Source organism: Rousettus aegyptiacus, unplaced genomic scaffold (assembly GCF_014176215.1).
Source record: "Rousettus aegyptiacus isolate mRouAeg1 unplaced genomic scaffold, mRouAeg1.p scaffold_m13_p_17, whole genome shotgun sequence".
NCBI lineage: Eukaryota > Metazoa > Chordata > Mammalia > Chiroptera > Pteropodidae > Rousettus > Rousettus aegyptiacus.
In genome coordinates this window covers 40,411,008-40,555,186 of record NW_023416292.1, presented here as the reverse complement: position 1 = coordinate 40,555,186, position 144,179 = coordinate 40,411,008, and the positions used below count along the sequence as shown (strand labels likewise).

The 144,179-nt window shown below is 36.8% G+C and overlaps 2 protein-coding genes and 2 pseudogenes across 4 annotated transcripts; 1 reads left to right on the top strand and 3 right to left on the bottom strand.

Annotated features, from left to right (window-relative positions):
• Window positions 1-26,778: 26,778 nt before the first annotated feature.
• Window positions 26,779-69,477, top strand: PALMD (palmdelphin). Of its 2 annotated transcripts, XM_016127550.2 has the most exons (8): window positions 26,779-27,190; window positions 41,087-41,167; window positions 46,574-46,698; window positions 61,514-61,628; window positions 61,760-61,793; window positions 61,914-62,027; window positions 63,649-64,740; window positions 69,063-69,477. In XM_016127550.2, exons 1-8 carry the CDS (start codon window positions 27,146-27,148, stop codon window positions 69,104-69,106), a joined length of 1,650 nt encoding a protein of 549 aa, XP_015983036.2. In that variant the 5' UTR covers window positions 26,779-27,145; the 3' UTR covers window positions 69,107-69,477. The 2 variants fall into 2 exon arrangements, with proteins under 2 accessions (XP_015983036.2, XP_036091048.1); XM_036235155.1 differs by lacking the exon at window positions 61,914-62,027 and having other exon boundaries at window positions 26,803-27,190.
• LOC118613106 lies at window positions 65,792-65,910 on the bottom strand (annotated as a pseudogene).
• Window positions 69,478-78,998: 9,521 nt separating the features above from the next.
• Window positions 78,999-119,931, bottom strand: FRRS1 (ferric chelate reductase 1). Of its 2 annotated transcripts, XM_036235153.1 has the most exons (17): window positions 119,567-119,818; window positions 117,308-117,508; window positions 111,506-111,701; window positions 110,515-110,651; window positions 109,321-109,415; window positions 105,975-106,122; window positions 102,740-102,922; window positions 98,019-98,117; window positions 96,382-96,529; window positions 89,875-89,988; window positions 88,451-88,563; window positions 86,873-86,959; window positions 84,811-84,908; window positions 84,502-84,560; window positions 83,496-83,639; window positions 79,890-79,951; window positions 78,999-79,812 (listed from the first exon to the last, which is right to left on the bottom strand). In XM_036235153.1, exons 3-17 carry the CDS (start codon window positions 111,699-111,701, stop codon window positions 79,720-79,722), a joined length of 1,776 nt encoding a protein of 591 aa, XP_036091046.1. In that variant the 5' UTR covers window positions 117,308-117,508; window positions 119,567-119,818; the 3' UTR covers window positions 78,999-79,719. The 2 variants fall into 2 exon arrangements, with proteins under 2 accessions (XP_036091046.1, XP_036091047.1); XM_036235154.1 differs by lacking the exons at window positions 117,308-117,508; window positions 119,567-119,818 and adding an exon at window positions 119,839-119,931.
• A 15,788-nt stretch (window positions 119,932-135,719) lies between these two features.
• LOC118613223 lies at window positions 135,720-135,838 on the bottom strand (annotated as a pseudogene).
• Window positions 135,839-144,179: the final 8,341 nt, after the last annotated feature.

Below are 144,179 nucleotides of genomic sequence, written 5' to 3'. Positions count from 1 at the left end.
AGATTCAGGGTTCTTGTAGAAGGAAATCAGGATATTTTTAAGTAGAAAGAACATGAACCATTGGAGTCCATAAGCTAGACTATAGTAACTAGTCTCAAAGATGGCTTCCTATGATCCTCACCTCCATGTATTCAGGCCTTGCATAGTCCTCTCTTATAATGAATCAGGTCTGCCCCTGTGTGACTAGTACAATATGGCAGAAGTGACAGTGTGTGACTTCTAAGGCTAAGTTGTAAAAAGCATTTCACCTTCTGTCTTGGTCTCTCGGTTAATTTACTCTGGAGGAAGCCAACTGTCATAGTGTAGAAGACCAGAATATGCCACTGATAAATATAACTAGAGGAGACCATAACATGCCACCCCAAAATGTGCCTCTGGCATAAGGATTATTTTAAGAAACTGCAGACTCAAGAGAAGCTCTGAAAACAGAGAAGACATCCTTTTGTAAGGGAAATTTACATTTATAAAGAAAATCTCCATGTGTAAAGCTGTCTTTCTATTTGTACCAAGAAGAGAAGAATGGCTCTAAATCACAAAAGACTCTTATCAATGGAGAAGACATTTAAATCTGCATAATAAATATTTCCCTTGTTTACTGTATTTTTCCTGGTCACTTTCCTATAATTTGCATCTCCCACACTCTTCTTCCTTTGTTTTAGTTGAAGATGGTATTTAAGCTCAAATTCTATCCACCTGAGTCACTCATCCAATGAATTTCTCCCATGTATAGATGAAATATACATGTTAATAAATTTATGTTTGTTTTTCTCTTGTTAATTTGTCTTTTCTTACAGAGGCCCCAGCCTAGAACCTAGTAGGTACAGAAAAAAAAAATTTCATCCCCTACAATGCCATGAGGAAACTTAAGCAGCCCCATGGAGAGGCCCATGAGGAAAAGAACTGAGGTGCTTGGCCAACAGCTATATGAATAAGCCATCTCAGAAGTGAATCTTCCAGCCCATTAAGCCTTCAGATGATGGCAGCCCCAGCTGACACCTGACTGCAATATCATGAGATGCTTCTGAATTCTTGACATACAAAACAGTGGGAGAGAATAAATGATTGTTACTATTTTAAGCCACTAAATTTTGAAGTGATTTGTTACACAGCAATAAATAATCAAAATAGCAAGTCTAGAAATGCAGATCAGTAGGGGAAAGGACTAATATGACAGATAGCACCTCTCTAATATGATTAACGACGGGGGCCAAGCTGCACAGGAAAGCAAATGATGCCTAGAAGAAAGGAAATGGTTTTATCAGAGAAATTTAAAATGAAGACTAAGTATTCTGGGATATTCTGGCAACTCTAGTAAAAGTACTGTAACCTCACACAAATTTCATTTCTTTAACATAGTTTTTTCCCTCTGATTCAAGCTGATTCTGCCCAGATGACATTGTGATCACTGGCTTGTTCCCGCTCTTATCCTTTGTATGCCTGCTCCTTTAATCACTAAACCTTCGGACATAAGATTAAGGGAGCTTCAGTTCTATAATCATGAGGACAATTCGGTTGGACTTTAGACTAAGGATAACATATTGGCTTTAGATGTGTTTCAGCCCCAGGCCCATCAAGGCAGAACCACCACCATCAGTCAAGGGACCAGGCCACAGGACCAGATAGAATGGCACCATGGCTGATTCCAGAACCAGACACAATAATCAATTACCTCATCCTCCTCCAATCATCTAATCAGTAGCACCTACGACACCAACTCCCTTAGTTTCTACGACTACAGATTTTTCTCTATACATTCTGTACTCCCAAGGGACTCAGCAAGGCAGGCCTTTGAGCGATTGCTTGCCTGTGTCTCCAGGACTTCCAATTCTCCCATAAACCTTACTTTCTTTGCTGCAAAACCGGCACATATCTTCTTTGGCTTAGGTGCAGGCAAATGGACCCCTTTTCTGTCCCAATAACAGTACCAAAATATCATAAAAGTGTGGTTTTGGTGATAACTAGTCATTCATTTGAAAAAGATTTTATGACCAAATGCTCACTAATTTACATTTGTCTGGTGCTTGCACATTTACTTTCATATACTTTATAATGCTGACTTTTCACTGTAACCCTGTGAGACAGCCATCATTAATTCCATTTTATGAAGAAGTTGAGGCTTGAGAAAGTTGCCTAAGGTCACAGATAGAAAATGGCAAAGCCAGGATTAAAATTCAGGTCTTCTGATTCTACGCAAGGCTTGCCTTCTTTTGATCAAAGTTGCCCTGTGGAAGACTCAGAAGAAATGGTATGTCCTATAGTCCTACTGCTCCCAGTGTTGGAGTTCTTGGGTTCCCCATAATAGAAATTGATAGGAAACCCCAGAAATATTTCCAGATAGATTTCTCTAACCTTATTCTCGAGCACAAGGGAGGCAGCACAGATGAAAGGAAGATCATCTGAACTGACTCAGGGGCTGGCTTTGTCTGTCTGCTTTTATAAGCTTGGGAACAAAATGGGTTTGCACGAAAAGTTGAGCTTTCTGAAAACAGCAGGCTTTTTAAAAGTGGCCAGCTTTTATGAAAGTAGTGGGCTTTCTTTACCAGTTATTTTGCCTGGTAACTATGTTTTCATTTGCATTGTAGGCCAAGATGGCAGAAAGGTCCTAGAAAAGTCAATTACACAGCTTGATCAACTGTGCATATAGAATAGTGGTTCCCACATCTGTATGGAAGTAAGTGGTTAGGGGGGAGATAATAATCAGCTACTGTTGCATTTTTGTGCACAGGATGATGGTGTGGTGCCATTCTTAACAGTCAGCTTATCCGACATTCCTCCTGGCCATCTGGCATTCCTTTGGCTCTAGGCCCAATGCCCTATGCTGTCTCACTATCCCCTCAGAATTTAAAGTTTTGTTAAGGAGAAAAGATATAAATATACAGAGTAGGTGATTAATGATAACTAGCACTTAATTCCCATGGAAACAAAAGAACAATGTAAAAAGTAAATGCAACAGGAATTTCAATAATAGATTCATATGCACTAAAGAAAAGCTTCATAAAGGTCATGTAGGTTTTAGTGAAGGAAGAGTAAATTTGTATAGTGGGAGCGGAGGAGCTGTTCCTCTGAAAGACTACATAATAAATTATGAGCAAAGCTTCGAGTCAGGAAGCACAGCATTCTTAGGAAACAGAAATGAGATTACTTGAATCTAACAGAAGATCCACAATGGACCCCAAAAGAACAGCTAGAGGTGAGGTACATTGGCGGCTGCTGTGACAATTTGAGCCTGATAGGTGATCCACTGCTATAGTGACGCCCACATTGGACCAGATCCCAATCATGGCAAGCTGCTTCTCTATACTAGCATCTCAAGTTTATTTAATTCTCACATGCTTAGCCACTGTCCCGAGAAGGGAACCTCACATGCGAGCAGCTGGATTCAAAAGGTCACCCAGCATATACTGTTCAGAGTGGATCTCGCGTCTTTTAACGCAGTCCATGTATTGAACCCAGACCACCAGCCATGAGGTGATGTTATTACTAAATATTATCACGATTATATTACATTCGAGAATGTATATCAAGTGGTAGAAAACATCTCACAGATATAAACTAAGCATATTATTTTCCAAATGATTTTTTAGCTCTTAATAAATGCCTTAGAACCAAAATTTGGTCACTATCCCTTTTCCACAACAGACTGAACACTGTCAAGAGGCAATTATTCATGCGAGGTAGTTATTAAAAGGGAGCATAGGTGAGTCAGGATTTCCAGTCCACACTAAGCTATATGTGTTATAATTAGGACTTTTACAATAGTGAGCAAGTTAGGGCAAGGCAACTTAGGAAAGAAAAAGAAAAAGAGAAATGGTAGTAAAAAAAAAGAAAAAAGAAAAAACTTCTACTGTCGTAGAAGGATGGATGCAATCACCTTATAAAGGACAAAGGACAATTAATATAGTACATGTGTTTTCTGCGCTGATAATTTTAATATACAAATCCTTTTTCTTATCCTATGTTCCAAACTTCACTGAAGTTCTGCACATTAGTGTACATCAATGAAACTCCGAGAGTATCACCGTATGCAAAATACCTCTGCCATCAAGAGCCTTGAGATGGTGGTCCCCGCTCAGGCCGCCATGGCAATCACGCAGTCCGCAGCCTGCAGTCGGCGGGCCACCGCCGGCAAAGTCGCAGCGCCGCCAAGACCGAAGGTGCTTTAGGCAAAATGGGTGAGCCAGCAAAGACCTGGGGACCCTCCTCCGCTCAAAGCCCGCGACAGGAGATGAAACAGGCAGAAATCCCCGAAGGAAAGAAGGGACTAATGGAAAAAGTCCCGGAGGCCACGCGCTGGGGTCACGTGCTGCGCAGGCCCGCCAGGGTACTTCCAGTCACGTGCCCGCAGCATCCTCGCTGCCTGCGGTGGAGTTGAGATTCTTCCCCCAGTAGCAGAGGTGGTGGCCACAGCCGCAGAGACTGGGTGTCTCTCTTCCTAGCAGCATGTCTAAGAAGCATAGTGGAACTCGACCCAACCCAGACCAGTTACTCCCTAACCAGGGCCATACCTCCCACCTGCACCTTCTAGCCATCATGGTAACTTCATCTGAAGTTTTGCTGATTGTAAAGAAGGTGCTGCCAAAAGAGGCGGGTTGGAGCTCCTTACTCATGGCAGAATTGCTTGGGCACGTGAAAGCAAAGATAGATTTACAGTCAACCATATGTATGCGGATGTTAAATGTATTTCAGCTATACTGAGGTCTTATATGTGTCATATTTGTTAGTAATTTAGAAAATTGCTTATACAATCTTTGTGGGGTTTTGTTATGATGTCCAAAAAGTCAAAGTTAAAAGTATGTTATTATTCTATAACATACTTTTTTCACTTAATAATAGAATGTGTATAGTCTTATATGTAAATCTACTTCATGTAAACATCTCTACACGAATCTTTAAAAATTGCATAGGGAAAAAAATGGCGTAGATGGTAGAGACTCTCTTCATCCCTCTGGTGACAAAATCAAAACTATGACAGAAACACAGAGAAAACAGCAAGCAAAGCTGCCTGAGATCTAGATGAAGAGAAGCACTACAACTGGGGAATAAGAAATCACCCTACAATGGTAGATGTAGGAGGGGACAAAGATGCAAGGCAGCCTGGTCCCCAGGGGTTGAGTAGGACAGATGCTGCAGATGTCTCTTAAATGGGCCATGTCTGCAACTGGACTTTCACAGTGATGGACCTAGTTGCCCTGAGCACCAGCACCATGTCAGCTGCTTGAGGAGCGCCAGGACTTACAGGGGGGCATTGAGTTGCTGGAGTGAGGGCTGGAGGGTCTCTCCCAGGAGGAAGTGCTAGTGGTATCCATTCTTCCTCTGTTGAGCCCTCCTGCCTCCCAACACATGTCCAACTCAATGCTGCCAGAGCTGAGACATCATCAAACTGGATAACAGAGGTCGCTCCACATAGAAGATTTCCTGAAACTCTGCCTCCTCCAACTCAGGGCCCCAATGAAGCCGTATCCAGTTGTATCCTCTGCACACCCAGTGCTCCTTGCTGAGACAAATCCAAGACTCACACTGGTGGCAGCTAAAGATGGTTTCTGATGTGGTTTCTTGAGGCAACCATAAGCACAGCATCTGTGGATTGCTTGCTGAATCTTAATAGGTGGCCCCAGGGGGGCAAAGGCTGGGGCTAAACTTGGTCTGCAGCTGAACCTCTCTCAGGACTGTGCCACTGGTCACCTAATTCACAAAGCCACATTTGTAAAACCGGGAGACTTAGGAGCTTTGCTTAATACATAGAAATAGATACAGAAAGGCAGCCAAAATAGGAAGACAGAGAAGCTGAAACCATATGAGAGAACAGAACAGAGATCCAGAAATAATGAATTCAAGCAATCTAATAGATGCAGAGTTCAAAATACTAGTCAAAGATGCTCAGTGAACTAGGGGAAGTGTAAATGAAGTAAGTGAGAACTTTAACAAAGAGATAAAGAACATAAAAATGGAAATGGAAATTATAAAAGGGAACCCACTCAGAAATGAAGAATACATTATCTGAGATAAAGACTATATTAGAGAGAATCAACAGAGTGGATAAAAAAGAGGATCAAACCACTGACAGACATAAAATGAGGAAACCAAGGACACTCAATCAGTATGGAAAAAAAAAAAAGCCAAGACTATATTAACAACTTAAGGAACTTATGGGACACTATTAAATGTAAAAATGTCAGTGTCATAGGACTACCAAAAGGAAAACAAGAAGTTGAAGAGCTATGTGAAGAAATGATGATGGAAAACTTCCCTAACCTGGTGAAAGAAATAAACTAGAGCCTCAAGAAGCTCAGAGAGTCCCAAAAACCAGGAATCCAAAGAGGCCCATGCCAAGACACAACATAATTAAAATTCCAAAGGTTAAATATAAAGAGAGAATCTTAAAAGCAACAAGAGAAAAGCAGTTAGTTACCTACAAGGGAGCATCCATAAGACTAGCAGCTAATATCTCAAAAGAAATTATGCAGGACAGAAGGTCTTGGCATGAAATATTCAAAGTGATGGAAACCCAGGATCTACAACCAAGAACACTTTATACAGCAAAGCTATCATTTAGAGTTGAAGGACAGATAAAGCACTTGCCAGACAAAAATAAGCTAAGGGAATTTATCATCACCAAGCCAGTATTACATGAAATGTTGGAGGAAATTCTTTAAGAAGAAAAAACATGTATCAAAAACATGAGTGAAGAATGGTAATAACTACATACATTCCTATCAACAAGTACCTCAAATGGAAAAGAATTAAGTGCTCCAACCAAATATAGAGTGGCTGAATGGTAAGAAAACAAGACCTCTACATACACTGCCTACAAGAGACTCACTTCAAATTAAAAGACACATGCACCCTAAAGGAAAAAGAGTGGAAAAATATTGCCTTAATGGACCTTGAAGATTTTACACTGAATGAAATAAGTTAGATAAAGACAAATAGCATATGATTTCACATATACGCAGAATCTAAAGAACAAAATAACAACAACAAAAATGAAAATAAACTCATAGATACAGAGAATATTTTGAGAGCTGCTAGTAGGAAGAGGGGTTGAGGGGAAAGGGAAGAAGGGAAAAGGGATTAAGAAGTACAAATGAATAGTTACGAAATAGACATTGAGATATATAGTGTAGCATAAAGAAAATAGTTAACAATGTTGTAATAAATATGTAAGGTGAAAGAAGGGTACTAGATTTACTGGGGTGATCTCTAATCACTATGCTATACGACCAAAACTAATATATTATTGTATGCCAACTATAATTGAAATAAAACTCATTAAATTGCACAAAGTAAATACAAGCAATTAATTGTCTTATATTTCAATAAAGCCAGGGAAAATAAATAATGATGGAAAACAATAATTTAAACAATTTTAAATAAACTAAAAAAAAATAAAAGTTGCATAATACCCCACTGAATGGATATATAGTCATGTATTTAACCACTCTTCTGTTGAAGAACATTTAAAAACTTTCCAAAATTTTGTTATAACAAACAAAGTTGTAGTATAGATCTGTGTAGTAATATCTTTGTGAGTCTGTGTGTATTGTGTACATCCCTGCAGTGAGTTTACTGGTTCCAATCGTTCATACATGTAAAATGTTGGTAGAGGATGCCAGATTGTCTTTTAATAAAATTATATCATTAAAAGTGCACACATATCATATACTCGCGTGTACACACACATACACATGCACACACACACACACACACACACACACACACACACACACACATACACACCTTGAAAAGGACTGGGATGAGGCAAGTTTCCTCAGAGAAATCTTGATGAGTGACAGTTTAGGATTACAGTGCTGAACTAGCCTACTTTTTAAAAATTCTTATCTCATAGTAGCAGTAATAACTTCAACAAAGGGTGCTTCCTGAGGATTAACCATTGGAAGGAAGGGATGATTTTAGGATTTTAGGAGCTATCAGCTCGTTCTCTTCTTCTTCAGGAAGACCAGGCCATTTGACTGCTATTACTTAAGTGTATATCACCAAAATCATTTCATTTCTAATTAAACTCAACTCTCCACTTTTATCCATGTGCTGAAACCATAGTTTAAAAAATAGTGTTCCAAATTCTTCCCCTCATCTCACAAAATTGTTATGCATCACGAAGACAGCAGTATTTAGTGTCTTTGAGAAACCTTGATCTAAATCATCACTTCTCTTTTATTAAGAATTTATTTTCCTTTATTGGGGCTATTTAGTGACACATCACAATTGTATTCTTTATACTATTTCACCAAGTTTCAGTAATAAAGCTGCCTCGATAATGAAGAAAGCAATACTATAATCTTGTGTTATTGTGGATGTCTGCCAGTTACACAGAAACAAAGAAGAAAGCTCTGGAAAATAACATGAAACTTAATGAGTTTCCCCTGCAGGTGGTTTGCCTTCACTCTGCTGTGAAAGCATTGTCCTGCCTGTGCCCTGGGTGCCAGCACCTGTCGTTCTTCCCTCGCCCCCTGTGGCTCCTCAGCTCTCACCGCAGATTCACGTGTCTGATGTTTGTCCTCCCACACTCCAGCTATAGCAACTGACCAGCTACAAAGTGGGGATGACTGACGAAGAATCAGAAGGCGTTTTAAATTCCAGGGAAATGTCTGTGAGCTGGAAAGGAAATCCTGGAGGGTCAGCACCTGATGAGCAGATGATCATATTGTCAATGTCGTCATTGTGATGTGTCATCTAAGAGACAGGATTGAAATAGCTAGACTCCCTGGAACCAGAGGGTCAGATCCAAGCAAAATTAGCTTGGCTTTTCATCAGGGTAATGACTGTAATCTTTTGCATTCCCAGAGAGCTTTATAGTCAAAAATCTTGGGAAGAGTTTGCCAACAATTAATCTCAGCAGAGGCTTGTGCATTTCAGCATGGACAATAATATTCACTTATTTCTTTCTAATCCACAGTATGTTCTCACATAGAGCTGCCTGCAAGGACTGCATCTATCAAACCATATGCAGTAATATTACCTATAAAGGATTCAGTGGTCTGTGCTGAGTCCAAAAGTGGAGAAGCACATGGCAGAGCTGGCTGTAAAGCAATGTCTTTATCAAGAGTGGGAAATGCACTGGCATGTTGCCAACCAAACTGCCCATCGGTCTCAATTAGGGACTTGAAATCCAAACACACAGAAACTGGGTCTGAGACAGACCAGTTTTCTATGAAATATGCTATAAGCAGAACACTATTTTAGATCTATATTATATTTCTATGAATGAGAGCAAGAGCAAGATGTGTCAACAAAATAAAAGAGGTAACTCTATAAGCATGGTAAAAACGGCATAGTTTTCCCAGGAAAGTTTATAATTAGTAGTTTTCATTTTGCGCAGAAAAGAGACGGACTCATAGAATCACGAGATTTTATGGCAGGAAAGGATCTGGGATAGCGGGATAGCAGCTGAACCAATGTCCTTATTTAACAAGAAAAAACAAATGTAGACTAATGTTTTTTTCTCTAGCAATAGGTCGATTATGGACCAGGTTTCCACTGAAGGGGAAGAAGCTAGGTAGAGCTAGGTGGGGCACAAGGCCCTTCCTGAGGAGGGCGGAGCTCTGTGGAATTCCCCATGACCAAACTGGGCCGGAGGATCAAGACACTAACAGATGAAACAAGGCTGATAGAAGGAAACCAGAACCAGCAGCACTTCACATCCCAGATTCCACTAGACTTATTTTGAACATACCTTGGAAGTTTGCAAACAATAATGAGGCTCCCAGATCTAAAATGAATTCAACAAATTATATTCCGATGTCAAATAAAATTGCCACATGCGTTTCTGGGGAGGCTCGACGGTACTCCTGTAAATGTGGCAATTAGTACAGGCCTTTTATCAAACACGGAACTTTGCCATATGTTCTCTCGTCATAACGTAAAATAAGACATGAATAAATAGAATAGAAGAAACCAGGAGGCTAGGTATTACGAGTGTTCCATTTGAATTTAGAGCAATAAAATATATTGTTAAAAACATGTACTATTTGACAATTAAGAAGTGCCGCTTCCCAAACTCTCTGACAATGCTATAGTCTCACACTGCTTCTAAAAATTCCTTTCACAGTTGCCACTATAGAAGTTTACGTTCTGCACTATTCTTAGCTCTCAGCGAGGTCTCTAGCAGTTGGAGAATTCCAGGGCATACTCAACGCCAAATTCCAGGACATGAAGCTAATAAAGCTGCTTCAAACTTCTTTTTTTTTAAATAAATATGATTTTAGGTTTAAGTTATCAAAAGAATTCTGCTTTTAAATATAATATAGGCTTTTTCTATAGCAAACTCTTAAAATAACAACATTTTCAATAAAAGTTTGAGATACGAGTGGCAATGGGGGTAATAATATAAATATACAAATTTATATTTTTAAAATAAGCATCAGATTTAATATATGATTGCAGCAAACTTTCAAAGAAAATTAATGTTTCACATAATAAAGAAATTTGATCAATAAATTTAATAATTAATAATGAAGGCATTTCTCAATTTCAGATTAATTCATTGTTCAAATATTTATTGAGCACCACCTACTAAGGGCCACCACTAAGTAGTTTTAAACAAAGCAGAAAAAATTCCAAACTTCATGGAGTTTACATTCTACTGAGGAAAGACAGATAACAAAAAAAAAAAAAAAAATAGATGTGGAAAAAATAGAGAAATTACATAGTCTATTAGAAGTCTATTAGAAATTACATAGTCTATGCAAAAATAGAACAGGGTGAAAAGATCTGGGCGGAGATGTGATACAGTTTTAAATAAGGTGGCCTGGATGTGCCTCAATGAGAAAGTGATGTTCAAGAAAGCTTACAGCAGGTGGGTACCTAAGGGAAGAGAGTTCCAGGCAGAGAGGCCTGTGCAAAGGCCCTGAGATGGAGCACACAGCTTATATGAGTAGGAGGAAAAGAGTAATAGAAGGTGGGTGAGGTCAGATTTCATAAGCCACTGTTAATATTTCAGGTTTTACACGGAGGGTTTTGAGCAGGAGAGTGACATGATCTGACTTTGCCTTACAATGGTCAGTTCTTACTGAAACAAATGATAAGGAGCAAAGATGAAAACAGGGAAATCAATGAGGGGAGTGAGAGACAACAGTGGCTTCTACTAGATACTAATTGAAGAGATGTTGAGAATTGATCAGATGAAGTATACAGTCTAAAAGTGGGGCAAATGAGATTTTTCTAACCGACTGAATGTGGGGCGTGAGAGAAAGGAAAGATCAAGGTAACTCTAGAATTTGGCTCTGGGTAATTAAGGGTGCTGTTGCCATCAACTAAGATGGAGACAAATGGAGAAGAAGGCAGGGGCAAAGGGCAGATATTCCAGTTTCGATTTATTAAGTTTGAGCTGTTGATTAGCTCTTCTAGTGAAGATTTCCAGAAGGTAGTTGATACAGGCAATTGTTTCAAAGAGTTTTGCTGCAAAGAAGCCAAGGAATGGGTGGTAATTGGCAGAGATGGTGAAGTCAGCAGAAAATTTTTTCACTATTTATTTTGCTATAGGAAATATAATAGTATATGTGTATATTGATAATTACCAAAAAGTGAAAAATCAATATAGCAGGGGAGAAAAAGGGGAATTATTAGGGCAATGACCTTTAGTAGGTAAGAAAAGATGAGATCTAGCATAAAAGTGGAAGAATTTGTTGTCTAAGAAGAAGTACAGATGGTAGAGCTAATGGGTACAGATGCTGGTGATGGGTAAATATAAGGTCAGTGTCTGGAGGATTCTCTTTCAGTTGTGACTGAGGATGACATGAGATATTTTAGGTTTGAGGAGAGATGAGGGCAAAATTACCTAGAAAAGTAAGAAAGTCAGTAGATTAGGGAACATAATTTCCAGGCAGTATTAAGGATGAAGCATAACAGAGAAGCCCCACCTGGAGTCGTCATCATTAGTTTACAGTGGAACAAATCCGTACAAATTATCAGTGAGGCAAGATTTTTTGTTTTTCTCTAGTCCTGTCCTGATTCACTGGTATGAGTGTGTAGTAAACAAGGAGCTGCACCTAGTGGCTTTGACAAGAAAAAACAATGAGGCTAAAACAAGATAAAGAATTGAGAGTATATGCAAGGGAATGACTATACTGATTATAAACGGGATGTAAGCTTGGTTGAGAGGGAAGAGAGGCCATCAAGGGGGTGACAGACTGTGAAAAGGTAGTAGGATCAGTGGATTGGAGATCCAGGTGGGATCGAATTGTTGGAATTGAGGTCCTGGAAGAAGTGAGCTAGAAGAGAGAAAGTGGCGGTCATAGAATGGGAAAAGATTATGGAGACGTTGAAATTACAGTTAGTGAGAAAATTTAGGATAATAATCTTTTTATTCACCCAAAGATAATTACCATAGAGAAGAAGAATCGGATGTGACCAGGAGAAAATAAGAAAGGATTAAACAGAACTGTTGAAAAGATTGGCACCTTTTCAGAAGTGGCTGCTAAATTTCTTCCTTGGGAATTTTGTGGGTGCAGAGAAAACAGTGACAGGTAGCAACCAGAGCAAGACAAAAGCACTGGAAAGTAAATCGTCATTTCTCAACAAGTAGTATATGCAATATTTCACCAATTGAAAGTTTATTTGCGTTATCACACTTGACTTACTAAAATGCATTTAGTAATCTGTCATCTACACCTCAACAAGAATTGTATAATTAGATTATTCCAGTGCTCTCCTGTCTCTGAATTTAGATCTGTGCAGTGAGGAAGTGGAAGTTTTGCTTTTAAATGAAAGGATGGAATAAGAAATTTTTTGAGTGATGTTCATAATAGTCAAAAAGTAGAAACAACCCAAATGTCCATCAACTGATGGATAGATAAGTAAAATATGGTATATCCACACAATGACATAGTATTTGGAAATAAAAAGATAAAAAGTTGCAATATATGCTACAACATAGGTGAGCTTTTTAAATAGTATGCTAGCTAAAAGAAGTCAGGAATAAAAGGCCATACATTATATGAATCCTTTTATACAAAATATCCGGAATAAGCAAATCTTTTGCCAAGACCTATGGATACAGGGAGATGGAAGGGATGGCTAAGGGGTACGGGTTTATTTTTGGAGTAATAAAAACATTCTAAAATTAATTGTGGTGAGATACACACAGCTCCACATATACTAAAAAGCCACTTTAATAGGTGAATTGTATAGTGTGTAAATTATATCTCAACAAAGCTGGGTGTGTTTTTTTTTTTTAAAAGGAACTTTGAGTGAGTTCAAGTGGGTGTTAGACATTGGGTGAAGTATGTTTTCTAAGCAGACATGTGGTTCTACCATGGTTAGGAATTACCTGAATTACTTCTATTTTCACATAGCTAAAATCTGAAAAGACTGAGAGAACATTTTTGGTAACTTGTTTGCTTAGGAAGCCATCAAAAAGACATACCTTCCACACCAACAATGTTGAGATGGGTTTAAATACATAGAATTACTAAAAGCGAAGTCAATTTTATTGGGGGAAAAATCTATTATCTCTCAAATAACTATGCTCATTGCTAAAGTCTGGCTACTAAAGTCACGAGGCTATTTTTTTTAATCGGTATCATTCATTACCTGGAGGCATTTTTCCCTAGTTGTAAGATATTTTACTGTGATTCTTAAAAGGAAACAGGCAAACTCTTCCCTATGCTCAATTTGCAAGCTTAATAAATATTTATATGTCAACAGCAAAAGGTTTGGTTAGTTTAGAAAGAGCAAATAAAAACTAAGTAAGTACTTAGCTAAATTTATAGGTCCAGAACTATGAAAAAAGAAATCTAACTCAGAGAGGTCCCTGAGTTTTCAGCTTGGACCATTTCAAGTATTACATTCTGTGAGAGGCCTTCCTTGACTGCTCAGTTTAAGTTAGCTAAACACTCACCACTGCTGCCACCTCACCAGTAACTCCGAAACCCTGCTTCGTTTTCTCCAGAGTACTTAACACCACCAAAAACTGTGCTTATGTGTTTGCTTTTCTCACATGTGTTTTTAACCGCTGACATGTAAGGCCCAATAAAGGAGAAACAGTGTCCATGCTATCCAGAACCCCATTGCCAATCCTGCATATAGTGCCTGGTTCAGAATAAATACACAACAAATACTGACTGAATGCATGGACACAACAATGCCACTGCAATCATTTAGTTAAGGTGTATGGCACTGAAAAGGTTCACATCGTGAACAAAGTTTTAGGTCTCAAAAGACTTTCAGTTAACATTTGATTCCCAGCAACATGTTTGAAATCAAGACGTCACTCAAGAGATTCATCCTTCCAAACTAACAACATAGGCACCAACTCGACACCTGGTGATATGTAGAATATAATTCCCACAATAGGCTGGCTGATTTCAAGCTAGTTCCTTGGGGAAAAGATTACTTCTTTTCATACAAGGCTTGACCACTCAGTAAAGCAAGCATGAATGCTTAACCTTACGTTCCATTTAGACAATAGGAAGTATTCTCACCACCAAATGTATCATTCAGATCAACCTAAACACTTTGAGGGATGATAGATTAGTAAACTACCTAGATTCATTTAGGTATGTTTTACCTGAGAATAACAATTCTGTGACCAAAGGCAAGACGGGGTTTCTTTAGGTAGTGAGGATACAGGTAATAACCAAGAACTCTGTGCACGTTTGGATGAGAGAACAGGAATAAAACTAGCCATGGTATGAGATTAATTCTGCATGCTGCTTGAGTGAGAATGTTGGCTACAAGCTCCAAATGTATTAGCACTACTTAGTATGGTGGAAAGAACCAAGAGCTAATGACAGAGATAGGAATCAAAACTGCAGTAACATTGCTGTGAGAAACAAGGACTTTCAGTGGTTATTCCAACACCTTATCAAAATGACTTTAGAAAAATCCAGTTCCTTTTCAAAAAATAATTCTGTAAAGTTTAAGTTTATACTTTGATACTGGAATAGCCATGATGCAATGAAAACCTTCCCCAGGCCACATCAGTTCTAGAGAGCCAGGGAACCTGTCAAGGGCATCGTAGCAACTGCAATTACCTTTGACTCTTGAGACCCCAGCCTTGAGGGCAGGGCAATCTGCTCCTAAAAATCCAAGCCCTCTCCCTTGCCTTTGATCCCACGGGGTTCCCACACATTCCTAGTCTTTTGTCGGAATTCTCCGCCCTTCCTCTAGTAGCTTCCTCTGTAGTAGCTAAAGATTCAGTCACGTTGGTCTCTTTCTGTTGTACTTCTCTCTTCTCTCCACTTACTCACGCTCATAGCTTACCAATCCAGAGCTAGGTCTTTAGAGTTTCTTATTAGCACCTTAGTGGTAGCATATTCTATTGGTCTTTACAGCTCTTACTCAGGATCCAAGTTCAGGTTCCTTCAGGCTGAAGTCAAAGATACTTGGGTCATACACTCAAAAGTACCCCTCACCAATAATAATCAATCTCCTAACTAAAGTGCATGGCTTTTCAACAGCCTCCTATATCCAGGTGAGTTTCCTGACTACTCATGGTGTTACTAGCAGTTTTTGTAGCCCCAGAGACAAAGGATCATTTCCTTGTCTGTCTCCCCACTTGTCTTGGAGCTTATGTGTAAATGCCCTGATATTGCAGCATTCCCAAAGGGTACCAAAATGAGACTTTCTCCCATGCTCCGCCCTATCACCCTTCTCTTGTTAAGGTAAAACTCTAATGTAGTGTGAACTTGGTATCTTTAAAGGAAATGGAATTGAGAGATTTAAAAGTTCAGCTTAGCAGCCAAAACTCTTGCTTGTTTATTGCAGAATCCTACCTAAAGTAAGAAATGCCAGAGAAAGAGAGGGAGGGAGGAAGGAAAGAAGAAAAAGGGGAGAGAGGGAGAGGGGCAAGAGAGAGAGAGAGAAGAAAGGAAAGGAAAGGAAAGGAAAGGAAAGGAAAGGAAAGGAAAGGAAAGGAAAGGAAAGGAAAGGAAAGGAAAGGAAAGGAAAGGAAAGGAAGGAGGAAAGAAGGGAGGGAGGGAAGAAGGGAGGGAGGGAAGTCACTGATTTGGGCTACAGTAAATACAAAAATTTAAAAAAAAAACTGACCATGAGTCAGCTAACATTTAGGACTTTTCCGTAGGAGTCGAATATTTCTTCCAAATAGAGAGGTCAGTGGGCTGCCATGTAATATCCATTTATTCTGCTAGAACATTTTGCTCTTTAGTATAATGAAGCTTGTAAATAAAGCAAAGCTCTGAGTTGGTTCCCAAGGGGAAGATCGTGCAATTTGCTTTGAGTGGAATGTCAAGACGTAAGAGGAAAAAGTGATCATCAATAAACAAATGCACAGAACTGAATCATTACATTCTTTTTTGTGGACAAACCCTTCTTTATTTAGCTCTATTTAAGAAGTTACTGCTTCTCTTTATAAATAATGTGGCCTTTGGGGGCTACCATTTGTAATGGCCTGTAAAAGCCTCTTTGTACATTTCACTTATCGTGCACCCATTGCATACCATGTGTTTGCATTCCATTTGTCAGCATGTAAATTCATACTTGGTAGATTAGTGCGAAATGGGAGAAGACCCAGGAGTCACACAAAATTCAACATAGACTGAAAGTGTTTACACTGCTCCGTTGGAACTGAGCTGACTACCTTCAATAGCTCCAGGAGACATAATCCTTTCTCCATTAGGCCATGCTAAAATGCATTGTCTTGCTTTCTTACACACAGAGATTTGGTAAATTCAAAGAAAGGAAAATGGGTCTGCCCCACACCCTAAAAGGATGTGATTTTTATTTCACTCATATCCATTTCCAAAAGAGATATGTAAATAAAGGTAAAGAATAAGATTATAGCTTGATAAAAATCAAATGTCAAATGGGCAAACTCTGGTTAGTTAATAAAGTCTTAGACAAAATGAACCAGAGATAGTCATCTGGCTTGACATTTCTTTCCCAATGGAATTACTATTTTTCCCCTATTCATAGACTGCCTATCGAGGTCTAGTTACTATTGTTATACTATAATGGCTTAGGATTTCATCTTTAAGAATTCCAAGGTCCTTAGCAAAGAGTAGACTCCTCTTTGGAATTTCACTTAGAAGGGAATTTTCATTTAAATTGATTTTAAATTTCTCTTCCAAAAAGAAATTTAAAATGAATTTAAATGAAAATTTTATATTACAAGATCGTAATTATCTTTATATTACAAGATTAAGATTAGATATGTACAAAGGAATATTTTTGTTGCTGAGACTTTCAGAAAATGAGTGACGGACAACTGACGTGGGTATAAAGTGGCAGCTATTTGGACTGCACTCTAGACCTTCAAATATCACAGGAAATAAGGACTCTAATTAACCTCCAGCTCTAAGGGAGTTCCTACGGATCTGTTTGTGGCAACTGTATTTCTTGGAACTTAGTGTTCCCTTAAATTCTCACCCCACCCACACCATTGCATGACTGCATAACGCAATTCTTTCGCTCTTTGCCCTGGGCACACATTAAGCAATCTTACTCCTACTGTTAGAATCTCATCAAAAAGAAGAGAGGCAAGAGGGGGAAAGGGAAAGAAAACGAGAGGATCCAATGATGAAATAACAAAGATTTTTTCATACTATGCTAAAATAAAGTAAAAATTCTAAATAAAATGTTTGGAGTTTTTTATTTTGTCTTGTTTTGTTTAGGTTCCTTTTTAAAGTCTATCTGAGACACCCAATAATCGCTGGGCCTACAAAGCATTCATCTCACCAGAGAAGAGACCCATTAAATATTTTTTGATGTAAACTTTCAGTTGCCCTCTTTCAAAACACATATTTCTGAAAATCTTTCGGCCAGAATTACCATTGTCTGAAATCCAATCGGTCAGTTAGCAAAACTTCAGAGCCTTCAAGGTTAATAGCAAAATGGACGAAAGGACAGACAGACACACTGACAGTTGGCTCGTTTCTTGCTTTGCCATTAAATTCACTTTAACATAACCGGCTTACACCCTAGATTTCAGAGTGATAGCTCTGCCTCAAAGCCAATCTAAATGAATAAGTTCATCATATATTTCCATAATGACAAGAATCAAACCAAGCCTCCCAAAATTTCCATAGTCAGTCTAATGGAAAGACTGCTGGACAGAGAATGTAACATTTAATGAACTGGCTCCCTGTTCGAATCAATCCGTTCATCTGTGCCTCAGTTTCCCTATGTTGGAAATGAACACATCTGATAACTTTCTAATGGCAAATGGTCCTCACCAAAATGCTCGGACTCAAAACAAATAGATTTAAAGTTTAACTAGAAAAAGATGAGGACCTGGTCATGCTCCTGAACCAGTCAATTATTGTATTGGGTTATATGTATAGAAAGATGCCTTCAACAAATGCAAAAGCACTGAAAGAAATAATAATATACCTGCAAGATTTAATAACTCTTTCTAAGAACTTGAGGACACAATAAGACACTACTGTTAATAATAATAGTTGCCATTTATTAAGCAACTATTATGCTCCATGACCACCTTTACCTAAAGATTCATTTAACCTCAATCAAAACAATTTGTGAAAACTGTTATTAACATCAGTTTACATCTGAAGCAACAGAATTTCTGAGCTATTACGTGATTTTTTTCAAGTTCCTCCAACTAGTACTTGGAAAAGTTGGAATATAAGACTGTGTCTCTGTGATTTCAAAACCATCTGCATTTATTATCTTTGTAATAGCAGAGAATCAAAATTTTGGTGTATGTGAATTAGTTAAGGATCATTAATAAATATAGAGACACAAATATATATGTATAATATTTGTTTTTAGTCTTTGAACACCACATAGCTTATATGATAAACTGATAATTTATAAACCAATACATGAACATTTGGTAAGTGTCATTTCATCATATGCTAAGAAATCTGCACCTGAGAAGATTATTCATTTTGTTTATGATGATCTACAAAATCAGAAGCTATGATTATGCAATTTTCCCTTTGCTTCTCTACCCCCAACCCTGACTCACTCTCTTGGTCATTAACTCCTAAAAGTACAAATCTAAAGACTTAAACACTCATTTCAGCCGTCTTCTCTGCCAGGATGACTTAGCTGAATCCAGCCTTGCCTCTGCCCTGAGTCTGACCTTGGTGACCTAGCACTTTTCACACAGTATTTACCTGTCTTCTGTTTACCTCCTGTCTTCTTCACTAAAAAGAGTTCATTGTCTTGTTCATCTCTGTCTCCAGCACAGAGCATGATGTTGGTTACACAGGCAATAGATGTTTAACCGATGTGTCATGTATGGATAGATGAATGAACAGATGATGAGAACTCAGAGTACTTGGGTTTCCATTTATAGTGACACCTCTTTACTATTCTATATCCAGTTCCCAAACTGCATTTCTATGATGTTCTTTGAAACTTCTTAAGGAATACAGATATTTGAGATCTAAATATTAGAACTAGGAATCCCCATATCTAAATTTGGGGACCTAGTAGAACTATGAAATCAATTACTTCTTTATGGGAAGGATAAATCCTCAATGATCAGTTTCAACTTCTCTATCTGCATTTATGATCCCGATACAGATATTAGGGTATCTATTTTGCTCTACCAACAAAAAACTTGGAATTAGTTACTCTTTAAACTAAAATCACCTACTTGAGGAGGAAAGGAAGAAATAATTTTTCAAAACAAAAAGCAAAGGAAGCTCAAACTTTTCAAGTTCAAAAAGCAGCTGAATACACACAGAAGCGAACAGGACAATTTAACATCCAGTTTAGTATGTGCTGTCAAGATAGTGGACTTCGTTCAAAATGCGTTTGAGTTCAGGAACATTCTTTGGTCCAAATATTTTAAATATTATGTTGAATTGACTGGCTAAAAATGAAAGCATTAAGTGAAGGTATCAGAGTGGAACAGCATTTCTGAAAACACCCAAACCCGAAAACAATGCCGAGGGAAGGGCAGCTTCCTTACACTGCTAACAAAGGAAGGAAAGTGAGTAAGGAAAACAGTCCTCACCAAACGCTCTGACTCAAAACAAATACATTTAAAGCTCAACCTAGATGGTCCTTTTCATCCGCTCTGCAGTGCACACCATGCGTGGGTTATGAACACCACAAGGTTTACATGTGTGAGTGGTAAATTGTTGGAGGAGAATTCGTAGGTGTTGAGGCACCTGTCATCCTTGATCTTGGTGGAATGAATAATAGTTATAGACTGTTTAGCCTCTGTTTTCCCTAGTTCGAAGCAATGCTAATACTTTTCATGATAATGATTATTTTCATGTCCATTTGTAAATTGAAGCAGAGGAAACTAAAATATAAGATCCCAAATATGTTAAATATTAATTTCTCATGCTATATGCACATGAGAAGGGACATAAACTACAAAACACTTTTATTTTGTTTGATGAGTGTTTGGGGGGATTATTTTGCTATGTGTGTTTGGTTTGTTAAGAGGTTATTTTTCATCTGTGGCTATTTCTGATAGGCTATTAGGTAACTGAGGCTATGTTCAAAAAACAGCTGCTTCCTTTATCTCCAAAATACCCAACAATTGGTGTAGTTAAGTATTCCTTTGCGCTAAATTCAGCAGTTGTTGGAATTCTAGGAAACTCAGCAGGAAAAAAATTGTATAATGTTCAAAGAGAAAGCAGCATGACTAACCACACACGTGCACTTCTGTCTGCTAGGAGAATTTGGAGGAGGTCGGGGTACTGGTTTATTCCTGGTATACTTTACAGAAAAGTTATAGTCTAATCTTTAAAAAACAAAAATCCTATGAAGATATGGCTACAGACTGTGTCCAGTCTTTAAAAATCTATTCCGCAAATCACTAAAATGATAAAATTTGTTTGTCATGCATAATGTATTATTCTGGGTAGGTAATTATATATATAGTTAAACTTTGTGCTATGGTATCTCATTACAACTAGGAAAAAATAGAGGTAGGATGATATAGTGGACCAAGATGGAGCTTTGGGACCAGAAAGTCCTAGATTTCAAGCCTTGTTTTACTGCTTACTGGATATGTAACCCCTTGATAAGTTATTTAAGCTTTTTGAGTGTTGATTTCCAAATCCATGAATTAGGTCTGACACATACCGGAAAAACAAGTGGAAGATGATATAATCATTATCCAACAATCATTTATTGAGTGTCCACTAGGTACCCAGACTGTTTTAAGCACTTAGAATATAGGCAAAACCCTTCACTATATGAAAGTTTCACTCTAGTGAAGAAGACAGAAAACAAACAAACCAACAAAAAACTGCATCATAGAGTGTTGTAGAAGATGATAAGGGCTGTGGGCAAAGTGAGGGGGGATTGCTAGAATCAGAGAGAGAGGTCTGTGGTTTTCCAGAGTGTGGTCAAAGTAGGCCTCACTGAGAAAATGACGTCTTGGCAAAGACCTGAAAAAGGTGAGAAAAAAGCCATACAGATATCTGGGGGAAGTGAGTTCTAAGCAGAGTTAACAGCCTAAAATGCAAGGGCAGGAAAGAAGCCTAAGCTGGAGACATAAATAAATTCAGAGGCTTGGCATATAAATGCCTTTAGGACGAGACTAAGTGAGATCCCTGGAGAGCAAGTAGGGAAGAATAGCAAAAAAAAAAGAGCACCAACAACTGAGCCCTACTCCAATTTTAAGAGGGTGAAAGAAAGAGAAGGAACCAGCAAAAAGCTAAGAAGGGGAGACCAGTGAGGTAGGAGTGAAATCTAGAGAGCGAGGAGTCCTGGAGGCCAGGTGAAGAAAGAAGGGAGGAGAGATCGACTCTGCCCAGTGCCACGGAGTGAGTTCAAGTGAGATGAGCACTTGCACTGCAGACTGTCCTGAAGCCTATTGCCTTTTCTCCATGTACACTCTATATCATAAAACTCAAATTACCTAACAGAAAAAATGTACATATTGCCAACCTAACTATATAGACTATCCTAGAATGAAAATAAAGTAGTAGCAGAAATCTCGTGTAATTTATGTGGTTGCTTTGTTCACATACCTGTTCGTTACTTGCATATGGTGATTTAATCACATCCAGAGGACTACTGGAGAAGGAGAGGATATGAAAAAATTCACATTGCCCAGTGACGTGGGAGAGTAAGAGTCAAGGGTAATAAAAATGGAGATAGAATAGTTTGCACATAATAAATCTGGGGGTCAGGAAAATTTAAATGATTCTTTCAGAGATATAGTATAAGAGGGAAACTCTGTCTTAGGCCAACATCACTTTGGCCTACAGAAGTCTGAGAAGTCATAAAAAAAGAAAGAAGAGAGAGAAAGAGAGAGAGAGTCATAAAGAGAGAGAGAGCCCCCACTTTTATACAGTGCGTGCTTTCAAAAAGACCCTAGAAATCTTTTCACATATACATCCTAGAAATACTTACTTCTGCCTTTAGTTTCCTTCAATTCCCTTCCTGCCACTATTTTATTTGGATTTTATTTCTCTGTGGTTTTCAATCCAAAATCTCTAATCTAAGCTTTTATTTTGTACTCACTTTGTTACCTATAAAATTCTCATCCTCTCTATTCTCTCTTTTGGAAATTTCTTTTGATTTCTCATCTATAAATCATTCCCATTTGCTATTACCCTTGAGTTTTTAAATATTTATATGACCACCTTAAGTACTTCTCCACTTACTCTGTCCTACTTCTTCATCTACTTCTTGACCTCTGGGTCCAGACCTTCTAAAGGTTAGGAAGAAGTCTGAGGACCTTTCCTCTTACAGAATATTTGCAATTTTTCAAACTCTATCCACAATCTCTCTCATTTCATATTCCCAAACTTCCTAAAAGATCTTCCTACCCAACCTGTCCTATGTTTTCAGAAGAGTTGACAATGTTATTCTCCTGAAATATGAGTTTTATCTCTCATCTACACTCCCCTAATCCACTTTCTCTGAACATCAAATCCTATGTATTAATGTATATTCCTATCGATCTTCCTACTTAATTCTCCTCTCTGCCCCAGGTAGGACACTCTCCTTTCTGGTCCTCTAATATCTCTCACTCTTGGAAATGACTTCCCTACTTTTAAGTTCTACTTTCTCCCTGCAGCAGCTTTTCTGCAACTCACATTAATCTCTATCTCCTTCAACTCATTTTGCATTTTCTGCTTGTAGCACACGCTACTGTTTCTCATGACACTATACTTTCCTGGTCTCAAATAATGCAATAGTTAGCACTTTGCTTTATCAGAATACAATGACTATTAATGGTATACTATTCTTTTGTCCTCTAATTGTTTTGAGCATATGTCTTACCTCTCCAACAAGACAGCATATGCATTTTTAAAAAAAGGTCCTGACTCAGAAGCTCTTATATCTCTTAACTCCTAATATAAGGTCAATTTATTGATTTTAACTTTTAACTCTTGCCATCCTCATTACATTTATTGGCAAACAACAAAATATTTACTAAAATTAGTTTAACAAGATAATTGAAAGTAGGTAAGTTGTATACATATTTTACAAAGACTGAATTTGGTCATGAATATACGTTTAACTTTTAATGAACACTAGTTCACTCTATTTGCTGTTTTGTGGACTATAGTTTTAGATATTTTGTGATGTTGCTTACTACCACAGATATAATAAATTTTGTAAATGCAGATGAAACTTCTTTCATGAACTCCAAACTCATATATCCAGTTGTATACTCAACATCTCATGCAATAACTGATGGACTTGTCCAAAACTGAGCTCTTGGTATATATGCTTTAAAAAAAAAAAAAAAAAAAAAGCGCACTACTATTTTACCAACTAGCTCTCCAAACTATTTCTCTATCTCAATTGGTGGCAACTTCCATTCGCTTGGTCCTCAAGAGTCTTAGAGTTATCATGAATCCTCTCTTTCCCTCAAACCCCACATCCAATCTCAGGAAACTCTGTTGGTTCTACTTCAGATTTTACCCACAGTTCCACTGGTCCCCACTGCCCATTGCTATGCCTCGGCTGAAGCTACCATATTTCTCAACTGGATTACTACAATAGCTTCCTACCTACTCTCTCTGCTTCCATCCCTTTTAAACATATTAAGTCATGTCACTTCTCTATTCAAAATTTCTCAACGGCTTCTTACCCTACACAGAGTAAAAGCCAAAGTCCTTACAATGGCCTGCAAGACCCTGCATGTATGGGGACCTCTTACATTTGCAGTCACATCTATTACCCTTCCCTTCAGTCCCTCCATCTAACCACCCATGCCTTGTTCCTAAGAAATGCCAGATACAGTCCACCTGGGAGCCTTTGCACAGTTTTTTTTTTTTTTTTGAAATGGTCTTCCCATTCATATCTTCATGGCTAGCTCCCACTCCTCTTTCAAGACGTTATTCAAATGCTTCCTTCTCATTGAGGCTACCTAACGGCCCAATTTTAAATTGCAACTTCCCACCCACTAGCAATCTTTAGTCTCCTCTTCGCTGCTCTATTTTCTTTCCATAGCATTTTTCACTATGGCTTTCATGAGAATGTGCTTCTCAGATATCCAACCACAGGAGCATAGCTGAGCAAGGGTCTTGGGGCCACTCCCAGCCTATGATTGAGTATGGCAGAAAGGCTCATTCCAGGGAGACACGGGACCTCTCTGGTGCCTGACTTTGTGGCTCCAGGACTCTCTAATGGACTCGCCAACTTTCCTTACACTACACTACAGATCAGGCTGTCTCCATCTAACTTTGCCTCCCTCTCTCCTCCATTCGGCTCAGATCTGCACCATGGTCTGACCACTCACTCGGGCTTTCCAATCTCTGGATTTTCCTTCCTTCCCCCTCATTTCCTCTCATACAGTCACTCTGCTAATAAAATTGGCACATTTAACCCATCTTGGCATTTGTTTCTAATAGGACTTGGACTGATATAATATTACATTTCCTCACCTTCCATATTTTGCTTGCTTATTATATTTATCTTTTATTGCCTACTAGAATATAAGTTCCAGCAGAGCAAAAATGTTTATCCATGTATCCCAAACACCTACCACAGTGCTATCATAAATGCTCAACAAATATATGCAGGATAAATGGCAACACAGATTAGGCTGTCTCCATCTAACTTTAAATGCTTAAAATATTAGAAGCTATTGGCATTGTCAACTAAATACATGAATAAATACACGATGATACCAATTAGTTTTCACAACTCTACTCCCTCCTAAATTTCCTGATCTTCTTATTTTATCTAGTCCTCCCCTTCCCTAGAAAATCCCTGAGCTTATCCATAGCAAAAATAAGATTCGAGAGGTAAATTGTTTTTAGGAAAAGGTCCAGACTAATAATTGGATGATAGCCCTCTGTTCTGGGCAACAAATATGCAATTCTAACAGATTATTATTTATCATTACTGTTCTCTTGTCTTAAATTCTAGCCAGAACCCACAGATAAACAAAATCAAAAGTTTTAAATATTCGATTTCTTAAAACTTAAATATCCATCCAATAGTAATCAAATTTGGCTCACATCTAACCAATTCTCCTACTCTCTGATCTCCCTAATTGTCTTTTGAGGACATATGATTAAGGGCAAACTACTCTCAAATATGATTTCAGACTCTAAACTGGTGGGTTTCACCTTGGGATTCTATGGTTGAGGAGCTCCAGATGACAATATGGAGAAATCTTTTTTCAGGAGGGCCACTAAGTGTACCCAGAGGAGACTCCCAGAGTTTCTGCCTGAGGGGTTTGCATGCAGCTGTAAGAGTTCTGGAAGCTAGATGGAAGAAGAGGCTGGGAGTCCAACTCTTTCTCATAAAAACTGATTTAGCCTTCAACTTGTGTCTCATATTGCCCCGTTTCCTTGCACAGACTTGAGGAATGGCTATTATAAAGACAGGCAGTCCAGGTGCCAGTCCTGACCTTGTGACTTATTAGCTTTGTGGCAAATTACCTCTCTGAGACTCAGTTTCCTCATTTTTAAAATAGGGCTAATAGCACCTATCTTTCAGCACTTCCTAAGATAAATAGGATGCAAAGCATTTGCCTATAGAAAGTACTCAACAAACATTAGCAATTACTATTACTGATATAAACAATGCAAAGGAAATTAAACTATTTGTTCAGTGTTAAAGTTGTCCTTTTAACCTCTTCAGCTGCATGTTGATATGAAGGTGCTTGATAGAACCAAGCACATAATAATGAGGTAGATGATAATTAGAGTTTACTCTATAAAAAATTTAATTAAAGAAATGGAAGGGGAAAGAAAACAAAGTAAATTGTAAAGCTACTCAGCCTCACTTGGAACTAAGAGTCTCATTGGGCTTGACTTCCTTTTTTCTAAAGGGCAAGGGAATATTCACGTAGTGTCAGACTAGATGAGTTACAGAATGTCTCAACACAAGTTCAGGATTCACTCCTTTCTCTTGCATAACTGGTGAGGTCAAAATGGGCACCTTTCTGAAAGCCAGTGTCATATCTGAACAAGGTCCAGTTAAGAACTGCATTCCACAGGAATTCAAGACAAGAAATAACAGACGGTGATACCTGACGTCCAAGCCACACTGAACACTGCTGATGGGCCAAGTTCTTAACAGTCACATTAACACCTTTGATTTCTCCATGACCTAAAGATCCCAAAGTTTGAAACAAACTGCCCAAGTGGGAGCAGGAGGGGGAGGGAAGGACAGCCTAATGTGAATTTACCACTATATTAAGTTCTAAAGTAACTACAGAATTTTTTTATTATTATCTAAAGCCAATCAGAAAAGAAAGGCAAGCAAGTGACAGCCCAGTCTAGGTGAGGCTCTGTCTTTTTGGAGTCTGGAAAAGAGTGCAGGTAAACCGACTTTAGATAAACACACACAGACCCCCACCACCCCGGCCCCAGCAATGATGTTTGTATGCTGCTAGAAGAGGCTGATTAAACACTCAGTGCATGGGCTCCCTGTGCCACTCCTGGAAAATAATGAATTGGGTAAGGAACAGTTAATAAGAAAATGTGCCTTGCTAACTGTGCACATTACAACAAAGAGCTGGCAGCTCCTGAAGGAAAAGGGCTTGTGCCGCTGCCGTTCAAACTTGTCAGTCAACCCGTGCCAGCAGCCTCAGCGTCTGCCTCCCCAGCACACCCTCATTACATGTGTCTGTCTGGCCTGATCTGTACATCTGCTCGGAGACGCTCCTGCCTAGCCAGGGATTTCTGCTCTCCTCCACCGGTGCTAAGAGCGAATTTTTCCCCGTTTCTCCTCTGTCACCTCCACTCCTCTCCCGAAGGAGGCTCTTGCTGTATGGTAGCTTTGGACTTACTTCACCATCTGCCTGTCCTTGACTTCTAGAATGGAAGAAGCTGAGCTGGTGAAGGAGAGACTCCAGGCCATCACAGTAAGTCTGCATACAGTTATAACTCATGGAGGTGGTTGCTTACTGAAACGGCAGACACGTTGCTAGCTGCCCCTGCCGCTGAGCCCCTGTAAGTGGAAGAATATAGAACTGTCACCCTTCATGGACGCGTCTCTGCCACTCTCTTAACCCTTATGACCCTCTGTAACTCCTGGGCTTCTGAATCTAAGTATAGAGTAAACGTTTTTTGTTTCTGCAAAAACTCTGCTTACGTTTTAAACAGCAATCAGAAGCTTTTAAGGCAGTTTGGTTAATCTTCTGGGTACCTTAGAAACACAGTTTTTTCTTATATTTATATTTAGCAGACATTAGATCCAAAAAGAGATTCCAAACTTGGAACTCTTTAAACAATTAATACACCAAAAAAAGTTAAAATCTTTTAAAATGAGGAGAGAAAAAGAAATAAAACAAACAACTTGAAACTTTTTATTTCTGGTGTGTTAGTATGTTTCAGAAAGCCTAACAATGAAATTGACTGTTGTCGTAGTTAAGCTAAGCATTAAACAAGAGAAAAGTGGGTAAAAGCACGTATCAGATTAAATCTAAGATATCAGTTTCCAGCAAAGTCACAAACCGAATAAGATCCTCATACAGGAATGCAGTGCTTCCACTGCCGTGGATTTGGAAAATATTTCATTAATACCAGGAAGGAAAATAATGCATTTTTATGTTCGATCTGGGAAAGGGTCAAAGCGAGAAATGAATTCTTTTTCTGAAATGATCCAGCTTTTTAAATTTAATTTCATAAAATCCTCTATTTGGCAGCAACCTGGAAACCTGTGGCACAATCATTTGTCATTAGCTACAATTTGTGATATAATTTTTTTTAAGAAAAGAAACTTTGGAAATCAACATCCCAACTTCTCAGCGTTTTCTGTTGCTGAAATTAGCTGTCATGAAAAAAAAAAAAGATAACTTTTTTAAAACCGATGCTAAACCAGGATGGGTAAGAGGATCTTTGCTCTTCAAATTCCCATGGCATAAGCAATAATGCTAATCCTAATTTAGGATTTTTATTAAATAAACACAGTTTACCAGTTCCAGCCAGAAAGAATTCAATAAGTTGAAATATTTTCTCAGCCAATGGTAAGGAACCAGAAGTCCATGAAAAAGGCTGGCACTTTTCCATAAGACAATGCTTTTGAAATGTCTAACTTCTAATTAGTACATTTTCCTTTCTTTAGAAAACTTTGGTTTGGATCAAAGTTGTTTGTTTTGTTTTGTTCTTTTTCCTTGTTAAATACAGCCACCGGTTCAGCTGTCCTGCTCGAAGGGACAGGAACTCAGCTCTGCTCTGTTGTTTTTGGCGTGGGCCTTTTATATTACAGCTGTTGTCTAAAGGTTATTTTATTAGACCGTGTGAGTTGTGTGGGCACCAGCTTCACTTTTTCTGATGTCTCCATAGTGCATCCAATGAAATATATAAGTAGTCCATTGTTCCACGTTTTCTTTTTTGAATTGACGCACACTCTCACTTAAGCCCTTATTACCCTCGGTGCACCTTGTAACTCTTACTGGAGCAGCACACATTCTAAAGGTATGACTGCATACAGTTTCAGGAAGGTTAGGAATTTTCAGTAAGGGCTCCAAGTGCAAATACAGATATTAGAATAAGAGTCGGTATGCCTTACAAGCAGACAAGAGATTACGTAAGTTCCTAAATATACTGGCATGTGCTTTCTCTATGATTATAAAAAATACGACTCTCTGAACTATTCCATTAGCCTAAGTATATCCCATTAGAAAGAATTAAGCAAATCTCCAAAGTAAGATTGCAAAGTAATTCTATCTTAGAAGTGATGTTTGTATAAAGGTTGTAGGAACAAAAATTGGGAAAGTTTATAGGAACAAATTTCCACTAGCTAACACCAGTCACCAGGCTAAGCCCAGTCACATTTGTCACCACCTAGAGGAAAAATGGAGCAGTGGTGTGTCCATGGAAACAACACATCCAGTCATCTCCCTCCTGGACACCCTAGAACTGCCAGCTTTCTCCACCCTGGCCTTACCCAGGAAGCCACCTCAGCCATCTTCCTTCCCCCTTTGAAAATGAAAAACACTGTACCCAGAGAGTATGCTGGGATTATTTCACTTTTGAAAGAATTTAAAATCTTCAAAATCTCTGATCTGGACTAAAATGTGGGGACAATCTTCTCATTTTGACTATTTTTCTCTTATTGCCCTACACTGAAGCAAATTTTATATTCATTCTTCAAGAGCAAAATCATAAGACAATTGTTCAGTGTTCCCAAACACAACAACTCCAAGATTCTCTTTATTAGGGAAAAAAAATTTACACTCTAAAATCTATTTGAGTTTTATGTTAAAATTTATTCCTTTCATTTGTGACTGTGAAATGAAATCATTTTCTCTCATAAGTTTATTCCACCTGGTTTCAAGTGTCCAAAAAGTCATTATTTCCACTGCAAAAAAAATGGAAAATACAAATGTATATGCCTGCAACTCGACAGACCAACTGCCAGTCTTCTTGTTCTTCTTTAAAAAAAAAAAAAAGAAGAAGAAGAAGAAGAAGAATTAAACACAGTAAGTAGATGGAATGTGGCACTTAGATTCTCAAACTGCAGACTAAATCACCTTGATGGTACCATTCATTTCTCATATCAGTAAATTGAATTTTAGATTAGTCAGAAGTCCTCTCAATGAGAATGAAGACAAAATTATGAAAGTACACAGAAATGATTGTTTAGAAGATAGTATTTCAGTTTGGTTGTACTAGATATGGATTCTAGTTTGCATTACTTTCATGTTCCTCCTTAATTACCTTATCCATGTACCAACTCTTCTTCTACTAAATTAGTGGTCAAAGAATTTCTTAACTTAAAGAGTTCTGGTTTCAACTATAACTAAAAGAACAGCATTGCTTCAAACTGATTAAATATTACTTATATTAAAAAGTCTCTTGAGGCTCTTTTCAAGGAAGTATTTTAACGAATAGCTGATTTTTATGCAAACAGAGAGCTATTGAGGTAGACTAGTAATTTGAAATTCACTTTTTATATTCCTGGAACTGACGATACCAACGGTCTCCAGCATCCTCAGGGTGAGTGGCGTGAAGCGCTGACAGTCCCTCTGCACAGTTCCTCTCTGGAAGTAAACATGGCCCACACTCAAGAAAGGGAAAAGGCCCAGGTGAATTCCCCTTGGAAATACAAAGATCTCCTAAGGATTAGCAGTATTCCGTATGCTCTTGACATCCTCCTCCACAAGGAACACATTGTCTTATCTTCATTCCTACTGTGAGGTTAGGAAATACTGTTACTAAATAACATGAGAGACTCAGACTGGAAAACCCCTAGATCTCAAGCTGGCTAGAGATCATAGGATCATGAAAATAGTACCGTTTGAGGGGGGTGGGGGGTGAGATCAGCAGAATTCTGACAACTAGAATCGATTTTCAGACAGCTGAGGTGAAAAGGGGTAAGAATAAGGCTGACATTTTTACTTTCATAAAGTTTACCTGTAACTGGTAGGAATGTGTGTTATCAACTCATTCTCTCATTTTTTTTTTATTCAATTAATGTTATTCAATTAATTGAGCGTCTACTACGTGCCAAGCCTTATGCATCTAAAGGAAAAGAAACGAAAGAGGAGAATCAGGAGTGTCAGGAGCAGGATGGGAGTGGGTTGCAATTTGCAGTAGATTGCTCAGGATGGGTTCATAGAAGGGTGACATTTGAGCCCAGATGTCAAAGAGGTGAGCTCTGTCCAAACTTAGTCAATCATAATAATCACAAGAGCAAGCACCTGCTAGGACTGACTCCATTTGGAAAGGAGCCACAGAAAGTCCTGACATTGGAATTTGAGCAACAGAGCCAGATATGTCGCCCAAAGCTGCTTGTGATGCAAAATAATAAGGAGCTCTCACATTTCCCCGAATCCACTCCCTATTTCTTTCCACTCACAAAGAATTTTCTCTAAACTTGTAAACAGGAATTTAGGAGGCAGAAAGCTTTTACAGAAAACAGAAATCCACCCAATACAAACACTAATATTAAAACGATAACATAAACACACACAGGTACTAGTTATCTCTGTAGCACGTGTTGCCTGTCACTTCGTCTCCTTCTCGTCAATATCTAGGATCTTCTAACAGTTAATAAGACAGTTAATGATCAAAAGCGGGACCTGCTACAGAATTCTTGGGTCCCAGGATATAATGAAAATGTGGAGAGCCTTGTTCAAACAGTATTCAAAATTTCTAGATGGTAACAGCAGAGCATTAAACTGAGTGCTGGGTTCTTCTGAGCCAGGTGTCTTGTATGACTTCACAGGTCACATGCCCAAGATGTCAGCCCTACTTCTATTTCCCAGACCAGCAATAAACATTTTTTTCCTGCTCATTTCGCCTATACAAATGAGATAGTGAAAACAAGAGCAAGCCAGTCTGGATCTTGACTGACCATCTACATTAACATGTGTTTGGATCACTATATTATTTAGAGCTCTGAAGACTTCTTAAAGGAACAATGGCTGTAAGAATGCATAATGCACCATTGTTCTAGTGAACCTCGTGGTTAAGACAAAGTTATGGGAGGAATTCCCAATTTGCCATGGCCATTCAAAGACATTCACACAAAGATGGTACATGGAGATGTAGGAATCTGCTAAATAAAGAAGTCCTGTGCCAGAATATTCAAACAATAAAGCCTCTGCACAGTTTTCCACAGTGCTGTACTGAGATTATATGTTTCTTCTAGAGAGGGAAAAAAAAGGGTTCTTCAAACAAATGTGCTTTGCCACATATCTTTGCCAAACATAATAGCCCACCCACAAAGGAGACCAACCATGTGATGAGGTATAACAATTTCGATAGCTTATTAAGGAAACTGCCTTTTGATAACAGTGGGAGGTTTTTCCAGTGTGCTACAGAATGATAATGCTACTTCACAAAGCCCTCTACTGATGACGATTCCCATGAACTTTCTGAACAAGAGCAGATGATCAAAAGGAAAAACTGCTTCTTTACAAAAACTGTGATTGAAACAAATCAGAACCTAACTAGAGTCTAAACAAGTGCAGCATAGTTAGGTGCTGAAACTTCCAATCACCAGTCTCAAACAGAGGCTTCTCTTAAAGTAAAATAAGAACATTTCATTTAAACGGCAATGGAGTCATTTTGGGAAAATATACTGCCTCAAGTCCTCTCATCAAGAGCCCGGGGGCGGGGGGGTGTCAAATTTCCTAAGACAGCATAGGAACCATAGGAGTTTGAGTTAAATCTGTCCTTACAGTTTTTACGTAAAACCCCAGTCACCGAGTGGATTTAGTCAAGCCATTTAAGACATAGGACCAGGTTATCCTCTGAAACTCTGAATGGAAATCAAAACTGGCTTCTGTCTTAAGCACCAAGTTTCCAATGTACAACTGAGTCGGTGATTAATATAGGATGATGAGACATATTAAAATGAGCTACAACAGCTGTTTAGAATCAACCTATGTTAACAAATCTAGACTATAAAGAACATCTCTTAAGCAAAAGAATTCTGAGATTAAAAATAATAATAACAGCACCTATTATTACATAACATTTAGGCTTTAAAAAAATAAAAAAAATAAAAAAAACGTTTACAGTATCTCATTTGGCCAAATAGTCCTATAGGCATTTTCAAAAGCAGATGTTCTCATTCCCATTTTATAGGCAGAGAACCTTAGACCAAGAAAAGTTAAGGAATTAAATAATAGGATTTGAATTTATTCTTCTGTTTGTCAGATTTCTGGCCACAACATCATAATAACTTCTAATCAACATCAAAACCACAAACCTCGCCCCCGTCCAGAACTTCCTCATATTTCTGTCCTTAACACTTATGAATAGAGTTTCAAGTAGAGCAAAGAGAAGAACCTAGAGAAGGTCTGCTTCACTTAATCACCTTGTCTACCCCACAGCAGTCCTTCACCTCCCTGTAGTCTCCTTCCTCAATCTTCAGTGAGCAAGGAGTAGAAGTGGAAAAGGAAAGAATGCAATATCATTTTAGAGGCATTTGGAACAAGATCAAAGTCATTTTTTGGAGCATCCTATATTCTAAGCCTTGTTATCTTCTCCCCATCCCACGGCCATTACACGGTCTCTTCCCTCCAGCCAGGATTTAAGGCACAGACATCTTTGCATCTCTCACAGCTCCCAACACTGAGCTCAACACTATATGAGGCACAAAAAAAATAAATAAATAAAAATAAATAAATAATAAAAACATATCAAGAATGAGTGAATGAATGAGTACCATCAAGCTGAAAATGAGGAGAAACTAATGATTATCTAGCATGCTAGCATTTTTCTCCACTGAAGACGCAGCCAAGTTACCATGACCCCTCAATTATTCAGAGACTTGTTTTGTGTTTATTGTTTATCCTTGTTTGGTTTGGTTTTGTCACTATTCATTAGAACAAATGTAAAAAAAGAGACAAAGGAATGAAAGTGTAGAACGTGAATTGGGATCTATTTAGAGGTCCATTCAAATTTATTGTAAGGTTAGGAAAGAAGACTACAATTATTGAATAAGATGAGATGTAGGAAAGATATGCTTTTTAACTTACTCCTCAAGTAGGAATGACAATCACATCCAATTCTCATGGCTAACTTAAAAATTAGGGTATTTCAAAGCAGAAATAAGCATTAGATGAGGAGAAAGTTAGAGATTTCTTTGTCCACTTTCCCATCTTCACTATACTGTGCTGAAGAGACACTCACCCAACTTCTCCTTAAATACTTCCAATATCAGGTGGATAGGTATCACCCAAAACACCCTATTCCACTTGAAAACAGCTCTTTGAGTTATGAATTTTGACATAATGTGCTAGAATCTGGTTTCCTTTAACTTCTACCCAGTCATAATGACTTTAGCCATTGAAGCCATACAGCTTCATTTTCTGAATTTTGACCATTTTTCAGATCACAGGCTCATTCTAGACACCCTCCAACATGTCAGTGTTACTCTTAAAATTTGGTGCTGAGAGTTGAACCAAACACTCTGAGCATGAGAGAGTCCCTCGTGCTATAATATCTCCTGTTTGGGTCATTGTAATTCTACTGACAGATTTGGGAGGAAATAATCTATGGTATAAAAAGCACCATCTTTGGAGTTATAAAAAATTAGATTTCACACCAATTCTAACACTAAACCAATTATGTGACTCAGGAAAGTTAATAAACTCCTTCGCCTTCAGCTTTAGTGTCTCTAAAGATAAGAATTAACTTGAAAGCTTAGTAAACTAGTCAGATACACAATGAATATACAAAAAAATCAATAGTTTATTGAAAAACAATTAGTCAGAAAATGTAATGTGAAAATATCCCATTCCTTAACAGCTACAAAAAATGTTTTAAATTGTTAAAACTTAAAAATAATTCTTCTAAAGAAATGTGCAGGAATTATATGAAGACACTTTTGTACTTTTGTACCTACTAAGGAAATGTGCAGGATTTATATAATGAAACTTTACTAAGCAATATAATATATGTCTGAAAAGGCACATTACTCCTTGAAGTAAAGTTTGAATACAAAAATATCATCATATGTTTCCAAATTTACTTTAATTTTAATGCAGTCCCAGTCAAAATCTATAAGGAAGCATTCTTATTTGGGGCTGGTAGCAGCATGAAATTGTTAAAACAGGACAATTTGGCAATTGGTGTAAGAAAACTCAAAAACTGTTTTATCCTTTGACCTAGAATTTCATTAACAAGGAACTTATACTAGAGAAAAATAAGAGATGCACATGAAGATGGACTCTTAAGATGTTAATAACATACCAGAGTCATTTCTTATGTACGAAAGTGGAAGCAAACTCAATGTCCAAAAATTGGGATTAGCTGAATAAATATGGTGCATATATATATATATATATACACACACATGTATATAATGGAATAATATTCAGCAATGAAAAATAATTTAGAAGACTATTTAATGATATGGCATATCATTATTATGTTCATGATTTATTAAAAGAAATATTCAGATTACTAACCACATAAAAAATAATTCCAATTTTATATACACTATATCACACAGATATAAACCATATATAGTATAATACTATTGATCTCTAATTGTCTCTGAACAATAATAATTACTATTAAGAATAACTTTTAAAATTCTATCAGGGTGTATGATTGTTTGCTTGGTTGATTGGTTTGTTGGGTGATTGGTTAGTTGGTCTTTTTGGTTTGGTGAAAGTTAGAAGGGTTAAGAAACCAGTTGAGTTTTTAGTTTTGTTCCTATTGGAATTCAACAAAATGATACCAAAGTCCAACTGGAAAAAATAAACTCCTGCTACTAATCAAGACATTTTAGATAAGAGCAATAAAGGAAAACTTGCCCAATGAAATGTTAATGTGCTTTATTGATATATAATCCAAATTGTGTAGTATTAGTACCAAAATCAATAATTAAAGAAACTATATAGACCCACCCTAATGTACATTAAAAATTTGTAAGTGATGAAAGTTACTAAGTGATAAACTAGTAAATGAAAAAAAAGTGGATCAATAGAAAATAATTTTTTGATAAAGTTCAGATTAGTTAAAAATTTGGGGAAAAATTCGATTCTCAGCATAAATTAATGCATTTATAAAATAAATTCAGTTAGAGTAAAAACTGGAAGAAAATATGGATGCATAATTAATATATCTCAGATAAGAAAAGGTATTAAAAATGGTTTCTTCACCTACATAATGAGGATAAACATGGCCCCAACTTCATAGAAATTTGGGCAAGACTAAATAAATTGATACGTTTAAGTGCTTTAAGTAGTTCCTAATATATAAAAAGTTCTTAATGAATGTTAACTATTGTCAACAACTGTCATAATCATCATTATCTGCAGGTCTTGAAAAATTAAGCAAAAGAAATAAAGTTAGTTTTCCAAATGCTTTGTTTTTAATAATCAAGTGCCACTCCCTAGACATTCCTTGTCTAAAAACGCTGTTTAATAATTCCTTCCACAGCTTTTCCAAGGATTAACCAATAATATCATCAGTCATTAAATACGCATAATTCTCCTTTTCCCTCTTCAAAAACTTTGCCACTTTCATGCTTTTTGAAACCTCTTCACCCCAAATTCCAAGATTGCTGAACAATATTTTTCTGTCATGTTTATAAATTTTTCTGTTCCCTGAAATGAAGCCCATCAGAGTCTGAGCAGCTCTATTTTCTCTTGGGCTTTGATTTTCCTCTAAGCATATTTATTCTACCCTTTCCAGAATCAAGATTATTCTCCTTAATCAAAAATATGAAAGAAAATAGAAGTTCTAATTTATCTGTGTTATATTAATATTATACTATGTATAGACTGGTAGTAGTCTATTACCTTTATCTTTTTGCTATCTACATAACTTAAATATATATTTATCAATACACACATGCTTTTTGTGCCCTCAGTGTTTTTCACATGCTTCACATATTTATACCACCCTGGATTTTTACCTTTATTTACATTATCATAAATAGATACCACCTGCTTATCTTCATTCTTGGTTTCGTGAGCTCATTGGGACACTCCTAGTGATATTAAACTATTTGGTTTGGTTTTGTTTATAGTAATTTGCTTCTCTTCTTATCTGAGATCATTTGTAATTGTATATCTATGTTTCCATTTGTAAATTGCCCATGATTCATCTTCTATCTTCCCTCTTGATAGGTTTTCTCTTTTTACAAGATCTTTTAAAAGAATTTTTCCAGAATTATTTTTTCAAGAATATTTAAATCTACTTTCATTGAAATCTAGTAAACCTCTACCTATCCCTGGGATTCTCTGCTAGGAATATTGTGTTAGTATATCCCTGTCTTCAAGGTTACCATTATTTGCACATCAGGAAGAAGCCTTGCAATGTTGGAAGTATTTAAGTTCAAATAAGCAGCTGCTAGTATTTTTCTGTTGAGACCTTAAATAATAAAAATGTCAGTAAAGCTAGTCACAAAGTCATAAGAGATCATCTTCTAGCAGAACGAATCCAAAACCATTTGACTGATTGAATTAGCTCTATTTACCAAGTGCTATTATAAATAATATCTGATTGACCCCAAAACAAAATTTCATATGGGTTCCCATCCTCTTATACCCTTAAATATAAATACCTCATGAAGTATTTCCCATTAACTCTCTTTTTCTTTTCATAAAAATTTCTCCTGCCATGTTCTGACATAGTCTCCTGGTCTCTGCTATTCCTTCCAAAATTCCCCCATCCTTATTTCTAGCTCTGACTCCTCTTCTGATCTCTCTCCATCCAACATTTCAACTGCCTATCAGATAACTCCACTTGGTTTTCCCAGAATCACCTCAATCTTGTTATGAATCCACCATCTTTCCTCTCAAAATCTTTCTTCCTTCTCCTGAATTTCCTTTTTCTATGAGTGATTCTGCAATCCTATATGCCTTGGCACAAAAAGCCCTGTGTGCCGATTTGACCTCTTCCTCTCTTGTACCCATATATCATCAGTTGCCAAGTCTTGCCAACTAAACTCCTTCATATCTCTGACATCCACACCCTCTGCTCCCTCTTGTTCAAGCTCTCATGGTCTTATGTATGAGCCATAGCCTAACTATCCCCTTCGTGTTCTCCTCCTTCAACATCTACTACACAATGAGGTATATTTAACTTCCTAAAACATGGCTTTAATTCTATCACTCCTCCCTCTCTGATAACCTTCCATTACTCTTATCTCAAAACAAATTTCAAACCTCTTGTCCTACCATTCAATATTCTCTACTGAAAATTTAGCCTCATCCTGTTATTCTTATATTTCCCATTCCTCCCTTTATGGCAACTTAAAGTCCAGACTTGCTGTTCCAAATAATATCCCAATTTTCTACTTCAGACCTCTGCTCACATTGAGCCCTTGATTTGAATGCCCATCCACCCACCAACGCTTCAGCAACCACCCAACATACTGTACTCACTTGTTACTTCAGAACCTCTCCTGACTATATCTGCTAGAAACAACCTTTCTCTGCCTCCCCTCAACTCTCAAAGTACCTTACTTGTGCCTTAGTAATGACATTTATCACTTCATTTCTTAAACTAGAGTTACTTGTACAAATAATTTTCTTTCTTCATGAGAACGTAAGCTCCTTGGTGAAAGTAACTACTTCCAGATAATTTTAAACATCGCACATCTTCTAATGTCACTTGGAACATAGAATTTATATATAAGTACCTAAATATTGGATTAATTAATAATTAAATAACTCAGGATTAATCCTATCTTCTTGACAGAATCACGTATTTTATGATATAGCTTATTAATGGGTGTCAATTGCTAAAATATTCTGTCAGACAACTGAAAATCTAAGTAATTGTTCATTGAACGAAAAGTCTTCATTAGTTTGACACTGAAGAAATAAACAGAAATATGTTGTAAATAGTGGTTATCATTAACAAATATCTGATGTGCCAGTTCACAACAAGTGTCTACAGAGATGTTCGAGATTCTGTGAAAATTTTAGGAAACAGGTGGCATTTCACATTTATTTGTTTCATAATGAATTGGGAAGGAATTAGCTGGCTATGGTAACTTTTGGCATTTTAGCAATAGAACTAGATATACAATTTAAGGTTGACTTATAGTTTATTCTGCCACACCGAAACTAAATTGTCGTCATATTATTTTTCAGTGTTGCTTATATTCCTATGAAACTTGGCAGGATAATAACCTGCTGTTGATAAATATACGGAAAAAGTGCTCCTATCTTAAAATATAATCATGCCTTATACGTTATAAAATTAGCTTCTTAACTACCTAGACTGAGGTATGAGAGAGGCATCACATAACCTCTGAGTGACAAAACATTGGTATTCCCTAGCAACCATCTCTAAGCCTCGTGTTGCCAAAACACTTGAGACACCCTACCTCCAGCCACAGTTTCATTACCTTATTGTAAACCCCAAAATGAAACCAGCCCAAACCGGCTATTGACAGGGATGGGGAGGCACTGCTGCGTTCATCAGTTACTGTCACACATACGTCTGTGCCCTTCTCTGTAAGCCATCCGTGGGGAGAGGTCGATGGTTACGCACCAGCATGCAAGGAGCAGAAAATGTGCTCCCTTTTAATGAGAGGCCCTTCTCCTGCTGCTAGCTGTGCTGGTGCTGCCTCTAGGCCACAGTATTTCACGACAGAGAGGACAATGAGGGAAGCCGTGAGAAGCTGGACTAATTTCTCACTCAGGGAAATGGTGTAGTTAGTTAGTTAAGAGGGTGGAGGCTGGACTCAAATTGTCTGGGTTCAAATCCTGGTTCTGCTATTTATAAATTGTAAGAGCTTGGATTAGTTAGTTAACTCCCTAAACTTGTATTTCTTTTGTAAAATAAAAATTATTATGAAGTGTCTTTATAATTATGACTATTAAGTGAAATATTACAATATATATTTGTTATTATGACTATTAAGTAAAACGATGTCTATAAAAACTTACCAAATTTTTTGTACAATAAATTTAAAATATTACTAATATTTGCTCAAAAACAGCCTCTAGACAGAGAACTGATTCATGAGTTTTCAGTTTTTATTTCTAATGACTAGATTTTATTCAAAGAAAAGAAGTGATTCTGAAGACCTATGCTTGTTGCCTAGCTATTTTTTTCCCTCTAAAAGAGCCACTTTTGGAATTTAAAAAGTAATACTGGGTGAAGTTATACAGTCATCTTACATACAAAGAAAAACATGACAAAGTTGAAGAGCAACATGTTGTTTTTCTTCAACGAATGTACCTGAACTTATGCATCCAAAAAGAATTTTTATCTTCAAAGTAGTCACATCAGGAAGCCATGCACTTATTTCAATAATGTTGCCAAATATTTTTGGAACTCTTCTTTCTAAATTACTTTCCGAGCCTACTTCAGATTCTTTTAGATGTCTTCATTAGTAACAAATTTTTGTGTTTTGGGAGTTTTCAATTTTGAAAGCCAATTTAAAATCAATTCTTATAAATAAGATGGAGGATAATGTCATATCTGGTAAAAAATAAAATAAAATAAAATAAAATAAAGAAATAGGGCCCTTTTGCTAGTAAAATATCTCAAACAATTTCGGAGAGGAAATCTCTGAAACATTTCAGGCCAATAGAAGCATTATCAGAATTAGTGTGTTGTTTTCTGTGTGATTAACAGGTTATGTGTTTATTTACTTAATTTTATGAAACAAATACTTACAGGATACTATGCATCATATATTGTTCTAGAAACTTTTACATATATTAGCTCATTTAATGTTCATATCTTATGAAGTAGTTTTATTATCCACATTTTACAGATGAGGTAATTGAGGCATAGAGAAGTTAAGAATTTTGTCCAAGGACACATCAGCAAAAAGCTTTCTTAGTGTCAACAAGCATTATCTGATCCCTTTTTTCTCTATCTTCCCATAGCGAGTTATACAAGGAGGAAACAGTCCCACTTTCTAGCTTCCTGGTGTTCTAATGCTCTGGAGTCTATCCGGTTTTCCCAAACAAACAGACCTTTTTTCTTCAGCTTCTTGCCAGGAATAGTCTCTCTCCTCACAAGGTTTCCTCATGCCTATTTCAAACTCCTTCCTTAAACTTCATTTATTCCATTGCATCACTCAGTAGCTCAATCTTGCTGGGCTAACAGGAAAAATATAATAGGGGAGAAGGGAAGGAAAAGCATTGAAGTATTTTTAAGTTCTCTTTGGAAAAGCACCTTGTATCGTTTTCCATTAGTAAAATGCTTTGAATGTCTCACTTTGCTCTCCTTTGCTTTGAAATAGGAGTTTCCAAAGCAACTTCATACCAATGCCAAGAGCATATTGCTGGCCAGCCATTCGATAATGACAACAGCCCCAAGGAAATATATTTAAGCAAATTGAAAAAATATATTATGCCAGAACTTTTTTATTTCAGGATAAAAGAAAAATACAAGAAGAAATCTCACAGAAGCGTCTGAAAATAGAGGAAGAAAAACTAAAGCACCAGCATTTGAAGGTAATTTATGTCTTTCATTTCATGTTAATGATTCCGAATTCAGATATCCTGATGGCACTCAAATTTCAACAGTAAAGATGCTTTAGGAAGGAAAATATTTCAGCACAGTTCTACTAACATCCTAATAACCATAGGGGAAGCCAACAAGCTAGCAATATTTGCATATGAGATGAGTACCTTCTGAAAACATATGGAAAGTTGAAAACATTATTTTTAGCCTTTTTTACCGAATTTCTTCATTTTCTTGGGTAACCTTGAAAATTCAGCCTTGTTCATTTGGCCCTGAATACGTTCTTGTTTAACATTTTAGGAAGCGAGTCTAGCTAGGAAGTGCCTTTTGATATCAATAAAAGGCCAGCCTTTCCCCAGGGGGTACAGATTAGACACTGTCTGGCCTGGTCAAAGATGCTTACATTTAAAAGCTCAGTGCAATGAATCCAATGCTGTCTCAGTATGATTCAGGTTTTTGTTTTATTTTGTTTTGACAGAACATGAGATCATAATCAAAAATAAACCTCCATTTTAAAAATCAGACTTTACATCTTCCACGGGTGTGGTCACTTTATAATTAAAACACACTGAGTTTTAACATTTTATTACATAGCTTAGTCACAGGATGTAACCAAGTGACAAACAGGAGCTCCTTTGAACAGGTCCAAGCAGAAAACTACTTCTGTGGCAAGGCTGCTATCAATAGATGCAGTGAATCCCTCAATGAAACAATACCACATGCTTGTGGAGTTCATAAACTGATGTTACATTTGTCAACTTCGGCTAGACTCATCTTTCTGCTGGATAAAGAAAAAAACTCTGAGCAGAAACATAATTTACAAATTTAGTTAGCCTCAGTGCTCTGGATTCTGTTTGTGTCTTTGCTCCCATCCAAACTGACATTTCAAAGCGTAGTTAGGCTGCTGTCCTTACAGTATGTCATACTGAATTTTCAGGAGTAGTGGACATAGCCAAGAAAGACGGGGTGTACTCCCAGAAAAATCAATGAAATAAAAATAAATTTTACCAAGTTATTTAAGTGCAACTCAAATGAAGTCAAAGTCAAATAGACAGCAATTTTTGAGATAGGCCGTTTCTAATTCCCAATCAGTGCTTGTGCACTCTCACGGTCGTTTGCGCGCGCGCTCTCTCTCTCTCTGTCTGTCTGTCTCTCTCTCTCTCTCTCTCTCTCTCTCTCTCTCTCTCTCTCTCTCTGTCTCTGTCTCTCTCTCTCTCTCTCTCTCTCACACACACACACACACACACACACAATTTTGCACATGATTTTGGTCTCACAGTGAACAAAGTACTGCTTCTGAGTAAACTGATAGCTCTCTAGCATTCGGCAATTGACATTACTGCAGAATGGGTAGCTAAACAATAATACAGCTCGCAACAGAATAAAAGATTTAAATATCTACTCAGTTCGTTTTAGGAAGTCAGTTTTACACAGGAAATCTCTGACACACTGAAAGGTCCATTACTAAGGTGACACTTCTTTCAGTAATTGCCAAAACACCCCAAAAAAGTAGTACATGATCTTCCCTATAGATTTGCTTTCGGGAACCCAGGAGACCTCTTCTAACCCAATCCCATCCCAACATTCATTATGCTTTAGACTGCTGTACACAGTTGTGCAGATTGTGCACTGCGCAAAGGTACCCGACAGAGGGATGCTGAAATCCTGCCCACAGTCCCGTAGGCCCCTGCACCCAGGCACAGGGCTGCTTCTGTCTGGAGGATGTAGTTTCTTTTTCTCTGCACAAAGGTGCTGTCTACCTTCCCAAGCTGTGCACTGACCCAAAGGGGTGGGAGTGGAAAACTGCCCCTTTTCCTAATTTGCATATTAATACCATAGAGACCAGCACTGACCCTAGAGGACTTTAACGCTTCTGCCTGCAACCTCATGGGAAGTTTAAAATTAAATAAATAATTAGAACAAGTTAAATGATGGTTTTAAAATTTAAATATGAGTATAAGCAGTAATTGTTTATTCTGCAATGGTCATAACAGATTTTGTTAAAGGTGTGGGATTTAAGCTGATAAGTAGAATTTATATAGGAGCACACAGGGGCTTTTCATCAATAAACTATTTCTTAAGCACCTATTATGTACAAGGTACTAAGCCAGACATTAAGAATATAAAATAAAGTTCGATCTGTGTTTTTAAAATGGAAACTGACACATAGCGTTCCTACTGCCATGAACACTATGTATGAGGTAAAAACTGCAAAGGAAATATAGAGGAAAGAATGGCGATTTCAATAGCACACATTCTTCCAAGCTTTGAAGAAAATGATTGGCTATCCAAAAAAAGCAACGAGGCATAATTCCAAAACAAGGTTCAAAAACGTGTAGAATTTTAAAAATCGATTCCAAAATATGTTCACCAAGCCAAGAAAGCTCTGTTGGCCTCTACAGTTACTAGTCTTTCTTCTATTTTTTTCTTCATCCATTTGTCCCCTTTCCAGTGAACACCCTCACGACTTTTCTGATTGCAAACTATCTCATTACACTTCAATCACCTACTTTAAACAGCACAAACGCAAACATATAGAAAGTACTCCTTCTGTATCAGTAGGACATACATTTTGAAATAGTTGTAGTAACTCACTCTGATATTCTTTAGCTCTGTTTCCTGACAATCACACCAAATTCGTGCTGGGTTTTCCAGGAATATTATTAGCATTTTAACTTCCAAATATTTCTGAGCTTTTGGCACTATGGATCTTCTTGCCTAGTGTCATAGTCACAATCTGATGCCACTGAGAAAAACAAAATACACTCAACCTAGAAGACATTTCTTTGCTGAGAGTCTATTTAATTCATGGTATGAAATATTCATTTATTTCTATAGTCTCCTCTAACTGCTGTGCAGAATATAGAAGTGCTTTCAGAAAACTTTCTCTAAAAAACCACCTAAAGATCTATTACCTACATGCCACTTATATATTCATTTAGTTAATATAGATTTTTATTATGAATGTCATTGTTCCGAAATAGATTTAATTATATTAATTACCTCGTATAATAAGTCACAAATCTAAATGTGACATAAAAGCAAAATAAGTGTTGTGATAACTATAGTATGTGATAGTACCATATCATTTTGATTGCACATCCAAATCATATATTTTACTTTTAGGTGCAAAATTTCTCTGCCAGAGATAAATGACAATTTGTGAATTACGAACAATGTTTTATAAGACTAACGTGAAAAATATTCTTATTCCTAACAAGACTAAGGACCAAGCATGTAGGTAGCCTTAACTTAACATAGTCACATCACAAGTCTCATTCTCTGTCCTCTAAAACCCAGCATCATAAGACTGTCTTATCTGATTGATTCTTATAGCAACATGGATGTAAATGACTGAAACTATTTCTCTGGGTGGTTTGTAAGGACTGTAATTTCCTTTGATAGGCGTCAACTGTCTTACTTACTATACATTAGCTATCATCACATTCCATCAAATAAAAATAAATTAAAATCAAGGTGAATTCTCACAATGCTGATATATTAAGATTTTCTTCACATCTTTGACCTCAGGAGATAAATCCTGAACTTTATTAATATTAACTGTGTCTATGGGAAACCATTTTTACAAAGGACTAAAAAGTTGTCATTGAGGGTTAAGAGAACGCTGGCAGCAAGAATCTCTGGCTACAAACTGCTCTTATGGGGTGTGTCAGCCACATGCATGTACTTAAAACTCTAAAAGACCAACACGAATATGATGACTTGGATTGATGAGGTTGTTACCCAATTTAGTAGTTTTCAAACTATGTTCTGTGCATCCATAGGCTTCCGGCTTCAACTAGAGAAGTCCAGGTTTCATCTATTCTATAAATTATAATTCCACATAATATTTATTCGTAAGCAGTGTAATATTTTTTAAATGATTTGAAAACCATTACCTTAGTTAAAATAACCATCCTTTGGTAATTATCTAGCATAATCAATAATATTTAAACTTTTTTTTAATTCAGAGACATATTTTACTGGTATTAATTCTAGCACACTTTGAAAAGAGACAAAAATTCTTCTTACTTGCTCTCATTTATGGTGTAAGAGAAAGAAGTCTCAGAAAATAGAAAGTTTCCATTCTCTCCTCACCATTTTAGACATGGTGAATCCCTTATGAAGAATTATTGAACAAATCATTTACAAAGGTAAAAAAAAAAAAAAAAAGTAGAATCTCAGACTCTGAAAATGATTTTTAGCCATTTCAATTTGAGACAGGAACAGGATGCTAGCTAAATCCACTCTGAAATTTACGAGTCTTCTTCATTTGTTTTAAGTCCTCTTAGACTCAGCACAAGAATGCAATTTTTGCAAGCAAATTCATGAAAGAATTTGCATGAAAGGGTATTTTCTTTCCATATTGTAAAACACAAATCCTTTTCATTTTGTTAAAGTCGACAAAAAATCAACTCACCAATATTTAGATAGAACAGTGAATTTTGTGCATCACATTATTGGTAATAGATAAACCTGGGTATCTGGAACCGGGGAAGTTCTCAGAGGAAAGAAGGGATACTGGGTAGGCAAAGCAATCAATATCAACCACACAGCCTAAAAGACTGATATTGAATTTGTTTAATATATAATAGCAATCTCCTGTTTTGTCCACTATTCCAATTTGTTCCTCAAAAGATTTTTTTTGGAACAGTCATTGTATACTGTCACTGAGATAAATATCACATTAGTTTCAAGGAGCCTTTTACTTTTAAGTTCACAAGATATACCCCCATCGACCAAAGAAATAACGGTAAAGCATCGTATGATGAGGTCCCTATATGACCGCTAAGAACTCACTGGAAACATGCAGTGTACGTAAGCATACCATGCTGCATGACTCTGAAGAGAGTTTTCTAAAAGTGAGGATGAGGCAGTGAGGGAGATGGGTGCAGGAAGAGGACAGAGATTTTCATGGAAAAAGAACCTGAACTAGAACTTTAAGGCTAAATAGAATTTATAAATTTTTTTCAGTTCATATTCATTTAATTAGTTTCCATTTTTTTATTTTATTATTTCTTAATTTATTTATTTTTATTATGATGACACTGATTAATGAAATCCAGTAAGTTTCGGGTGTACAATTCAACTCTAAGGCATTTATCTATATTGCATTGTGTGTTCACCACCTATAGTTAGATTTCTTTCTGTCACCACATATCTGACCCCTTTTACTCCATCTACCTACCTCATAAATAGAATTTAGATACATAAAACTGGCTTTGGAAGGTCATAAAGGGTGAAAGAATGAAAAGTCTAGATTTATTCAAGCAAAGCAGTGAGAGAAAATAATTTCTCTTAAATATGTCCACTATTGAAATTTACAGATTTGAAATCAGAGATTTTGAGATTGTTTACTGATATAAAAAAAATATCTTTATGTTTCCTCATATCAGAAAAAGGCATTGAGGGAGAAATGGCTTCTAGATGGAATCAGCAGTGGAAAAGAACAGGAGGAGATGAAGAGACAAAATCAACAAGACCAGTACCAGATCCAGGTTCTAGAACAAAGTATCCTCAGGTATGGCCCTCACTGAGATACTTCACAACTACCTTTATTTTGGTTTTGTTTCATTTGCATATTTAAGAGGCATTTTCATTTTTAGGGATATAATTTGATCTTCAATTTGGATTTCTAATGAAAACTAAAGAAACACAACTCTCTTTTAGAGTTGTTGAGCAGATTAAAAATATATATGCTAAGCTAGTAGCATCTACTTGGCACATGACAGGTTATCAAAAACCTGTCCTTCATACCCCTCAACCTCATCCTCACTTTAGGATAGATGACACTGCTAAAGGTGTGTTGGCACTGTCCCTCCATCACGCCTCTCCTAGACCCTCAGCAGTCATAACCGTGGTATTTTGAAAGAGAAGACACTATTGGAATACTGCACCAGCATTTTCTCCTATTTCTGTGCGTATTTGGTCACAGATGTTGACCTCACTTCTTGATGTCTATCCCTGCCTGTCATTCATAATCAGTATAGAGTCGGCATCTTCTGATAAAACAAGTAAAGCTTTTAAATTGCCTTGGCTTAAAATGAGGTGATAGAGATGAAAAAAATTGGAAAGCTCAAATCTAAGATGAAATTATTAATATTATCACAAAATATAGATAACATGGAACAAAGAGACATGAGAAATGTCAGAATCATTTTTTAACCTACACTTGGGAAAAAAGGATTTCTTGTGGTATAAAAAAAACAATAATTTAAAGCCTACACATCTTTGAGACATAGGTAACTTTCAAACTTTACTTGCTATGTGTTTATTATCTTTAGAGAGGACTATAAGAAAAGATCTGGAGGATAAAAATATCCAGTAACTGTACTAGGACCACATTTTGTCCATACTCACCAAACTATGCAAACAGATCACATTAGGCCAAAAATTGACAACATGGGGAAAAAGCTTTATTTTTTTCAACCGATTTTCATTTTACTTGTTTAATGTCATACACTTACATATTTAATAGTTAAAATCATCGAGCATTCATTCTTGTTTATATGTTTTTTAAATTAACAATTCTTTAAAAAGTATTTTATAATTAAAATGTTTACATTTATAAATTCCTCAGTTGTTTGCTAAAAGATATCGAATGCTTCTAAATGGTGGATAACAAATACTTTAGAAATAACTTAATTCATCGGCTCTACAGTTTGGAAAACTTAATTCTTCATAAGGCAACTCTTAGCAAGAGCTTCTTACCAAAATCTGACATAACGGATGATGACTTTCCTCATTGCTCAACACAGAACCCGTTGTGTCTGAAGGGGTACTGAATTCAACCCTTGTTAACCCTTTGCTCTGCACAGGCACCTCCTTGCCTCTCAGAGTCCCGTCTCTGGGGTCTTTCCACATACTGAACACCTACAGCTTTCTTTGTACCTGGTGGTAATTGGAGTGGCTACATATACTCGAATGCCGTAACAAGCTGGGGCAGCATTCTGAGTAATCCCAGAAAATTTATTGGACTCTACTGATAGTTGTTAGGCTTTGCCTGAATGCTCTGAGAAACACAGAAGCTTCTAGTAGTATTGATGGTGGCTTGCCTAGTTAGAACTCCTAGCTGACCAAAAAAAAGGAATAAGAAGGAGCTGAGGGAGAGAAGGAAGAAGAAATGAAGGAGAAAAACATATTTTCTAGCCATATTACCGCCAGGTCAGGTCTTTATAGATATCATTTCATTTAATCTTCATAATCCTTTGAGGCGAACGTTGTTCTCTTCACTCTTTGCAAAGTGATTGAAGAATGCACACAATTAGGAAGTGACAGATCAGGGACGAATTCATTGGACTCCCCCATGCAGCCTGTACAGTGATGGCACCCGCAACTCTCTGTGGACTGAAATGGTGTTCTCTTCCAGGAAGTCTTTGACGCATGTTCTGTCCCTGGGTTCTCCTTTTTCCAAACAGCTCCTATCACACTCCCACGTCCCTTTAATATCTTTGCTAAATCACCAATTACATGTCTGCTTGTAACCAATTTCTGATATCTCACTACAATTTATTTTTGATCTTCAGGATGTCGATAACCCATCTGTGCTCCTTTATTAACACCAAATGATTTTAATCTCCAAATATAAATAATTATAAGAGTAATGGTTCTTTTTAATTGGCTTTGCGCAATTTCCACAGCATCTGTACATTTAATAGTCACAGCAATCCTAGAAAGAAAGCATCAATTCCGCCATCTCACAGAAGAGGAAATAGGCTCAGAGAGGACGAGGGACTTGTTAAGGTCACAGAGCCAATAAAGAGTCTCAAACTTGGGCCTCAAAGCCAGTCAGGCTCAGTGCTCTCCTGCTGCAAAGTTAAAAGACAGCTAGCTGTAGGTGTGAATGTTCTGGAAAGAGTTAAACAACTAATACCTAATTGAAAACTGTTTTGTTCAAATGGTCCTTAAGAGATGTATTTGCAAAAAGTTGGTAAAGGATTTGCATCTCTGTGACCCATAAAGGCATGTTTGTCTCCCTAAAAATGTGCAGGGGACACAATGTTCTGAAGCTACATACGACATACGGAGACAAAAAATATCTGCGCCTTGACCGTAGTAAGCAGCCTGCGCCAGTGCTCAGTATTGTAGAAATCCTGTTGCCAAAGCAGCTTTACCTGACAACTGAACATTTTCTTCTCAGATATTTCTAAAGCTGCTAAATAATCAGGTGCATGTTTTTAGATTCAATCTTTCTCCAAAACAACCACCCACTGCGCTTAAGAAGCTTTTATTGCCCGCTAAATACATTACATTTTCCTGTTAGCTCTGAATGGCCACCAAGCCAACTGAGGAAGCTGAACTGGCAGAGCCCTCCTCCTTCCCTAAGCAGAGAGAGGATCCCAAGCCCTGAATGTCATTTATCACTTGACTTAGGTGCCTACTCAAGGGTGACATTTGCCATCTGCCAGGCCTCTTGGCTAGAAGATAAGACTTTAATAGGAACATCAAAATAGAAATATTGCTGTTACCTCAGAGTGTGTAGCAGAGCCAGACTTTGCCCGTGAAGTTTTCATTCCTTCTACTTCCACGGTGTTGTGAGTTGAACTGGAAAAATTCACCTTTGGCATTCAGATCCCTGTTCTGCCGACCATGGCGCTTAAGCCTGGCTGTATTCTTTTATCTCTTTGGGCCTCAGTTTCCCCGTCTGTAATAGTGGGACAATTATAGACATTTCACAGGATTGCTATAAGGGAAGCAACTTCCAGCATGCCTGACACATAGTAGGTGTTCAAAAAATATATTAGATACTATTCCTTCTTAGGAATCAAAAGGAATTAAAAGGACACTGACTAGAGTTTTATCAAAGAATTTTTATCTTTTAGTTAAAATCTCTCATTTCTTTGAGTAAACTGAGATTATTATCCAACTGGAATTTAGAAATAATTGATAGTTTCCTTGAAGACTAAAATGCTAATAATAGGAGTTAAGTTTTAGTGAGCATTTGTTATAGACCAGACAGTATAGTACACACTTCATTAAATATTATTTCATTTCTCATAACCATCTTATGAGGTAAATAACATTTAAAGATGAAAAGCTGACATTTAAAGAGGCTAACTTGCCCCAAGTCATACAGCTAAAAAATTAAGGGTTAAGATTTAAAATCTAATTAGAAGTCCTAATAATAAAAATAAATTGTGCCTCAGATACTGCAGATAAAATTTTATGAAAGTTAAATCCTGCAAAAGTTACCCTTTTACAGCATTTTTAAATTTCCAACCCATGCTACAATTTCACTCTCATAAGCATGATTTTATATAGACAGCCATATGACTCTACCATATTAAAAACGCTAGGTTTCCCTGACTTACACATAACATTTGAGTAAAGCATGTCTGCTTATTTGTCCTTTCATCTTTTCTTTCAAAGAAAGGCGACATTTCAGAAAATAAGTACGCTTCCATGGGCTTTGTCTTCGAGTCACATTCTTAGCTTTGGTACAATATTAGTGAAAATTTTTCCCAGAGGAAAACTATATTAAACATCTTCTGAATCACTTCACTTAAATAGCATTTCAATTTGCCTCCCAAATGAGCCCTGTTCTTACGGTGACCACTGAACCATTTGCTTGCTAATCATAGTCACAGGTGTAAATCCAGCGCTGACTTTTCATTCCAAATACCCGTGTATACAAATTTATAGCCTGGCTTAGAAATCTTGTTCTGTCACTTCTGTTGCTTTCCCCCATCCAAGAGCCTACACCCAGAAAACACACCCAAGCACCCTATGAAGTGTCCAAAGGAGCTACGTTGTTCACATCCAAAGTTCTCTTTCTCATCCAGCTGCCCAGCAGTTTCCATGACTCCCTCTGCCAAATTGCCGTGCATCAGGCTCCCCCACCAGACACTCGCTACTCTTGGAACTATGTCCAAAGATCTCTGCCTTTGATTGGAGCATTCAGGGCACTCGACAGAAATGCTGTAAACACAAAATGCAAAAGGTTAACTTCCAAGGAGAATGATGCAAATACACTGCATTCTCTGAAAAAGATTAAATGTTTGTTTAAATGTTCTCTAGTAAGGATTTTTTTTTTTAAATACTCCCAAATAAACTTCTGACCCTCCACCTTCATTTAATGAAAGTTTATTTGTCTCCAGTAGTTAGAAACTGCCTTTCACATACGGTATTAATGCGAAGGTACATATGAAGCATTGATTCCTATGTGACTGTGTGATACAAGAAGAGCTGAGGAACGGGCTGTGACAGCAGCTACAGCCATCCCACGCCACCTAAGGGAAATTCTTCCACAAATGGGGATGGAATACTAAAAAATGCATTCTGCTCAGTATCGTATAAAGCAATAATCTACTTAGTTAACTCAAGAGATAGCAGGCTAGAGTTAATTTAAAAAAAAAAAGGAACCCAAAGCATTAATGTAGAAATATAAAAGTAAAATGGTTTTGTCGCTGGTTATGGTTTATCAAAGTTTAAATCTTTATTATTTCTATCCAAGTTTAATCCTTACCTACTATTCTCATTTACCTGAGCAAGCCAATTGTACCTTAGTAAAACTAATGTCTCATCAAACACAGTGAGGCATGCTGCATGAAAAAAACCACTTTCTAAATGTTTCTGCCTTCCTACTCTGACCCAGCCAGCGATATCTTACATCACATTGCAGGGAGGTACACAAGCTGCTCTTTTGTGACAACATAAGAAAGAAGAGAAGAGAAAAGGAAAAGAGGGGGAAAAGGAGAAAAAAATGCACCATTTGTTTCTTCTTCTTAAATTTTCTGTTGCCTAGAAACACCCAAGAAATTATTCTGCGGCAATTATGTGAGTCAAAAATCATTCCAAGAATGTTTTTCACTCTCCATATGTAACTAATTGGTTTACCAGATTTGCAGTTGTTCATCTGTTGTTGTTTTTAATTTTCCAGATATTCTGATTATTTTTAATTTATGAACTTTTTTGATTCAACAAAAGAAACTAAGTAACCAAGTTTCTAGCAAAAAAAAGGAAGAAATCTCTATACCTCCCCCCACAAATAAATGCCTAGTACAATGCCTAGTGCATAGTAAGAATATGGAAATATAGAGCTTAATAAATGAATGAATGAAAAAATAGATGATGAAAGGATAAACAGATGGATGGATGGATGGATGGAGAGATGAATAGAAAGGTGGATTTGAAAATACCACCTATTTAAGGAGACCAGATGAAGACTAGACAATGACTTGAATATTAATGAACTAAAAAGGAAATACTTGAAATTCTTTTAAAAATAAAAAAAATTAACACTTAACTATTGAGTTAAGGTCAAAGTCATGGGGCAGTGGTGCTCCTGGTTTTTGATCCAGTTGTTGATGGGATGTTTTAACATCTCACCACTGCTTTACTTTCTCACCTTTTGCCCTCCATCATATGCTTTTATTTCCTTATCTCCACCCCTCAGAAATCCCTTTTGCCCATACCTGCCAATCTCATGTATGCGCTAGTAGAAATAAGGTTTAAATGGCTACCCAGAATAAACACTGCTAAACACTATAGTAAGCTAAAAGGTAGATTAGAATAATCTCTGAGAATCTGCCCCTTACCCCCACTTTAATTCAACAGTAACAGTTACGTTTTATGGAGCACATATTATGTACTAAGCATTATTTTGAGAATAACAATTCTCTGGGGAAATCTAATTAGCCTCCTTTTACACGTAAGGATGCTAAAGTATGGAAAGCTAGTAACAGTCAAGCCATGCGTCATACATACTTCTTTCTGACTTCGGACCCTTTCCACCATGCCTCATCTGGCTTATTTTTGATTCATTTCAATGAACATCTATTGAGAACCTGCCACATGTAATCTTTGTCTTCTATAGGAGATTTGATAATCATAAGCTTCTCAAAACAAAATTTTATTTGTGTTAACCTCTCTTTAGATCTTTTAACTTTTCAAAGTGCTTTTACATTGTTTCTCTCATTCAAAATAATATTCAATTACTTGAGACACAAATGTATGACCATTAGCAGAGATGACAAAGATCATTGGCAGTCTTGACATGAGTAAAGAAGAAACAAAGGAGCAACTGGACAATCCAGAAAGTGAGAAGAAAGTTAGTTTCAGTGATCGATCCCTCAGGTCATGGCCACAAAGAAAGAATGATCAAGGGCAGAGATTATTGGATGAGAAAAAGGGTCTTTGCTGCCATAGGACTGAAGATTCCTCATTCACCAGAAGAGTCCATGGCTAAATTTACCGGCTCAGAAAGGTTCCACATCGCCCCTTGCACAGCCTCTTGTCTGCCATAAGGCAAAAGTTAATCCGTTTAGATGGCCCAAGGCTTACCAGTCCTTGTCAGTTATTCCATGTTATATTAAGGTCGGAATTTATATTTATTAGTCTTCAGATACTAGAGTCCTGTTCTTGGTATTAAATGTGAACAATTAACACTAGAAGCAAAGTAGAAATGAAGTGGCTAGAAAGTAAAAAATACAGTGGCTGCTCTAGAATACAGTTGGAGAAAAATGTTAAGGATTATAAGACACAAAGGTGGTAATTATGTCTAATAGAGAGAGTCACTGGCTATATGCATCAGTGAATATGTTTTGTCATTTCATTATATGGTTACAAGTGGTTTATTCACTAAAAGTACTTTTCCCCTACAACTTATTTAAAAAAAAAAAACAAAAACAAAAACAGGCTTCCCAAATTCATGGATAAGTACATCTTGCAGTTTATGTCCTGACTATAACAATATTTGAAGGTCACTTGAGAAATTCATGTCATGTATGTAGGTCAATTTCAATTATTATTATAATTATTTGGCTCTTATTAAGTGTTTGGCATGTACTACAAGGTTCCCTACAGGCCCTAATTAAAATCCGCACACCGGCCTCTGTCCTGCCAAAGCATTTGAGAAGCCCGTAACTAACCAATTCGCCATACCACACCAGCTTCCAGGGTGTTCATTTATTTGCATTCATTTGAAAATTATATTTGTAGCTTACATGTGAAAGTGGCCGATTCCCTGAAAATCAGTTTGGTTTCTTAAATGAAATCCTTAGTTTACGAAATATTATTCTGATTCAGAGAGTTGGCTTTTCTACTAAATCATTCTCTCTGACCTTGCCTGCCTACATGACAGTTTCAAATGATGATAGTATCATCTAGCCATAAGATAATTATTAATGTTTACTGAGTGATATCAGGAGATGAGATTCACCCATGCAAAAGCTGCTCACATGTAACTACAAATTTTTCATCTTTTTCATTTGTTCCCAATTATGAGAGCAGACTGACACTTGTTTCAATATTGCTAGGTTAGCTCTCTGCTTCTAGTTATCCTGAAGCTACCATGCTATGGTGCTATTCTATTCTTAAATACTCAGGATGACACAATAGATCTGGCACAGGGAAAACTCTGTGTTTGCTCTACTCCAAATGCGCTTTAATTCCCTGGCGTGCTTACCCATGACATGTGGCTGTTTGCACTGGTGGGTGAGATCTTCTGTATTACACACTTGCCCTTTGGCGAGGAAATTGATTGTGAGGAAATTCTTGTCCAATGTCTATGCATATAAGTATTCGTTGTCATTTTTGATATACTTTTATTTCAGTTGGTGGATAAAATGTGCCTAATTTGTAGTGAGAGCTTAATATATTTGTTAAATGTTTGATGAAATTTATTGTACCCCAGTTTTAAAAAAATAAACAAAACAGCCCACATTCTGCTAGACTATGTACTCTCAATTTTATTGAGAAAATATAGCTTGACACTATCCTTGGCCAAATTGTCTATAAAGATAAAATGTGTTTTACTTATGACCCATTAATAATAACTTATCTGCTCATAACATATGAGCAACACACTTCAGTTCAGACTACTTGATTAAACTCACCAATCATGTGTACTCGACAGCATCTGTTGCAACTCCACAGCTATTAATTTAGATGAGTAGTGATTTAAAAAATAAATTATTTATTGCAAAATTCTCTTTTTGTATTGCAAACCTTAGACATCCAATATTAACTAGCTAATGTCGATACTAACCATGTCAGATTTGATAGATCATTTAGAAACATGTAAATTCTTTACCCACTAGGAGTAAAGACTGATTTATTTTTCTATTTTTACTGGCTACCTGAAATGTAAGATACTAATGAATAATTCTGCAAATCAATGAAAAAAGGTATGAAAAAGCTCATAAAAGTGTTCACGCTGAGATTCATTCCCATAAGGTTATACAATTGTTAGCATATTGGTTTTGATGCTTTAAAAAACTCCATAATAGCAGTGGCTTGAACAAGATTAGAAAGATTCACTTTTCTCACATACACAATAACCCTAATTGGGAGACATTCGAGGAGGGGAGAGCAGCAGCATCATATGAAATAATCAAGAGACCCCGTTTCTTTTTGTTCTGATACTTTGCTACTCCCTAAGTGGTGCCTTTGGTCGTATGAGCAAAGACAGTTCACCACTTCCTCTGCATTCCAGCATGGGAAGGGGAAGATAAATGAAGGACAAACAGCTCTATTTTAAGGATATGACCTGAAAATGCAGCGGTCACCTCTGCTAGTATCCTATTGGCCAGAATTTAGTCCCATGATACCATTTAAATGCAAAGGAGACTGGAAAATACAGTCTGTAGCAGGGTAGCCAGGGAGTCGCATTAATTCAGGGAGTTACATCACTAAAAAGAACAAGAGAAATCGATTGTGGGGTGGGGTATTAGCATGTTGTCAAAACAGACTAGCATATTCTTTCATTTATTAAATAGATAACATTTATTAAATAGACACCAGCCCCATAAATATTATGAAATTTCTAATAATGCTGGAACTCTGTTTTGGTTTTCTTTCTAGAACAGTATGTTCAAGGACAGTGTATTTCTGAAGCTGTTCAAGCACACTGCTTGCTCTAAAACCATTGATATTAAAGTAGAAGATGAAATCCCCAAATGGAGCTAGGAGGCTTTCTCTTCTGCTGGGATTGTCAGAGACTGCCCTTCTTTCCCAGCAGACTAGGAAGAGAAGAGATAACTCATTATTATTGAGTAACACCTTTTTGTCACATCAAAAGCTAAAGGCTTACAAACATTGTCTCATTTATCTCCCCAGATACTGTTGTTTTTCCCCAGATAGAGTGGGAAGTGTCTCCCAGCCCTTCCATCAGCTGGTCTCAGGGCTACCTCAGTAGTGGCACAGCCTGGGTCTCACACCTGCTGACTCAGGCCATCCCAGAGAAATGACCATGGGCCCTCTTTCTGTTTAGTCTGGGCTTTTAATAATGCAATATACATATGACATATTATTAAATTGTGCACTTGAAACCTACATAATTTGATTAACTGAAGTAACCCCAATAAATTTAATTTAAAAAGAGAGAGAGAGAGACAGTGTGGGCTCCTAAGTCATAAACTTAATTTCAAATATAGCATTGGTAATTACATTCAAACTGCAGTATTACAATCGAATTGTATTAGCCAGCTTTATATTTAATTCCTAAAGCTTCTATTACTTTGAACAACAGTCACATGTCTAAGCAAAGAAATTCTCACTATAAAGCAGCCCTAGTTTAGGGAACCCTAGGCTCTTGGAAGGAACTGTTCTAAGAACTACCAAAAATCGTACTCAAGCAGCCAAAGAAAAAACAACAAAGCCTGGGACTTTAATCCTAATCAGAATGACTGTCCACCAAGCGGAGAAATTCCCAGTTTAACAAAATTGCCCTAACAAAGATCAGGACAGAAATATTACCTTTCTACATAATGAGTCCACACTTCTACATGTGGATAGAATGCAGCTAGCATTTCAATCTCTACTTTCTTTTATCATAGAAAGTAAGAAATCCTTTTATACTGCTGAGCAAAAACAATGTTGTGCCTAAGTTCATGAGAATCCATTTTTTAAAGTTTTTGTTTCCACAGTAGCCGATTAGAAAGGAGTTAAGAGCTCAGTCTTAGGCAGAGTCTTGATTTCAAGTTCTGTCCTGCCACGGGCCTGCAAACCTCTGGGCCAGCTTCCTTTCTAGGAGCACGGCTTGCTCATCTGTCAAATGGAACTATCGCCAGGACTCATGGGACTTGTCATGAGGACTAACTAGGCCAGTACCTGGTACAGTGTAAATGCTCAATACATGGTTAGTGTTGTTATAATTGCTAATAAGCGAAATGCTGTCAAACAGGACGTAACTTTTTGAATTTTTTTCTCCTGAGTCCAGTTTGTTTTGCCCCTAATGGCGAGCTCTATCAGGTTGTTAGTCCTTGTCAACGCCACCAAAAACTGCAAGAAATAAATGGCCCTTAGCAGCTGAAAAATTGCCTTCTGAAACAACCCCTTCTTGGCACATCCAGCCTTTACGTGCTTTTTTTTCTAAGACAAAAAAATTGCATGTTGGAATTGGATTGGGGACATTATCCCCTGATGATTAAGGGAGGTTTCTCCTAGACCAGTCCATGAAATGAAATGAAAGCCACCCGCTTTCACCTACAGAACTCTTGAAAATAATCCTCTTTCTCCCCAGCAAATAGGCAAGAAAAAGAAAGATTCAAATAATGGATAGTATTACAAATCCTTTCTCATGTCCTCTGCTTATCTAAATTGGCACATGATGCCTGCCCACCATCTCTCAGAAATTACGAGAGGTACTAACTCATCCATCAGGCCCCGCTTAACAACCCAGGAGGCACCAGGAAGGACATTTCTTTACTGCCTGTTTCTCGCCAAACTGAATCAGCATTTCTAGGAGCTCAATTCCCTTCTGAAAGGTAACACCTTCTGAAGATGGGGGTGGCAGCACTTACAGAAATTCTAATCCATCTGCTGAGATATAAGCAGGTGCATGTTAGAGTGTTATGCCCCAGAGACGTCCCTAAAAACTTTCCATGTTAAAAAAAAAAAAAAAATGTTTTACCTATGTACAAATATATGTAAAACAAAAATGTTTTAACTCTACATCTATAAATGCATATGCATGTGTGTATGGGTGTATATATGTATAATACACAATTAGTTGAAACACATTTGTGAGAATAATGTGACATTCCATTACTCATGGGCCTTTCTGCAGAGGAAAACGACTACAAATCCCAGTGCATTTCCTAATTCCCTGTCACTGGCCAGGCCATCCAAGAGCTCTCTCTCTGTACCCCAGGAACAGAAAGGGGCGGAGACATAAAGAAACTAGCATTTTCTGAATGCTCACTATTTCTTTTATTCCTTATTAAACCCTTTGAAAGAGTTAACATTGCCCAGACCTCGAACTGTTTAATTGGCCCAGAATTCAGTCCTTGGAATCTCTGACTTTCTAGGAAATCTTATCCACTCCTATGGCTATAAATACCAACTCCCAAACCCAGACTTCTCTGAGCTCCGACTTTTATATCTACCCGTTTTCTACATATCGCCACTTGACTGTCTCAAATTTAATACATCCCCACCAATCTCCTTTCTTCTCTCTCCCAGATTTCTGTTCAGCCAGTTGCAGTCACATTCTTCCAATTATTCTGGCCACAAATGTCATAATCACTCTTGACATCTCTTTCTCTCATACCTCATGTGTAATCTATCAACAAATCCTCACAGCTCCTCTGAAATATTTTGAGAATCTGATCACTTCCCACCCTTTTAATGGCAACCACCGTGCATTAAGCGATCTTCGTCTGGACTATTACAGCAGCTGACCTCCATGTTTGCCCCTCCAGTTTATTCTCAAGACAGCAACCATTGTAAATGTTTAAATTTCAAGTCATGGCATGTTTCTCCTCTTCTCAGAACTCCCGATGGCTCCTCAAAGGCCTTCCTATGCACAAGGCCCTATATGATGTGGTTGCCAGCCATCTCTGACTTCGCTTCCCACCGCTCCCCTCCTACGCCCCCTGCTCTTACTTCAAGCTTTGTAGTTACTCTTGTCTCTGAAGCACAATCCCCCAGGAACTCTCATGAGTCCCTGCCTCATTTCCATCACGTCTCCGCTCAAATGACACTTTATCGGAGAGACTCTCCCTGACCAAACTATTAAGTCATTGCCTCTCAAGCATTCTCCGCCCACTTATTCTTCCATTTATACCACTTATTCTACTTTTTTCATGGAAACATTTTTCTTCATAAATAAGTGCACATACACATTTGTTTATTGTGTGTATATACACGTGTGTATATGTAAATATGCATGTATAAGATATACATATACATTTTATATGTGAATACACATACACATGTTTGTAGGAGTTAGGAAACTACAGCCCAGGACCAAATATAGCCCTAGTCTATTTTTGAATAACCACAAGCTAAGAACTGTTTTATATAATTGAAGGATTGTGAAAGGAAAAATTGAAACGATGAATATGCACAGAAACTGAATGTGGCCTGCAAAGCCTAAAATATTTACTATTTGGCCCTTTACGGAAAGGGTTGCCAGTCCCTGTCTGGTGTGTTGTGTGTGTCGTCCCACTAGAATGTAAACCTCGAGGGCAGTGACTTTGTCTTGTTCACTGTCATATCCCCAGCACATAGGATATTGCCTGATACAAAACAGATGCTAAATACTTGTAAATGATGGAATAAATGAAGACAATTAGGTTTAGTAAGGTCTGGTGACTTGTCCAGGGTCACACTGGAAGTTGGCAGATGAACCAGGATTCAAACCCAGATCCACAGATGGATCCTGAGGTCCAGGAGCTGCTGGTGCAAAGATTTGAACACCCTTGTTTTCTACCTGAAGGCTCCCCATCAGACTGTGTCTAACATGCTTTCAAGTAAAAGACCCTGTAGGACAAGGCATGGAAAGAGAGACACAGTGCATAGCAGAAAATCTTTAATATTTATACCATAATAACATTTATATCTGATGTCAGTCACGTTCTATGTGCTTTCATATATATCATCTCTTCTTAGCTTCAGCAAATTTCTGTATAATTTATACAAATTATAAAACTGAGCATCAGGGAAGTTAGAGAAATCAGCTCTCACAAATAGTGAGTAGCAGAAACAGAATAACCCAGATTTTTGACTTTTAGTATAGAACTTTCCACTCTACCAACCAACATATGCTCCTAAAACTCCACTGGTGTGCTACCATGGGTGTGGAAGGATTTTAACAGGATGGCTATCACATCTCAGTAACTTCTAAGAAACCAGAGGTACCACAGTTTTACTTAAACTTCTATGCTGTACAAGAAAACCTCCTCAGCTATAAATGGCCAACTACCCATGGCCAGAGGCACCAGCAAAGTCAGAACTTTGAAACTTAAGCCCTGAGGAGGAGAATGGTCAAGCAGACCAGACCTTGGGCTTTTATTGGCGTGACAATTGCACAGGATTTTTGAGCTGCCAGATCCATGACCATCTTAAAGAAGCCAAGAAAACTGACAAATATCTTAGCTGACACTGATACCCACAGCTGTCATCTCCTGAACTAGCTGCTATATCTAATCAGCCATCCTCTGAGGCAGCTGACTTTAGAGCTTAGAGCATTTGGCTGAGAAACTACGTGTGCTTCAAGGCTGCCAAGGGCCAGCCTTGCAAACTGCATGGATGCCAGTGACTGTATGTTTTTATGCAGGATAGAGGTCATAATGTCACACTCTGGTGTTAACTTGAATCTGACATGCAGCTGTATGCTAGTCAAGATACCAGCTCAGAATGTTTGCAATGGTCTAATTTCCTATGTCAGTCTTTTTGTCCCTACAAGTTTCCTTACACTTTGTCAGGCTATGTGTCACATTAATTTTTTTACAGAAAATGTAGTCTTTATAAACAGCAGCGCCTGAGGCCACTATACTAGATTTTATCTAATTTTCATCTCTTCACCCAACTCTTAGGAAACTGAAATTAAAACAAAGCATCATTCTCAATGTTAAGATATGCAGGGTTTTTAAGTGTCAAATAACTATGATTATTAAATCAAGTTTAATAATTATAATGTTATAAAGTGTTGATTGGCTAGAAAAGATAATTCTGTTTTCTCCAAAGAATTTACGTGGAGACTTGGGTAAGAAAAACTGCCGAACTAAGTAATAACTGTAGATGAACCATTCCTTTTAGTTCCACTACAAACTTACGTCTCTATAAAAGAAATTTCTCTGTTTCATGTGGAAGTAACATTAGTAATTACAATGAAGAAAATGGGGCAAGGGTCAAATTCTTTGCCTAAGAATTCCTTTTGTCAAAAAAATAATAATAATTTAAAAAATCGAAAATTGTTAAATAAAGTCAAGTGTTAGGCGCTTTCTATGTACTAAATGTGATGTTTGGTGTAAAATTACATTCTTATAAGGTAACTGAACATTTACATGCAATGTTGCAAGGAAAGTTTATATATGGAGAAGATAGATATATTTGAGAACTCTGCATTTGTAATGTCTTATCCAATAAAATGTATATCTTTTTGTTGTCAGACTTGAAAAAGAGATTCAAGATCTTGAAAAGGCTGAACTGAAAATCTCAACTAATGAAGAGGCAATTTTAAAGAAATTAAAATCAATTGAGAGAACAACAGAGGACATAATAAGGGTAAGCATTAAGTAATTTTAAAACTAAGATTTCTTCTCAAAGTGAGTCACAAATAATTTTTCAAAGTATATTCACATTTAGAATTTATTTTTTTAACTGTGTTAATCATGGAGAATTCTTTTTTCTTATAGTCCGTGAAGGTGGAAAAGGAAGAAACATCAAGAGGTATGTTTTTGAGCAGTCTAGTCTATGTCTAATTAAGATATTTTGTATACGCCCACTGAAATTTTTTACATTATTGTAAACACATTCTAAATGTATTTTGAATTAATATTAATTTTACAGAGTCAATTGAAGACATCTATGCTAATATCCCTGACCTTCCAAAATCCTACATACCTTCCAGATTAAGGAAGGAAAGAAATGATGGAATAGAAGATGATGAACAAAATAGAAAAGGTATATGAGAAATCTGTCTCCAAAGGCAGGTTCTCAAATTCAGATTTTACAATGTCAATTGTTAGCAACTTGCTATGACATCATGTGCGTCCAGGTTAAGTAATGGTCTATTTTACAAAGTTCTGTGAAGAATGTGAGTCACCTGCATAGACAGGGATAACCGGGTTACAGTGTTGAGTCCATGTATTTTATTCCCTAGCACACTAGATAGAAAGAGGAGATAAAGGCCTAAAGGAGACAAGAAGCTCTTAAAAGCAAAGCTCCCCTGCTCAAAAATATCACTCCCAACATATTCCACCTAGTAAACTCTCTCTTGGGTTACTAAGATCCTTTATGAAAATAAGAATATTCTCCTTGAGAAGGCTAGGAATTATTTATCCTCCATATGGGAATGATTTTGGAGTTAATACTACAAAGCCTCTAGAAAAATAAAGGCTTATGTGAGAGCAGAGCAAAAACCTTTGAATTTTAGACTAGAAAGGGAAGCTACACTCTACCTGCAGATAGTAGCTATTCATTCGTAACTGTTTAGTGAACATGCACTATGTTGCCAGGCTCAGTTCTTGCACTAAGAATACAGTAGTGAATAAAACAGCAAAGACCTCTGCCCTCATGGAGCTGACATTCCAAGGGAGAAAAGAGACAAAAAAATTAGGTAAATCAATAAAATATTTCATGTTAAGGAGTGAAAATGCTAAAGAGAAGAGTAAAGCAGAGAAGGCGGATAGGGAGAGTGTGGACGAGGGCTCTGCAGTTTTGCTTGGGTAGCCAAAGCCAAGACCCATCGGGCAAAGATTGGAAACGCGAGATGGGCTTAAAAGGAAGGCGAGAGAAGACAACAAACGCAAGCGTTGCCACGTTGTTTTGCCCGAGTCCTATCGCCTTTACTATGCCAGTTAAAATTCCAGCCATAAGGATCTTGCCTGGACCATGAAGCAGATCCCAGCTTCCCCCAAATCAACCAGTTCTCTCCAGCCCAGTTGTTTCAGGACAGCTGATAGTGATAGTGCTCTATTTTTAGCCCTTGCTCTATTTGAAAATGGGAGTGAAAATGAAAAGCGACATAAGGCAAAAGGAGAAGCATGTGATTCCTTCATTCTCCCTCCCTCTTTAATGCCAGCTCTGCATTGAAACGACCTCCCTGATGTGAAAACTTTAGAACATCCCCCTATAAGTTCAACAGGCTGCTGGTCTGTACAGGATGTAACTTAAAAATATATATGTACTGTGCTAAAAAAAAAAAAAAAAAAAAGATTTGATTCCTCCCACTAAGTAATGTAAAAGAGTATAAATTGCTGGATTTATTAATTAGGAAGGAGATATCTTTTGGGCCCCCATTTAAAATCCTTACTATGTGAAACCATCAGCTTCTCTTCTCCAATCAGCTTTCCTTCTTCAATCCTTCCCATTTTTCACTAATTTCATACATCTTTACATAAAAACCCATGTCATTACAGTATTAATCATTATGTAATTAAATAAAATCAGGAATTTTGAAAATGCACACATCCCATTAAAAACTCAAAGGGTATACTTAATATAAAAATAAACACTGTCAAAGCAGATGAATTTATAAGTGAAAAAATTAACTAAACCAAAAATCAAATTTGTCTCTCAACAGCTTTGTATGCCATGGAAATTAAAGTTAAAAAAGACTTGAAGACTGGAGAAAGTACAGTCCTGTCTTCAATACCTCTCCCATCAGATGACTTTAAAGGTACAGGAATAAAAGTTTATGATGACGGGCAAAAGTCAGTATACGCAGTAAGCTCTAATCACAGCCCACCGTTCAATGGTACCGATGGCCTGGCCCCAGTTGAGGTAGAGGAACTTTTAAGACAAGCTTCGGAGAGAAACTCTAAATCCCCCACAGAGTATCATGAGCCTGTATATGCCAATCCATTTTGCAGGCCTACAACTCCACAGAGAGAGAAGGTGACCCCTGGACCAAACTTTCAAGAAAGGATAAAGATTAAAACTAATGGACTGAGTAACGACATGAGTGAACCCATACACCATATGGACAATGGACTTACAGAGGAGAGGAGCAACAGCTTCAATCATGTCAGTCCTGTTCGGCCAATACCTCATCCCCGATCCATGGCACAGCAAGCAGAGGAGATGCCCCACACCCTACAAAAGAGGCTGGTGACTCCTTTGGAAGAGTCGAACGTGATGCAAGATAAGTATACGCCCCCTTCGAGGGCAAGACTCAGTCCCAGCGAAGCACTCAGCAAGTCAGAATGCCAGGGTTCTGCTCCTACTTGCCAGGAGGACGAGGAAGATGTTAGATATAATATCGTCCATTCCCTGCCCTCTGACATGAATGATAGAGAACCCGTGACGATGATTTTCATGGGGTATCAGCAGGCAGAAGACGATGAAGAAGAAAAGAAGCTTCTGACGGGGTATGACGGGATCATCCACGCTGAGCTGGTTGTGATTGACGATGAGGAGGAGGGTGAAGGAGAAACTGAGAAACCATCCTACCATCCCACAGCTCCCCACAGTCAGGTTTACCAGCCTACTAAACCAACACCACTTCCTAGAAAGAGATCAGAAGTTAATCCCCGTGAAAACGCAACCCATCGATCTCCCCACAAAAATTCCATATCCTTGAAAGAGCAAGAAGAAAGATTAGGCAGCCCTGTCCGCCCTTCTCCACTGGGTGTTCAGACAGCTGGAGATGGAACTGAGGATCCGTCCCTAACAGGTAATAAAAATGACAAGGCTTGCCACTGCTGTTTAGTCATGTGAAAATCTGTGTTGTTAACAAACCCTCTTGCTTTCAGCTTTTCTGAACACCTCATAGACAATACACGCTAAGATTTTTTACTAAAGCTGATATTTTTATTACCATAAGTAAACTGATTCGGTCCATTCAAAAGATAAAGAAAATGAAAAAAATTGTTGCCATATTTAGATATTGCATCAATTGACTCTAATAACGTGAAATTTGTCTCTGTCATCGTATAGCACCATGTGTGAATATATCCGGATCAGTAATAAGTCGGGTCATTAATATCATATCTTTTTCCTCCAGAATCTGATGCCAGCTACATTTTTGTGCCTCTCTGTAATTTAAACTTCCTACATAAGTTAACAAATTGCCTTAATTTTGCAAGAAAAAAAAGAAACAAATTTTATTTTTAATGCGCTATTTTATTACTTTGCTATGTTTCTCTATACTTTTATAGTTTTATTAACCTTATTTCTTTGACTTTTCTATATTTTAAAAATGAATGTTAGTTTATCTTACATTATCTATAACATTTAATTTTGCATTGTCTTTCCTAACTTAGGAAATTTATTTTTTCTATTTTCTACCTATTTACATTTCTCATTCTCTATGAAGTTTTATAGCTATCTATCTTTCTTAGCATCAAATGGAAAATAACACTATTTTCTACGAAAGTGATAGCTCATCAATTTTAGATTTCTTGTTATCACTTGAATATTGTATTGTAATCATCATTTATAAAGAATAAATAAGAATCTGACAAAATTGATTATAATAGCTGTACTTGCCTTAGCTAAAGAGATACTCAAATTACCCAGACATACAGATACTGGATGTATGAAAAGGATAGTAATTTTAAATGTCTCTAACAGAAAAATTCTTATTAAAAAGCAATAAGTATTAAATCTTAGCTAATCCAGGAAGCAGAACTTGATAATTCTTTTTTTTTTTTTTAGGCGAGGCAACCCTTGGTTGACCTCACAGATTGCAAGGAACTTATCAGCTTACAATCTCTCATTTTTTATGCCTACAGCAACTGGTCTTCCTAGGTGGTCTCCCATCCAAGTACTGACCAGGCCTGACCCTGCTTAGCTTCCAAGATCAGACAGGATCGGCCTTATTCAGGGTAGCACGGCTGTAGAGTAGAACTTGATAATTCTATGGAATTGTGGTAGTACCTGCACACTTCAGGAAAGTTTCTTCCTCTGCAACCAATAAAACCAGTCTTGGTTTGCCAACAATACAATAAAATGGATCTTTTCCAGTCTTTTAAGTAGTTAAATTAGGCTTTCCGACTGTAAGTTTAATTATCTGAAGACTTTCTAATCTCTTGGTAAGTGTACACTTATATTATCTTCCTATAAATCAGAGTCGAATGGTGTGTGCCCCACAACGGAAATCTGTTAAAACTGAAAATTCCTTTTTGTGTTGAGAATGAGCTTTGTCTACTGACCACAACTTGCATCTTAAATTCATTTTTAAAACAACTCAGAAGACTTAAAAAAGAGGAACACAGTTTATGATCAAGAGCAGCAAGTGATATGAACCACCATAAAACCTCCTATTTTTGAACTTGGATGTTAGCCAGCTCCTCCTGAACAACCTTATTCCTTCCCCCCTACCCATGTCAACACATTTACTTCATAGAAAAAGACAGGAAGTGACTAATGTTTCCAGACAACACTAATAATGTCATTGAACCAAAATAATGAAAACAGGAAGACGTCTTCCAGACAAAGTAACAATACAAAGTTCTGTGCTATCAGTCAAAGCATCTTATAAACAGAATGCTCCAAATTCCTTGCCTTCCATTATGATACTGTTTTACATTGCTGTTTTCCAATTCAGTAAACGAATTACAGAGCTGGTATGTTTTTAAATGAGTTTTTTAAAATAAATATATCATCTTGACATATGCCCTAAGGCAACATCCATATACATAGACTATATAACCACCTCTGCACTTCAATTTCACAAGCACCAAGTAGGCTGAGCTTCTGCTCCCATCCTCCCAAAATGCTTATTGATGACACCTGAAAATGCTTATTGATGACACCTGAAAATCCACCACTTCAGTCAACTCCTTTTTTGATAGGATAGGTCCCCTACTAAATATAAATATTTCTTGTAAGTATAATAGTTAAAATTTGTCAATCTCTTTTCTCTTAGTGTAAATGTTATCAAAGCCTTATTTAAGAGCAATTTTTAACTTGGAAAAGAGCATAAAGGAGGAAGAAAGATGGGGAAAGGTAGAGGCTGGAAATCCTAAAGATGAGATATTTTGTTGAAAATTTGAACAAGGTTGACATGATGAGAAAATTTATGCAAAGTTATGTTCATCGGCCAATGTAAATATGATGGTCATGTTCTAATATTTAACTCAGTGCCAGACACTTCAATGACAGTCCTCACCAGCCTATTCTTGTACTTCTAGATTTGTTCTCCTCTCTTACAGATGTCGATGGCATTTTAGGATAAAGAGGTGGGGAATCTCAGCTCTGGGGAAATCACATGCTTTTGGTGCCAAAATTGTCAACCTGTGGCAACCATTAGAAGCCAAGGAATAGTAAGAGGAAGGAGGCAAGCTTTCTTCTACCCAGTTCAACCAGCCCAAACTATGAGTCTGCATTGCCATAGGGAGAGGAGGTAGAGATTAGAGAAGAGCAGAAAGAAGTAAAAAGGAGAGCTGGTTGCCCAGGTTTATTATCTGCTACACCTGAGGACGTTCCCATTGCTGACATGCTCTAGCCCCACACATCTACTTGACAGTCACTCCATCTATTTGTCATAGGACTAAAGAAAGGAATAGCAGATTCTAACAATACAGAATTCTTTGTTCCCCCTTAAGAAATGAGACCATGAGTTACCGGATTACCTCACTCCTGAAGATGCACACATCCAGGACAGCCTTTAAGGAGTCATTGAATGTCCACAGCACATGGGATGTGCCTGCTTTACTGGATCTTAAGTTGAAAAGTAAATATAGGGAGAACTTTGCCCTGCTCTCTTTTTAGGTATAGGCAAGAAAGAGGTCCACAAAATCCAAGAAAAAAACAATAAAGTCTTGCCATCTGCCTTTAGTTCATCTCCTGTGGAAGTAAATCTTCTTGGGTTTCACCACCCAACATCTCCAAGCAAGAGAGACCATCCTCTTGGCTATGCAGAAAAAAAAAAAAAAAAAAAAAAAAAAAAAAAAAAAAAATTCTCTCAGCTGGTCCTAAATTCAAAGACTATTCTGATTCTAGACCACTAGATATGGTCATTCTCTTTAAGGTTCCAAAGGAAATAATACTCTTTGGATTCATTTCAATGAAAATATTTCATATAAGTAGAATGACCATAAAAATGATCATGGTTTTATTACAGTATTGGATTCCCATCCCTTCTCATATTTGTGAAAAAGAGCTTCTTAGAGATATGGTCTTTCATTGATTAATAGACAATATATGGCTGAGAAATGAGAGAGCATGTCTTCCTTTTTTTTTTTCACTCAATAAAATTTTGCAATCAGTTAAATAGCTAGTTCTTGAGCTATATTACACATGAATGTAACAATCAGTGCCTTGAAAGCATCTCTCGACTTTTGGAACAAGACTAAGGCAGCTATACTCTGAAGTCCGAAACAACAAGACCATGATACCAGAATATCATAGAATGTTACAAATTCTAAATCTACATTTTTAAAAATGGTTTCTAAATCCAGTATATTGTTAGCAGTGGAATATGCTCAAAATAAGATGTTTTCAATTTAAAAAGTACTTATAGATTGACAGACATTTTACAGTTACTCCTACTCTTAATTACTGGTTCATATTGTTTCATTACAAAGAAATTTGTTTTCATCATTCTGTATCCAAGGATGGAGCCCCTTGGTATAACCAACTCCGATGAGTTAACCTAACCTTGAATTAGAGTTTGTGTCAATGCCTTTTTTTCCCAGTAGCACATAGCTCAAAAATATGCACAAAACACAGTTATTGTGTATAGGGAATTTATCTATGGCTAAAATTGAAATTGTGCACTAATCCTATATTTACTCAACTTATGCTGTATTTGCTCTACTAATTTTTCTAATCTTTATAGCAATAGGTTCCTTCTAGTTCTGAACCTGATTCTGCCCTAAGTTAACCATAGCTTATTATTTCTACTATCTTTTTGTGCTACTAAAACAATGCTCACATTGTTGGATAAAATCGTCTGAGGTATGTCTCAACTTTCCTGCATTCTATGAAATGGTCATTTAGAGTGAAAATTAAATCTTTTTTATAACTTTCTTTTTCTTCTTTAATTTGCAGCTTTAAGGATGAGAATGGCGAAGCTGGGGAAAAAAGTTATCTAAGAGATGTACCACCTACATAAACATCCTTTGGAGAAGAAATTAAGAAATATTTGCAACTTTCTCTTCTGGATATTTGTTTCTTTTTCTTTTTCTTTCTTTTTCTTTCTTTTTTTTTTTTTTTTTGAGATCCAAAAAAAAAAACTATAATTATACCCATATTAAGTCATATGAATAAGCAGTAGTCATTATTTGTAAAAAAAAAAAAAAAAATCCAAAAAAGCTGAGGAGAACAAACAGTTAACTTTTCCAGTTACTTGACATGATTCAGTGAAGGCAGGGAGGGGGAACCAGCACATTTTATTGTATTGATACCAGAGCATTTTAATGAGAGCTTGTTACTTTTAAGAATAAAGTTATTTAAAATAGCCTGACTATATTCTATTAACTGACATTATAATTTTGCTGATACAAATGAGAGATCATAGGAAGCCATTACAGCTCATCACGGAAACATGCAACTTCAAATCTGACAAGTAAACATGCCAGCCCATTTCAACAGGCTTAAAGACAACTATACCCTCCTACTAAAGATCAATTCAATTAATTTAGTAGTAATTTCAGACATTTTACATACATCTGAAAGTTTCATGCAACAATTGCCTTTATATTTTGGGCCTGGATTGAATTATCTTGATAGTGTACATGACCTTACAAATCATAACTGGCATGTTCATTCTTCTTGAAATATTCTTTCATTCAATTCATTGTGAACCCCATTGTTCAAGAACTGATTATGATATAAGGCCATTGGATAGAGGACTTTCCATAGTCTCAAAAAATACAAATCTCATGCAATGTTTGGCCAATTCTGGTAGATGGTGAGAATCCCAATGTTCAAAGTTAATAAGAATGTGTACAGCATGTCATTCCTAAGTATTCTTGCCAGCATGTTAAATCCTAACTTGAAGGAAAATACCCTGATGCCAATTCTCTCCTACTCTGCCTACCGTTCTGCCCTCCACCCAACATCATCTAAGTCCACTCCCACACACCTTCCCTTGTATCACGCCAGTGCATACTACTCAGGTCCTGCAAGCCTTTCAGGGCAGAAACTAAATTTCCTTGGTGAAGCTATGACAATACTTTACCTCAGTTACCGGCATGGAGGCAATGAGGTAAAAAGAAGCAGGTCCTGATGAGGACAAGCATTACCCTGCAAAGCACCAGCTTCAGATGAGTTATTTGCAAGGTGCAGTTGTTCTCCTGGAGGAAAGAACTCCTCTGCTGGCCTGAAATGTTCTGGGAAATCTGGAGATTCAATTTCAGAGGCACTTTCACACGAATACGCCAGTCCCCGGTCTAAGGGCTCCATTCCTTCCCTTTCATGCCACTGATTGTCAGAAAAAAACTGCACATTCTTTTATACCTCTGTCATCCTTGTGATTAATGCAATGGTTTTTGGTTTTGTTTTTTGTACACAAATGTTTATTAGAACACTTTCTGGCACCTACTAAGTGATCAATAGATGAATGAATGCATGAATGAATGAATAAATGAATGAATGGTTCAGAATGGAAAAGATAGTCTGCAAGGGGAGGCTGTGTAAACACCAGATGGCCTCAGGCATTAGCCAGAATCTGGCTCGCAGATCACCTAGCCCCTTTGACAGAGAGCATGGGCCACGGCTGATGCGCAGAAGTGGCCCATCATGGCCAGAAGGTGTGGGAGACTAGACCTAATCTTTTGCCTGAGGATGAGGCTGGAGCTGCTGTGGAATTGGCTACCAGGTGGGCAGAGAGAGGCCTGAGTGCAAAGCTGCAGCTAGTCAGGTAGGGCTGCTGAGGCGAGACTAGACCACCCTCGCACCAACCCACTGGCTCCTATGCTCAGTAAAAAAGAAGGAAAGCTAGAAAATGATAGTAAGGTGACTTGTCGCCACAATCGCCTTGCGGCACCCCGCCAGCACCCGTTATTAAGAAAGCTTAACATTGCATCACCTGGCAAAAGAAAGATATTTACAGGGTCAGGATCACAAAGAAGGGCAAAGAAGGGTAGATTTGAAGATGAAGCATTAAATGAAAAGATAAAGAGGAAACATTAAAATGCACAATCCACCCATTTTTCTACTCAGCTCCATATTTATCCTTCCACATACAGTTGGAAGTTCAAGCAACTAAAAAACAACTCTATTTCTATCTAATAAGATGCACCTACCCTTTATACATAGATCTCACCCTCCCCCCAAAATGAGACACATGCTTCCAAAGGTCATTGTATCCACAGCTAACCAAATTAAACATTATTTTTCAGAACAGTTTTAGATTAACAGAAAAATTGAGAAGATAATACAAAGTTTCCATACACCCAACACCTAGTTTCCTCTATTATTAACATCTTACACTAGTTTGGTACATTTGTTATAATTAAAGAACCAATAATGATATACAATTACTAACTAAAGACTCATAGTGTATTCTGATTTCCTTAGTTTTCAGCTAACGTCCTTTTTCTGTTCCAGGATCCTAAGCAGAGATCCACACTACTTTTAGTTACCATGTGTCCTTAGGCTCCTCTTGACTGTCACTGCTTTTCTGACTTTCTTCATTATTGATAACCTTGACAGTTTTGAAATTACTCATCAGGTATTTTGTAGAATGTCCCTCTTTTTCAAATTGTCTGATATGTCTCTCAAGATTAGACTAGGATCATGAGTTTGGGGGAGGAAAACCACAGAGATAAAGTGCCATTTTCATCACGTCATATCAAGGGAACATAGTTTCGACATGATTTATCACTGTTGATATGGACCTCGATCACCTGACTGATGTAGTGCTTGTTAGGCTGCTCCACTGTAAAATTCTCTTTTCCTTTTTTCTATACGGTATGCTTTAGAAAGAAGCCACTATGCATAACTCCCACACACACAGTATCTACATAAATTATTTCAAATTTGCCGATTCTCCATTTGTTTATTTAATCATTAATTTAAATCAGTATGGACTCACGGATGTTTACACTTGAGGTTACCCAACACAGTCTGTTGCTCAAAACGTGCCAGCTTTGGTCATTGAAAGCTTTCAGTTAGCCACTATGCACCTTTGACGTAAACCCATAAATGTTTTAACATAAGACATCTTTCCATTTTGTTAGATTTTCTTTAGTTTCTTTCAACAGTGTTTTACATTTTGCAGAGAACAAGTCTTGCATTTCCTTGTTTAAATCTATTCCTATTTTATTCCCCTTGATGCTATTGTGAATGGAACTGTTATCCTAATTTTACTTTTAGATTTTTCACTGCTAATGTTTGGAAATGCAATTGATTTTTATATCCTGCAACCTTGCTGAACTCGTTTATTACCTCCGGCAGTTGTTTACTGGATTCCTTAGGATTTTCACTATATAAAATTATGTCACCTATGAAATGTGAGTTTTTCTTCTTCTTTTACAATCTGGATGCCTTTTATTTCTATTTCTTGCCTAACTGCCCCTGCCGAAACTCCAATACAATGTTGATGCAAAGTGGTGAGAACATACATCCTCAACTTAAGCAGAAAGAGTCCAGTCGTTCACCCTTAAGTATGATATTAGCTATAAGATTTTCCTGGATGCCTTTATTGGGTTGAGGAAATGCCCTTCTATTCCACATTCGTTGAATGTTTTCATCATGAATGGCTCCCTCACTTTAATTCTGTCAACGTTTTCTTCATGTGTTTTGAAGTCTGTTATTAGGCATATATATCGTTATGACTACAATGTATTCCTGATATTTTAATGCTGTAAACATTAAATAAGCCTCTCTTTACTGATAATACTCTTTAGCTGGAAATGAATTTATCTAGTATAAATACAGAAATTTCAGCTTCCTCATGCTTACTATTTCATGGCGTACCTTCTTCCATTCATTTACTTTCAAACTATCTGCTTCTTTTTCTTTTTTTTATTTGGGGGTGGGGCGGGGTTTAGTGTTTCGGTTTTCTTTGTTTGTTTGCTTTTTAATTCATTTCAAGTATACCGTACATTGGTTAGACATCTATATAGTTCACAAAATGATCCCCCCAATTGCTCCCTCCCTCCCTTGGCCTTCCACCTAGCCATCGTATTAATGCTAACTGCATTACCTCTCCCTTACTCCCCATTTTCCCTGTGACCAACTATTAACTACTAATTTGTACTTCTTTAACCTTTTGCCCCATTTTCCCAACCACCCAACCCCCTCCCCTCTGATTGTCGCCAAACCGTCCAGTATATTTGTGAGTCTGTTTTTGATTAAACTATCTGCTTCTTTATATTTAAATCACATCATGGATTTTACTTTTTTTTTTTAACTATCTGACATTCTCTTTTAATTGGAGTATTTACCACACTAATGTTTAACGTATTTGCTAATATGGTTGAATTTTAGCCCATCATTTTATTATTTGTTCTCTATGTAGCCCTTCCATTTTTTGTTCCTTCGTTTTTATTTTCTTGTCTTTTTAGTTAAATTATTTAAGTAATTTTAGAATTCCATGTTAATTTTTTTATTAGAGATATATATATACACACACACATATATATTGCTTTTTTCTCTAGGAATTACAACATATATCCTTAATTTTCACATTAGAACTTAAAACTTCACTTAGAACTAACATTGTTTAACTTTATATAAGATGCAGCCATCTTGCAATTATGCGGGCCCATTATCCCTTCCCATCCTTAACACTAACTCGTTATATGTATTACATCTGCATATGATATAAACCCCACGAAAACTGTACTTTTTTGCTTTAAACAAACATTTATTATTAAGAATTTAAGTAGGAAATTTTGAAAAAACGGTTTTATGTGGACCAATTATTTACCATTTTGAGTGTTCTTCCTTCCTTCGAGGATCTGTGTTCCCGTTCGCCATCACTTTTCTTCAACCTGAAGAGCTTCCTTTTGCATTCCTGCAGAGTATGTGTGCTAGCAACAAACTCTCTTAGATGTCTTTCACCCAAAAATGTCTTTATATTTGCCTTTATTCTTAAAGGGTGTTTTTTTTTTTTTTGTATAGAATTCTTGTTGACTTTTCTTGCCCTTTCAGTACTTTAAAGATTCTCTCTAGCCTCCACAGTTGCCTATGACAAGTTATATGTTAATGAAATCATTCCTCTGTATATAATGTTTCATTTTTGTTTCTTCTTTCAAGAGTTGCTCTGTATTTTTCGCTTTCAGGAGCTTGACTAGGATTTGCATAAGCATGACCGTCTTTATACTTTCCTACCTGAGATGTTTTCCTGCATCATAAATCAGTAAAGTTATCAAATTCTATCAAATTGGGGGATTTTCTAGTCATTATATCCAGAGATTCTCTTCTGCTTCTGAGATAATACCAAAAGATTTTATCATTTAACAAGTCCCTGAGGCTCGGCTTAATTATTTTCTAAATATTTTTCTTTATTTATTTCAAACAGGTAATTTCTATTGATCTGTCTCCAAGTTAATTAGCTCTTTTCTCTGTCGTCTCCATTCTAATATTAATTCTACTCAGTGAATTTTTCAAATACTTAATTCTTTCAGCTTTCCAATTCTATATGGTCCTATTGTATTATTTCTATTTCTATGCAGTTTTTTATTTATAGCGAGCATATTTTTTTACATCATCAAGAATAGTTAAAATAGATGCTTTAAAGTCTTATCTCCTGAATCTAATTATCTTAAGAAATCTCGAGGGTTGGTCTTCATTGATTGTTCTTTCTTTAGAGCAGGGATTCACAAGCTGTAGCCCAAAGGCTAAATATATCTAACGGCCTGTTTTTGTACAGCGCACAAGCTAAGAATTGTTTCTCACATTTTCAAAGGGTTGTATTAAAAAATAAATAAATAAAATATTATGCTACAGAGGCCACAGAGCCCACGCGCGCTCCACAAAGGCTAATAATATATTTCCAATCAGGCCCTTAAGTGAAAAAGTTAGCCAACACCTGCTTTGCAGAACCGATCAGAATTGTCTGTTTCTTCTCATATTAGTAATTTTGGACTGTCATCTGTACATCACAAAATATCAGGTTATACAAACACTAGATTTTCTTATCTTTTCCTTTTTTAGCAGGCAACTAATTGGATGAAACTGCAGAGTCCGCTGCTCGGGTCGCTGCTCCAGTCTCGGGTCAGCTTTTTTGCTTGGTCTGCTCCATGCACGTGACCACATCCGGGGGTCACCCAGGCACGCAGGGATTGGGATCCCCTTTCTAGTGTTTTCCTTTCCAGGACCACTTCCCCTCCCCCTCTCCCTGACAGCTGCCGTTGGTCAGGCCATCAGTCCTCTGGTTTTCTATGCCAGAGACACTGTCATTTTCCTGCCACCCAGCACCACCCACACGCAGTTGCTTACAACTGCCCTGAAGCTAAAAACATGAAGGCAGAGCACTGCAAACAATTTACCCCTCTGCGTATGGGCTCCTCACCAGAATCTTCCTACTCCTGGTCACTCTGGGGCTTTCAAGCAGCCGCGTTTTTGAAGTTTACCCTAGTTTTCTGGAGGTGTCAATTTGACAGGATCCTACTCAGCATTTACTGGAGTCAGGAAATTCTTATCCCAAGAGTTTGATTACCATATATAAGTGTCTGATTAGAAACCAAAAAATTTGTTTAGATCCTTACAGGAAACTCAGAATATAATACAATTTCTTTTACGTGTGGATAAGATACTATGCGAAGAAGACATACTTCTAAAGGTATGCTCCACGAACTTTAGGATCTTTCTCTCCCCTAAACCAGAGGTACACGACCGGGCACAATACAAAATCACATTAACTAGTTTGATAACAAAATAAGAAATTAAGCTGATACCAAGTTTAGAGTCAGCAAAATCCCCAGATCTTTCCACCGAAAGGTATAACGCAAAGCAGTAATTAAGACCAATATTTGTTTTATTGAGACAAAATTTACATAATATAAAATAACCATTTTACAGTGGCAATTTGGTAGCATTTCTTACATTCACAATTTTGTACCACTGCCACCTTATCTCCACCTCTAGCATATTGTCATGACCACAAAATACGATGTTCTACCCATCATACAATTACTTCCTAGTCTCAGCTGCCTATGCCCCAAGGTCCTGGCAAACACCACTCTGCTTGTATCTATGGATTTACTCATTTTGTATATCTCATACAAATGTAATCATAATATGTGACCTTTCATGTCTGACACTTTTCATTTCGCATAGTATTTTGAAGGTTCATCCACATTATAGCTTGTACTTGTACTTTATTCCTTTTTATGGCTGAATAATATACTACTGTATGTATGTACCACAATTTGTCTATCCATTCCTCTCTTGATGGATATGTGGTCTGTTTCCATCATTTGGCTGTTGCGAATAGCATTGCTTTGAGCATCGATTATTTTTGTTTTGTTTAATGGTGATAAAATATGCATAACACAAAATTTGCCATTTTAACTACTTTTAGGTGTACAACTCAGTGTATTAAGTACATTCAGTATTGTGCAAGCATCACTACTATCAACCTCCAGAACCAGCAAAAACTCCCCATTCTTCTCTCTCCCCCAGCCCCTGATAATCACCATTCTACCTTTTAGCTCTATGAAGTTGACTAATCTAGGTATCTCAAATAAATAAAATCATACAATAGTTGTCCTTGTGCGTCTGGCTATTTCACTTAACATGTCTTCAAGGTGAATATCAAATTTCATATAAAATTAAAAATACACATTTTATATGCAAAACCTGTTAAAGTTTAACACTGTAATCAAATAGCAACATCATCAACATGTACAAAGCACCTTATGATTGCCCTATGAGACAGGCTTTATAGATGAAGGAATGAGTCTCAGAGAAGATAAGCAACTTGCCTGGGACATGGAGCTTGTAAATCAAACACGCATATTCAAGCCTTCCAACTTCACTCTTAAAACTCCCAGTCTTTTTTTTAATTTACAGAATCAGCTGCCTCCCAGCCCATCACCACTTCATTTATAAGGATGATCAAGACAAGAAGAGACCCATGCAGGACAGAGAGTCAGAGAAGGCTCAAAGGACAAGGATGATCTTGGAGCCAGAACTTGATAAACTAGCTTTTGTCTGGAAGAGAGGAACAGAAAGGGCATTCCAGGCAGGTGACCACCAGTGACCTGGGTACAGAGATGAGCCTAGTAGGAGGTGGGCAAGGAAAGAGCAGGATGTGGATAGGGACAGTGTATGTCCCAAGTAAATCTGAAAAGAGCTTACAAGAAGCCTTTCTTTCATTCCCATCTATAATGAATTATCTTAAACAAGGACCTTTGTTCTTTTTTTCTCCCCTGCTCCATCAGAGTATACAGATAAACAGAATTTCAGCCAAAAGCCACATGTGCCCCTAGGGCTTCCTAGTTGGCATCTGCTGAATTTGTCTTTTCCTGCTGCCACACATCCTGGACTGGGGCAGGATGTAGAAAGACTAAATATCGCTTAACACACATTAGAGTAAAAATCCTGATAAAAATCAAATAAGCACTAAAGTGAATTTGATTCATTTATTCAATAACTTATGCCATAAACTACTATGCCCTTGAGATAAATGTGCACAAACCAGAAACCAATAAAAATGAAAAGCCTCAGTTACAAATGGTACCCCAACCATAATTTTTTAGAATTTGTTTTGTTTCTTCAAAAAAAAAAATACTTATTTCTATTTTATAGAAGAATCCATCTGAAAACTTACAATTTTGCTCCTTGTTAGGGGAGACAGTGCTGAAGATATAAAGGCATTTTGTTTAACAACCACTCCTATCAAAAGAAATTTTGTTTAAAAAAACACCCAGATTTTTTATTACAAAAACGAAAAGAAAAATTAAGGAAAAATGATGAACAGGCATTTTCAATTTGTGGATATCAACCATTCATAAGCAGAAGAATCATAATTTTGTATTATTGAAAAGGTTTGGTCTATTAAGATTAAATAATGAAGACTTCTTTAGGCAACTCGATATCAATTCATGATATATCAAAATAGTACCAACAGATAAATCAGTGAAAATGAAAAAAGTTAAAATAGCTTAGTCTCAGTCCTGGAAATCCAGTAAGTTCACATATTGAAAGACCAAATACACCAAAGTCCATCTTCTCCTTAAAAGAATTTTTCCTTGTCAAATATAGATTATAATTTATCAAGAGAAATTGATTAATCTTTAAGCCCCTTATAATTGAAAACTAGAGGAAAATATCTAAGTATACATTTAATTTTCTATACTGAAAAAAAATTTTTTTAAATACATTCGAAAGGAAAGTTTAGACTGTAAGTAGCTTGGAACTTATTAAACATGAAAACAGAAAATTCGCATATCAACCCTAAGCTACTTAAGACAAACACCAGTATAAAGAAGAAAAACAAACTTCCATGTCATTTTACCCAGTAAAAGATGTAAGATACTTGGCTGAGGCTGCTATTTACGCTAGGTAGAAATTAGGTCGTTGGGGCAAACAGAAACACCTAAAGAAATCAAATATGCCTCCCTACACTTTTTTATTTAAAGAATGTCCAGTTCTGCTTGTTTCCTTTGCCTTAGATTGTTGTGTTCATTTGTTACAAGGTCAGAGGAATCAAAAGGGAAATATCAAACAATTGTTACAAATAATCTTGGCACACCTATCCCTATCCCCTAAAAAGGCAGAATTTTTTCAAATAAAGATTAAGAGTTGGTGAATTTTAAGGAAAATAAAATCCCATGATTACCTAAGTACGACTAAAAATCAATCAGAGCAAGAGGACACAGAACAAAGCAGTACTTTGGTATTGTGGCGCCACCCACTGGCTAGAAGTCCTCATAGCAAATATGAGACCTGGCCATAAAATAGGAGATAAATTAATGGAATAGGGAGGAAAATAACACCGTTTACTCTGATTCATTAGAGCATCGAGAACCACTAGTAGAACAGAACCACCCATATTATTTTATTACCCCAAGGAAAGAGAATAACTTAGACAAGTTCACAAGGGTGAGCTTTATTTTTGAAATGCAAATTTACAATCTCCAAAGGCTATAGGACTTAAATCTTATTGTCAAAATAATTAACATATAAAATGCCATTTCAGCTCTGTTGATGAATATGTAAAGGCAGTTTTTAAGCAGAAAATGCACACTTGCATTTCATGGAAATTATATAGTTCATAATATATTTCTACCTTTACCTAAGAAGTAACAAAATACATAGATATATTCCAAAAACTGGATCAAAAACTATAGTTTCTCAAAAAGTTCTAAGAAATACCATTGATATAAACCAGTAAAGATGTTTTCTTTAAAGTTCCACAACACCTTTATAGCTTGAAATATATTTACTTTAATCTTTTAATCCTAATGACATCCTTTATTTTTCAAATGGCTCTTGTTTATTTTCTTAAATGCTAACATTCTTTAAAATCTAAGCATAGAAATAATTGAGTCACTTCTCTTCCAGGAAGTACTACCCTCCCCATAAGACTCAGAATTGCACATAAAGGCTTGACATAATGTTATAGTCCATAGGACCCTGTTGAATATTGATCTCTTAAGACCACACTTCATAATTCCTCTAGGGACATGACCTGGTCTTCCAAATTGGAATTTATGAATATGAATTCATGCAGTCAGTACAGCTTCAAGTTTCTCTTTGCCTTGATGATAATTATTATCTGGTCTGCAACAGCAAGGTTTTTGCTTGCTTATAGATGGTTGATTGCAGATAAGAACATGATGAGAAAAGTCACATTCCCACAGATGTAAATTGCTAACACTGCCTTTTTAAAAGCATAACCCTGAAAGAAAAATTGACATATGAAAGAAACTACTGTCATTAAGGTTTTTGTCAGTTAATAAAAAAAGAAGGACTTACTTCTGCTTCGGCTACAGTAAATGACTGAAGTATCTGAATTCTAGCATCATCCAATATTTCAACTGTCAAAAACAAAAACATAAGTTTATAAGGCCAGCAGATACACAAGTAAACTAATTCTCAAAAAAAAAAGCTCAGATTTGTAGCATTTGCTGATCTTTGTGGTTTTTTTCTCCCATTTCAAGCTACCAAATACTACAAACTTCCTGAGTATTTAAGCCTCTCACAAATTGGGACAAGCTGGCTATAGCATACATTAGTCAAGGGACTTAAAATATGCTCTCTTTTTCTAGTTAGTAAACACCATATCAAAGTCCTAACAATCCAAGTTTTAAGTAGATATGTATTTTAAATAGCAAGCTACAATTAAGTGGCCATCAAAAGCTTCGCATATGTATTCCTGTCAAGAATCAAAAATGGTAGGACGGGGGTTGTATCTAAAAATGGCATAGATAGAAGCTTTGTTCATCCCTCTTACAACCACATCAAAGCTGGGATGGAAACAGGGAGCAAACAGCAAGCAAAGTCACTTGGGATCTAGATGAACAGAAGCACTACAACTGGAGAAAGAAATAAGAAATCACCCTGCAACAGTTGGAGGTAGGAGGGGACGAAGACACAAGGCTGCCCAGTCCGAGCGGCTGAGGGGGTCAGAGGCTGCAGCAGTGGCAGCCGGCGGGCGCAGACGCCCTTTAAAGGGCTGCTCAGGAGGCACCAGGGACTTACAGGGGTCACTGAGTTGCTGGAAAGAAGGCCAGAGGCGACGTTCTCTCTGGGGCAGAAGTGCTGGTGGTACCCACTGTTCCTCCCCGCTCCCAGGATGGGGACACAGCGCAGCCATAGCTAGCAGAGACATCATCAAACTGGATAACAGTGGTTGCTCTGCCCAGATAATTCCCTGAAACTCTGCCTCCCCCAAACCGTGGCCACACCCAAGCCACATCCAGTTGTATTTTCAGTGAGTTGGGTGATCGTTACTGAGCCAATCCCAAGACCCACACTGGTGGCAGCTGGCCTCAGTTTCCAGTGTGGCCTTTTGAAGCAACTATAAGCACATTATCTGTGGATTGTTTGCTGAATCTTAACAAGTGGCCCTGGAGGGACATACGCCATGGCTAGACTCGGCCTGCAGTTGAACCCCTCTCTGGACTGTGCCACTGGACACTTACTACACAAAGCCATGCTAACAAGACCAGGAGACTTAGGAGTTTTGCTTAGTACATAAAAACAGACACAGAAAGGTGGCCAAAATGAGAGGACAAAGAAGCAGAAACCATATGAAAGTACAGAACAGAGATCCAGGAATAATGAAGTCAAGCAATCTGACAGATGCAGAGTTTAAAACACTGGTTATAAAGATGTTCAATGAACTTAGGGGAAGTATAGATGAACTCAGTGAGAACTTTAAAGAATAGATAAAAAACATAAAAATGGAAATGGAAATTATAAAAGAGAACCAGTCAGAAATGAAGACCACATTATCTGAGATGAAGAGGACATTAGAGGGAATCAACAGGGTGGATGAGGAAGAGGATTGAACCACATTTTTATATAGAGGATGAGGAAGCCAAGGGCACTCAATCAGCACAGCAAGAAAAAGTACCAAAAATATAATAATAATTTAAGGAGAATTGGGGATGAAATTAAATGTAAAAGCATCTATGTCATGGGGTTACCGGAGGGAAATCAAGAAGTTAAAGAGCTATTTGGAGAAATAATAATGGAAAACTTCCCTAATCTGGTGAAGGAAATAGACTAACAACCCCAGGAAATTCAGAGTCTAAAAAAGATGAACTCAAAGAGGCCCACACCAAAACACAACATAATTAGAAGGCCAAGGGTTAAATACAATGAGAGAATCTTAAAAGCATCAAGAGAAAAGTAATTAGTTACCTACAAGGGAGCTCCCATAGCAGCTGATTTCTCAAAAAAAAAAAAAAAAAAAAACTTTGCAGGACAGAAGGGCTTGGTACAAAATATTCAAAGTGATGAAAACCCAGGATCTACAACCAAGAATACTTTATCCAGCAAAGCTAACATTAAGTGTCAAAGAGCAGATAAAGAGCTTCCCAGGTAAAATAGCTAAAGGAATTTATCATCACCAAGCCAGTATTACAGGATATGTTGAAGAGACTTCTTTAAGAAGAAAAGCATGTATCAAAAACAGGAATAAAGAATGGTAATAACTACATTCCTATCACCAACTACCTCAAATGGAAAAAAAATTAAGTGCTCCAACCAAAATATAGAGCGGCCGAATGGATAAGAAAACACATGTTACCTATAAAAGGCTCACTTCAGATTAAAAGACACACAGAGACTAAAAGGAAGGGGATGGAAAAAGATATTGCCTTGACAGACCTACAGGATATTGCACTGAATGAAATGGGTCACATAGAGAAAGACAAATATCACATGATTTCATGTACATGTAGTAAAATCTAAAGAACCAAACAACAACAACAAAAATGGAAACAAACTCATAGATACAGAGACTATTTTGAGGGCTACTAGTCGGGAGGGAGGTTGGAGGGGATTGCGAAAAAAGGCAAAGGGATTAAGAAGTACAAATGGATAGTTACAAAATAGACATGGAGATGTAAAGGGTAGCATAAGGAAAATAGTTAATAACATTGTAATAAATATGTAAGGGGAAGAGGAGTACTAGATTTAGTGGGGCGATCATTTTGTGAGTTAGCGAGATCTCTAATCACTATGCTGTACAACTGAAACTAACATATTATTGTATGCCAACTAAAATTGAAAAAAAAATTCATTGAATTGTAAAATGTAAATATGAGCAACTAACTGTCTCTTATATTTCAATAAAGCCGGGGGTGGGGGGTGGTGGGAATGGCAAGACAGATATTTACTACTCAGCTCCTAAAAGCCACCCAAGCTCCTGAATTCACAACATATACATTAGACAAGAGGTTTTGTTTTTAGAAGACCACTTTTATTTATCATTTGGTGGGGAGGGCTGAAAACTAGATAGGACACAAAGGACACACAGCCCAGAATCCAAGCCCGTTTAAAATGTTACCTATACTCTAGTATTTTCTCTACCTCTAATAGCTGTAGATATAGTGCCCTGCCAGGAACTATGACCAAAATGAATCTTGCCACTAGAGAGAGAGTTCAGGCAAAGTAAGTCCTTCCTATCTCACTCGCTATTTAACTAGTTATATCTGATGTATATGGCAACCTAAGTGATAGCACACAGTAAGTTTGTCAAATAGGTGTAATTTGTCTGTAGCTCGGCCCTGTGTTGCCTTTGGGCATCTCCTCCTCCTCTATATCAGGGTTCTCTCAGCTCCAGGCATTCAGGATTCTCTGTGAACACTGGCTCCAAGTGAGGCCAGCATGCAAAGTAAAAAGTACAATGAACACTTCTTCCCAAAAACCTAAAATCTTTCCCTTATATTTTACTATTTCTAATACTAATAAATATAAAAAAGGAAAAACAAGCCACAATTTCTACCACTGACTGAGTAATCACAATAGAAATGTTTAGTGAGCTATCATATAATAGTCAAACATCAGTCTTAAGAAACTAATTATATTCCAATAATTTATATAAAAGTGATTCTACATAACATGGCTTACTTTTGCGAGAGAGTCGGTAAGCATGTATCTCCAGAATAACCTCAGTTCCAACATGCCAGGCTACAAATCCAATCATTGCATAGGTTTTCCATGAGCCAGGAAGATTCAGTCCTGGTAAATCAATTCCCAGGAACATTGCTGCCACTATGTTTAAAAGAAAAATATATATATTCAAATGCAATCACCACCAAGAGAGGTAATTGTGAGTGTGTGTATATGTGTGTGTACTATATCAAGTAAAGCATATGAAAAGAGTTTATCAGATGAATTTGAACTAGATTAATATTTTTGACCAAATAGTTAGCCTTTTTTTCTCCCAGTCTTATTATTAGACTAGAAAGGGAAAGACAGGAAATTATAATTATGATCTAGCGATTATTAAAAAAGAGGCATCCAAACTATCCAAAAGTTGTCAGTCTGCAATGTAGGAAGGGAGAAGAGTGTGGAACCAATGGTGACCCTTTTCCACAAAGAACCCCACAGGCTATAGAAATGTGAGAAGAGGAGGTGCCAGCTTAGGCTTTCATTATATGAGGCATCCAATATATTGAAAAATCACGCCTGACTTTTGCAAACCAGCCTTCCCTGGAAGGCACCATCCCTGTAGAAAGCGCCTGGAGACAGAGGGCTGGGACCCCACTCCTCAGCCCGCTCAGCACAACTCACAAATGACCCTCAACTTGAGCTACTTAAATAGTTGGCCGCCAGCACAGTTCCTTCTACTTGCAAAAACAAATGCTAAAAAAATTTTAAAAAATTAAAAATAAAAGTCTTAAAATGAGAATTTTAAAGTCATTTTAAAAACCTTATGCTTCAAACTGAAATAATGTCTTAAGTAGTTACCTCTAGAAATGACTTTCTGGATTTCAATGTTTAAGACTGATTTCTCCTCAATAACCAATTACTCCAATTACTAATATGTCTAAAACTCATTTAAGCCAAATTACAACTTGCAATATGAGCAACCAGCAATTATATATGAATAAGTGGCATCACAATTACTTACCTGCTATTATTCTAGCAGCTGTTCCCAGACCCCAATGAGTCCAGTTAAACAACTGCCTTCTGCCAAAATAAAGAAGCAGTCAGTATTCTTAAAAGTGATGGAACTACAATTAATTCCCAAGAGAATAAAAAACACACAATTTCCCTATTGCCTAGGAATTATATATCTGAAATACATTTTAAAGCCTTTTAAGTAAATAGAATTTATTGCTGAATTTTATAAAACACAAAATGTTTCAACTTGAAAAGGGACTACTTTGCCGATTAATGCTATCCACATTAACGACACATTTCTAAAGGCTATAAGTACCTTTGGTGATATAGCGGTGGCCGGAAGGCTGCCAGCAGAGGCTGAAGAACTGCTAAAGTCATCACTATACAACCCAGGTATGGGTGACAACCTGCACGCTAAAGAAAGAGCCATCATGTTAATGGTCTCGGTCTCATCACCTTAAACCCTCAAGTTAAAAATAACACACATATATGTATTCTTATGTGTTTCTATAGTTTTAAACATATGATGATCATGATGATGATGATGACGACGATGACGATGCCGACACGCACCATCACTGCTCGTCTACTTTAAACCAGGTGCGTACTCTACACATACCATCACTATTGCTCACTGTGATGCTTCACAGTCGGTTATGAAGAACCCACTTTAACAAATGGAGGAACTGAGGTTCAGAGACATCAGTAAGGTGTCCAAGGCCACACAGTGCGTAAATGGTTATGGTGGCATCCATGTACAGAATGCTGCCTCTCCCCCATCGGGATGTTAGATGACCACCAACACCAGGACGGCCAACTGCAGCCCACCCAAGACTAGTCCATATCCACATATCAGGAGCAAGCATCCCAATGTATGGTGATTATTTTTTCGGATCTCTGTGTTTCCCTGAGTTCAGGCCAAACTGAAATATTAAATTTTGATATCAAATTCTGACTGGCTCTGAAACTGGATGAATGTAATGGAAGTATAGGCTCTGACTTTAGTATATTACTTATTTTTATATTTATTCATTCATTCATTCATTCATTCAATAAATACTTACTGAGAACCTACGATGTATCAGAACCTGTTCTGGGTGCTTAAGGTACAGAGCTTACATACTAGTGCGGGGAGGCAGAAGAAAGAAAAACCATAATAAATAAATTATATGGTATGACATACAGTAAAGCGTGCTGTGGGGAAAGCAGAGCAGAGCAGGGCTCTCTGAGAAGCTATTATTTGAGCAAAGACTTGAAGGAGGTGAAGGAGAGGAGGATGTATGACCAAGGCAGAAGGAATCTTTGCAAAGACTATATATAAAGCAGAAGCATGCCTGGCACTAGGCCAGTGGGGAATTACAGGAGCTATAAAGAGAGGAGGAGACCCATTTAGAGAGTAACTGGGAGCCAAGTCATGGAGGTCGTTAGAAGGACTTTAACTTTGAGTAAAATCAAGAGGCAATAGAGAAACCAATTTGGGACACACCCAGGAATGATATGATTTACATTTTTTTATATAGCTCTGCCTTCTTGTTGGAAAACAGACTGTACATGGGCAAGGGTTGAAGTGGAGAGACCAATTAGGTGCCCGCTGCAATAGTCCAAGCAAAAGATGATGGTGGCTCAAACCCACACAGTACTATCAGTGATGCTGAGAGTATTCTATTTTGAATGTAGAGCCAATGGGATTTCCCGATGGCTCTGATATGGGGTGTACAAGAGAGCAGAGTTAAGGATCATTCCAAGGCTTTGGCCTTAGTATACCACTGAACTGCCAACCGCTGATAGGGGGGTGGCGGCAGCTGAAGCAGGACTGGCAGGAAAGACCAAAATTCCATTTTGGACACGTTAATTTTGAGATGTCTTAGACAGGCAGGGTGAGTTCCTGAGTTGACTGTGAGTCTCAAGCCAGGGGTGAGGTCCAAGTTGGAGAATAAGCCCCTGTTTCTTCATTCGTCACATGTAGAGGACTTAGCACAGCTGGTCATATAGGAATGCAACTAACGTCGGCTGCTTAGCGGTAATCACAGTCTCAGTCAGAGAAAACCAGCTATAGTGTTCACGTTCCTTAGATATCACACTTTCAATTTTCACCACTCTATGGTGAGAAAACTCGCTAAACTATATAGAGTATACATAACATTTGATGCAACCTAAAAATACATTTCAATACCAAGTAATCTGCATTGACACATTTACTCTATCCCCTGACTCCCAACTATGTGAAAAGCTCATCAGACGATTCAGAAAAAGAAAAAGAAAAAAGAAAGAGGGACACAAGCAAAAATATCTTTTTACCCATGATTTGAGAATAAAACGGCAATCTCTTAATATCAAAATGAATTTATATTAAAACATCCTGTTTAAAATATACTTACCCAACTCCAGCCTCCTCTGTAAATGAAAGGCAGAACGAAAGCGATGCAGGTGAGGGCAGAAGTAGTGAGCATGAGCATTCGATGCACCTGCAAGGGTGAAATGACAAAGTGAGGAGAGTGAACTCAGTGCGAGAAGGGAGTTGGTGTTACTACGGGAAAAAGCTCATGGGATGAGATCCCCCGGCACCACGCATTCAACTGACATCTAACCACAATTTGTGGTCCATTAAAAAAAAAATCTTAGTATACCACTGAACTTGAAAGAAAAATTTAAGCTGCCATCCTCATCATTCAAAAGCATCTGGCAAGATTTCACCGGCGCAGAGCAGCAGGACTGTACACTTCGCACACACAGTACAACCACTTGGCAAGTCCATCGTTTCCTTCCAAAGATATTTATTAAGTTCTACCACCAAGTACAGTTCTATACACCACATACAAGGAGACAACAAAGAAACAGAAAATATTGTCCTCTGAGGAGCTTGGGATATAACTAGTAGATAAGAAACACATAGGAAATGTATAATTCATTGTCCAAATCATAATATTGAAAGTGAAAATGGGCACTATTGATTGACTATGCCAGGAAACTGGTGCACACCAAGACTATACAAGAGAAAGGAGGACGTACAGTCTCCATATATATGGTTTTAAAGGAAATGGAAGATTTTAATTGGTAAGGAGAAGACATAAGAGGGAAGGAAAGAGAGAGAAGAGCGCGGCAGGTCGCAGATAAAACAGATGGACCCTGCCACCCAATAGTGAGAAACAAGGTTTGATAAGGTCAATCTTAAAAGCTACAAATTTATTTGACTATCAAGTTTTAAGAATACTCCCTTATATAGTCAAAACTTGTTCCAATAAGCAGTATTTTTCTACATGCAGACACGCACATTCTATCTCAACACATATTCACTGACCTATATATGCAAATATCTATACTCCATGACACATGAAAGATAAGGTTTATTTGCTTTGTTTTGAGAGGTACTTACTGACCCTTGTTCATCTGTCTAATTAGGAGACTGCCTCCTAATCCCATGTAAATGGGCAACATGAAAAGAAATACTTCTAGTTTTTCTTCCTGCCCACATAGGAGATAGATGATCCTGACTGGTGAGCTCAGGATAGTCTGACATTTATTGGCCCATCAAACAGAGGACAGACCCCTGCTTGGAATACAGTAAGCAACCCACTATTTTTTCTGCTCTTCTGCCTTCCTTGACAAATCTGTATTTGGTGCAGTGGGTGAATGCTCTTCTGGTCTCTCCTTCTGTAACTAGATGTGTAAGTCAGGATCATTTGAGTTCCAAAGTCTGTTACAAAGGTCTTGGCAAATTCTCCAATCCAACCTGATCCTTCAAAAAGCTGTCTCTATTTTGATCCCCACCAAGTATTCTGTAGCTATTCTCAGTTGGTTAGGAAATGAATAGGCAAAAAGAAGAAATTATTAGGATCCGAAAACTATGACAACTATAACTTCAAAAATAAAAAGGAAAGAAACACACACTTCATATGATTCCATGTTGCAGTGTGCAAATAATATGGAAATTGCATTAAACTTTTTCTCCCACCTACCTGAAACCAAGCGGATTCGCCAAAGAGAGACTTTGACCAAACAGGTTTGAAGAACCGGGCAATGATTACACCTATGCTGACGGTAGTCATCCATGCCACAAACATTAAGGCACCTACCGGTAAGAAAATACAGTGGATAACATCACAAACTAATTTGGCTGTTTATAAATGACCAAGCCAAGTGCTCAGAAAACGTAAACGACCAGTGAAATACATTCGACTGAAGGAAGCGTAGCCTAAAACCCCCCGATGCTTTACTGCTTTTCCACCGCCACTACTTCCAACGGCTAACACTCCCATAGCTCCTACTGTGTGTCAGCACTGTCTCTGAGCGCTTTGCATGCATTGCTTCAATTGATCTTCACAACAATCCTAGGAAGTGGTTACAATCATTACTCCAATTTTGCTAGAGGGGAAACTAATAGAGAAATTGAGTAACTCGTTCGAGTTACAAAGTTCGGATTTGAACCCATTCTGGCTTGAACAACTGTTCTTAACCGTTATACTAACACAGCCTGAAGTTATCTCAAAATCTCCTCACATCTCACTCCAAAAAACAATTTAAAGAAAGCATAGGAACATTATTTCTGAATTCAATTACTTTCAACTTTCCAGTTTCTACGAGTAGAAACAAATTAGCAACAATAAAGTTATTTTCAAGCTTAACTAAGATAACATTGATTGAAACTCCACTAGAATGGAGTACTGAAGAATTTAAAGGAAATATACCAAATAAGGACAATTCCCCCAATTATTAATATTTTACATTGACTGTATATACTACATTATTCCTCTACTTTTCAATCCCATATTTTCAACAGTAAGCTGAGCTACTTTTCAGATGGAATCTACTTCATCCGTAGAACCAGAGCACATTAGAGCCCCCCTTTAGGCCACTGCTCTTCCCTTCGCCATTTTAAGTACATGATACCTAAGTATGGCACTGAGAACTTAGTATACCCACATATACTCATACGTTAGTTCCTCAACAACAAACTGTATCTTTGAAACCCAACCATGGATAAACAATCAAAATCACGAACTACTCTTTTATTAGCATTTATTTTAATAAATGGCATAATTAAGGCCTCATAAAAGTTAAATTAATTAGTCCAGTGCTACTCAATTCTGGCTACAGTTAGAAACAATGAGGACATTTTTTAAAATTATAGTCTTCTTAAAAGCTCCATGGGGGATTTTAATGTACAGCAGGGTTAAATCCACTGAATTATCCCTATTCTCCATTTTTAATAAAAATTAACAGTCATTAAGATAAACACTACTACCTACAAGTATTAATGTTTAAACACAGGAAATGCATGAACATCTGCTAAACCATGTCCACCACCACTCCCCCAGCCAGCACTGAGTCATCGAGCAAGGTTTTTCCACAAAGTAGTGGTACTATTTTACATGTAATTTACCATGAGCCTTCAGAAGAAGTAAAGAACGGGATCCTCCTACATTCTTTGGATGGTCCGTCACATCGTGTTTTTCATATGTAATCAAAGGTTGCTGGGAATGCTTATAAATTCGACCTGAATTTTTTAAAAAAAGAAAAAAATGATGAAGAAGAATTACTTCCTCAGGAGGGAAGGAATGAAAAGACAGTGGCACAGCATGGAAAGAAACAATTCTAAGGTCATAAAAAATAAATAAGTATCAATAGAGATGTCATTCATATATAAGCCATTCATAAGTGTCCAGGCAAAGGCACGTGATATTGGGGAAAAAATAACTTAGCAAACCAAGAGATAAATCAAAATGAGGACTAGAAATGAAGAATTTATGATTTAAAAAAAAAAAAAACTGGTGGCATGTAAGAGACCAGTTAAAGAATGTTGTCAAAATAATTACTGTAAATATTATCCAAATTTTTGAAAATGTTAAATATAATTCTTGAAAGAGAATACAAGTTTTTGAAAAATCTAGAATCTTAGATTAAACTAATAGAAATTGGGCCTGGATGAATGGGAAGGGTAGAAGACAAAGGAAAACATTTGATGCTATTATTTGGCATACAGTCGCTTGAAACTGAGTTTGACTAACAAAACAAAATCCCAAAGGACAGTGATATAAACAAATTGAGAATGTATGTATTATTATATTATTATTTATCATGCATAAACTTAAATCTGTGAATATATATAATTATTCCAATTAGTTCGTATATGTGAGTATATATGTGTGTGTGTTCATTCTGGACTTCTACCATACAGAAATATTCACATTTTACCCAAAGATATATGTATAAGAATGTTCACAGAAACTTTTTTTATGATGGCCAAAATAAGTTTAAACAAGCTAGATATCCATAATTAGGAGAATAAGTAAATAAATTATGGGACATATATTATTTTTAGAATACAATACAAATATCAAAAAGAATAAAAATAAAGAAATTTCATGACAGATATGTATGAATCTTTGTCTCAAACAAAAATAAGTATTAGACTGCATGCTACATTCAGCAATTCCCAAAAGAAATAATTTTTCAGAATTCAAGTTATATTATCTACCCAAAATACAACAAAACTAAAAATTAGGAACAAAAAGCTAGAAAAAAAATGCTCCACCTAGATATTTAGAAAACTATTATTCTAAGTAACACTTGGATTAAATAAAAACTTGAAACTAAAATCACAAGTCTTTTTAAAAACAAATAACAATGAAGACACTTTATATCAAACTCTTGTGATATAATTAAGGTACCATTTAGAAGTTTTTGTCATCTTAAAGTATTTCCTTAAAAAAAAAGGCTTAAAGCATTGAAGTAATTCTTTAATTCAGATGTATTTAAAGCAACAAAATATAACCTAGGAAACCAGAAAAGACAGCTGATTTTAAAAAGCAAGAAATTATCAAACTAGTAAGTCTAAAAATCAGAAAAATCATGTCTGTAAAAAGCCAATAAGATCAATTGATGGCAAGTCTGACCACAACATAAAAAGAAGTATCACATAACATAGAAGACGGTCTTTAAAGCTATACAAAAATGCTATATAAAACTTTAAATCAGTTAAAATCTTTCAAAATCAAAAGAAATGGATGAATTGTTGGGAAAATCTAGAACTACAAAAATTGATCAAAGTAGCGGCAGCAATTCTGGAGAGTAATAACAATAGAATTTTATTTTAATTAGTCAAATATTTCCATCCCTAAAGGTTCAGACTGTTACATGGTTGAGTTCTATCACACTGTTAAAAAAATTTTTTAACTTAAAATTTTATTTATTTAAACTTTTCTAGAGTTCATTCTATAGATTAGCGTAACCCTGAAGCCAAAACTAGGCAGGCATACACACGCACACAAACACACACAATCCCACAACCACAGATTAAAATAATTTATGACTATAAATGCAAACGCTTAAATAAAATATTAGTGACTCAAATAAGCTGTGTATTAAATGAATAGCAAAACATGACCAATGATGGATTAGTCCAGGAAAGTGAGGATTATTCACCATTCAAAAATCTATAAAAGTAATGATAAACTATCATCTCAACATCTTCCTGAAAGATATTAGATGAAATTTAGCACACGCTTATCACATAGACTCTTTGTAAAGTTAGGAATAGAAGATAGACTCAGAATAAAAGATAGACTCAGAAAAATACAAGAGACATGACACAACACTGAATATCAGAAGCACTCTTGTCAAAATCAAGAACAGGACAAGAATGTTTGCCATATCAACAACGCCATTCTCATTTTTCTGGGAGAAGTAAACAAGTAATGAGACAAAAAAGAAAATGAGGGCTGTTGCACAAGATACGATGTTTATCCAGATAATCCAAGATAATCAACTGGAAAACTAGGTGGCTAAATTCAAAATAAACATTCAAAAATCAATAACTTTCCTATACACCAATGAAATTTTAAAATTCTAAGAAAAATAATCCCATTCACAATAGCTTGTTTTTTTAGAAATTTACAAAATACATAAGAAACAAAGTAACAAAAACTATATAAGGTTTACAAGAGATACGAAGAAAACCACAGGATCTGAATAAATGGAATACCCTGATATATTCCCAGAGAGTAAAGCTTATGTTTGCAAAGATGTCAATTATGCCTCAGATTAATCTAAAATTTCGTTGCAATTTCAATCACAATCCCACTAGGATTTTTAATGGAATTTGACGGATCATTTCTAAAGTTCATCTAGAACAGATATACAATGAAGAGGCAAGAATTCTGGAAAAAGAAAGCCTGGAGGAAAATCATGTTATATCAAAATTTACAACCAATTATGAAGCTATAGTCATTTCAAACAGTGTAATAATAGATAGACCAATGAAAGGATAAACTAGAAATAGTTTAATTTAGTGATAGCTTTTTAGAATGATAAAGAGGTTTTCAAAGTAATGGAAATAAAATGGACTATTTAAAAAATGATGTTGAGACATCTGGCTATTCATTTGGCAAATATTATTTTATCATAGCTTATTATAACAGAGAAGATCAGAAATAAAACAGAAAATGAGAAGAGTTACATGTAATGAATACCTAGAATAAAGAGTGTAAAGAAGAAACACTATCAGGAGCTACAAAAAGAAAATAATAAAGAAAACTATTGAAAATGATGGGAAAGTCACTGAAGAATCTAAAAATACTGCATTAGTAGAATGGCAGCAATGAATGGAAACCAGACCACGTTCCCAACGGCCTGAGAGTTACGCTGGAAGACAATGTTTTTAAACTCTGATTCGCTGCAGAACCATGGACTAAGCATGAACTTAACCTTCATTAAAGCAGAAGTCCATTATAATTTTGCAGTTCCACGGTATGGCTTCATTATAATTTTAAAGTTCTGCTCTAAGGGAGGTTGTGTCCAGGTTTAGCACAAAGCTCTACAGTATTATGTGACCTATGGTATTCTTAAATTGTTAAAATCACAGGTCGTGTGATAAAAGGGTCTCTACTTCATTAATTATTTAAATTGGTAGATTTCCTAATTGTGAATTACTTATTCACCCAAAGGAGTTCTATATTTCGGTTCAAACACTCAGCATTTCACATGGCTGCTTATCTCACTGTAGGAGAATGTCAGCATTCTTGGGAGCGGGGCGGGGAGGGAGAGCTGTGTGGAGGTGGGGGTGGGAGGGGGTGGGGAGATGAGGCAGGGAAGGACAGCAGTTAAAAAAATGTTTTAGATGTATTTTACTGATATTGGGTATATTTTACATTTACATGAGCACGGAAATCATATGATTGCTTCAAAAAATGGTTTATGCTTCACAAAGTCTCACTGCTTTTAAGCAGAATGTAACCTACAAATGGTCCAGATACCTATATCACAGAAGAGACAATGACTTATGTGATATGTGTACTTTGTTCCCCAATCCAGGCTTGCTGAAAAGTGAATTCTCTGGAGCAGTACTGTCTAGTTTTTTGTTTGTTTGTTTTTGTTTTTTGAGGTTTTGTTTTGTTTTGCTTTTTTCTTTGCACTACACCAGTTTTTAAAAAATGAGTCTGTGCCCTGATATATGCTAATAAGACACATTCACGTACTGTTAATACATTATAAACATTGTAAAAAAATACTAAAATTGAAATTTTTTAATGAGATAAAAATAAATGTAACTGGAAAGCTCTAGTATTGTTCCTTCAATCCCTTGGACTACCTTACAACACGTATACCTTAGTTAGGAGAACCCTGACTGAGAGCAGTAAGTTATCAACCCACAGCATGCAGAGCAGTCACTTGGGATATAAATGCAGGCTCCAGGCACCAACAGACACACAGCGGGTCTAGAATGGAGTTCAGGAATTAGCATTTTGACAGTCATTTCAGTTGGTTCTGAAGCAGCTTGTTCGAGCCCCACACTTCGAGAAACACCAGACAAGACAAAGTAGAGATTCTCCCTGCCATGCCGTCAGCACAGCAACTCCAGCAGGAGAGATTAAAAATGCTCTATTCTTTACACGTATTATCTATGAACTAGGTTATTCTGAGGGAATATTAGAACTATCACTTAAAACATTGTTTCTATAAAAAAATATGTTCCAATTTCTACAATGTTGACTAAGAAGAAATTTTGGGCACTGCTGTACACCACACGCACATGCACGCATGCGCGCGCGCACACACACACACACACACACACACACACACACACACACACAATTTATTATAGAACAGAAGTCATTCATTTAAATAAAATCATTTTTCTTTTAAAGCATAAATTTTTTAAAGTATAACATTTTGAAAATATAAAAGCAAACTGTGAAAATCCATAGCAATTTAAGAAATCGATTTGTCAGTCATTGACGGAGCACCTATAACATGCGGAGCACCCAGAGAGCAGCTTGGTGTTGGGGAAAAGGCATGACTTTTCTAATTGGAACAGACCTGGGTTTATTTACTGACTCTGCCATTTGTTTGATTTTGAACAATTTATTAGCATTTCTAGGTTCCTGCTTCCTTACCTCTAAAATGGGCAATATAAGATCTATTTACAAAGCCTCTATGTGAAATAAATAAGACTTATGTGATGTCTAATAAGTAATAATAACAATAACATAATTATCTGCACTTTAGTGGTATCTGTTTAAAAACACAAATATTTGACCTTTTCTTTATTAAAAATTAATTTCCTATATTTTCCATGTTTGAAAGTATTGAATACGTAGGATCTGAGGTCAAAGAGTTTGGGTTCAAATTCCAACTCTACCATTTATTTTTCTGGGCAAATTACTTAACCTTTCTAAGTTTCCTCACATATAAAAATAAGGATAATAATAGTACCTACCTAGTGTAGTTTTATAAAGATAAAAATGAAAACTTAACTATGATGCTTAGTGACAGCCACTCACTAAGTACTACTATTTATTCATTATTATCATTTAAATAAGAAATGATATTCAAGTAATATTTGCAATTGCTGGTGCAAGTAAGAATACATAATTTGACTAAGACTACTATACATATCACCTACAACTAAATCTACAAATGTTCCTAAATTTTCATTGAGTAAATATTTTATCCTGCTTCAAAACCTTTTGTGTCTCCACCTTACCCACAATATAAAATCTAAACCATGTGGTAGGACATTCAAGGCCTCTCACAATTTTGCCTGTGCCGCATTTCTGCTCTTCCAGACCCCTAGCTCTCTATATGTCCAGCTTCTCACCACTTTCAAAGTGGGTTATATGCTCAAAGTTTGAGAGCGGTAATATCTCCTGAGAGATAAGCACTAAATACTACCTTGGCATTTCCTGCAGTTCTTCAAAACATCATTAGCCGAGACCTTAAACAAAAGCTAATTATTCTCACTGATATGTTGTAGTATCCACCAGGGTAGCCTAAACTAAACATTTGAATTCAGTTGGCATCAGAGTCATTTAGAAATATGTGGGTCAGGAAACACAGCATACCCACAGGATGCAGTGAGGTACTCTCCCTTGATGGGAGGTCCTATAGCAGTTTACTCAGTTACCCAGGAGCTATTCTCTTTCCCTCCTTGTCACCTCTCTGGGAAAAGCTCAGATCCAAGGAGATGAGGTGCATATTGGACAGATTATCCCACAAGAGCCAATATCTCTTGCAACAACCTTTAATGTCCCTGCAAAGGATTTGCCAATGTCACTACACTCAGGGAATCCCAAAGATATGGCTTACCAAGCATATACAGTTCTTCCTGGTCCAAATGCTGTTTACTAGCCAAGAATTCCTTTTACCATAAGCACGTTGCCTTATAACATACCTTTATCTAGTTTCCAGGGAAAAAAAGCTAGAAGGTCAGTTAAAGTCAAATCGTCAGGCAAAAATGGAAATGGGTTTTGATAATTCTTTACCCACAAGTGCATATCTTAAAAATGAGCAATTACAGTAGTGCCTCTAAAATAGAGCCGAAAAGGAAAGAAGAGGACAAAAAGAAAAAAAAAACTTGAAAAGACGGCTTATATCAATATACAGTACTTACCATCATCAGCTGCACCATCTGCTAGAAATATGTAGTAGCTTGTGTTTAGATCAAATCTATTCTTATCTCCAGGAAGGGTAATGTTTCTTCTGAAAGAACACTGCATAACACCATCCTCCAACCTCCAAGCCATATCCTCAAGAGTATCCTACAAACACACACAATGGGTCTTCACAGCGTTATCCAAAGATTTGCTAAAAATAAGATATGATCAAAATCCTGACCTGTTCAATTTCCTTTCTCTAAGATCCTCTGTGCATGTTTTGTCTGCAGTGTCATTGTTTTTCCACTTCCTCTTAGAAGAGCACAAGAAATATTTTCTCCCAGTTTGTCCTTTACCCACTTGGCAAAAATATTATTTTTACTTTAAGTCAAAACCCCACAATTCCTCTAGCCAGTTAAGAAATGTTGGCAGATGTACTAACTGCATCTAGCTACTAACACACAGTCAATCAAAAACACTGAAGAAACAATTAGCAAGTAAGATCCTAGTGGCCAAAATGCAACAAGCAACTTGGGAGAAGTACCAACTCACCTGTGAGACTCAACCCCATAGGAGAGCTATGCAGAGAACATAACGTGTCATTAGGCCTCACTCAGAGCTCATTTGCTTATCAATTGCCCTGTGAGAAAGACACTTCTCTACCAGAAATAGGCCCCCTTTGGCACAGATACCAACAAGGAGCATTTAAGACAGCTGCCCAAGGCACTGAACCAGTTTCTATCATACGTGCTACTCTTTCTCACTAGTCAAGAAATTCTTTGTGTCACTAACATAAGCCTCTTCTTAAAAATCTGCCTGTAAGCTTCTGAAAGGGGGTTGATACTTTGACCATCTTAACAAAGCATAAAATATTTTATTTATTTATTTGTTTGTTTTTCAGTTAGAGTTGATGTACAATATTATTATATATTAGTTTCAGGTTTACAGCATAGTGGTTAGACATTTATATAATTCACAAAGTGATCCTCCCGATTACTCTAACATAAAATACTTTTTGTAAGATGCAACAAAAAGAATTTAAGTGATACAAACAGGAATTCATCTTTTCCTACAAGAGAAACTTATCTTGTGCTTTCTAAAACACAGAAAAGGAGAATTGTTAGTCAAAGGGCACAGAGCTGCAGTTATGTAGGATGAGTAAGTCTAGCGGTCTAACGCACAGCGTGATGACTATGGCTAATAATATGGTATCGAATACTGGAAATTTGCTGAAAGTAAATTTCCCATGAGCTCTCACCACAAAAAAAAAGTAACTATGTGAGGAGATAGATATATTAATTAGCTTTACTGTAGCAATCATTTCACCACATATATATATCAAAACATCATATTACACACTTTAAATCTATATAATTTAATTAAGTGTACATATGTTACATGTATAACATATAAACATATATAACATATATACATATATAACATATACATATATACATATAGTGTAAAAAATTAAGAATTAAGTACATAAGATTTCCCAGATTATTAGACAGCAAGAACCCTGCTGCCAGGCCCCTGGTCAGGCTCGTGACTAACGGCGGACTGGAGGCTGTCTTGCAGCCCAGCCATGCCACTGTTGACCACATAAAGAGAAGTGGACAGGCCACGGAGAGGTGCCCAGGCTTTTCACACCTACCTTAGAGCCCATCACAGGGTGACTTCGCCCCGTCAAGTAAGAAGGTTGTATATGCACAGTCTGATCTTCATGAATACACATGTAAGCGTCATCATCACCCTGAAAAACAATTGCAAGTGAGAAAAGTTCAGAGGAATTTCAATGTTTTATTTTTTTTTAATCTCTAATAAAATCAAATAGTATCTGAGGTTTTTAAAACATAATGTACTGACCATCTTAAATGATACTAAAAATTCTAGAGAATAGTCAATTTATTAATAAACTTGACAGTCATCCAGTTTATTAATAAAAATAATCATTATAATATGAAATATAATTGCAATGTGGAAAAAAACAGATTAAAATGGAAATATAAGATGCTTAAATGCCCATAAATTCATCACCAATAGAATACCACTTTAATACTTTCATATGTATTCATCCAAATCTATTTGTATTTCTACCTATGTTTTTCTCCCCAAATGAGAAAATATACAGTTTTGTTACCTTTTTTTCACTTAACTTAACATGAACATTGTTCTGGATATTTATTTGTAAATAAATATCTATTTCTCATAAATTTTCATGACTGTAATGCACTGCATTACGATGGGGTTTGGGGGAGTAACTTTTGAGATGGAAGACATTATAATCAGATATTGCTAATATCGTACACACTCCATAAATTTATTATTACATATTGAGACCAAAATGTCTGAGCACAAAAAGGCATTCTTTGTCAGTCTAATTCTTGTGGATCCCTCAATCTCTAATATTCCTTACCTCTAAAACTTAGATCTAATAAATGTGACTATCATTAGGGGCTTATTGCACAGCATGGTGACTATAGGTAACAATAGTGTATTACATACTCGAAAGGCACTGAGAGAGAAAATCTCAAATGTTCTTACCACAAAAAAAAAAAAAATATATAGTAATTACGTGAGGCAATTACTAACCTTCTTGGGGGGTTAATTTGCAGTACATACATGTATCAAATCATCACATTGTATACCTTAAACTTACATAATGTCACATGTCAATAATACCTCAATAAAGCCGGGGGGTAGGGGCAGAGGGAGGCAGTGGCCATCAGAGGAGAGACTGCATCTTCAAAGTGCATGGTACCATTTTAAGGCATGGTACAAATTAATAATTTGGATTTTAAGTTATTTTGTATAGTTTTTGTAGTTTTTTCTATTCTAAATTGTTCTCTATAAATTAGCAAGGTCTTTTATGTGCTTTAGTCACTGAACTCCTTAAAGAAGATCTAAGATTAACGAGTCATAATACATTTAGCTATTCTGTTTTAAATTTATTTTTTAAAGTTCTACTTTTAAGACTCTCAAGTATATAACCTTAGCAAAGCAATTATTCACTCTTACACATCTTATATTCAACAATTAGCCCAACTCAAGAAATTTAGAGTCATTACAATTTAAACCAGGAATGGACAAACCATGCCATGGAACACAGACTGAATTCAGCCTGATGCCTGTTTTTGTACAGGCCACAGGCTGAGCATGGTGTTTACCTATCAAAATGATTTTTTAAATTAAAACAATAATAATATTTTTTCATAAAAAGTAAAAATATATGAAATCCAAATTTCAGCATCCATAAAGTTTTATTGGGACACAGCCACACCTATTGATTATAGATTGTCTATTGCTGCTTTAGCACTGCAACAACAGTTGAGTAGCTGCAACAAAGACCACATGGCCCACAAATCCTAAAGTAGTTATTAGTTGGACCTTTACAGAAAAAGTTTGTCGATCTCTGATTTAAACAAACATCGCATGTTTTCCAGAACGTCTATCATCTGTGAACCATAAGAATTCTTTTATATACTCCCCATAAGTCACTCTCTACACAAGCTCACATATACAAACACACACACACACGGAAAGAGAAAGAGAGAGAATGAGAGAGAGCGAGGGATAAAGTGTCAAATGTAGATGAAAGGCTTACTGGTGTTTGCTGTAGTATTCTTTTAACTTTCATGTAAGTTTAAAACTTTCAAAACCAAAAGTTAGGAGGAAGACAGACCTGAGAGGGGAATAAAAGGGAGGACTCTATGTCACAAGCAAAATTTCTCTGAACACCAGAGAAGAGAGTGGCAGCAATGAATGAGATAGGCTATCGGTTTCCCAGGATAGTATCTGAAAAGAAGCAAGAAATCAATAATGGTAGCTTTCTTATTATTATTGCTGATCACCAAGCAAGGGAGAACACAGAGGACATTAGAGGGAAAGATAACAAGTTCAGCTTCATAGATGATAATTTGTGTTGTCCAGGAACACTCACTCATCGAAACAAGACCAGCCGGCAGCTGGACATCTAAATCTGGTGTACAAGAGAGATCAGGACTGAGAACATTCTAGAATTTGAACACTGAGGAATTATTTATAGAACAAGATAGTGAGCAGGGGGAGGACAGCAGGAGTGAATATAGCATGTGTACTTGATATTCTTTATATCATTTAACAAATTGTCTGAGATGGGGAAGATATATATTCTTTGAAATTCAATTAAAATTCAGACATTAGCAAATCATTATTAGCAAAACTCTGAGAAAATATTTTTTAATGATGAAAAAATATTAATTTTTATCTATTTTAATGATGGGTCTGACATCAAAACAATTCCTACTTAATTTATAAGCCAAACTGAAAATAGGTGTAATTTAGGTTATTTAATCAGTATTCATATCTCCAGTATTTAAATTTATATCACATACTGAAAAGAAATGGCAGGTCATAAAAATATCCTAAAAATTTTAAAATAACCAAAAATAGAAATAACCACTTTAAAAATATATTTTGAGGATGATTTATTTCCCCCAATTTAGACTAACAGGTGTACAGATGATTTTAATCAATAAATAGGATAGCTCTGTAAATCAACTGCACCTGCATAATTAACTCTTTTTTATAAACATTTTTGATGAGTACTGTACTAGAAACAGAAGATAAATACATCTTGAATTAGAGATAAATGCTTTTATGGCATCTATGCCTACAACTTAGAACACAAATAAGTGGTCTACTTGCAGGCCCCGCATCGCCGCACTCAAAGCAAAACAGCCTCTTTTCCTCTTGCTGACAGACTTTATGTGACCAAGGAAGGATGTATTAGTGTGCTACCACACAAAGTTTGGCTGTAAAGTGACTGGAATGTTTTTTATTTAAGTGACTAGAACACATACCTAAATGAACACTATACGTTAGAGATGAACCCTAACGAAACCTCACACTTACTCTGAAAAGCTTCGCATTGTTAATCCCTGTTTTACTCAACTTCAGAACTGCCTTCAGCCTTCAGAGCCAGTTCTAACTCATTCACACAACAAGCACTACCACCATCTTTCCTTACGGCTTTATAGTTGTCACATATTATTTTTAACTCAGCCTCAGTATCCACCTATGCACCAAACTTGGTTAATTTTTGGCAGTCCTGAGAACACCCAAAAGAATATGCTACAGGTCTGATGGCACTTCCAAAAGGAAAACGGTGAAAATGTTTTGAACAACTGCAGCATCATTTGAACACATATAAAATTTCCAAAGTTTAAACGGGAATCATAATTTCTTACATTTTAGAAATTTCTTACATTTCTAAAAGTGTATGCCATAGTTTACATCTCCTGGGTTTAAGTATATCGTTTATTCAATGAAAGAGGATAAGTGCATTCTAGAACTATATAGTAAAATACACATGTCATATGCATTGATTGCAATGTCATCACCCACCAAAAATTCACACCTGGCTTCCTGTGGTACTTGCAACCAGAGTACAAGGACCAATGTGATCCAAGTGTACTTTTAAGGGAAAATATTAGTTCTTCTATCACAGAATCTCAGAACTCCTTTTATTTTTTTGAAATGTGATTCCCTAAAACAGTGACGTGAGATTTAAACCTGGCTTGAGGAGAACTCTCAAGAAAAGACTCTTTGCCTTTTCTAACGTGAAGGTAAGAGGTTTTCTGCATGTGTAGTTATCCCCACCCCACCACAGCCGGCTCTGCTTAAACAGGAAAGACACAGGTCCTGGCCACAACACTCTTTCACCCTCGTCCTGGGGAAATTAGGGTATTATGCAGCGCTCTGCTCTTCCACACCACAGCACAAGGCTGCCACCTACTGAGTCACGTAATCCATTCAGCATTACCCAGGGAGAGTGAGAATCAGTGTCAAACAAATCCTGCCCTCTGGAGATCAGAGAATGGTGCCTACTGCTAAAGAATACATTTATGCCTGGACACGCCAGGTTTAATTCCCTGTTGGGAAATGCAGCCATGATTACGAAACGGGGGCAACAAGATCGGTACCCTGTGCTTTCATTGCTGGCCACTTGAGAAAACAACTAGGGGGTGGAAAACATCACAAACCACACAATATTTTATGCAGAGCAACTTTTTTTTAACTGTGCTTCCTGCTTTATTACAGAGTGAGAGACAGACATAGAAAGATAAAGTGGCAAATTCACTAGAAAGAAAATGATTTTCCTAACTTTCCTTAGGACAGGTTGTTCTTAGAAGTATGTAATTGCCCAACTGTTAAAAACGTGAAACGCTCAAACTGTTTAGAACAGACTCTAAGTTACTTTGCCCTTCAGTTCTCGGCCACCCCACCCCCAACCACTGTCCGCAAGTGTGATAATTTGACTCTGGAACAAACAGCTAAACTGCTGTTGGTTAGAGCTCCCCTTCATTACCACTTATATAAGTGAGAAATACAAACCATCCATCGGTCATGAGAAAACGCAAAGGATAAATAGCCTCTACTGGGACCGCTCAGTTCAACCACGACTGAGTGGTCATCTCGTGTGAAGGACAGAAAGACACAGGTACGCTCCTTCGCTGGGTCACAGTTCAAAGGACTCCGCACACAGAACTTCTTGTTCCCACAGTCTGAAGCACTGAACTAGAAAAATGATGATGAAAGAAAAGAGTCTTAATTATCAGCCTTGAGGTACAGGTTTTAACGAGAATACCTTTTCATAATAAGCATTCAAATAAGGGAAAGAAAGACACATCCCACATTAGAAGTGATCAGAGCAGCAGTTACGTTGTGAACTTTTAAACTTCATTAATTTTAATTAAAATTTGGAAGGTACATTGGTTAGGCTGTAATTGTGCACAAGTATTAAAGTCCCTTGAACACACAAACTATTTCATAATAATTACATCCTGGAACAAAGTTTCCAGTAAATTTTGAGCAACTTCTTACAGAATATTTAAGTCTACAGTGACAGTCTCGCCTAACGGGTGTCCTCCAGTTTTCAGAGGTGAAATTTTAAAAAGCAAACATATAAACCCTTAGCAAGATTTTATATTAGATCCTGGACTCTGCCTCTAGAATTCAGTTCAAATTTGATATTAAAATGATATGAGAAAAAAAGATTACTCCTATTTATTCCACCACTCCAAATAACAGTAATAACAATTTATTGGGCAAATCAAGAATAATCTATAAGACTTCATTTAGGATGTCTTGGTATGCCAGATAAGAGGATGAGTATTAAAAAAATGTCACCTCTACAAGTTGACAGAGCAAATGAGTAGTCGTCTTCTTAGAATGGACTGTGATGGTAGATTTCAGAAGAGAACTAAACATTATAACTAGATTTATTAAGAATTATATAGAAAAAACTCCCATTTCTTCTTATATTCTATCAGTACTTCAGGCCACCAAATGTGTGAGGATTTTTCCCACACTAAGCAACTCTGCAATTCTCTGTGGACACCAATTGGGTGTCCTATTATTCAATTCCACACTAACAGTATCTACCTGAACTTAGTGTCAGATACCACAAGTTAAGGGCTCAGTCCTGCGAGACTGCACCCACTTCAGATGCCAATCACAAGTCCCAGGTTATCTCTTGTACTTCTGACTGGCCATAAATTGGATGTTCCTACAATTCCCTCCTGGGGTTTGATAATTTACTAGGATGGCTCATGGAACTCAGGGGAACTGTTTGCTTACTAAAGTACCAATTTATTATGAAAGGATACAATCCAGAACAGCCAGATGGAAGAGATGCATAGGGAAATGGACGTGGGGAGGGGTGTGGAGCAGTCATGCCCTCTTTCAGGCAACACCCTCTCAGCATCTCCGTGTGTTCAGTGACCCAGGAGCTCTCTGAACCCCACACTTCTGAAATTTTCCTGGGGGCCTCATCACATAGGCATGATGGATTAGTCAATTCTCTGGAGAATGAAGGTGGGACCGATAGTTCCAAGCTTCTAATCATGGCTTGGTGACCAGCCCCCACCCAGGAGCCCACCCAGGGTCACCTCATTAGAACAAAACAAGTTCCTAACACCAAAGAAATTTCAAGGGATTTTAGGAGCTCTGTGTCAGACACCTATCACTTAGAAAATTAAAGGATTTTAGGAGATCTGTATCAGGAACTAGGGTCAAAGGCCAAACATTAGCAGGGACTGAGGCAGAGAACAATATGTATATATATTTCCATATTATTTCAAAGGAGAGTAAAGGGGAATCATAGTAGAGTAGAGAACAAGCCACTAAGAACTAGAAAACTTGAGTCTGGGTCTCTGCTTTCCCCTTGACTCCATCACATCTGTTAAAGAACTTACTCTCCCAGGATTGTTTACCTTCAACTCTACAATAGGGACTGAACAAAAGACCTTAGGTTTCTTTTAGCTCTACAAATGCTATAATCCTACAACTCTGAATGTACCGCTCTATAATTAAAGATTAAAAACTTAGCACAGAGGTACAATAAAAGCTCCAACAAGAGCTAGTAATAATGCCTTTTATGAGAATACGGAAAAATAATAATCTTGTCAACAGATTCCTATTGGGAAACTGAGGTCCAAACTGACTACTTACTCCCCTACAGCAATTTTTAAATAAATAAACATTAGACTAACTAAAATAAGAACTAATACAAATAACAAACCTAAACAGTCGAAGTACAACAATACTAATGTAATCAACTATAATTGCCATATTTTACAAAATATAGAAGAAAAGGAAAACAAAATGAGACATTACATAAAAGTACAAGTGCTTTAGTTGGTCTTCCCTATGAGAACAAAAAGCTATAAAAGTAAAAGGAAGGAAAAGAAGAAACTAACATTTACTGAACATCTATTAAGTGTAAAGCAGTTAGAAATCTTATATTCATTACACTGTTTAATTCTCATGATACTTTCTAACAGATCTTATTCTCATTTTACAGATGAAGAAACTGAGACTTTGAGAATTAAGTAATTTGTCCAAAGTCACACAGAAAATAGACAAGTTGGAATTCGGGCCTAAGTTTGTTCTTTCAGCTATAATAACCTGCCTTAAGACATTTTTCATTATAGTCGCTCTGAATTAATAAGTCGAATTTATCAAAATTTCCCTGAGTAAAACCTTTCTCATCTTTCAAATATGCATTACCCTTTCCAAGATGTGCTTTCTCAATCGTAATTCTTCGGAATCAGAGAGCCTACATGGAATCCTAGCTGATGAGCTTGTGAGAGTTTCCATACTCCAGCACATGGAATTCCCCAGTATTCATTGGCTTTAATGAAATAAGATCTAAGAGTTATACCATCATTCCAAGATTCTGTTCTAAATCTTGTCTAAATTTAGCTTAAGCTCCTTCTCTCTGTTTGATATTTGGTGGTGGAAAGAAAATAAAGCAAAAAAGAGAGAGAGAAGTAAGAGGAGAATATTTATTTTTAAATAAAAACATATCCACTGCTAGTATAGACTATATGTCAATGTTATCACCTCGCCTTGAACATGCAGGGTCTTGCACTCCCTTTATTCTAACCTATAAGTCATAATGTTGCAATGAAGACTTCCTTCAGATTTCCTGCAGAGAACCGAAAAACTTGCTACCACAACTCAGCATAGCCACTTCTCTACACACTTCACCAAGCACAGAACCACAATTTCCAAGGAAGCTGTTATTTTACATTGCATTTTGTAAAACCATAAATATGTTACTTACTGATTTGGTTAAATGAGAGACTGGAGGTAAAGTTGACAAAGGCGTTACTGTAGCTTCAGGTGTTGTAAAAGGAGGTGCATTTGGTTGTGAAATTACAGGACCAGGAATCTTCACCCAATAGGTTTTATACTTCTTAACGACCGTGACTCTGAAATAAGTACCAGGGAGATTAGATAGAATCCTGACTGCGGTCCATCATAATCAAATCAAAACTCTAGAAGGAAAAAAAGAAGGAATGATGTAGGGACACTTGACTTAATAGTGCCTAACAGTGTTGCTAATTATGCCTGAGGCGAATCCCTGGAGACTCTCTTCCACACCATCACTAACTGAACTTTTATTGCACTCGCACACAAGCCCTCATTCTTACTCCCCCCCCCCCTCTCTTTTCTCTTACTTATCTGTTTTGGGGCATTTTCATAATGTCAAACCCAGAAACTAAACTGCACAGATTTCTACTCTCTAACATATAAAGAATATACTTCTATTCATTTTATAGTGCTCTGTTCAAAGGGCATAAGTCATGCAAATTTCAGGACTATTTTTTTTTTTTAATATTCTCATACCGAGACAAGAACAAATCTAGAAAATCATTAGCCCATACACCCTATAGACTTAAATATTAATCGATGGTTCTTATTAGTGTGAAGACAATGTAATACTTCATTCACTCGACAAGTGTCTGTTAAGTACCTATTAGGTGCCAGGTCTTGTGCTAGGTGCTGAGGATAGACTGGTGGAAAAATAAAGAAAGCAAGCAAAACGACTGCTTACATCACTAAGGTGGTATTACTATACCAAACTTCTCCTATATGGGTGAATGTCCAATAGGTATAAAAAACTACTTACACAGGGCGGGAAAAAATATTGCGTAGATGATAGAGGCTCTGTTCATCCTTCTGGCGACCAAATCAAAGTTATGACAGAAATAAGGAGCAAACAGCAAGGAAAAATCACCTGGGATCTAGATGAACAAACCGTACAACTAGGGAGACATCCAAGAAAGCACCTTGTGAAGGCAAAAGTTAGGACAGGGCGAGGACATGGAGCTGCCAGGTCCCAAGCGACTGAGAGAGATGCCTCTTAAAGGGGCCGCATCTGCCACCGAACTTTCGCAGTGACGGACCTACTCGTTCTGAGCACCAGCACTCGGTTGGCTTCTCAGGGGCACCAGGGACTTACAGGGGACACTGAGTTGTCAGAGTGAGGGCCAAGGCAAGACATGCTCTGTACAGAGTGCTGGTGGTGTCCACTGTTCCTCTGTGAGCCCTCCCCCCTCCCAGTGCGTGGACACAGCGCCACCATAGCTGTGACATCATCAAACTGGATAACAGAGGTCGCTCCACCCAAAGGATTCCTTGAAACTCCACCTACCCTAACTCAGGGCCCCACCCAAGCCACATCCAGGTGTGTCCTCTCTTAGTCAGGTGTCACTTCCTGAGCAGTGCCTAGACTCACCCTGGAGGCAGCTGGCCTTAGTTTCTGGTGTGGCCTTTTGAGGCAACTATAAGCACAGCATCTGTGGGTTGCTTGCTGAATCTTAACAGGTGGCCCCAGAGGGGCAGAGACTTGGGCTAAGTTTGGCCTGCAGCTGAACCGCTCTCAGGTCTGTGCCACTGGACACTTACCACACAAATCCACACCAATAAGACTGGAGACTTAGGAGCTTTGCTTAGTACATAGAAACACACATAGAAAGGCAGCCAGAATGGAAAGACAAGGAAACAGAAACCATATGAGAGAACAGAACAGAGATCCAGAAATAATGGAGTCAAGTAATCTAACAGATGCAGAGTTCAAAACACCGGTTATAAAGATGCTCAGTGAATGTAGGGGAAGTGTAGATAAACTCAGTGAGAACTTTAACAAAGAGATAAAAAACATAAAAATGGAAATGGAAATTATAAAAGTGAACCAGTCAGAAATGAAGACCACATTATCTGAGATGAAGAGTGTATTAGAGGGAATGAACACAGTAGATGAAGAAGAGGATTGAACCTCCAATATGGAGGATGGGGAAGCCAATGACACCCAATCAGAAAGGCAGTAAAGAAGAAGCCAAGACTATAATAGTTTAAGTAGCCTATGGGACACCGTTAAAGGTAAAAATATCCATGTCATGGGGTACCTAAAGGAAAATGAGATGTTGAACAGCTTTTTGAAGAAATAATGTTGGAAAACTTCCCTAACCTAGTGAAGGAAATAGACTAACAACCCTGGAAAGCTCAGAGAATCCCCAAAACCAGGAACCCAAAGAGGCCCACACCAAGAAACATCATAATTAAAATGCCAAGGGTTAAATACAAAGAGAATCTTTAAAGCAGCAAGAAAAAAGCAGTTAGTTACCTACAAGGGAACGGCCGTAAGACTGGCAGCTGACTTCTCAAAAGAAACTGTGCAGGACAGAAAATATTTGACATAATGAAAATATTTGACATAATGAAAACCCAGGATCTACAACCAAGAATACTTTATCCAGCAAAGCTATCATTTAGAGTGAAAGGAAAGCTTCTCAGAGAAAAATAAGCTAAAGGAATTTATCATCACCAAGCTAGGAAATGTTGGAGGGACTTCTTTAAGAAGAAAAAACATATATCAAAAACAGGAATAAAGAATGGTAATGACTGCATTCCTATCAACAAGTACCTCAAATGGAAAAGAATTAAGTGCTCCAACCAAAAGAGAGAGTGGCTGAATGGATAAGAAACAAGACCCCTACATATGCTTCCTACAAGACACTCACTTCAGATAAAAGACACACACAGACTAAAAGGAAGGGAATGGAAAAAGATATTGCCTTGATTGACCTAGAGGGCATTGCGCTGAATGAAATGGATTGGATAGAGAAAGACAAATATCTCATGATTTCATGTACATGTGGAATCTAAAGAACAAAATCAACAACAAGAACAACAAAAGCAGAAATAAACTCATAGATACAGAGAATATTTAAAAGGATACTAGACGGGAGTGGGGGTAGGTGGGACAAAAAAAAAGGCAAAGGGATTAAGAGGTACAAATGGATAGTTGCAGAATAGATATAAACATGTAGAGTAGCATGGGGAAGATGGTTAATAATGTTTTAATAAATATGTAAGGGGAAGAGGAGGATTAGATTTAGTGGGGTGATCACTTTGTGAGTTATGTGGATCTCTGATCATTATGCTATACAACTTAAACTGGTATATTATTGTATCTCAATATAATTGAAAAAAACTCATTGAATTGTACAATGTAAATACAAGCAACTAATTGTCTATTATATTTCAATCAAGACAAAAAATTATACAGACCATTACTGTTTTAATTATAAGTTACAACACTGTTAACTCTTCTTTCTACTCACAGAAACCGTATGTGATTTGGGGCATGGTTTGGAGCTTTCCAGTACACTTTAATTTCTGTTTTTTTGTGTGGATTTGTGTGACTCACAGCTGATCCCTGAAATAAAATGGGAAAGAACTATTATTTAGTCACTCAATAGCTCAGCATGGCTGGAACTACTATCATTTTGTAAAGTAATTTATTATTACATGACCTTGGCATTCTGGTAAAAATTATTTTCTTTAGAACAGGGACTCATATATTCAGTAAATGTATGTTGACTGGTTGATATCAGATTAGCAGCTGACTCCATGAATTAATTTAAATTAGAGTCAGCAGAAACTGAAGAACTCAAGAGAGTTATGAATACTGGATATTTTAATGCTACATAGACCTGCTCATCATTTCGCTTATACTATAAATTTATGTTCCTTCCATTAATAGAAGTAAATAGTATGCAGAAGATTCATCAAAAGAAAGAAATTCCTGACTCCAAATATATAGCATTGTACGTTAGTCATTCCTTTCTCTTAAACAATCTTATTTACCACCTTTATTCACTTGGCAAATTTCTACTCATTCTTTGTGGCTTAGCTTTGGGATCGTCTCCTCCAAGAAGCTCTCTCTCAATGCCCTCCAGCCTGTATGTGGCAGCCCCACTATGCTTTCCACCCATCCTGTGCATGCTTCTAATCTAAGTCATCAGACTGTTCTACTCATGTGTCTACCCTATATCCATATGTTCTACCTGTGTGCCACATATCAAACGTCCACATATTTTATTTATGTGTAAGGGTATAATCACTTCAAGAAACAGAATAGGTCTTGTTCATTACCATATCCCTTGTACACAGGATAGTTCTTGATATAGCAAATGTTTATTGAATAAACAAATGAATGAATGAAAAAAATTAGATTTCCGTCCCACTCTGGAACTCTATTTTCAATATTTACACCCTTCGACATCAATATGTGTCAATATTATATAAAATATCAAAAGCTAAAAACTCTTCAAGCTCTTATCCTACCTTTCTTAAGATGCTGATATATAAAAATATATAATTTCCAGTAGTAAAATTAGGAGAAAGTTGGATCACTGTGAATCTATTCAGATGTCTGAAGTACATAGGTAATATTGTTGTTTATCTTGCAAACACCACCCTGTAGTGAAGACCCATGGAAACTGACAGAAATCAGTTTCAAACTAAACACAAACCTGTATATCATCACAGGTCAGAAGCTGTGACACTTGACTGTCAATCAATTTGAAGGAGCCAATAGGAGGGCCACTCAGAGCATCAGCATCACGTGCTTCTAAGAGAAAGCCTTTAAATTCTGGCCCTGACAAAGTAACTAAGAAACAAACAGACAAAAAGATAAGTTAAGAGATTTAGCAGCATGCCAAAAGGAAACTTTAGAGGAGGCACAGAGTTAGAATCAGGTGTTCATATACAAAACTTCCCCAGGAGAGAAAACCGTAGAAATCATCCCACAGACATGGCTCTAAACTGTGTTCATAGGACATCTGCTCCACGGGATGGTGACAGCCATTCCACCAGGGGTGTGGCAGGGGTGGGCGGGGGAAGGGTAGTTAGGCAATGATCGGGGGTAGTCCATTGGGCCAAATTAGTTTGGAAAATAATGGATAAGAAGTAATTACTTGTTTCTTTACCTTTAACATCCTACTGTGCAGTTTAAAACTCTGAAAGGTATATTATATATAACATACAGAGTACGTTTTTCATATACTCTTTTTGTTAGAGTACCTATTAATAGTCTGCATTTCTAGAGTTGCAGAAAATAGAATTTGTAAAATGCTACTATAAATACACCTTTGTCAGCCTACATTTTGTCAGGAAAACATAAGAGATTACACTATATTGAGAAAAGTAAGGGTTTATTAAATCTTAAATCAGATAAAATAAACTTTATTTTCCTTTTCTATTGAGTTAATAGTGTTGTAAATGAAGATATACTAAACAATGATTAAAAAAACATTTTAAATCCTGTTCTGCATAGGGAATAGATATGCTACTTAAGTAATATAGTCATTTGTAGTAAACACAAAAATGAGAAATATGACGGCATCTTACCAAAACAGGTGAAGATTTTTAGCTGAAAATATATAACTCTAATAACAATTAAAAAATCGATTTACAGTAAAAGAATAAAATTCAAAACGTAAGCAGTTAACTCCGGCACAGTACCTTTGATCTGATCTCCTGAGGTGAATGTCATCTGACTCACTGAAATGTTGTGAACCGGATCGGAGCATGGAGTGTGACCATGTTCGGGAATCATTCCGTGGCAAGATGCTGTTACTTTTCCGTCGGGATAATTAGCCACAGAACTAATGTGTGACAGAAGTATGAAGGCACCAAGAGGAAATCCAGAAACTGCCATCTCAAAAAGAAGATTCAAAGCACATTATTTTCAGATTTAATTAAAACAAAACATAAAAGTCTTTATACCACAAGACAATAATACTAGGAAACCACTTGTTTTCAAATAATCAGCAAACTATATTCTCAAAAATATGTAATAAAAAGAATGTGATATGTGAAGTTTGGCCTGGATATGAAGCTCAGCTCTATCAATTAGCAATTGTGAGACTTTAAGCAAATCTACTTAAGCACCCACATCTTTACTTTAAAAATGAGGAAACTAAGACCTCCTTTCAAAGTTGTTTTAATAAAATGAAGATACAGCTGAAAGTCTGACGAGATAATAAATATTAGCTTTCATTAGTATGATTAGGAAATAATAAGCTAGTCCAATAAAAACAGAAGATTGCATTCCACTTCATCCTAAAAAGCTTAAAGAATGAATAAGAGATGTTTTTACTGGATTTAAATAACATCACCTGAATAAGTCTCTGATATGACTTCTCCTAACTTCCCATTAAATTAATCTGGATGACAATGTGGATAAACTAATTTGCAACACTGAAAACCGAGGTTAGCAAACAACCAATTACAAGAGATAAAATTTCTATTACCTAAAGCCCAGACACTTCTGAATTAAGAAAGCACTATTGTCAGCCCAAGCCATTTTCTTCCTCTCATCCAGCTTATCTGCCTCTTACCATCTGCCTAATGGGAAACCAGCTACTCTATGTCAGTCTCACCCTCTTCTAGCCCACAACAACCACTTCGTTTCATGCATATGCTCAAAACCTGCAAATCATAGTATAAAATAAGGTTAGAGGTAAATGGGCAAGGGACATGCTACATGGCAGTAAATAAAACAAGCACTGCGGACAGGCTGCCGATAGGAAAAGCCCAAGAAGCGAGCGCTCGTTCTCCATAGAAATGGAGTTTCCTGTGTGATGGACCTGGTGATAGCCGAGATAAAAGCACCCTTATAATCACTAAGATAAATTATCCTCTTATGTTATGTAAATTACAAACAAACCCCGACATTGTCGACATTGTCGCAGAGCTAAACTACAGGAATTCCTGCATGACTCCAGAAATTGTGCCGAGGGTACACACTTTAACCAGCCCTGCGCCTCACACCAGGAGCTACACCGAGTAGACAGCACAGGGTCCAATGGTACTGTATCTCTTTTTATTAAAAAAAAAAAACAACAAAAAACAAAAAACACCAAAGCCAGGTAGAATTTTTTCCATCTAAGAATGAGCAAGAGGAACCAATGAAAAAAGCCGAGTACTTTCAAAAATATATATATAGCTTAAGAGAAGCACATAGACTCTGAGAAAAAGCATAATTTTGAAAATGGTTAATTACTATAGGAAACAGTACTTAAAGAAATAACTGCTAAAGAGTGAAGCCGTAGGAGGATTTTCTAACAAACATAGCTTCTCAGTCCTTTCGTACCAGGCAAGATTTGGACCAGGCAAGATTTACTAGAGAACATCAAAGTCATAGTTTTTTGGACCAGGCAAGATTTACCAGAGAACATCAAAGTCATAGTTTTAACCATGTGACAGTGACCAAGTTATTATGAAGATTAAATGCAGTAATGTGCCACTCATTTAAAGATGATATAGTATGAAGAGTTAGTTCAGTTTAACAAATACTTATTTGGCACTGACTTCCTGTCAGGTGAGAGTGAGAATAAGACTTGATGTCTAGTCCTTGCTGTGCACTAAGGAGCTGATTAACACCAAGTCGCTTAATCTCTGTCTCTGTTTCTTCATTTGCAAAATAGAGCAGGGCCACCTTCAACCCTCGCACTGTGCTATTAGGAAAGCAAAGTGAAAGGCATATTGGAAATTATTAGAGAACGAAATGTAAGAAGGGAAAAGGAAGTGACTAAGACTTTACCACCTGTCATTCACTAGACACACATAACAAACAAGGTCAGAGAGAGAGTGAAACAATAGCAATTTCTTTGTTCTTGGTTGGATGTTGACTATCCAAGGTGAAGTTCTATTTTCATTACAGTGACTAATGATGATTTTGCAGTCGATGATTTAAGGAACAACCTTATTCCAAACTAATACATTAATTCATTAGCCAACTTATGCCAACAGTTTGCATAGTTATGAAAGGGAATAAGGAGTTATTCATGGAAACATTTAAACTAAAATTATAGAACATGGATAATGAGCTATGAGTTACAAGGTCATCCTTCAAGCACTGGAAAAAAAAAACTCTCACTGATTTCCTGTGACTTTTACAAGTTTCTATATTCACATTTTACCATGGGTACGAATATAGAGAATAGAACAAAGGATATTGTAGTTTGCATTTTGTCATCCCAGGGCAAATATAGACCTACTGGTTCAAAATTAAGAGAGGTTATCCTGATTCTGTAAATGAAATATTCCCACATATGAAGAAATTTATAGTTTTATTTCTTGCCTAAAAAGCAGGCACTTAGTAAAAATGTATGACTGCTTATTCCATGTTCTACATACACCTCACACAAAGACTTCAAAACAAATGTATTCTTTATTATTTAAATTAAAAATCCCTGTACTTGGATGAATATGTAAGTATTGTTGTGATTATAGACCACAGAGTCAAGTGATACTCAAGACAGTATATTCATTACTATAAAGTAAAACTCAAATAAAATGAGAAGAATCCAACTGAAAAATATTTAGATGTAAGAAAAAGCAGGATGTGTAAAGGAATTTTTTAATAAACTGGCCTTTAAATGTCTTTTTTATTGTGGAACTCTAAGAACAGGTGAGATAAATAAAAAAGGAGGGAAAGCACAGCTTTTAAAACCATGTCAGATGAGTAAGCTAGCAAATAACTAATCAAATCTAGTTATATTGCATTAAAGCTGTAGCTCTTACTGCTAGTCGGTTATTTTAAATTAAGGCATCAAAGAAGTTCTAAAGTTTACATACAACAAAAAATTGTGGGAACTCTGCCCGGTAACACCCACTCCATATCACCCAAGATGTGAGTGTTAATTGGTGCTTTGGTATGAGGTAACAAGATTTTCTTAATATGAAGAATGAGCCACAAAAAAAGCAAAAACCTAACCAAAAGTGTTCACTATAAAATATCTAAATAATTTGGAAAAGGATGTCTTTTGCTAGATGTAGTGAGTTTATTTAATTTTTTTATTACACCCAAAGTAAGAAATATTTTTACATTATGACCCAAAAAACACTTCAAGAAATATTATTTACCCCTACATACTTGATAAACTCATGTATTTTCTATTACTTCCTTTTTTTTTAATGCTGGTTACATCCTACTGAATTGTCATTTCACAACTTACCGAAAGATCTTGATCTGCAGTTTAAAAAACATTCCCTTACAGCAGCAGTCCTCAAACCTTTTGACACCAGGGACCGGTGCCCCTATGAGAATCTAATGCCTGATGATCTGAAGTGGAGCTGAGGCGGTGATGCTAGCGCTGGGGAGCGGCTGCAAATACAGATGAAGCTCCAGCTACTCACCTCCTGTATGGCCTGGTTCCCAATAGGCCACACACCAGTACAGGTCTGCGGCCAGGGAATGGGGACCCCTGCTTTATAGCATATATAGACCTTTAAGTTTCAGCTTTGAGTTAAGTTCTAAATTAAGAGTAGCGAGATTTCAGTAAAAAAGGAGAGTTCTCAGAACTAAAGAGGAAACAAACAAACAACCAACAGGGAGGATTTTGGAGATAGAAGGTGGATTTAACAAATGGAAAATGTCTTATTCTTTCTTATTCCACTTTTGAGCCTAACAAATCCTATTAATATGACAAATAAATTAGTATTCTCACAGTGACCTTCTACACGAGAAAAAAAAAATTTTATTAACCATAATATAAAAACACTGCAATCCCTAAAACACTTGAATGTTCTTTTCAAAATTCCCATCAACTACATTCTACAAACAATGCTTAAGGTAAATAATTACTTCTTACTGAATACTGTTTTCATTTTATTTTATTACTAGAATTGCAATGACATTATTTTCTTTTACTCTGTCACAAGAATAGAATGTTTCAATTAATTTATGAGTTAAACATGCTTTTGCTTCTAGGCTTTTGGTATAGAAACAGAACCGCCATTTATAATATTGCTTCTATTGTGAGGAATAGAGTGAAAAGTAAAATGAAGTCACTATAATCAAGCTGCTAAATTATTAAAATCAAGTAGGTTGAGATTTGAACATATAACTCTATTTTTTGTTTTAGTGAGCCTGGAAACTTAAACTGTCGAACTTTCCAGTCCTGCATCAACGCCCAAATATACATCAAACCTCGATTACCCTCTGATCACCCCCTAAAGAACTAATGAAAGAATGTGTAACTGCACACAAACTTCCTTTCTTTCTTGCACATTTTTTTGTTCTCTGATTCAAGTGGGATTTGCCCAGATAATGGCACTGTGACTCACTTGTTTTTTTCAACCCTTCTCCTCTGCGTGCCTGCTCCTTCAATCATTAAGCTTTAGGACACAAGATTAACTGAGCCTCAGGTCTATAACCATGAGAATAATAGGTTTTGGTTGAACTTTAGACTAAGGATAACATCTTGGCTTTAGATGTGTTTCAGCCTCAGGCCCGAGGTGGAACAACCCCACTGGTCAAAGAGCCATGGCTGATTCCGGAAAGGGACACAATAATCAATTACCGTATCCCTCTCCAATCCTCCAATCAGTAGCACCCATGACCCCAACTCCCTTAGTTTCTATGACTAGTGATTTCTCCCTATATAATCTATACTCCCGAGACACCTGGGGAGCCAGGTTGTTGAGAGCAATAGTTCACCTGTATCTCTGGAACTTGCAACTCTCTAAATAAGCCTTACCTTTTTTGCTGCAAAACTTGCATGTGTCTCTTCTTTGGCTTAGGTATACATAGGCAAATGGGCCCCTTTTTTGTCCCTTAACAAATGTTCACGTATCTAGACCACCTGGCTTCATTATCCAGACACCCAGTCATCCCAAGGATTATCATCTCAGCCCAATCCAGAGGCTAAGAATGCAGGACTGATTCTTCTCAAGAATGCACTTGTTACTATAAGAACCCTCATCTTTTCTTTCTTCTGAAGAACACTCTGGTTATTGCCTAGTTGTGTTTATGGTTTGCAAACTCTTAGACCCTTAAATAAATATTTATAAGTTATTTCTAACTGAAGACTCCTTCATTTATATTCAGTAAACAAATGGAAAATAAAAATTGAAATTCCAAGCTGAATTAGAAATGTATTTTTGGACACATTTGTATGGTCAGCTTTTCAACTAAAATATGAGGCAAACCTGGTGGGCTTTGTACTATAATCAGAGGGACAGGTTAGAGGTGGAAATAGGTGTTTATACCCAGAGTGGCAAAATTAGGCAAAAAGAGTTTTAGAAAAATAGATAGAACCATAGAAGTATAAATAGATTGATAAAGTCAAAAAAGTTAAGGCGAAACACAAAAGATATACAGAAAGCAATAAAATTTCTATGACAAAAAGAATTACAGTTTTACTATAGAGTGGGAAAGTAGGGGGACGTAATGTGGAGAAAAAGGAAAAGAAACAAGCATTTGGTGAGAACCTGGTAGATGTTACATCTAATGTAATCCTTACAAGCAGATGTTACCTTCAGTTTAGAAATGAAGCTGAGGTCGGGATATACACTGATGGGTAGATACTTTTAGGATTAGAACTTAGATCTAACACCAACATTCATGTTCTTTTCACTTGACGTCATTGCTCCCTTCTTGGAGAGAGAGGGATGTACAACGTAAACAAGTCCAGCAAGGATCCAAAATTCATAATAAACTGTGTGAGTAGGGGTATACTGTGAAAAGAATTGAAATCTAAATTAGCCTAATTCAGAATGTTGAGTCCACTCTACGAGTCTGATAAACCATGTAGAGATTTCTTTCATAGAACTGCTGAAAGAATGGGTGTAAAAACTAGTCAAGGTCTAAAAACACTAAGCTGTCAATAAATAGTAATTACTATTATTTATTATCACTACTAACTTTCCATATCACCAGTATGTGCTAATTTCATCTAAACACTATTGTGGTTGGACTAAAATTTTTATATATTTCTTTCATCCTCATTTAATTTGTTCAAGCCTTCTGAAATACTTCAGAAAATCTGCTCCCCTTCTTTCTAGTGATTTAACTTTACCTTCTTAGAAAACTCCCACATCAAGAATTAGATTAACTTTGGTAGATGAATCTCTAATTATAGAGAAATTGAAAAATAGGTCAGCATTTCCACTTGCCCTGATAAAAAAGTTTCAGACTCCATTTTCACAACAGGAAGCACAGGGAAATAACATTTTTTTTAATTGACAATTGAATTGTTGGGGCACAAAAATAATTTTCCTTATACCTTTTTAAGTTCTTCTAGCTGGACTAATAATCAAATTAACATGAGACATTAGCAGGAGAAAAACAAATTCAACCTCTAGTATATATATAGGAGAGACCTAGGAACTCTCGAAAATTGAAAGCCATCACCTTAAGTACCACTTTCAGCTAAAGACAAAAGATGTTTTGGGTGGAGAGTCAGTTATGGAAGGTTACCAGGGAAAGCACCATAGACAAGGGTAAGATGGCTATGCAGATTTAGTCCCTGCCTTCATGATAGTGAAGGCAGGCCTGGTACAGTGAAGGAGACACCTTCACGAAGGGAGATGATCCTTATAAATGTAAATGTCCCTTTACAAAAGGTGACATCGGCTTGATTTTTCAGAGATTCTACCACATCTGCTGTTTCTTACTGTTTCTGTTTGTTTTTGTCTTAATAAAGAAAACCTCTACCCCTCTTCTAAGGTCCAGTTAAAATACCATGAACTATTATCGTGTTCTATGAGACAGTGAACAATGTGGACTTTGAAACCACATAGACTTAGATTGAACCTAGCAGTCCCACGTTACCTTGGACAAATTATTTAACCTCGCCAGGCCTTCGTTTTCTAGTTTTTTTAGAGACAATGCAACCAATATAAAGAGTCTTTGTGAAGATTAAATAATATCTATGAAACAAACATCTAGCACAGTGCCCACCACAAAACAGGTCTTCCATTAAAACTGGCTTGAGGTCTCGCCTAATTTCACCAATCCGAAGCAATCACTCACTTCGCAGGAAGTCCATAAGCTTTGCTTTTTGCTAATACAAAAAAAACTTTATCACATTTTGCTTCTACAACTGGTAATGTGTCTTATTGGCAAACGCCTGGAGGCAGCAAATGCATCCTGCTTTCATTGAAAACAGCGCCAATACAGTGGGAACTCCAGAGACTCTAACACGTAAATGGACAGGTGCAAAGGTACAACTAGCCAAAAGAATAAACTTATTGGCTTATTAAACAATTTAGTAGAACTCATCCCTTTAAACAAAACCATCCTTTAGAAAGTTTAGCTCATTGTTTCCAATAAACCAACAGATCCCAGTTTTAGTCTCCCACTTCTGCACTATCCAAGTACAATACCACCATTTTTCTACATTTTTAATTAAGAGGAAAAAGAAAATATCTTAACTGAAAAGTTTAGCTGTGTAAAGAAATATTCCTGATAACTCATTTACAAATTGAAAAATCCCCTTTGCCCCTTGGGCAGCATGACAAGATGCAAAAAAATTAAGGGCAGAGGTAATACCTCGTCACCCCAGAGCCTCTCTGAAAATATAAAAGCACACCAGTGGTGTGGGGTGGTGGAAGCTGAAATTGCTAGATGAACGGACACTTTAAAAGCCAAATAAGGCTCTAAGTAACCTTCATATAGATAATTATGCTATCAAGTTTAAATATAAAAAGGAGTTGCCATAGTTTAAAATTAAAACACACACACACAAACACACACGCACGCGCGCACACACTGTGGATGAATAAAGTTACCACCTTTCAGGATCCCAAAGAGTCTCTGTTTATAATCACCCTTTCTTGGGATTAGCGCTCGTTAGTCAAAGTCACAGGACACATTCTTAACTCGGCTTGTTAGAGACACTCATTCGCTCAATACTGCTCCATAACATATTCGTTAACAAAGCATCCATCCTGCATCGCCAACGGCCCAGCCAGCACAGGTGCCTGCTCTCAAGGCTGTCACCTAGCTGGATTCAATTTTTAAACACTTTGCAAAAAGCTCTCACATGAAAACAGGAGACACTTACCTTGAGAAGCAAAGACTGCCTAGCCAACTTCCTGTTTTGTTAACAACTCGTATCACATTTCAGCAGCTGGGTGGAGCCAGTTTATCCAGTAACCAGAGGAAACTTTTCCCAAACTAGGCTGTGCGACTTGATTTGCAAGACCTGTACTCGTTTCTGGATTCCATTTCTGGGAATTAAGCCTTCTGTTTTATGCAAAGGAACACTTTTTGCTACCTGATTATTGTTTCAACAAGAGAAAATAATGGTTTTGTCTTTAATATAAAATCATTTGAAAATACATACCTGTCCTATATAATGCTAAGTAAAGACAAAGAAAATAATAACCTACTTATGGTTAGGTATGGTTGCCAAATTTAGCAAATTCGCTAAATTTAAGATGCCTGATTAAATGTGAATTTCTGATAATCAACCGATCATTTTTTAGTATAAGCATTGTCTTATGCAATATTTGGCACATATTTATACTAAAAAATGATCCATTGTTTTTCTGAAATTCAAATTTACCTCGAGTGTCCTTTATTTTATCTGGCAACCCTATCTAGGAAATGACAGTAAATAGCAAATTGTTTCAATTAACTGCAAAAGTGTAAAAGAATAAATGCCTAGAACTGAAACCTTTGAAAATGTGAATGATATAAAGAAAAAAAATTATTTTGCAAAATTACCCTGCAATTTAGGAGTTTTGGTTTTGTTTTGTTTTGTTTTTTTAAGCCTTTAATCTTCTTTTTTAGAAGGTTTTTTTGCAAAGGAGGGGGCAGAGGAGGAGGAGGAGGAGGAGGAGCAGGAGGAGGAGGAGGAGGAGGAGAAGGAAGAGAAGGAGGAGGAAGAAAAAAAAGAGGAAGAAATAAGGCTACGAAAGGAAAATGTATCTGAGGATATTAAACACTCCACTTCAGTCTATGACTAACACGTGCAGTCTGGAAAATAGACTGTTACACATGCCATGACTTGTGATTACTGGTTAACTATCAACACTAGTAAATTCTCTAAAACCATTTTAAAAGGTGATAAGAGAGGGAAAAGCCACCATTGCTGTAATCTTTCTCCTCAAGAATTATAATTAACAAAAGCCCCTCTCTACAGGATTTCAGAGAGAGGCTTTAAATAAAGATGACCCAGAGCTGATTTTCTACCCTACAGCGGCTTGGAATGGGAGCAAATTAAAACTAAGTTAGTTGATCTTCAGTCCTACTATGTAAAGCCTCAGATGGTGGCACAGCTTTCTGCAGTTATATATAGACCCTTTCCAGGAATAGCCCCCAGTGAGTAGACACTTCATATGCCAAAAGCATGATAAAAAGACCATAAAACAAATAATTCTCAGAAGACATTATCATGATCTTTCATCCCACAGCATTCTCCAATGCTGTATCGTGGAAAGAACTGAATGGTGAAGTTTTAGCTCTATCCAAAACCACCCTTTCCGGGCATAAAGTCTTTCTTTATCTCTCCCTACCAGGCTCTTTCTTCATCAGCTACTTGTGGCTGTCACAGAGAAAACCAAGTTGATTAAAATGTTCAGTGGGTCTTGGACTCTGAGTAGTTGGCACTACCCTCCAAGATCCCACTCTCTTGCCTCTAGCTGCCCTCAAACTCTGTTTTTGGGACCCTTTTGCAACTCAAACATTATTGTGAACCTCAAAGAGATTTTTGTTTATCTGGGTGATATATATTAATATCTATTGTATTAAAATTTGAAACAGAAGTATTTAAATACTGATTCACAAATTCATTTTAAATGACAATAAACTCATTACATGTTAACATAATATTTTTATGTTGCTTTTATGATCGTTCTCAAAACTAAAAATTTAGTGAGAAAAGTAGCATTGTTTATATTTTTGCAAATCTTTTTACTGCCTGGATTGGTATATGACAGCTGAATTTTTATATCTGCTTCCTTATTCAATCTGCTGCTATATCATATAATGCATGTAGCCACTGAAAAACTCCACTGTATACTCATGGGAGAATGAAAATGAATATGGAAAATAAAGTATAGCAAGAACAATAATCACCATCTATTGAGCACCTCGATCAAGATGCATATATTATCTTATCTAAGTCTCACAATGACTCCAAGTAGAATTGACATTATATGGCTGAGAATGCTAAAGACGTGTGTGGCTCATTAGATGGCCCAAAGTCAGGCAGAGAAGAGTAGCAGACATTTTTCTAAGACAGATCTACTAACTCTCTACACTGAATGTCACTGCCAGGTGAGGTCTCATAGACCAAACTTATAAACTTTCCTTTTCCATTATACTCAGAATTTCCTAAAACATTACATTCAAGTAGAATATCTTGAACTGAGCGGACCCTGTTTCAACTCAAGAAATCCAAACCCTCCATTATCTGTTAAGCGCCTCCAGTTTCTCATCAACCTAATTAGCCATCATACATTCTATCATATTAATCTTTCTAAAGTATAACTTACATCATGTAATTCTCCTGCTCAAAAAAATCTTCACTTAACTTGCTGCTTATTACTGAATGAATGTCCAGATTCCATAGACAGATAATCAAATGAAATAATATCTACAAAGTGCGGCACATAGCACAAAAATAAATATTTAATAAATGTTAGTTAAAAGGAAAACAAATGTTTTAATGGTGACTCTGTAAATGAATGATCCCATCTTTCCAGTGGTATACATAATAAATTGTTCCAAAATCATCCATAGACTTCTGACCAAACTCTGATCACTAAATTCATATTTTAATTGTTCTCTGACTTTACAGCATCATTCTCAGCATCAGATTCCTGGGAGCTACGTTGTTCACATTTTTCTCACTCACCAGTTCAAGGTCATTTCACATTATGCTCCCCTAAACACAGCCTATTCCTTAAATTGCTCTACATAATGTGACTTCTCTATAATGACTGATCCTAAAAAACATCTACCCCTTTGCCCACACCCTTGGCCAGAGCTATCTGCATCTTCAGAAAAGTAACATTACTGAGATCCAGTTCTGACTTATCTAGATAAAATTAATCTCTTCAAAAATACTATTTTCACGGGGTTTTTTCCCGACTATAAAACCATTTGGAGATGATCTGAAGTCATTTACTCCAGTGTAAATACACAGACGGAAGCTCTTTGCTGGAATAGGACATTGCCTTCTCTGAATTTTCAAGCGAGATATCCCTTTGTGTGGCACACTATGTATAAACGTTCCTGACCCCAGCTTTTAAATACCAGAAGTCCTTCTCTCTCAATTCATGGTGATAATAAAATAAAATAAAATAAAATAAAATAAAATAAAATAAAATAAAATAAAATAAAATAAAATAAAATAAAATAAAATAAAATAAAATAAAATAAAATAAAATAAATAAAATAAATAAAATAAAATAAAATAAAATAAAATAAAATAAAATAAAATAAATAAAATAAAATAAAATAAAATAAAATAAAATAAATAAAATAAAATAAAATAAAATAAAGTAAAATAAATAAAATAAAATAAAATAAAATAAAATAAAATAAATAAAATAAAATAAAAATACAATCACACATTTCTAAAGTTGTGGCAGGAAGCAGAAATAGAAATAACGCCTCAATCTACTATATCAGGATGTGATTAGATAAATGGTTCTGTGTCCCAGTAGAATGAAGCATTTTGCTTTCAAGAAAAATATCAAAAGGAAAAAGACCTAGAGTACTACCCCTTTCTAGTAAAGAATAGTACTGCTTCTTCAAGTTGACAGATAAACTCAAGAGAAGCTTTCCTTAAAATGACTATGAAAAAGCAGAGTGTAGTGAAAAGAGCAGTAGATTATCTTGAACAAATCATTTATTCTTTCTTATTTTGTTACCTCAAGGATAAAAATGAAAGGTTACAACCAGAACTACAGATTCTCTAAGGTCTTGTGCCAAATTCTGAATGCAGGATTCTGACAGCCAAGAAGAGATACATAACAGGCCAGGAAAAAAGCATATACTTTTAGAATGAGAGATTACTTTAAAAAAAAATTATATATATATATATATATATATATATATCACAATTATTCAACAAATATTGTGTCAAGCACTTACTATATGGCAAATATTGTGCTAGGTACTAACTTATATTTGTAAGAAAAAAGTGGTTCTGTATGTACTCTCGTATGTTGTGATATCTTAGATGGATGATAGAGGGAGAGAGAGAGGGAGAGACAGAGAGACAGAGAGACAGAAAAAGAAACTCAATTACCTGATAAATTCATATGCCTGTAGACACACATTTCTCCTTGCTTTCCAGATATTTGTGCTGAGCTCACTCTTTGTCCAATACCCAACATTGTATGTTTTATGAAGATGAGTTTGGTTTGTGCTTGTATAAATGCATCTACTCTTAAAATTTCAAGTTTCTCCTTGCTGTTAATAAACATCTAGTATATTAGTAAATTCAAGTCTTGTTTTTCATACGTGCTTCCAAGATAACTGAATGTCGCACTATTCAAAAACTCAGCTCACTACATTTTCTTCTCTGTCAACACTTTTATTAGGCTGAATAATGGCCCCCCAAAAGATATCCACATTCAAATCCCTAGAACTATGAAGGTTACCTTACGTGGCAAAAAAAAAGGGGGGCGGGGGGCAGAGGGGCTTTGTGGATGTCATTAAGTCAAGGATCTTGAGATAGATGATTATCCTGGATTATCCAGCTGTGCCCTAACTAAAATCAGAAGTGTTCTTAAAAGAGAGAAGGAGGGAAATGACACACAAAAGGAGAGGAGAAGATAATGTGACCATGGAGGCAGAGACTGGAATGATACAGCTGCAAGCCAGAGAATGCCACAAGAAGCTGGAAGAGACAAGGAACATCTTCCCTAGAGCCTCTGGAGGGAGTGTGGTTCTGCCAACACCTTGATTTTGGCCCAGTGATACCAGTTTTGGACTTTGGGTCTTCAGAACTGTGAGAGAATAAATTTCCATTGTTTTAACCACCAAGTTTGTGGTATTTTGTTACAGCAACCACAGGAAATGGATCAACTCCCCTTCCCAATTTCTCTTTCATTTTTATCAATCGGTGGAACCCATTCTCTTCAACAGTCAAGCTAAAGCTAGAGATGACTTTCAACTTTTTTGTCCCTTGCATATCTGACAGCTCAGAGTTTTTCAACTCAGAGCCACAACTCATGTATTAGTGGATTGTGAAAATTTTTAATGAAATAAAATTAAAATATTAGAGTGCATTACATATGATAAGGGTAGTAATAAGTTTATTCCGATTATATCTGTGAGTAGATATGTCCTTGTTTATAAGGTAAAATGTATTTCTTACTATGAGGAATAGCCCAAATGTTGAAACAAACTGCTTTTAATGTCTCAGCAAGTCAATTATCAGTTCCTCCTTTGTCAACATGCACATGCAGGCTTTCCTACTTATTTATTCTAAACAGGGGGACATGGTACTTTGGAACCAGATCACCCAGGATTTGAAGATCATCTCCATCACTAACTTTATAATAATCCGGACCTCTCTGAACCTGTTTCCTCATTGTGAAATGAAGATGATAATACTTTCCTCATAATGGCATGAGTATTAACTGAGACAATACATGTAAAGTACTTAGTTCATTGCCTAAACATAAAAATTGTTCGATATAAGGTATACACTATAATTTTGTACGTTCAATTTTTTTGGACTTCAGTAGTAGCCTTGTAATTAATCTCTCTAACTTCATACCTCAGGATCACCATTAACCCTGCCAACAAGAGTCCAACATCAGTTTAGTCTTCCTCAAGTATTGCTTTTGGCAATTATGTATTGCGATTTAGCATTGCTTATAGAGTTAAATGCATGCTACTCTCCCTGACATTTAAAGCATCCCGTCATCTGGCCGTACTTACAACATTCTCATTGCTATCCCAGCAGGTGCTGCTGACTAAACCAATCCATTAAACATGGAGTCCTTGCTCATGTTGTCCCCTTAGCTCCTTTTTTCCTGCCTATTAAATACAAGACAGTCTTTGAGGTTTAGCAAAAGTCCCAATTCATCCATGAAACTTATCTGATAACCAGAACTAATGTTAGTTTCTCCATTATAAAATAACATCATGGCCAATTTAAAAAAATCATGTTCTCTGACGTCAGACTCACTTAGGCTGAAATTCCAGCTTGACTTCAGGCAACTTACTTAACCCCCCTCATCTCACTTTCTTTATTTGTATAAATATGATACAGAAGTGGGGTTGTCATGATGTTTTCATGAGATAATATCTCGTTGCACTGACACCAGAATGATCTTGAAAACTTACTGATAAAACTGCCTTCAATATCTTACATTAGAGTGAGAAAATACACATTACATAAGTTGCCATTCCCATACTCAAACAGTGATCATTAATCGTAAGTAGTATTCATACTCTTTACAGCTAAACCCAGACATGGCTTCAGACTCTTCTCAACACATTATGCCAAGTAGTCAATATTGAGGGTTGAAAATTCACACTCACTGTGAGCAATCCCTAGAGTAGGGACTGTGCCATTACTTTCAATTCCTCTTTTTAGGTACTTAAAAAACAGATGTCAAATGTAAGATCTTACCTTCATTTAAGTAGCGAAAAGATACCTAGAAGGCCACTTCTTCTGTTTTACCCTCCACAGACTTGATTTGAATTTCGGTTCATTTTAAGGCCAGATTACAGACTATAATGAAAGCATGGCTGACATTCTGTATCCTTTTTAATTACACGTTTTTCTTTTATAGCATTTTAATTTAGCATGACAACATTAATGCATTGTAATTATATGCCACAGAGATGGCGCCACGGATCAAAGTAAAATATTGACAGTTTGTCTCATCTCTACCAGATCATTAATAAAATTTCCATTGATCACCCAGAGACAGGACAGAAAGTCAAGTCTTGGTTATTAGGATTATACTACATTTAAATTTCTACCATACCTGTTATTAAATTAATTAAAGCAAATGAAAAAGAGAAAAAAAATCAAGGAAGAAAATAGCATCTATTTAGTAATAACCTATATCTATTAAATAACAACCAAGTTTTTTATTTACCAAATTAAAATAGTGAAAGAATAGTATAATTTACTATAAAATTTGGCTTTGTAGCTCTTAGGCTATGTGACTTTTTAAAATGTCATTTATTTTTAAGATAACTTGGGTTCCATTCTATTAAATGAGATTTTAATATATACAAATGTAAAGTAGTCTTAAAACTGAAAAGAAATTATACTCCCCACGGCCAGAATGAGAATAGATTTATTGACTGAATAAAATGTCATTGGTTTCTTTTATGCATAAAACATTATACAGTCAGGGTAACATTTATAATGAAAACTGGCGGCTCACCCAACCATTTTTGCAAGAATCTTTTTTCTGCATTGGGTAAACCTACAAAGTTGTATAATTTTAAATTCAATGAACATAAAGCAATAAATAAGACAAAGTCCTAGCCCTCAGGATCTCCTGGTTTAGTAGGCTGGACAGAAATCTAATTAAATAACCAATGTAAATGGTGTGCTACTTGCTTCAAAAATTGTACATAAAAAGAAAAAGCTGTAGAAGTCAAGAGAGCAACACCTTGTCACTTGCGTGAGTCTTCACAAAGAAGAAAACACAGACGGGTGTTTTCCGTCAGACCACAGGAGGGCATCCTAGACAGAAAGAATGGGAGTACAAACACCACCAGTTTCATAAACATGTGAAATAGCGTCGTGTGTTCTGAGAATAGAAAATAATCCTAGAACACAGTAAATGAAGAGGGATGTGATTCCCACTCTTCAATCCCTACCCCACCCCCAGGGGAAATGGGAGTTTGTCTATTGGGCAGTGCCCCAAAGTTGACTACAGGAGCAAAAAGCCTTTAGTTGCATGAAACCTGAAAGCAAATACCAAATGGGGAAATCCTGCTGAGGCAACAATATCAAAACAAGAAAAACAAATTAAAACCTGGTCCTTAATCAAATTAGTTGGGAAATGAGAGCAGAAATGTGTGGCCAAAAAAAGAAATCCTGAAAACCAAGAAAAATGGGGCAGGTGTGTGGGGCGGGGGTAGTAATGGAATGTCTAGTTGTGCTGATCCAGAGGAATTCTGGAAAGGAGTACAGAAGCCTTCAGGGACTTTTCATGCAGGAATAAACTGGCATAGGCAAGTCTGATCCCTCTAATGGGCTAAAGCCACACCCCCGGGCTTCTTAGATTTCCCGGGAAATGCCCGTCCCATCACTTCCGCCATCTTCTGTTGTCTAAAAGCCAGTCACAGGTCCCAACCGCACTCAAGATGAAGGGGTTACACAGGCCGTGAATACCAGGAAACCGAAATAATTGGGGACCATTTTTGAGTCTCTCTGCCTCAATCCAATTTATCAAAAGTTATACTTCAGTAACTTTTAGTTTTTGATAAGTCAGTTTGATTTTAAACAGCTTTACAGAGTGCCAGCACTTAATAATGGAACCTAATCGTGAGTACAAAAGCACAGGAAACCTAGAGGGGACTTCAGAGACAATCTGAGGCTAAAGGGCACTAAAACAAACTTAAAATTCTTTGTATTTTGGCTTGGGATCAGCCTAAACAAGGAAACACTCAAGTTTGAATTCAGTAATTGTAAATATCCACATGGTGGCAGTAGATACCAGGAAATTCTAAGTATTATGAGCAACTGAAGATAGTGAGCAAATTTACCTGTAGGGCAACCCGCGTTTTCCTTACTGTCTGATCATCCATCCGAAGGAGAGGAAAGTAAATAGCATCTTTCTACCTACTCACCTGTAAAGTACTACCTATAAAGCATTACCCCTGAAGAGTGAGGACCCACACAGTTCACTGTATTCCTCCCACAATTCCTATGACAGTAGTAAGGATCTTAGGAAGGGGAAAATGAGGCCCCCTAAAACAGGGACTTAGGAAGATGTCTCCTATCAAGTACGAACAGCCGAAGTTTCAGAGCTACATTTAATTAAAACAGTGTCATATTTGGACTGGTGTAAAGCCAGTATAGTTCAGAGTTGACATGATTGGAGGAGAAAAATTGTCAAACAAAAGGGGGTTATTACTCTGCAAATAAAAGATATGAAGGAGAAAGGCTTAGTGCCACATACACATGGCTACGCACACACACTCACATATTCATGTACATACTATACAGAAATTCAGTCGACATAACCCAGTCAGAGCAGGTAGATCTGACATTAAAATAATAGGGGGTAACTCTATAGATCAGATTGTTCCAAGTAAGCTTTATTATTAGAGAAGTTTTATTATCTCAGTTTATAAACAAACTCAGAAATATTAATAAGACTCTTTCTGATTATCCTATATCTTCTTAATAATCCACACCCCGAGAGGTGATTCTTGACAATGTCGTGATTTGTTTGATCTTGGGACATCCTACAAAGGCAGTCTGATTTTGCAAAAGTGAAAAAGCCTCATATTTTTAGGTCCGTCTAGATGTGACAAAGAAGTAGAAAGTTGCGTGTGACTTCAGGTTTGATAATCTGAATAGTCATGTTTGGTTTTACAGAAATAACAACAATCAAATAGTTAGCTAGTCATTTTTTTTCCTTTCAAGAGGTAGTCACAACATATATATAATACATGGTTATTCCATATTTGGTACAGGCTCTGAGTGACTATTGTGTGCAATAATTATTAATGAGCAATTATTCCAAGTCTGCACTCATCACTGTGAGAGGATGACAAAAAAAATGTTTTCTGCCATAGATGATCTTACAATCAACTTCAGACACCAGGAATAACAGGAAACAGTTAGAAAACAAAGCCAGAAGTGTGTGGTATTCACTACAAGTTACAATAAAGTGCATTGAAGACAAATGATGGTGTGGGATGAAGTTCATGTAGGCTTCATGAGGCAGTATGCCTGAAATTAGACATTGAACATGAATAGGTAAAGAGATAGATATAGTTTATTTCAGACAAAAGGATGTAAATGTGTTAGCTTGGAGGACACTGGAGTCATGAGGAGATGAGTCTAACTAGAAAAGAGTACGTTTATGAGGGCACAGGGCAATAAAGATAAATGGCAAAAGTGTAAAAGCATAGGCAGTCTCCACCAAGCAAAGACTTAGTAATTATAAGTGTGCCCAGCTTCTTTAATACCACACACACACACACACACACACACACACACACACAAATATTTCATGGTCAAGCTGATGATCTTGCCTCTTAACTCACTGGGAAACTTGAAGAAATTGGAAGAGAAAAATATCCCTAACCTCTTACCATCACATCACCCAACCCAGCAGCATTTGTACCCTGGCACTCTGCCTTCTCTCCTGTCCTGAGCGTGAACTGTAGGTGTCCTATGTAAGGCAAATCCCTCCACCTGTCCACCAGGTCGTTTCCTCTCACTTACTCAAGGTCATCACTCCAGTAATTCTCTCTGTGCAGATTTTTTTTCAGTTTACCCCTCCAGATGCATTTTCCACCTCTCCTATCCTACTCTTTGACAGTCTGACCTGAATCGACAGGCTCCCCTGCCCTCTGGCTCCAGATTGCTTTGGCCAATGGGAAGGACTGGGGTGCCCGGGAAAGGACTAGGGATATGTAGCAAGGAGGAAAGGGAAGGTGGAACATTTATTTTTCCAGCTCCCTCTCCATGGACTGGCTCAGTCCGTCACCAAATGACACAAGTGGGTCTCTCCTCACAGCTCTAATTCTCCAGATTCTGGTAACCTTTTCCCTCTCCTTGCCCCTCCATGTCAAGAGGTGGTTCTGATGCCAAATTGTAACTAACTCCAGGGTATTGCACTCGCCCTGTATTTTTCTTTTACCCTGACTATAATTTTATATTATATATGATCCTTTTGAGAACTTCAAATCTACTTCTCACCAGCACCTGGACTGATAATTCCTTTTCTCTCCTACATCATTAGTTTTACCTATCATGTCCTACACATAGTAAATACACATGCTGTTTTATTTCTTATATTAAAAAAAAAAAAGTTTCTTAACCTCACAAACCCCCTCCAACTATCACATCATTTCTTCGCTCACATTTAGGGCGAACCCTTTGAAAGAGTTGTCTTACTAAAATCCTCAGTTCCTCCACCTCACAGATTTTCAGCCCACCTCCCCACCAAAACCGCTCTCATCAGGTCACCAATAAAATCTCTATTCTTAGCCCTCTTCTCACAGGATCTGTCAGCAGCGTTTCACTCACTTGACCGACCTCTGCTTCCAGAAACCCTTCCTTCCCTTGTCATCAGGCATGCAACACTCTCTAGTCTGTCCTCCAAACCAAACTGGTTGCTCCGTCTGTTTCCTTTGCTTTCTTTTTTTTTCTTTTCCCAGCCTCTTAATAGCAGAGTGCCTCCGGCTAACATTTTGAATCTCTCCTCTTTTCTACATGCATCAGAATGGGGCGCTCACCCAATCTCATGGATGTTCATACCGTTTATAATAACAGGACTCCCAAATTAGAATCGGTGTCCCGGACCTGCTTTCTCTATGGTTTTCCTCACCTCATCTAATGGCAACTCTATTCTTCCAATTTCTCAGTCTAAAAATTTGAAGTCATGCTGACTGCTCTTTCTCACATCCAAGCCATTAGAAGTCCTATTGATCCTACTTTTGAAATATAACCAGAATCTGGCCCCTTCTTTCCACCTCCACTGTTACCATCTCAGTCAAATGCATCATTATCCCACTTAGATACTTGCAATAGGGCCCCAGCCAGTCTCCCTAATTACACCTTTGTCCTCCTACAGACTCAGTCAACAAAGTAGCCTCTAAGACACAGCTAAAATGCAAATCGAATCAGGTCTCTCCTCTGTTCAGAAGTCCCCTGCAGTGCCCAATTTCACTCAGAGTAAAAGCCAAGTCCTTCCAATTGTCTGCAAAATTCTATGCAATCGGGCCCCTTGTTCCCTCTCTAACCTCTCCTGCCCCAGCCACACCAGCTACTCAAACACACCTGGCATGCTTCTACCTTAGGACTTCATACTGACCAGTGATAAGTACACAAGGATTCCTGGGCAAGCAAGAGGAGGGAAATTAACCAGAACTGCCAATACAAGCCTGCAGCTGCCCGTGCTCTCTACTATAGCACTAATGGGAGCTATTTCTACCCCAAACTATAAACTGTTTTTTAAACATCAATTATGGGTTTTAAATAATGAGATTTGAAAAGAAATTTTCACAGCCGAAAACAAGTGGGTCAACACGATGTTCTTCTATACCCTCAGGCAGCCTCCATCCACTTGACACAGCTGTCTGCTGAATCTGCCAACGGGACAGTTAAAAATAGATGGTGACATCCTTAAAGGCGTTACACGATTGATTTATATAGCCTTCCATATTTCTGTGTCTAAATCAGTTGTCTCCAAATGTTTTTGCTTGTGTACCATCAAAAGAAATTTGAAAAACTATGTATCTTTCGCAGATTTTTTAAGTTGACAACCTAATTTTTAAATTTGTTTAAAAGTTTATTTATTATGGGTTACTATTACTTTATTGCTAAAATGAATCAGAATTTAGATATTCCAATTTTGCATTTATAGTTGTGGTACTAAAAACCTTGTTCTTATGCATAAGTAGATGACAATAAAAGTTTTCTTAGCAAAACTTAAAATACATCAAATATATATTTTTTTGCATCTGATAATTAAAATAACATTATTAACACCAGAGAGGGAAGGATTCATCTTAATTTAATAAAGCTAGTTTTGTAAAATTTAGGACATTCTATCATAGGTGATTTTTTGGGGGGATATTTTGTTCTATATCCCCTATATATTAGTGTAGGTCCTGCTTTTAAGATTATGAAAACCAGTGATGATAAAAACAGAGAGACAAAAAGAAAGAGAAAAGATATCAGGTCTAAGGATAGATTCAGGTTTTTCTCAGCCTTGAGCCTATATAATTCAAGAAGTAGACCTCTTTTTAAAAAAGAATACAAAAAATAATTAAATAAATAGAATATAACATTATAAACAAAAAATTAGATATAAAAGTAAATATTTATATTACATGAGAACAAAATTACAACAAATTATAAATTTTTAAAGGATGATATATTCCACAAACATCATGTAACCTTGACAAAAAATGTAACAATATTAATATGTCAATTTTTTTATACACGTTCTGGCTGGATACTTCTAATCACTTCTTCACATGAAAATACATTTTTTATATCATTTTCTATGTGGAAAATAGAAAGATAGTCGACGAGATTCGTCTTCAATATATTTGATATGTTTCCTTTTTATTGTTGATCATTTAGAAAAGCTTTTTTCCATTTCATCATTGTTCATTAAACGACATCTGTCGTTTCCTCCCAATTTCTCAGCAGAAGTTTTCACCAGAGCGAGCCCTCAGAGGCTCCAGCCCATTGAGTGGCGATAGCACTGGCTATGGCACTGGGTCCTGCTCCACCAGGTCCTTCTTGACCCGTTTTCTCACTCACCTGAGTGTGCTGATCTGACGTGAAATAGTGAGACTATCAAAGAGGTAGGGTAGTCAAACAACAACTGTCATCACTCCGCCCCTGCCATACTACTGAATTTAAAACATCCCCAAAAGGGTCAAATGTCCGTTTTCTAACGTCATACCTCACCCTCACCAAACTTTCATATAAGGCAGGAAAAGCCAATGGCCTAAGGAAAGGTTTACGATTATAAGAACCTTCTCCAACACCAATATATATATATATATATTTTTTTTTCATACCCCAGGGTGATGCATCATGGAAGATTTGGGATGGATAAGAGATATTCCTTTCTTTTGAAAGTGGGGAAATGATGACTGTGAAAAAAATTGTGCAAGAAGCAAGGAGAAACAACATTATTATACATTCTCTAGTTGTTGGATGTATCTCTGAGCCTATAGTATTCTCTGATCTGGGCCATCAGCACAGTTACTTGCATTATTAGAATTATCTAAATCTTTACTAATTTTTTTTCTGCTTCATCTTTCATTAATTTTCTGTAAATCTTTCATTAAATACGTGTTGAAATATTACACTGTGATTGTGGATTTGTCAGTTCCTCCCTGTAGTTTTATCCATTTTTGCTTTGTAAATATCGAGTGTATTTTCTTAGGCATATACGTGTTTAGAATTGTTATACATTACTAGTGAACTGAATCTCATGCTAGCACTTATTCCATTACATTGTAATTACTAGTTTGTTTGTATGTTTCTCCATTAGAGTACTGGCTTCTTGAAGAAGGGTCAGCATTTGACTCACTGGTGAATACCTGGTACCACTAGTATGGATCAGGCTCTTGTTATCTCTTTCCTGACTAGTAATATAGCTTCCTTACCGGATAGTACTAAGCCGCCAATATGAGCTCTTTGAAGTCCTTGCCCAATTAATCTGAGAAAACAGTCCTGATCCTATCACTCTTTTTTTTTTTTAATTACCCATTGCCAGTGGAATAAAGTACAAACTTTAGACCTCATACAAATTATTTAATGACTTAAAATTCACTTATTTTTCACTCATTTTCTTCTCACATACTAGGATACCAATTAAACTGCAATACTCACTAGCCCCAGACGGATCCTATATTTCTGCTGTTTTCCATATTCGGATCATGGTATAATTTCCCTTCTCACTCTGCAAGTCCAAACCCTTTAAAGGCAATCTTAAAAGCCACTTGTACCCTGGAACTTTTTGGCATATTCATCCAAATAAAAATATTCTCTCCTTTTGAATGCTGTTATATACCAGATATTTGTGTACCCTTAAAATTGTTGAAGCCCTAACCCTCAATGTGACTGGATTTAGAGACTGAGCCTATGAGGGAGTGTTAAAGGTTAAATAAGGTCACAAAGGTGAAGCCCTAATCTGATAGGGTTGGTACCCTTACAAGAAGAGGGAAAGACCCCAAAGCTCTCTCTCTCCATATTGTGATGACACAGTGAGAAGGCAGCTGTCTGCAGCCTGGGAAGGGAGCTCTTACTGGGAATAAAATCAGTTGGCGCCTTGATCTTAGACCTCCCAGACTCCAGAACTGTGAGAAATATATTATGTTGTTTAAGCCACCCTGTCCATGGGTGTGAGCTGACTAATACAAATTGGTAATATACTGTTTTATCAATATCTCTTCAAGGCTTTAGATTTTTTGCATTGAATTATCATTGCTCATGTATCAGGGTTATTTCTCAAATTATTGTCTAATAATTTATAGTAATTCAAAGAACCAGAGACCGCAGTGGTAAATAAATATTCTCAGATGCATGCTTGCAGAGCCAAGTTTGCTTGTCAGCTTTATATTTATTTGGTATCTCGTTATCAAAAACTTCAGTCCTTGCGAGTTTGTTTACAAGATATTCTGTGATATTTTAAAACTAAAATGATTCATTGTTATGTAATCTTTAATCTCCAAAACTAAGATGTTTGTTTTAGCTGTTATAAAAAATTGTATCTACTTATTTTATACAGGAATTTGAATATAAATATATCTTTCAAATTTATAGTAGTGCAACTCAAAGAACCTGACTTCACCAATTCTATTATAATTAATTCAACCAGAATAAAATATTTTATTTGAATGTCTCTAAAATTAGGAAATTACCTATTTTCCTCTTAGCACAAGTTGTGCGGATGAAAATAGTGAATGAATAGAATCATTTTAATAACAAGATATAGAGTTTCTACTTGTTCATCTACATAAATAGTCTGTAGTTCTTTTTAATATGTTTTGCATTTATAAAGCATTTTTCCCCAAGCCCTTTAATTTATAAATTAATTTCATTTATTTATGAAAATTGGTACATGCCTTCTATGTGTCATGAACTGCGTTGGCACTAAGAAAAAAAATAGTGAGCAAACATTTGGGGAGAGACGAATGATAATTATTTATTTATTTATTTTTTAGACAAGGCAACCCTTGATTGACCTCACAGATTCCAAGGACCCTGCAAGCTTACAATCCCATATTTTTTATTTTTTAGGCCTACACCACCTGGTCTTCCTAGGTGGTCTCCCATCCAAGTACTAACCAGGCCCTACCCTGCTTAGCTTCCAAGATCAGACAGGATCAGGCTTGTTCAGGGTGGCATGGCCATAGGATAATTGAATTTTTAAAAATTACAGCCAACATTTACATAGTGCTTACTATGCTCTAGGCACCATTTTGAGCATTGTATTTACACCAAATTATTTAAGACTCATCTCACAGCAACCCTCAAAGGTAAGTTCTATTACTATCTCCATTTTCAAGAAGAGGAAACTGAGGCACCAAAAGTTTAAGAGCCAGGATTCCAAGCCAAGCAGTCTTGGCTCCAAAATCCCTGCCCTTAAGCCCCCAATTGTATTCTGCTGCCTGACTAATCACACAAGTAAATGTGAACTGCTACTGTGCTATGCCCTATAAAGGAGATATACAAAGGTCTTTAAAGGCTTCCATAATGAGGGACTAGAGCTGGTCAAGAAGGGCAGGGAAGGCTCCCTGAGGAAGTCTTCTTGAGTTGAGGAATGAAAGATGAGTTAAATGGGGAGAGGCAGGTGAGAGGAGCATTCTAGGCAAAGAAAATGAGTAAAAAAGCCCTGTGGTGAAGCATGGTAAAGAAAAAGGACTCTTCCATCGCTAGTTGCCTCGCGTAGGAATATAAGAGGGACGATGATGTAGGACGAGGTTGGGGAGAATAGACAGGTGTGAGAGGTAGGAGTTGAGGCAGATCACATAAGCCCTTCTAGTCCAGTTTAAGGAATATTATTTTCATCTTTATCTGTATTATTCCAATTAAAACTAATTTTTCACTTCAAAACATAGAGCCAAAAGCAGATTTCTTTCCCCTCTAAAAGAGAAGGCTATCATGTGAAGATAAAGACTCACAAGCTATGAATAAACTATTGTCTCTAGCTCTTTTTTGTTGCTGTTGGTGGGAAGGTTGGCCTGTTCACCATACTGAAGCCAGTTCGCCACAGCTAGAAACGGAAGTATAAAAATGGAAATTAAAGCCCCGGATATAGATGAGATTCCCCAGAAAGGGAGAAAAGTAAAAAGAGAATATCAACATGTAATTGTCAATTGGTAAAAGATGTACCTGCAAAGGACAGAAAGAAGGGGGGGGGGAAGAGAGTGAGAGGGAAAGGGAAAGAGTCAACCATAAGATGAAATACTGCCATTTGCAGGAACATGGATGGATCCTGAGATCATCATACTAAGAACCATACGATTTCATTTATATGTGGGATATAAAACTGGAAGTAATAAATGAACAAGACAAACATCAGAGACTCATGGGCACAGACAACAGTTTAGCGGTTACAAAAGACAAGCGGGAAGGGGGGAGGTAGATAAGAGTAAAGGGGGTTAAATATATAGTGACAGAAGGAAATTTAACTTTGGGTGGCGAACACGCAATGCAATATACAGGTGAAAGCTATATAATTTTATTAATCAATGTCACCGATTAAATTTAATTAAAAAGAAAGAAAGAGAACAGGAGAGAGGGAGGGAGGGAGCGAAGGGAAGGTAGGGAGTTGGGGAACAATCTGAGAAATAAAAAGAAAATGATGAGAATATTAAATTGTTGGAAGCGAGAGAAAAATATTTCAAGAAGGAAGAGGTTAATAATGTCAGATGGCACTATAGAAGCCACAATGAAGACAGAGAGTAAAGGAGTTTAGGGTACTTGCAACAGTATTATTGAGCAAAAATAATGAAATCTTAGCTGGGCAAGGAAAGATGTAACTAAAGGAGACAGACAGGTGGATGAGAAGACAGATGTACGAGTTAGAAAACATATATAGAAGGACATTTTATCCAAGGCCAATATGAATATGGCCAGTGACTTTGATCTATGTTACAAATATGCAAACTGAGATATGAACTGTCCCAAAGCAGGGTATGCAGAGCAAAGCTCTGATTATCATCCATAAATATGTCATGCGAGAGGGGTCCCTTTGTGGTAACCATCTGAGGTTCACCCGTGCTCAGGATGAATTTTACAATATCATATCGTAAAGGTTAAAAAATGGGCTTTATCAAGAAAACTCAAAGAGCCAGCAACAAGAAAAGTCACGAGTCTTTTGACTCTCCCATTTTTTCCCATGGAAGTATGCAGAAGCCTGGGCTGTTTGATGGACACTTCGTCCAATACACCAGGGAAAAGACCCACCCTACTGATGCTCTCCTTTCTTACAGAGCAAGCATGATAGCCACCTTACTAGAAGAGATAAGCAGACAACTTGAATGTTAGACAATCTAGATTGCATGCTATTTATTTAGGGGAAGTGACTGTGAAATACGAGGACACTAGAGACTGTAGAAAATTGTAGTTCCTGCAAGTGGGTAAAATAATGTCATAAAGTATAGAAACCTGAGCTCAAGTGTGGCTTCCCCCAAAGTTGAAGGGTAATTCCTGATTCTTGATGATCCACTGGTTCAGGTAACAAGAATGAGCTCTTGGGGTCACTTTTAGACAATCTCGCTTCTTATACCATGAAATTCTATATGTCATTCAATTAATAATATGTAGAATAGCTTGTTGTAAGTATATCTCAACAGACTTCTCTCACATTATTTCTTCATCATCCTGTGTGGTTTTAAGAGCAAAGAAAGAAATGGAGAATTTGGTTTCAAACCGAAGAGGGGACTTATGAAACAAACCATAATGTTATTGGCACTTACCAACTAAAAAGGTTTAAGCGTAACATACAGAGAATATTTCTAAATGTGATATATAAGCTGAAACAGTACATACATAAATACTTATATTTCAAAATGGCGATATATTCCATGAGGGGGTTTTCCTTTTATAACAAAGATGGAAAAAAATAGAAACTAGAGCAGAGAGGAAAAAATGTCCAATAAAGACTTTTCTCTTAATTGGTTTAGAGTTATAGACTAAAATAACAGAAGGCTTGTGGCTAAGACACAGAAAATATAGTTACAGCTGGGAGGGATGAGGGCTAAGGTTTCTATAGTGTTGTGAAATTTCAAACAAAACAAAACGTTGATCATAGCTGAGAAAGCTACCAAGTTGTCCTTTTGGTGGTTTTATTTTTAAAAACTACCTAAAAATATGCAATATTGAAATTAATAGCAGTTCACCTTTATGATAGAATTCAACAACAAGCATAACCTCAGTACCTCAATGTTGTTGAGGGGGATATGTGGAAACGGTCTTTAAGTTAATCAGAAAAAAAAATATGTTCCCTGAAAGCTAGAGGTGATATTTTGCTTCCAAAAACAAAAATCATAACAGAAAAAGAGGTTAAACAAAAATGGGGGATACTAAGAAAAAAAGAAGCCCTTCTCTAACAGAATTAGAGAGAGATAGCTCAGTCACACAGTTACAGGTTTTAGAGTTTAAAATGCACCCAACTGAATTGGCTAAGCTGGCAGCCTGTAGGTTTCAGAAAAGTGGAAAATAGAGGTTTAGGAAGGCATGAACTCGAGGAACAAAGGCATGACTAGCGCTTCTCAAACTTGAATGTGCCTACAAATCACCTGGAGATCTTGTTAAAATGCACTCTGACTTAGTAAGTCTGGTGTTAGGCTTGAGAGTCTGCATTTCTAGTAAGCTCCCAGGTGAGGCCTGCACTGCTGGTCTTCTCAGCTCACACTTTGAATAGCAAAGTTCTAATGGACTCCTGCTTAACACAGCATCCGGGGAAGCCAAATAGAAACTCTCCATATATCCGTTCAGCCAAAGAAACAAGTTTAGGAAATTGATAGCATGAGGAAACAGTTTGTTACCTTTACATGAGTCACTGAATTAATGTTTGCTTTATGCTAATCAAATTTATTAACATAACGCTATCACGAGAATATCTGGCTATTTTTAGGCTAGTCCTAGAAGAACTGATAAAGCCATATGTGCTCACTTGGCAACAGTGCATGAAAATACACGTGGGGGTTATTATAAAATGCAGTAGCACCCATTTTACATAGGTAATGAGTGGAAACTTCACAGTTCTAAATTTGTGGACTTATGTGAGTAGATCACCTCACTTAAGTTTCAGGTAAAGCACACACCTTATAAGCTGAATCACGTGCTAAAGTGCCAAAGGAGCACTGTTACTTGCACCTGCCCATCATGTTCTGTCCAGCAAGAGAGGACTAAAGACAGTTGATCAGCAGATTGAGTCCTGCCAATGAGAATCATGCCTAGACTATATTAAAGGGTCTAGGATTAGCCTGTTTTCCATACATTTCATTTCTGGAGTGACATTTCCCAGTCCATTAAATAGCAGCATTCTCTTCCCCCAAAACATCGTGCCCAATTCTCCCTGTGTTTCCTTTCCACTCTTTTAGACTGAGCAGCTACCCCAGTCCTGATTTGTGTTTCATTTCTGCAACTAAGACTGGAGCCTGGCAAAGAATCCTAGACCAAATGGCTTCTGGGATGCTAATATTGTGCTGTCCTTGTAGACCCTTCCCCACCTTTTCACTATAGATGCTGTCTGTATCTACTACCTGTGGTCCAACTCCAACCCCAAGAACAAAGATGCTGTCATTTGACTAATAGTATTGTAATTAAGGCTATTGTTACCATGTTTCACTCAGTCAGGTTTCATCCTTACTTATATGCCAACCTGGGCGAGATCCATGCCATCTCTAAAACTGTGCTGTTTTATTCTACAAAAAAATTAGTTGAATGGCATAATCTATCAGAGAGTGATAGATTACCTTGAGGCCACACCTAGAAATCAGAAAAACCTAGAAATTAGTCCACTTCTATCACTGACTAGCCAGACTATATTCTCAAATCACTTTATATTTCAGGGCCTCATTCTTCTCATTCTTATAACATGGAGTCAGTAACTATCTTTTCTTCACAAAATTGTTGTCAAGATGAAATGAAATCAAATATTTCAGAACATCGAAAATCTGTAAAGCACTATGTAAGTATCAAATATTATCTCTGATATTGCAAGTTTAATTTAGTAGATGAATAAACGACTTTTACAAGAAACTTCTCTAAGCCTAGAGTAATGAAGTGACAGTTAACATCACATTCTGCCTCTTGAACACCAAAAATTAAGGGAACAACTTGATCTGTGCTTAAGCTGTCGAATAAAATGCAACTAACCTGCATAGGTTTAAGTACTCTCTTAGGTACTGACTAACAAAACATGACCACCAAACTTGTAGATGTCACGACATCCCATAATTCACTTATTCTTTGTAGGAAAATTAATCCTGTACTTCTATAATTTTGATTTTTTAAAAATTTGCTTTTGTAAGACAATTAGATCATTAGAAGATATTATAATCAGGATGCCTTGCACTGAGTAGGTTCCCAACAAATATTAGGTTCCCAACTAAGTAATTAAAGTGTCAATGAACTTTATCAACAAAGAGCTGATGCAACTTTTGGTAAATTTGACTGTATGACTATTCAACTATATGAATAATTCATATAGTCTATATTCATTTCCAATATAGAAAAATTTGGAAAATACATATATGAAATATGAAATATGAAATATTCATACGTAAAAGTATCACATTATTCCACTAAATATATCACATTATTTACTAAATATTTCTTTGTTGAGAAATTCCATTTTGGTCAAGCTCATAGTGTCTTGTGTCCATTTAAAATAATATGAAATACGAGAGACATGGGATACAAGATACCTGGGAGGCTAGACACTAAGTGTTATAGTTTCAAGAGTGATGGTGGGAGTCCCTGGGGCTGAGTCTCCAATTAGTAGAGAAAATCACTGTAATTCTTAAACTTACTTGAATCACTGCCTGATTCACAGTGGATGACCCACTCCTAACAGGAGCATTATGTAACAGAAAGTACAATGCCAACAATAAACTAAGGATCAGAATTTCTATATTCTTGGGCCCACAAAAGTCTCCCAGGATTCCTGTAAGTTCTGCTGGGGAGAGAGACCTGCTGGGAGTCTCAACATCCCTAAAGGCTTCATTCCCCATCACCATCTGATGCCTCTCTGCATCGATGAGTGAGGGCATGTCAGCGAGGGTATGCCAGTGCTTCCTTGATTTGCAGCTCAGAAAGTAGCTATTTTATGAATTTGGTTCCCCAAGAGCCACCCCTCTGCAAGTCTTCCTGAAATGCAGTGTCATCACACTGTGTCTAGCAGAAATTCCTCTGATTTCTAAAATATGGATAACACCTTACTGTGGTTTCTACTCCTAATGCAGGTTTTCTCTTAGAAAGCACACCAACGTATCATAAATTTTAAATTTTTATTTTAAAATAGGAAGGAATTAATAAGCCTTGAGAAGAAGAAAGATGCCAAGATGAGTCCTAGAGAGTATATTAAATGAATTATAGCATGTCCACAAAATCAGTTCAAAGGCTAAATATTGAATCTGTTCTAAATTTAGTGTATTTTTCATATATTTTTCTTAAAAAATATCATTATTATCAAATTTAAGCCTCAGGTATTTTTAAAATGTAACTCTACAATGTTTGAATCTCTACATAAATTCTTTCCAGTAAAATATTTTTTCAAAAAATGGAAAATGAAAGCTTATCAGTATTTTTATGTGTAAACAAAGAAGCAATCATTGTCTTGACAGAACATGTAACCTACGTTCATGGCATAAACTACAAAGTGCTGATTAGTTTGCTGTAACCTTAAAGTTTTGCTGATTATCCGCTATGCTCTATTCATAATATGCAACCTCTTTATCACTGTGTAAGCAGAAAAATAACCCCCAGTCATTGTAAATTGAGAAGAGGGCTTTTTTTAAACTGTAGGCAATTAAAATAGATTGGCCTTTGTAGTTATACTCTTGACCTTTCCTCTGCGTTTACTTGATCAGCAGTAAAATACTTCAGTCAAGTGTTCTGGTAAATTTGGTAGTGTTGGTCATCAAACTGAGAATCTATATAGCAAGTATCACTCATAAATTATAGTTCATCTAATTTTATTTTCATACAATGCACTATGGGATGCTCTGTATAAAATAAAGACCTACTCTGAGGGGTTAGTCAGAGTACCTCTATTTTCAGTTCCACTTTGTATTAGTGTTTAACCATCTACCCTCAGACAATCTACCGACTTAACTTTTGAGAATCGAATAATGCATGAGTCTGCATAGCTTTAAAACAAGAAAACAGCCAACAGTGATATGATGATAAAGAATACAATCCTCTCTTAGTACCAAAATCTAAATATTTCAGTTCAACAATACTGAGCCAAATGGCACAACTGTTCGCTTTGGCACTATTTTCAGAATACTTTCATATTTGTACTTCACAGTAAATTAACTGTATGAAAGTTACTGAGATTGATGCAGTCTCTCTTGGGGAAAGGAGAGTGGAGAAAGGGCATGGTATATACCCTTGTTCTGTGATTCCCTCCCAAGACATTTTATAAAGAGTTTGCTATAGGTAACAATTTCTAGTTCTAGGTAGCGGGAATTAAGGGGAAAAAATATTTTCTCCCCTCAAGAAGCTCACTCTTTGATAGCAGAGACAGACCTATAACTTCTATTATCAGCATAACTTATGCATTCTTCCATTTTAAAACCTTTGCTTTGAGATGGTTTTTTCCCACCATTTTGAGCTGTACAAAAGATGCATGAAATCAGTTTTCATATCCAATCCTATTCATAACTGAAAATTGACAAACCTAACTATAATTAACAATAAGAAGAGTACTGCTTTTTGAAAAGATAATAAATGTAGCATTATTAGCACCATACTAGTCATAGTCTTATTGGCTTATCACACTGCTATGAGATAAAGCACATTCAAATTCCTTAGCTTGCCTGTGAAATTTCAAAAGAGAAAAGAAAATACACATTTGACAGCATTCAACACTCTTTCATGAAAAGATACTCAATAAACTAAAAATAGAAGGAAACTACCTCAACAAATAAAAGCCATATGTGAAAAAACCCACAACACATATTAAATGGTGGAAGACTGAAAGCTTTTCCTCTGAGCTCAAGAACAAGGCAAGGATGCCACTCTCACCACTTTTGTTCAACATAGCACTAGCCAGAACAGTTAGGGAAAAGGGAGGGAGGTAAAAGAAAGAAAGAAAAATGAAAAAAAAAAAAAAAAAGGCATCCAAAATGTGAAGGAGGAAGCATAGATGATATGGTCTTAGAGTAGAAAACCCAGAGATTCCACAAAAACACATGTAAGAATAAACAAATTCAGCAAAGTAGTAAGATACAAAGTCTTTGCACAAAAATGAGTTGCATTTCTATACACTAACAATGGACAATCTTAAAAGGAAATTACAAAACAATTCCATTTATTATAAAAAAGATTACTTACAAATTAACCAAGGAAATAAAAGACTTATACAATGAAAACTACAAAACATTGCTGAAAGAGAGCTTCTGGCCAAGATGGCAGAGTAGGTAAATGCTATGCTTGCCTCCTCCCACGACCACCTCAAAATTACAAATAAACTACAGAACTATCATAGAGAATTGCCTGAAGTCTTGCTGAACAGAAGT

Bases quoted from the DNA above. Each gene is read 5' to 3' on its own strand.
- PALMD (XM_016127550.2), top strand. From the start codon at position 27,146: ATGGAAGAAGCTGAGCTGGTGAAGGAGAGACTCCAGGCCATCACA. The intron at 41,168-46,573 runs GTAATTTATGTC...TCCTCATATCAG, and splicing joins TAAAGCACCAGCATTTGAAG to AAAAAGGCATTGAGGGAGAA. The intron at 61,794-61,913 runs GTATGTTTTTGA...TTAATTTTACAG, and splicing joins AAAGGAAGAAACATCAAGAG to AGTCAATTGAAGACATCTAT.
- FRRS1 (XM_036235154.1), bottom strand. From the start codon at position 111,701: ATGGCAGTTTCTGGATTTCCTCTTGGTGCCTTCATACTTCTGTCACAC. The intron at 88,564-89,874 runs GTAAATTACATG...TCTTACCGGTAG, and splicing joins ACTTCTTCTGAAGGCTCATG to GTGCCTTAATGTTTGTGGCA. The intron at 83,640-84,501 runs GTAAGTAATTGT...TTTTAAACATAG, and splicing joins AGCTGCTAGAATAATAGCAG to TGGCAGCAATGTTCCTGGGA.